At 38.0% G+C, this 144,179-nt stretch overlaps 1 protein-coding gene across 2 annotated transcripts; it reads right to left on the reverse strand.

The window, feature by feature from the left end:
• Positions 1-31,833: 31,833 nt before the first annotated feature.
• Positions 31,834-98,252, reverse strand: epha7 (eph receptor A7). Of its 2 annotated transcripts, none has more exons than XM_066692470.1 (17): positions 98,041-98,252; positions 96,172-96,236; positions 93,722-94,391; positions 76,760-76,915; positions 71,009-71,344; positions 47,407-47,531; positions 46,276-46,444; positions 45,448-45,556; positions 44,965-45,020; positions 42,370-42,483; positions 41,811-41,996; positions 41,263-41,324; positions 40,774-40,983; positions 40,390-40,539; positions 38,571-38,764; positions 36,376-36,531; positions 31,834-35,492 (listed from the first exon to the last, which is right to left on the reverse strand). In XM_066692470.1, exons 1-17 carry the CDS (start codon positions 98,132-98,134, stop codon positions 35,378-35,380), a joined length of 2,967 nt encoding a protein of 988 aa, XP_066548567.1. In that variant the 5' UTR covers positions 98,135-98,252; the 3' UTR covers positions 31,834-35,377. The 2 variants fall into 2 exon arrangements, with proteins under 2 accessions (XP_066548567.1, XP_066548496.1); XM_066692399.1 differs by having other exon boundaries at positions 42,370-42,495.
• Positions 98,253-144,179: the final 45,927 nt, after the last annotated feature.

Consider the following 144,179-nt stretch of genomic DNA (forward strand, 5'->3'; position numbering starts at 1 on the left):
AAAACATAAATTAACTATTTTAGTACTACCCCTAAATAAACCAAACCAAGCAGCTCTCACAGGCCTACTTAAATACAGAGTGATGTGAATTTAAAGAAATGCAGTCAGTAAAACAGACAGCAGCTTCACAAAAGCATTATGCACAAGAACATATCACATAAGGATATGGGATTTTATTGACAGTCCACAGTCAGACTGATTAGCCAAGATGTCTGACATCTGAGTACACAAAACCCTGGGAGCAGGTAGACATGTGCAGACATGTAGAGATATTGTGCTACAGTATCATTTCAAATATAACTTAAATATAAAATAATTAGGTAAATAATGTTGTAGTGCCAGCAGACAGAACTGCAGTGGAAGATTGTAGTTAGTTGTCTCTGGGTGCAAGAGATACTGGGAGCAGCATCCCAGATGAAAACAGATCTCAGATGTATAAGTGAAGACTGAACCCTGTGAGATGAGGTTCACCGGTTCAATCCCAGCTCATGCCATTAACCGGTTGTGACCAGGTGAGCATAACATTATGACCACCTGCCTAATATTGTGTAGGTCCCAAAACAGCCCTGACCCGTCGACGCATGGACTCTACTAGACCTCTGAAGGTGTGCTGTGGTATCTGGCACCAAGACGTCAGCAGCAGATCCTTTAAGTCCTGTAAGTTGTGAGGTGGGGCATCCATGGATCGGACTTGTTTGTCCAGCACATCCCACAGATGCTCGATTGGATTGAGATCTGGGGAATTTGGAGGCCAAGTCAACACCATGAACTCGTGATTCATCAGACCAGGCCACCTTCTTCCATTGCTCCGTGGTCCAGTTCTGATGCTCATGTGCCCATTGTAGGTGCTTTCGGCAGTGGACAGGGGTCAGCATGGGCACCCTGACTGGTCTGCGGCTACGCAGCCCCATACGCAACAAACTGCGATGCACTGTGTGTTCTGACACCTTTCTATCAGAACCAGCATTCACTGTTTCAGCAATCTGAGCTACAGTAGCTCGTCTGTTGGATCGGACCACACGGGCCAGCCTTCGCTGCCCACGTGCATCAATGAGCCTTGCCGCCCATGACCCTGTCGCCGGTTCAACACTTTTCCTTCCTTGGACCACTTTTGATAGGTACTGACCACTGCAGACCGGGAACACCCCACAAGAGCTGCAGTTTTGGAGATGCTCTGACCCAGTCATCTAGCCATCACAATTTGGTCCTTGTCAAAGTCGCTCAGATCCTTACGCTTGCCCATTTTTCCTGCTTCTAACACATCAACTTTGAGGACAAAATGTTCACTTGCTGCCTAATATATCCCACCCACTGACAGGTGCCATGATAATGAGATTATCAGTGTTATTCACTTCACCTGTCAGTGGTCATAATGTTATGGCTGATCAGTGTATGATATATATATGCCCTTGAAATGTCACAGTAGGTGTGGAGGAACAACCGGCTAAATTTCAGCAGGGCAAAAAATAAAATATTGAAAGAGAATCTGTGTGTAAGTGTTTGACTGATAGGAGGCACTTCCTGGTTGAATGCCAATTTAGTTCCTAATGAATTCTGAATTGGAAAATGCATATAAAACAACTTGTTTGATGATGGCATGATGCAAGAATATGTAATTTGCATTTGAGTACAGCGCATACATCCAGCAAAACCCAACTCTAGTATTCTAATTGCCCAAGTCAACATATCTTATTGAGTCCCTCCCTTTACTTTTATCCTCACCACTGGGTAGCTCACATGCTGTCGAAGAAACATGTTCTTTTAATCCATGTAAACAGCCCAACTGGGAAAGAAGCCGTGCTCCGTGTGCCAGTGTTATAAATGAACCAGAGGAGGTTCACATCATTATACGTAGGCGGGTAAAGCCTTTGGCATTCTCCACTGGGCACTGAGTTTGACAGTAGAAAAATGTTAGTAGAAATGTCACAAACACAGTAATGTATTAATTGTCATTCTGCTGTAGTGATGTTAATTACCAAACTCCGAGTGCAGTGCAGAAACCCTCTCCCCAACTCCACGACGTGTCACCTTTTGATTATGTTCGCCAAATATTTGACTACTCTGTGGTACGTGTCGTCTTCTTTCCTTCAAAACACTGTCATTCTTGATCACTAAAGGCTAGCTCATAGCTCCAATACCGGCATGCTTGACAACAAAGCTTATCACTGCAAATTGAATTATTCTGTACGATGACAGGATTCATGGGAAGTTTCGAGAAGTGAAAATACAAAACATGGATTAAGCTGTTTGAACACCCAGTGAAACCAGAAGGATCATTAGCTCGTAATTCAGATTCAAATGTCTGTACTACTTGTACAGCACTGTTTACTCTTTTTCTTAAGTGCTTGTCTTTATCCATCGCCCGTGTTTGTTAAAAGACTTTGTTGATGGGCGGACAAATGGTTTGTGGCCTTCTTTATCCACAGGTCATGTGAAAAGAAATAATCCAGGGCCTGCGAATAATGTAGGTTTTGCTTTGTTATTCTGTAATTAAAAGGAAAAGAAAATGAGATGATATTGTCAAGTATTAAAATGACATTTAATAATTAAAATGAACCATAATCGTAACATGTAATATCTGTAGGGCTTTGTGGGCCTTTTGGGATAAAACATGTTTCTTTTTTTAATACTCTTCCTTTTATTTGGAGTTATTTTATGACCCTCCCGAAAAAATAAGGTCTTCATCCCAGGACCTTGATATTACGAGTCATTATCTCCTGATCATGATAGTAATGAGTTCCATAGAGAAATACATTATATTGTGATAGATATTTGGTCTTGACCTAACGTGGCCACCATAGAAGAACTTAATAATATCATAGGAATAAAGTTGTGGTTTCCTTCCAATAAATCTGCTTATTGTAAAACCCAATAACATTTTGTTAAACAGTCATTTCTGCTGTGGCATTCATTATTATATAAACAAACCTTTTGAAAGCATATCAGCTTACATTTAGCATATGATTGACTCTCAGATATTCCAGATGTTTATCAGAAAACCACTGGACTTCCTGCTGCTCATGTGTCAAGCTGTGCCACACAATTTTGTACATTTACAGACCTCAAAAAATAAGAGCAAACAGAGAAATATTCAATACATCCGTCACAAAGGACTCTTTTATAATAATAATTATGAAGATGATGATGAAGTATAAATGATAATTATTATAATTAAATAAATGGGTTTGAAGTTCTTCACTCGTGCTATCCAGCATAATCAGTAAGACACCATAAAGGAATGGCTCTACCTTTCATATTTCATCAAGAAGCACTGCGGCATAGTTTCTCATCTCTAATACAGTGTTTTTCTTGCACACATCTTGAAGTTCCTAAACACTAGACCAGTATTCAAGCATGCACTTGCCTACGAGATGTTTGTTCTGGCTGATTTAATAGATTTCCTGCTTCAGGATACAGTTGCACTCACTAAGGACGCTTCACTGGTTAGCAAAGTCAGGAGGTAGAAAGAGAACCAGGTGAAATGAACATAGAATGATATGTCAAATAAGCTGCGTCCAAGGGCAGGTAGGATACATGTGTCATAATGGATTAATCATAATATATGTGCAGCTTTTCCATCACTGTAATGATTATGCTGCACTGTAGGCGTCTGAAATAACTCTATGACAAATTAGTCAGGGCCTGTTCACCAACTTTATGAAATAAGTACCTTGTACAAAAACATCTAGCTTGCTTTCACTTATTGACTGAGGTAATAACTCCAGACGATTACAGGTTACATTTAATGGTATTTGACTAATTTGAAGTATGTTTACATATTAATATACACTCACCTAAAGGATTATTAGGAACACCTGTTCAATTTCTCATTAATGCAATTATCTAACCAATCAATCACATGGCAGTTGCTTCAATGCATTTAGGGGTGTGGTCCTGGTCAAGACAATCTCCTGAACTCCAAACTGAATGTCTGAATGGGAAAAAAAGGTGATTTAAGCAATTTTGAGCATGGCATGGTTGTTGGTGCCAGACGGGCCGGTCTGAGTATTTCACAATCTGCTCAGTTACTGGGATTTTCACGCACAACCATTTCTAGGGTTTACAAAGAATGGTGTGAAAAGGGAAAAACATCCAGTATGCGGCAGTCCTGTGGGCGAAAATGCCTTGTTGATGCTAGAGGTCAGAGGAGAATGGGCCGACTGATTCAAGCTGATAGAAGAGCAACTTTGACTGAAATAACCACTCGTTACAACCGAGGTATGCAGCAAAGCATTTGTGAAGCCACAACACATACAGCCTTGAGGCAGATGGGCTACAACAGCAGAAGACCCCACCGGGTACCACTCATCTCCACTACAATTAGGAAAAAGAGGCTACAATTTGCACCAGCTCACCAAAATTGGACAGTTGAAGACTGGAAAAATGTTGCCTGGCTGATGAGTCTCGATTTCTGTTGAGACATTCAGATGGTAGAGTCAGAATTTGGCATAAACAGAATGAGAACATGGATCCATCATGCCTTGTTACCACTGTGCAGGCTGCTGGTGGTGGTGGTGGTGGTGTAATGGTGTGGGGGATGTTTTCTTGGCACACTTTAGGCCCCTTAGTGCCAATTGGGCATCGTTTAAATGCCACTGCCTACCTGAGCATTGTTTCTGACCATGTCCATCCCTTTATGACCACCATGTACCCATCCTCTGATGGCTACTTCCAGCAGGATAATGCACCATGTCACAAAGGTCGAATCATTTCAAATTGGTTTCTTGAACATGACAATGAGTTCACTGTACTAAACTGGCCCCCACAGTCACCAGATCTCAACCCAATAGAGCATCTTTGGGATGTGGTGGAACGGGAGCTTTGTGCCCTGGATGTGCATCCCACAAATCTCCATCAACTGCAAGATGCTATCCTATCAATATGGGCCAACATTTCTAAAGAATGCTTTCAGCACCTTGTTGAATCAATGCCACGTAGAATTAAGGCAGTTCTGAAGGCGAAAGGGGGTCAAACACAGTATTAGTATGGTGTTCCTAATAATCCTTTAGGTGAGTGTATGTTTCTGGTATACTATGTTATGTCAAAAATATATGGGCATTCCATGGGTATTGTGATTAATATATATATATATATATATATATATATATATATATATATATATATAGTTATGTTATGTTCTTGTTTAATCACTGGATACTGATCTTTGTTAATGAAGGGATCAGGAAAAACTGCTGAAAATATGTGACTTTTATCATTTACAATCAGTAATTATTTTCCTGTTATACCCAAGCAATAATCAGCTATTCATGTGAACCGGAGATTATAAATAAATGACTAAGAACACTGTAAAATGTTTAGCATGTTGCAGAAAACATTTACAGTTGTTATAAATCGTGCTAGCGATGAATATTGAATAAATCAACCGTTGGAGTTCTGGTGTATTTTCCTGTCTATATCCGATACAACTAAATTCCGCAGTTTGAAAGATAAATTCTTAAGATATTGTGACAATTCTCATTATTGTAAACAGAAGAAACTTAACCATGCTGTGTATCTTAATTCTCTTTTGATAAGAATGCACATATATTATTGAGAAAATTGTGCATGGGAGATCATGTTAGAAAACTTCTATACATTTTGCCAGCAGGGTGAATGACTGCATTGTTAAAAAATCTCTGTAGTTTTAAAAACAGAACTAAACTGAGCATGGTAAAAGTCAATGGGAATTTATGACGCTACAAGCTTCTAATTGAAAGGCATCAATCATTTTACTAATTGAAACCTAAATATGGGAAACTTAAAAGGTAATACAGATTTTTCAAGATTAATTAATTTAGATCATATTTAATTGTATATTTCTGATGCTTGTTTATATTGTTGCTAATGAAAGCAGATGGATTAAATGTGTTTTTAATATTATTTATGAAACATACTGATTTACATAACATACAAAGCTCAAAATCAGAAACCTAGTCTCAAATGTTATACAAGACCCTGATTTATCTCACTGGATAAACAAAATAGGATGGCAAGCACAATAACCGGTTCTCTGTAGGTTATACATTTTGCCTGTTCCCTCCACGGCTCCCAGAACCCATTCATTCTCACTGAATTTATCTCCCACAAAAAAAAAGGTTGTTCCCAGAGGACCGGCGCACAGGCATATGAGAAACACGAGCTCCTTCGGCTAATTATCTCCAACCTGTATGGATTGGTAGGCATGCCAGCGATCTCCTCATTTACTTCATTGGGTCCCTTAGCTGCTCAGTAGGTAAACCTTGGATGAAAGGCGACGCAAAGGAAAGACGTGCCCTGTGACAGATTGAGATGTGGCCCCTACAAGGCAAGTGTGACTTGAGCATTATCTCCGTGTGAATGCAGATTCCTGGGATAATGACCACAGCAGGGAAAAAGGGTCTTGTCAGTGGTCACCCATTGTCCCTGCCTTTGTCGGCTGGAAAGCATGAGGAGATTGGCTGTGCAGGCCCGGGCAAGGATAGCACCGTGGAATGTGGCCAGAATCCAGCTGAGTGTTTGATGTCTTCATTTTCCTGACCCCTTCCCATTGTCGCTCCCCAGAGCCCCGCCAGAAGTGTGAAGCTCCCTTGCAGAAAGGGCAGCTCCAGAAACAACTAAAGCTCGCCGGTAATGAGTAAGGATGTCATTCTATTACATTAATGCGCTTTTATTGCCATGGTAGAGCTAATAGAGTTGTGATGACTTCACACCTGCTGTAGCCGAGACGAAAAAAGCCACCATGAAATCTCCCAGAGGGCCCTCGGCTGTCTGTGGGCAAGAGTGCGCCTGACAGATAAAGCGTTTGACAATGACATATTGCTTCGGGACAACAATAAAAATGACTAGAATTTTAAACTCTAATCTTCTCTCTCTCTCTCTCGCTCTCCCACTCCCGCGCTGGCTTTGGAAATATATGTTTTTACATTAACAGAGAGGGAATGAAGTCCTCCCCACACCCTATATTATACTCGGGTCCCGTCCTTTCTTTTTGATGAGGGGATGGTGATAATCCTGTTAGAAATGCTGTTCCCAGGGTTCCCTCTGCCCTCCCACGGAATGCAGATACACCGCTATTTTGTTTTCAGATAGATTTGTTTAACTAAATGCGCAAATACACATTTTCAAATACGTTCTTCACGATTCTCTTTTGTGGGATAACCGATGCATTATTGAGAAATAAACTGCCTGGAGAAAGGGGAACAAAACTGCATGGGCTTTTATTAACTGGGGTCAGGTCAAATTGTCTTTCTTTGGGCTTTGTTTTCAACAGTGGCCCAGCTCACACCTTCTGCATATATATATATATATATATATATATATATATATATATATATATATATATATAAAACATTTTATATATATATTTTTATATATATATATATATATATACAATTTTTAATTATGCAAATTCATAGTTGTTGTGAGTTTATATAAACTACATTAAAAAAAATCTGTATTACTCCAATTACAAATGTGTAGAACAACAGGGAATCCTCACAACCGACCCTGACCCGTACCTAGATATCCTAATATTTGCGTTTTAGGATTACTCCAATGTTTAGGATTGTATAACGTGCATTTTTCCGTACACGTGTGTAATAGATATATGGGTACAGGTTTCCTACACTGCAAACAGGTCACTTAAGGGGCAAACCACCTGCCTAGTCAGCGGCAGATTGCCCTTCAGTAAGCCTCTTATATGGAATTGCATTTGAAAACATGGAGGCAGCAAAAGTACTCCATGTGCAATTTTGTTTGCAGGAGAAGCCTCTGTAAACAGATAACACAAAGGATGGGTGGTGGAAATACCTAAATGAGACTGAAATGGTCATCTTTTTCTAATATCTACAAACTTCTACTACTTCTGATAATCATCATACTATATTTCCTGGTTATCTGGTCCAAGCACGCCATATAACATATTTGGATTGAAATTACTTTATATACCCCAGTAAAATGACATGTACATAAATGACGGTTTGTGAATACTAATGCCATATTGGAATGGTATCTTGGCACTACAGCTGTGTTGTGACCTTTTCAATTTGAAATGTAAAAATGAAATAAATGTAATACGCATGTGAAAACATACTGGAAACGGATGCTTTTCCCATGTTCGGTGCCAGGTTAGACGCAGGGATTGGAATAATGAAGATCTGAAATGCGTCAAAGGGAGAACACTAGTAGGACAGGTCAGCCCAATGCATGTGATATAACATGATTAGCTAAACAAGATCCATTTTATACCGTCAAGATGATATTATGTAACATTTAAAATACCTTTAAATAAAGTAGAAAGTAAAAACATGAAACATGAAAAGCATCTCAACATGAAACAAAACAAACGTTATGTAAAACACAGTGTGTGGATATATGAAGTAAATAAATAAATGTAATTTTGATATTATATGTTTAAATTAATTTCACCCTGCTGGGAAATCACTTTATGACAAATTATTCTGCTATGGCTAAGCAAGGTTCATTTGATAGGACATCAATGTATATTAAGATTAAAAGGGGGAAAAAAGTAACTTTTGCAAAGAAGTAATCAATTTGGAATTTATATAATCCAGTTTCACACTGTGAATTGTAATATCTGCACACATCATTATTATGACCCCCACAGACACAAACTGCAAGACAATGTTCCTGCATCGAGGGATTTACTATGTATGCACTACAAATCTTTTTATTCTTACCACACAAGTCCATATATTGTGTAAAATGCATGGAATATTTAAAAATGTGTTTTCCGTATTTGAAATGCCGTCTGCTCATGGCCTGCTAAGATCTTCGGATCATCTTCCTAATTCTGTGAATTCTACTATTCAGAGTCTACACCAAACTCTGCCGGGGTCTATCTGTATGGCTCTCCACTCGTGTTACTTCACATATTGCAAGCAATGCAATCCCTGTCAAACATATGCATGTTTGTATTGTTCACGCGTCTAAATAGCATCCCACAGTACCACACAAATGATAACACTGTAATTATAATGTGGAATGAGCAATGCAATGACACACTCTATTAAATATAACATAATTTGATATGGGCCTACCCAGCAGATGTGCAGTAATGAACCCGGCCATTAGCAACATAGGCATCTGTTTTAATTAATTTAAGAACCGGTATTTACAGGTCATATTTTGTGTGCAATTCAAGAAAAAAGGGGGGAGTTCAGTGACTTGAAGAGGCTACCATATTTAGACCCATTAACAATACTTCAATAAAGCGTCAGAGCCCTCCATTTAAATACTGCGCCATTCACTATGTTTCGTAAGTGTTCAATATGTTTTACACGTGATGTACAATCATAAACACGGATTTGGACTGTTAAGACATTTCCAATTGGTTAAACTCATATACATCAATTCATAATCTATCCACTCACAATATTGTTCAAGACATATAGCATATTGAAGATGCTGGAGTTGCTTTTACCAAATATAGAGACATTGCTTGTTTCTAGCACAGTGCAATACTACCTAGATGAATATCTCATTCCTTAAGTAAGCTAGGTATAGGATGTGTTCCAGATAAAGGGATTTCTCTGTGCTCTTAGTTAAACCAAAGCTTATGTATAATACTTGTGTATTTGGGGCAAATGTAGTCAAATATAAATAAAATAACTCATTAAATTGAAAACAATAAATTCATGGAAGTACTTTAAAGTTAAAACATTAGCTCTGGGGTTGAAAATTACATCCATAAAGTCTTTATAACCGATAAGATCATTAACCTGCTTGGAACTGACCCGCAGGAATGAATAATTGCATGCTATATTACCCAAGGGTTGATACTGTACATACTGTAGTCAGTGTTTATCACAAGTTAATTTTACTTTAGCTACAGGTTAAGTGGAATTGGTATATATGTACACTACAGGTGCATTTATTTTACTGTAAGCAATGCCAGCACAACCTCACCATGTATTGGTTTTCAGTAAAATCAATTTCTGCCTGTGATTAACATTACACTAAATAAACAACACACTTGCTTGCCCATCAGCCCTAATTATATGTGTGTAGTTCTCACCCTATTGACTGGTGAATTTAAAGAGCCAAGTGATTCACACTGTACTGAGATGAACATATGTACTACCATCTATAAAGAAGTAATATCTCCAATATATGGACTATAGTTTGACATCTACGATGCTATTTAGCTACTTCAGTCCTCATTTATGCATTTTAGCTACTGTAGACTTCGTCCCTTGGAGATTTAGCTGCTACAGTCCTCATGTGATGCTCTTTTAAAACCTGGTTCATAATGCCTGAGGGACCACTACATCTCCTCTAAACCACAATCATTGTGCTACCAGTTGATTTATGGTTTTATTTTAATTATACATTAAAATGCAATTAGCATCTGTTTTCAGAACAAACAGTGTGTAACCAGTGGAAGTCCCTCCAGTATAAAAGCCGTGACTTCACACTCATAACACCTCAGAGAGGGGATGCATTGCCTTCACAAACAAGCTAGTGTTACCTAGCTATCGTATCTCAAATGAAGTATCAGTAATGTAACATTGAATACACTTAGGCATATTTACTTTTATTGAACCCTCGTTTACCTTAGGAACACAAAAATGTTAATATGCACTAGGTCATTATTTACTTCTGGATAAAATTCAGATTTTCTCACTTGCAACTGGTGGGTTTATACATATATATATATATATATATATATATATATATATATATATATATATATATATATATACAGTGAGGGAAAAAGTATTTGATCCCCTGCTGATTTTGTACGTTTGCCCACTGACAAAGAAATGATCAGTCTATAATTTTAATGGTAGGTGTATTTTAACAATGAGAGACAGAATAACAACAAAAAAATCCAGAAAAACGCATTTCAAAAAAGTTATACATTGATTTGCATGTTAATGAGGGAAATAAGTATTTGATCCCCTATCAATCAGCAAGATTTCTGGCTCCCAGGTGTCTTTTATACAGGTAACGAGCTGAGATTAGGAGCACTCTCTTAAAGGGAGTGCTCCTAATCTCAGCTCGTTACCTGTATAAAAGACACCTGTCCACAGAAGCAATCAATCAATCAGATTCCAAACTCTCCACCATGGCCAAGACCAAAGAGCTGTCCAAGGATGTCAGGGACAAGATTGTAGACCTACACACAGCTGGTGTGATTATTCGCAAATGGAAGAAACACAAAATAACTGTCCGTCTCCTTCGGTCTGGAGCTCCATGCAAGATCTCACCTCGTGGAGTTTCAATGATCATGAGAACGGTGAGGAATCAGCCCAGAACTACACGGGAGGATCTTGTTAATGATCTCAAGGCAGCTGGGACTATAGTCACCAAGAAAACAATTGGTAACACACTACGGCATGAAGGACTGAAATCCTGCAGCGCCTGCAAGGTCCCCCTGCTCAAGAAAGCACATGTACAGGCCCGTCTGAAGTTTGCCAATGAACATCTGAATGATTCAGAGGAGAACTGGGTGAAAGTGTTGTGGTCAGATGAGACCAAAATCGAGCTCTTTGGCATCAACTCAACTCACCGTGTTTGGAGGAGGAGGAATGACCCCAAGAACACCATCCCCACCATCAAACATGGAGGTGGAAACATTATGCTTTGGGGGTGTTTTTCTGCTAAGGGGACAGGACAACTGCACCGCATCAAAGGGACGATGGACGGGGCCATGTACCGTCAAATGTTGGGTGAGAACCTCCTTCCCTCAGCCAGGGCATTGAAAATGGGTCGTGGATGGGTATTCCAGCATGACAGCCAAGGCAACAAAGGAGTGGCTCAAGAAGAAGCACATTAAGGTCCTGGAGTGGCCTAGCCAGTCTCCAGACCTTAATCCCATAGAAAATTTGTGGAGGGAGCTGAAGGTTCGAGTTTCGTCAGCCTCGAAACCTTAATGACTTGGAGAGGATCTGCAAAGAGGAGTGGGACAAAATCCCTCCTGAGATGTGTGCAAACCTGGTGGCCAACTACAAGAAACGTCTGACCTCTGTGATTGCCAACAAGGGTTTTGCCACCAAGTACTAAGTCGAAGGGGTCAAATACTTATTTCACTCATTAACAAGCAATTCAATTTATAACTTTTTTGAAATGCGTTTTTCTGGATTTTTTTGGTGTTATTCTGTATCCCACTGTTAAAATACACCTACCATTAAAATTATAGACTGATAATTTCTTTGTCAGTGGGCAAATGTACAAAATCAACAGGGGATCAAATACTTTTTTCCCTCACTGTACATATATATATATATATATATATATATATATATATATATATATATATATACAGTTAATTGGCTTCATTAATTCGTTATGGATATTGTGGAAAAAGTGGCATTCTAAACATAGAAAAGTTTCATAGGGTTTCTGTTTTTAGAAGGGCAAGGAGAAATTCAACACAAAAATAACAAAAATAATCCCAGAGGGTCCATGACAGAAATAAAACTGCACATATTGTAAAAACGGCAAGAAATGACAGCTTGCGTGAGCAGAACGGTCTCTTTAGAGACATGCAGTTTCAGCGGAATTGACGGACACATCATTTGTCTCCTAAAGTTTAGAATGACCTTAAATATGAATCTTGACAAAAGGTCAACAGTTTTTTTTACCCCAAACTGGACTGTGTTGTTTTGTTTAATATATTCCTGCATATGTTCTGTTAGTTGTGGGGATTATTAAGACTTCTCTACAAATTAACTGATCCACTGAAAAACAAGCAGTTAATTAAAATAGGCATATTTTCAATCCTGGTTTATCAGTAATGAGTAAGCAGTTTTTCTTTGATTTCATAATTTACACATAATGAAGGCTACTGCCTTCTCTTTACAACATATTATTGGAATCCATACCTTAAAAACATTCATATCTGAACACCAGGGAATATGGATGTCATATTTGAATGAACTAGTCTGGACTACATTTATTTTAGCATTCTGTAAAATGTATTTCTGGCATGGAACTAAGTGGACATACTATCCAGATGTTCTATGGTTAGGGATTTTAATTGGTATCATGAATATGCAGAGCACTATGCGAAACAACGCTAATCAAAACATATTTTACCATAAGACATCATATAAATGCATTATAGAGAAGTAGCAGTTCCAAATTTTCATATATCTCTAATCTTGTGTATAAATGTAATCCTGTGCAGAGAATTTTCAGTTTTTAACAATTAAAAACATTACATAAAATTAGTTACGTTTACCTAAAACGATTGGCTACTGTAGGTCATTATAGCAGATCCTGGACCAAGAAGAAGAAGAATAAACATGTTTGTTCCCATTGTAACAATGTGTGTGTGTGTGTGTGTGTGTGTGTGTGTCTAATCCCTACATGTGTGATAAATACAGTACTATGAAAAATATATGCCTTGATATCAAACATGCAGTCTTTCCGTCATTTGTTCAGTCAGGGTCCCTTTTAACTAAAATTAGGCTTTTGTTGAAGATCAATATGCAAAAATTCAGAAAATCAGGCAGAGGGGAGATACTTATTCACGGTACTGTAATAGGTTAATATGTCGGGTGCATAGGGCCCAAACTGCATGAGATTGCATCTCGTATACCACCGGTACTGGTCCGCGGCACATTCACTGCCGGGCCGCAAGGAAAGGATAAATAATGTTGTTGTTTTTTTCGGATTAAAATCAAGGCTGAATATCCCTTGCACTGTATTTCCGCACTGTATTTCTGCAATGGAAGCGACATGGTAGAAATGTTTTTACGACTCCGACACCGACCCACAAGTGATGTATATCATTATACAGACAGGTGAAAAATTAAATGAAAAACCAACGTAAAGTGTCTCAATAAGGTGTTGGGCACCACGAGCCGCCAGAACACTTCAATGCTCTTGGCACGGATTTTACGAGTCTCTGGACTCTACTGGAGGGATGAACACCATTCTTCCAAAAGATATTCCCTCATTTGGGGTTTTGATGATGGTGGTGGAGAGCTCTGTCTAACACTTCGGTCCAAAATCTCACATAGGTGTTCAATTGGGTTGAGATCTGGTGACTATGAAGGCCACAGCATATGATTCATATCATTTTCATACTCATCACACCATTCAGTGCCCCCTCATGCCCTGTGGATGGGGGCATTGTCATCCTGGAAGAGACCACTCCCATCAGGACAAAAATGTTTCACCATAGGATAAAGGGGATCAATCAGAATAACTTTGTAATGATTTGCAGTGACCCTTCCTTCTAAGGGGACAAGTGGACCCAAACCATGCCAGGAAAATGCCCCCCCAGCATAACAGAGCCTCCTGACCCCCTCACTGTAGGGGTCCAGCAGTCAGGCCTGCACTGTTCTCTTGGTGTCGCCACACATGCACCCGCCCACTTGTCCAGAATATGGTGAAGGATGACTCATCTGACCAGATCACTTTTTTCCACATCTCTGTAGACCAGTGCCTATGGTGCCCCAATAATGACCCCTCTTTCAAAGACACTTATACCCCGTTTCCACCAGCCACGTTTAGCTTCACCTCGGCGTGCCGTGCCGTGCCGTGCCGGGGGGTTTCCACTAGGGCTCAGCTGCACCTCCGCCTGTGCTGGACTAGTTTCAGGAGCACAGTTTCGTATATCGTACCGGCTGAGTCCCACACGGGTCTGGTCAGTGCTGTGATGTCATGACGCAGCGCGTCTGCACTCTGACAGTGTAACTACAGTAATGGCGGCCGCTCTCGATGCGAGAGATGCACTAGAAACTTTTCACAAGAAGGACTGTGTGTTTCCCTGGGAAGCGATTCATGTGGAGCAGTTATTAATGAGCGGTGGAAAAGTGACACACAGGTTAATTGCTTGGCACAGAAAGACATATAAGAGTGTTTGAAAAGATCGTGGAAATCCTGCCGGAGAGAGGACTGCATCGCACTGAATACAATGTGCCCTGACCAATACATTGCTTTTTTTGTTTTAAATACCCACAAACATGAAATATTCGTCCTGGATTTACATTAAATGCCCCGATGTCAAAATTATTTAAATGTCACGGTTTTTAGCTTCCCCGTTTACACTATCTTAAAACTATTAAAATGTTTAAAACATATGCTAATTTGTATGTGATCAATCGCATGAAGAATCGTATATTTTATCCCTCGTTATCACTATATATGTTAATGGTAATCCAAATATAGACACTTTACCAACTGCAGAAATACAAACCCTACAACCTTACAAAACTTTGCAATTAATACAACTGATCCATTCAATACGGTGTCAAAGGTGTTTTTTAAATGAATCCCATTGAAGTAAAAGCTGATGCCCCACAATGTTATTTTTGTGACTTATTTTGCACATTGATGAAGCTGTAGTTATACAGAGAAAACACGCTGAAACTGAATCTGTGGGAAAACTGTTCAGTAAGTTATGGATCCCACAGTGTTAGGGGTATTTATATACACACGTATGAGTTTTGCTTCAGAAACTGGCTGTGACTCATACTGTATAGTTCATGATATAGATGTGTAGTTTAAACCCAGCGCACTGTATTTAATAATGCGACGCAGCTCATTCTCCCACAGGTAAATAATAAGGGCGAATATATAGGACACTTAAATGAAGCTATTTTGTCAGTGTTAATCGGATCATGATACAGGGAGAAGCAACACGGTTATTTACGATGCACTGGTAAACAAAATAAACTAGGTGACATTTTAAGTGATGTCATTTGTTTTATATATTGTTTCAATGTGTCCAGGTTTCTACTTTTGAATATCTTGTATAACTTATACTATAAGACTGTGTTAGATATCGTAAAAACATGTCAGCTCAAAGTTTAGTGCACTGTGTTAGTGGTATTTCAGCCTCCAGTCTAAAACACTCAATCCCAGAGTGCCGAGCGGCCCAGAGCGGTTTGACCTCGCGTCTCACAGTCGCTTCCTAGGGCCGCTGGACTGACACTGAGGAGTGAGTGCAGTACAGCCCGTCCATAGGGGGCAGAGCAACAGGCCAGTGGAAACGGGGGATCAGATCCTTTCCTCTTGCCATCTGGATCCAAAATCGAGGTCAACTGGTCCTGCTTAGCATTTGTATACATGCCACAGAGCATGATAGGATGTTAATTGCATCATGCAGTACACCTGTTTGGAGGCATCTGCGTTCGTTATGTTCCTCCACTCAATAATTCAGGTTTTTCCTTTGTCACCCGTCTGTATATCATAATATATCATAGGTGAATGTGAATGAACAAAATATAATATGGTTGAACTCTTGGAGTTTAGTTATTTACACTTAAAATGGCATCCTACATGGAGATGAGCTGAGTTAGTGCACAGGGGCAAACTCAAAGTGCTGTATGTGCGCTGCTCAAAGTGTATGAGTTACAAAACCAGTGTGATTAAGTGTCACCCCAGGGGGTTATAGCGAAACTTTAAACAAGGCATCGGCATTAATTATTCAGGAGTGCTATAGCAAAACAGCCCTAATCGAAGAGCGCTATAGCAGTGAAAGTCTGTACATGAATTATGTTTTTAAATGTTGATAGCGCTGCAGTGATATAAATGGTACTATATTTGCTGGTTGTGTGCCACTATATGCAATAACTTTTTAATTAACTTCTCTATTTACCTTCCATTAAAGTAACACGCCATTGATATAATATATATATATATATATATATTTATTATTATTATTATTATTTTGCTTAACTTGAACCTGCGACGGTTCAAGCCATTAGAATGCCATTAAGTTATAAATTAATAATTGGACAAAGGGCTATCTATGTCTATTCTTAAATTGAAAGAATTACTCACCGTAAGGAGTCTCTAAGATGTGCCGTATTGATTAAATTTAAGAAAACTTGTTAAAATTAATGTCAAACATTATACTATACCCTCTGGTAAATTATTAATTTGTAATGGCAAATTAAATATTCCTATCATCCTGATTTCCATTAAAAGCAGTACACTTGCAGATTGTTCTGTATAACATACACAAAGTTTTAGACATTAGTTATACTTCGAGTCAAGAAACCACTCAGAGGGGAAGGGCTTCCCATGGGTAACTGCATAGCCCATCCACCTCTGGGAGGTTTCTCTTTCTCAGATAATCATTTTCAATTCACATCAAACTGAATATTATTTAATCTGCACAACTTGATCTACATTCTAGGAAGTCACAAGGGATGGTCTGTAAAGTCATGGCTTCTGTAACACTAATGACCCTTTTTTCATTGGCACATCCTACCCGGTCCTGAACCAAGCTGGAATCTAGTCTGGTCTGGTACGGGTCGGGTGTTTTTTCCACTGCGGTACCCGAGCTGAGGTCGATGATGTCACACGGTGTGGATGTCGAATGTTGAATGCATGACGCTGAAAGATAGGCCTGTTTTTCAGATGACAACAATGGAGAATCTTGAGATCTTCTCAGATGTGCGACAAATAGAACATATGAAAGCCCATAATCATTTAATTTAATTTATATTTGTTATAGTTTTGTATAGTAATTGAACCCTGATAATATGGAGTATTCCAGCATGCACTGATACAGTCAAATTATATAATACATTAATAAACATGAGAAATATGTACCTGTATGAACAAAAATACTTTAATTTACCTTGGTGATGATGAAGATGATGGTAATGGGGAGGAGGGTGGTTGTTTAGAGGGATGTCGAGTTGTTTAGAGACCATGATTTAAGGCAAAAATAAATGAAATGTATAAGTTTCACAATCACAGAGAGATGTCACAATTCCACAACATGTTAATGAATGAAAGACTGACCTAAAATCCACAAAACCATGAAAATGTGAAACTATGCACCACAGTAGTAAAAACAGTCTATAATTTGTTTTGTATGGATACTCAAACTTGCGTTAGGGAAATCCGCAGTTAGCAAAGGGATTAATGTAAATATATCAACCTATATACACCGATCAGCCATAACATTATGACCACCTGCCTAATATTGTGTAGGTCCCCCTTTTGCAGCCAAAACAGCCCTGACCCATCGAGGCATGGACTCCACTAGACCTCTGAAGGTGTGCTGTGGTATCTGGCACCAAGACGTTAGCAGCAGATCCTTTAAGTCCTGTAAGTTGCGAGGTGGGGCCTCCACGGATCGGACTTGTTTGTCCAGCACACCCCACAAATGCTCAATTTGATTGAGATCTGGTGAATTTGGAGGCCAAGTCAACACCTTGAACTTGTGATTCATCAGACCAGGCAACCCTCTTCCATTGCTCCGTGGTCCAGTTCTGATGCTCACGTGCCCATTGTAGGCGCTTTCGGCAGTGGACAGGGGTCAGCATGGGCACCCTGACTGGTCTGCGGCTACGCAGCCCCATACGCAACAAACTGCGATGCACTGTGTGTTCTGACACCTTTCTATCAGAACCAGCATTCACTTTTTCAGCAATCAGAGCTACAGTAGCTCATTTGTTGGATTGGACCACACGGGCCAGCCTTCGCTCCCCATGTGCATCAATGAGCCTTGGCCGCCCATGACCCTGTTGCCGGTTCAACACTTTTCCTTCCTTGGACCACTTTTGATAGGTACTGACCACTGCAGACCGGGAACACCCCACAAGAGCTGCAGTTTTGGAGATGCTCTGACCCAGTTGTCTAGCCATCACAATTTGGCCCTTGTCAAAGTCGCTCAGATCTTACGCTTGCCCATTTTTCCTGCTTCTAACAAATCAACTTTGAGGACAAAATGTTCACTTGCTGCCTAATATATCCCACCCCTGACAGGTGTCATGAAAACGAGATTATAAATGTTATTCACTTCACCTGTCAGTGGTCATAATGTTATGGCTTTTAACGTTGTAAAATAAAATACAGGTCAAATTGCGTTACAACGAAAATCTTACAATAAGAAAAATATGTCCAAGTCCCAGCCAATTGTCAATAGTAACACTGTGATGCTGGTACATCACATGATCAGGAGCAATGGCCATGTTCCTGACCTATACACGGACTGACAGAACCTGGTGACATTATGGACCATCAAAGAAACACTGACTTACCTGTTCAAAAGGATTCCACCACAGCATGCAGACATGGGAAAAGAAGGGAAAGAACATACATTAACATGTGAGCTCACATAACATGCACAATCTTACAAAATATTCATATTCAGCTGAAAAGGACAATAACAGTGGATTAAATCTAAAAGATATCTGTAAATACTTACCTGTTTAAATGTATTTTGATTTAACCTTGGGATTGTGTTTGTAGGGGGTGGATTGTGAGGAGTCAGGTGGTTGTGTGGGTTTGTTGTGGAAATGGGGTTACAGAAACCTCTCATCCTGGTTATTTAAGGGAAGCCCAGGAGTAACTACTGGGTGGGGCTTAAGGTATAAAGGAAGCAGGAAGTGAGCAGAGAGAGAGAGTGTGTTTGGGGCGTGACATGAAAGAGCAGAAGGTCAAAGTCATCTTTTTAATGCTGGACCAAGCTACATGTTAGTAGCTAGTTTCTGTTTTCTTTTTACAAACCCAGTGATTGTTTTGTTTTGTTTTTGTCTTGTTTATTTGCTTTATACCTGGAGTTTACCTTTTAAGGCCAATGCTGGTGTAGTGTGGACCTGAGGAGAATTGCTCCATTTCCCCACACAGTGGAATAAAGACTTTTACTTTTTCACTAAAGTTCTGAGTACTGTGGAATCTGTGGGCCAAGTTTAATTATTGCCACCCTTCCAGAGCTCAGCAAAGGTTGGAGGGTGACACACACTAATAGTAATACGAGATTAATGCTAGTCTTTCAATACAATGTCATTTCAGTACAATGAAATATTCAGATTTTTCCCTCAAAGGTAGATTTCACCTGTATTAGTTTACTTATATGAATAATTGTGTTTGTTAATCCATTAAAAACCAAGGACTTTCGTCGACTACGAAAGGAGGCAAGACAAGCTTCTCGGAGAGAGAGTACCAGTTTACAACTTTTGTGAAATCTAAACACTGGAAGAAAAGGGGGAGATTATAAAATTTCTAAGCTTACCTATTTCAAAAGCTGTGCTGCAACATGTAAATGTAAGCTATCAGCTTTTAGTGCTATACATAAATAAACATATCTATTGAGAAAGGCGAGAGAACAAGTTAAAGACCTTACTTACAGATGAGGGCTATCACTAGAAACGACCTGTAACAAATTATTTTATTTAAACTCTTTGTGTAGAGTTTACACTGTAGATTAATCCTACCATTTGTACCAGTATATAAATAGCAGTAGTAGTGTAAGTATGTGTAATGTATTTAAACCTAGTAATAGGGTTATTAGTAGTATTAATTGAGAAACATGTACCATTATTATTAAAAGCTGTGCAAACCTGAAAGCTCTTATGTGATTATGAGGTCAGTTAACTCCTGCTCGGCCATGAGCCAGCACTAGATAAATATCAGGGCCGAAAATTCACGGCCTGGTTCAGGGTCGGCTCAACAAAATTGACAGTGGGTAACGTGTCTCATTGTGGATCAGGTTAGATATGCCAGTGGAGAAGGGGTAAAATATTCCTAGGCCAACTAGCCATTAAACCATTTAGTTCACGATTCAGGGAAAATAAAACAATTAAAACACTTAGACTGCAGCAAACAAATGCTGCCAATCAAAGAAAACCCTACAGTGACTTACTGGGGTTGAGAGGTTAAGAAAGACTTCTTCTCTCATCTGAGCCATTGTCCATTGTCATTTGCCCCAAGAGTAGGGTTACTTTGAAATCCTGAAATCCAAGATATATATTTTTTTCTGTGCATGTCCACTCACCATTTATGCCATCATACAGATTACGTTTGGCTGAACCGTCTCACTGTGCGTCAGTGCACTGCAAAGCATGAGCCATTATTATAAAATGTAAGATTTATAAATAAGTAAATCCTCCTTTGTTACAAGGATATTTGGTAAATTATTTAAGAAAGAAAGAAATATCTCTGATGAAGTAGAGGTCTAGTCTTATACATACATTATACCTTCTGGTAACCTTAACTGCACTATCCATTTTTTTTATCCTGTTATTTTTGCACCAACTTTTCAGAAAGGAACAATATGTCATAATACAAAAAATATATAATCAAGTACCTACCTGACACACCCAGCCCTTGTGGAAGTTTGCATAGTAAATCTCTACTTTACCCACCCAATACATAATACATTTACATGTCTTTTTTTGACAACCACTGTGTGCAACTCTTATTCAAATTTTGACTTTGCAACAGATGCATCCTGCAGGTGACAGCTGCATTAGTAATTAAAAAAAAAGAAGTGATGAAGGATACATTTGTTTTCTTAACAATTATCTGCAAAATGTAGTAATCAGGCAATCACTGTAAATCTTTAAATGAGACACATATCCTGTCCTACTGGAAATATAAATAAATAGAAATATTTCACACATATATACAGTAATATCATCACATGATTATACACAAATGCGTAATATTCAATACAGTTTTGTATAGCAGTTTAAAAAAAATGTTTTCCATCGATTTGTCCATAGAATTGGTCTTAAAATACACTATACAATAAGGAGATCCCATTTTGGGGAACTTAGACCCTACTAGAATGTGAATATAGAATAAAATAATATATTTTGGAACAGAAGTGTATAAAGGAAGTTTGAAAACAGTAATTAGTGATGGCCTTTGAAACATTTCTCCTAATGTTTGTTTAGTTCGATGACCTTGGTTAACCCACAAAATAGCTCACCAACCCCCTAGTTTGCATTTATTCCAGAGACCATCATTCTTCTGAAACCAATAGGCAAACCACATCAGTGAGAAATTTAAATATAGATTACCAGTTACCATTGTTGTAAAAAACAATATACAAACATTTAAAAATGCAGATACTTGTGGTGTGGCTTGTGGACATTTGTGTCAAAGGCCTTCAGATGTAATTAGAGGAGTCAGAAATCCTACAAAATATGGCTTTAAAAAACAAAAATGCTATTAAAATATCCTTAATCTTTAAGGTTTCCAGTTGTATAATTATCTAGTGTTATTATTACCTACAGTGAGTAAATGAATTGTTATTCCGTAGATGTTCCTCAATCAATCAATCAATCAAACAAACAAACCAAAATACATCACAAAAGCAAAAGACAAATTATTGAACTTTGAGTTCTTCTCCACAATGCAGGACTGAAATATTTCAACAATTCAAGATATTACATATATGCTTGTACACATCAAAACATGTTATATATATCAAAACTCAAAATTGTATTTCTTGGACATAACAGCCAGGCACAGCAGGGTGCATCTCCCTGCAACTACATCTTCCTGCACTTGTATCCCTCACTTTCTCCAGAGAAAATTATGGTGTTTGTGAATGATTATGTATCATAATTAAAATCATGTCCCGTCATTCTGGAGAAGGGGATTGGCGCTGGCTGGAGCAATATCCATTCTCTTGGCCAAATCTATCTCTGTGGATGATCAACAGGACAGGATGACTGTCCCCCAGGGGGGGATATCCAGCCGTGTCCCAGCCTGTGCTCACAGGAAGAACAACAACTGGAGTGAAACACATATTGAGATGTCTGTGATATCAAAGTCACATTTATGTTTTTAAGAGAAAATGTTTGTACAGTATATCTATAATAAGATATTTTTTTCCATTGTTTCCATACACTTACTTGTTTAAAATGTTCAGTGTTTGGGTTATTATTATTATTATTATTATTATTATTATTATTATTATTATTATTATTTAAACACTCCCATTAGAAATATCAGTATAATGTAGTATATAGAAAAATAGCCCCCTTTGGCGCTACGTTGGGGGTGGGCCTTGGCCATCAACATGCTTGTCTTGATGGTTGGCTACTTTCTTAAGCACTGTGAATCATTTATCAACCTTTCCCCAGAAGCTTAGAACCCTTCAGGTGTATTCTTCTCCTGGCTATTTCTAATTTTAGGACATAATGGCCTAATATTAGATCCAATGTGCCAGGAGTGGAACATACCTGTCATTGCCTAACGCCCTGGGTCTGTTTTCAGCAAGGTATCTCAGACAAGATGCATCAGTCACTTTAACCTAAACCGTAGCTGTTGGCATTCTGTAGGAAGTCAATCCTATACGTAGAAGCCCAAAAAAGGATTTAGATTTGTTAACTTAGTGCACATATTGCACATATACTCTGTGACTTTTAGGTGTTGTTTCTGTAGACACACTGCTAACTACTCAAGCTTTACTAATTGGAGAAAATTCTGTTGGGACCTATGTTAGTACCTCTTACACTTCCTGTCAATAAGCTATAATAAGTTATATTTACTGGCACAGGTGATTTGCAATACAAAATAATAAATAAATATATACATATATACATACATACATACATACATACATATGGGAGCATAACTATTACACATAAAACCTGTAAGACCCGATTAGATACATTAAATAATTGTAAATAAAAAAATAAAAAGCTGAACATTTTAATAGTAATAAATATAATAGTGGTAGTAGAAGTGTTTTTCTGTCTTTTATTCCTTCCAGAAATTATAAAATCTTTTATTTGTCACAATGTGCATTGTAAAGCATTTTTATGAATACATGTATAAAATAATAAGAATACGAAAACTACAGTAATTTAATGCATTAATTAGAAAGACAAACCAGTCCGATTTAATGACGCTATTCTCTGAATATGTACATGTGATAAACTGACTTCTCCATTATAATGGAGTAGATGTTACAAAGGTTTACTCCTGCACTCTCCAACAGCTGGATACCAACACTGCACCAGCCTCATTATATTTAATAGGAAATAAACCCATCAGATTGTGCCGAAGGTTTAAGTTGCGCTCTTAATAATAAAGGGAGATGTGCACCAACTACCAGGTTTTGTCAGTAGGCTCATTCCCCTACAGGGATTTGTGAGGGCATGTTCAAACATTTATTTTAGCATTTCTATATATAAATACCGTAAGAATAAGTGCTGCTACATGCTGAGATGCAAACCCCCGAGGAACCTAACATTAGCAAGTCAGCTGCAGGGAAAAAAAAAAGATTTTGTGTGGATCATCTTTCCTTGTTAACACTTTAAGCAATTTGGCTAAATATTATCATTAAACAAACTGAAGAAAACAAATTTCTATAATTATATTGTGTCAAAAGTAGAGCTCTCTCGCAAAACAGAGCACAGTATTAGAGCAGTTCAGAAAATTATGCTATGTATGTCATCAGCTGGTCAATTAGATGTTTTCTTTCAATTAGGATTCTACCACTTTTTAACATTTGTTGATTATGAATTTGTAAAGATTTTCCTCACATTATTCAATGAGAAACATGGAAGACATTCAATGTTTGGATTCCCAGGTTTTTTATTAGTAAAGACAAATAAAATAAAAACAGCTTTGGCACACTATTTCTGTAGGTACTTACATAGAAACCTGTGATTATCTTAAAGCAATATACAAATTACTTTATAGGTTGAATAACATTTTAGCACAGACAGAAAGCATTAGAAGAGATGTCTCCTTCTGTTGTGTGTCTTCATTTTATCACCATATAAATATATATTTTATCACCTTATGAAAAGACAATGAACTGTTTAGTCACAGTGAATAAAAAAATGAGCAACAGGAGACAATTCTTACCCAGAGGCCTACTTCCGTGTCTGATTGTCATTGACATACCTTCTGTCTACATGGGTAATGTTAGCAAAGCGTAGTTGCATATTACCCCTTAACCACCTCACAAGGTGGTGTAGTGGTGGCATGGAGCCAGCGCTGAAATGAACCTTTTCCCTGTGTTAACTGCTGTGCCATCACAGACCTGGCATTTTGCATTCAAGGTGTCTCTTCCAAGTAAACAGATTTATGTTAGGCTCTCCCTTAAGGCATCTGCTGTTAAAATAAAGTACAGTGCTGGGATTCTTCGACTTTTGCACAACCTTGTCCGTACACAAAAATAATTTTTCAGTAAAATTAGTTTACAATGAATTATGTCACAATCTAGCACTTTTTGATCGTACAAATGGGATCGGCATCCCTACATTCCTTTACAAATTTCTCTCTCTACATCTGTATTCCATTCCACACATCTCCTGCCTCCTGTGGGATATTTCCATTCCAGATATATTGTGAATTGGTACTGCCCAAATATGCAAAAAGTGTGAGGTTAATCACAGACAGCAGAATAACGGCAGCCATTGTTTGAGCATCCCTGAACACGGATAAATTATTCAACAGTCATTTTCATGTTCTGTCCATCAGCCGCCAAAAATGCTTTGTGTAAACTGATGAAAAACAAAAAACGAATTCTGTATCTACTGGTGGCACTAATCCCGATTCCTCTGTGTAAACGTAGCTTGGGAGAATGGGATCACAGGAGCATAATGGGTTGCTCCCAGGTCATTGATTCAGTAGACAAGGTGGGTCTTGTCCAAGGTTAAAGGATTTCAGTGACACGTGGTTCAAAAGCCATTATTTTTTAATATAAGCCTTTTGCCCTTGTTTTCATGAATAACGTCACACATATCATCTTACTTTATGCAAGACTAAGGGATCATTTGCCACGAATTGAAGTCACATTTTCTCCAGCATCTCAGAAGAGGGTATTATCTAACTCTGCTCTTATCTTTTCTCCAGATCAATGGCCAGTGAAAGCCTGAAACTCAAACGCATGAAATCCACACTGATCTTCAACTGGTTTGCACCCACGCAACACTCAGAAGTTGACCCTCAACTGTACAATACTGTACACATTATCCATCTTATCAGATCTGGCAGTGGGTGTTTTTCTTTAATTGAGTCATTCCTAAAATACATGGGCTGTTTAAAGTGTCAAATCATTGCCTGCTATGATGGAGCACATTGTTTCTTTTGTGATTCATATCCTTATTGTAAAAGCAATTTGAATCTCATTAGCAATCTACAGCTGGACTACGTAACAGTGAAAATATGCCTTTCATATAATGTGTAATTATCATTATGCCTATTACGTAATGAAGTTAGTGGTACCAGAGCATAAAATTAAAGAGATTTATTCTGGAAACGTTTCTCAACTTTCTGGAAAGATATAGTACTCTTCATTTAATATGCATGTAAATTTAGAGTTAGTAATCAACATATGGTCAACAGAATCGGACGCAAGATGAACTGGTTTAGGACAAAACAGTTCTTAATATTGTTAAATATGTCTTGCTTTGTCATGAAAAGACCAGCCTGGTTTTCTTGTTTGGGAAGGTTTTTGCATTGAGGAGTATCTTGAGATTATATCACTTAGCTGCTGTAAGTTTAATACCTGCTCTGATTTACAAGATATCTTAAAGCGGTTTTAAATGTGAGAAAGCAATTGACTCTGCCCTTAAAGACACAATCATGAGGGATTTGTGTGATATGTGAGTGCGATGTCTTCAAGTCAGATATTCACATTTAGGTAGACTCAGCCGTTGTAATATAATCAGAGCAGTTGTATTGATTGAACTGCAAAGTTGTCTTGAATGAGTTGTCCATTTGTTTTGATAATATTGACCAGGAGTAGGAGTCTGTAATCTTGCATCTGTTCTCTGTGTCTGTGCTAGGGCCTGCTAGTAGTACGTCTGCAGTTATGGGCCATGGGCAATGCAAAATTAATTATTTTATGTAACATCAGTACAGCTAGACATTTTAAATACCGTGGAGCCTGTCAGCATCTACAAAAGTAGGGGCTTTGATGTCCAAAAACTATTTTCTAGGGGTTTCTAATTCCAGGAGAGCCACAATGCAGATGATTTGATATTTCATTTTGAAATAATCCAAAAGACTTGGGACATTTTCCTTGTAGATGCACGATACTTTGTGTTAATACATGATTTCGAGATCAGACAACAAATATAGTGCAAGATATGGAGCAGCGAGGATGTCAGACTAAGAATCAGTCACCAGTGATCTGATTTTCTATAGTGGCCAGAGTAAAGCGTTACAGTTAATAACCACACTGAATTAGACTAGGAATTAATCAGAATGTTAACCTTCCTCCTTAAGAAGAGAGATGGCAAAAACTTCCTACTAAACTTCCTAGATAATTACCAAAAGAAGGGTGATAACAGATAAAGTAACTTCCGTTGTCAGTCTCAGTTTTGCTGACTGCAGCACAATGACTTCTGCAATGTTCTGCATGTGTGACATTTACGCCTGGCAGAGATTTGAGATGGATGTGCTGTACAAATCGGGTACATCTCAGCATGTAGGTTGCTTTATGTATGTGACCTGTGTTTTCTTAACTCCTACGGATTTTGAAAGAACTCCTTACAAAACACGTTGTCTGTAGCTTCGTTAAAGGGTTCCGAATAATTTATGCATAAAGGATAAATATATTCATATCATGTAGGTTTGTTCCCTTTCCGCATGACATGAAGAGGAAAGAAGTCCTTCTGAATTTTACATTAGTGTGCGGGTAGGGTATATATACAGCCCTGGAAAAAAATAAGAGACCACTTAACATTGATTTCTGAACTTGAAGTGGTCTCTTAATTTTTTCCAGGGCTGTATATATATATATCTATCTCATCACCATTAGCCTATATTGATTCACTGCTGGATGAAGGCCTCCCCAGGATGTTTCCACTTGCTTCAATCCCCCATGATGTTGAATATATATATATCACTCAAGAACAGGGGTTTTGTTTATTATATACTTTTGTTCCAACAGGGGCTCCCAATTACTTAATTAATATCATTACTCACTCAGGTAGGCTTATCTAAAACTTTCATATCTTATTTCTGAATCCAATATCTTACAATTTGTTGATAACTCAAAACATTGAACCCACAGAACATTTCAGAGTCTGGAGAGAAGTGTTCAATTCTTCCAGTTAATTGCTTAATTAGACCAATTAAGGATACAAGAGATGGGCTGGAACGAAACTCAGCAGACACTGCAAACCCCCAGGACTGGAATCTGACACCCCAGCTCTAGAATATGCTTTTGTGATCAAGTTGGAGCTGGATGGGCAGTAGGTGATGTGAAAATGTCATAATAGTAGAGCTTGGTGGCGGCTCACTCTGTCCCCAGGCAGCCACAATCCCACAGCTGCCATAGGTCTCTCTGAATCATCAGTCACTGAATACCTTGAACACAGGGTAATTACAACTAATTAAGTACAATCATTGAATCAATTAAGTAGTTAACTGTTTAGAAAAAGGCAAAAAAAAGCCAAAAAAACAGAAGACGCTGTGGTAGTCTAGAACCTGGGTTGGCCAGCCCTGGTACAGATGATTATGAGTGATCTTTGACCCCTATGTCACTGCCCTCAGAATATTAAGAGATATTCTTTCCTAAACCAGTAGATCAACACAGAGAGAATGGTCTTAGTTGTTGTCTTTTACCCCCAGGCACTGTTCTTTTACTGAGAGAAATTGAAAAATAAAAATAAGGGTACCGCAAAGAACACCCAATAAGACATCACCCTTCCTGGCTTCTGCCGCTTCCTGGCTTTAGTCTAAATCCTGGAACAATCCAAGGTTTTCCAATATTTTAATACGTTGTCTTTCATTGCACGGCAGAAGACAACATAATCATGTGAAAGAAACATCCAAGTGCTGTGAAGAAGACAATAGTTGTGTGCCCTAAAACTGCAAATTCGTTTTATATGAAAAAGCTACAGCATTCCCCTTTCTTTTCAAAGCCCCTGCGTTTCTTCTCTTTAAAGACACGCTTCCTCATGTCCCCTGCCCCACACCAGCACTCGCAAACACAGCAGCACGCATCATTATTCAGCATTACCAGTCTCATCAATGGCGTCACCTTGGGATCAGTCATGATAAATAGCATAGCACCTAGTCAATTACATTTGTGGGATTACTTTTGATTTACTGCCTCACAGAACTGTGCTTTTCCTTTGCAGCTTGGCCTGTTTTCTTTTTTTCTTCCCCAGGTCTGCTTTAGTTGGGGATTATATCACTGCCCCGAGCATCTGCCCAGACCTGTACAGCCCGTCCGGTTTTTACCCACCCAACATGAATATGTGTCTCACTAGGCTATTGCTATGCATATTGAAAATGAACTGGTCAGTGGTTGCATAATCTTTAACTGACTTCCACGGTAGATTAACTCTCCAGAGCTCTGTAAGAGTCCTGTTATCATTGTGAAAGCCATGCATACAGGGTGACTGGAAAGTAGGTTGTGGGTTTAAAACATTTTCAGCCGTTTTCGACTGCACAGGTGACACATTGCACACCACTGGCTTTTATGTATGCAGTATGCTTATTTTGTTGGTACATCTAAGTTTTAGCATTTAAAGGCAATTAGAACAGTACATGAGTGCATTAATTGATATGTAGCAGCAGGGGAGGCATTATACATATGTGAACAAATACACAAGATCTTAAGAGTAACAAACTAACAAGCTAACAATTTAGTGCAGCATCATTGAGATGAAACACCCACCAGAGTGCAGGGATTGTCAGTTTTTTAGGGCTTGCTTATGCATATTACAAGTTATGCTAATAAAACTAGACTCACACAATCAGACTACAAAGAAATATTAATATACATATTTTTCCCCAATCAACATGCTCAGCAGTTCTCAAAACACTCTTTGCTTACAACCTGCTGTGCACAATTTCAGTTAAAATTGAATTTTTGAATAAAGCAATCACAAAGTCTACAATCTGGAGAAAAATACACCTCATCATTACAAATAGACAGTACTTTACTTTCCTATAAATAGTTTTTTTATTGTATAATTATATATATATGATAGGTCTGTGTGTGCGCTTGTATATATCATTATCTTTATTTGTATCTGCTGTCCAAGCAAAGATCCAATCACACACAAGCGTCTCTGTCTGTGGGAACACTGATGCAGTATCAGTTTCAGTATAAATGTGCCTTGTCAGAAAAATGCAGTCACAGTTTATGCTACCACTGAGTCACCAAAGACGAGTGTTGATACTGAAACAACTTGCTACCAGACACAGACCTAAAGTCAACAATTTTACTAAGATTGCGTTGTCACTGAAGGAAATTGCTGTCCGAAGAGAAGAACTGGGGTATTAATATATAAGCAAATAAAGTACAACACAGGAATGTTCTGACCTTTCTGCAACCTTGCCAAAATACTACAATACAGTAAAAAAACTGTAAAAGTCAGAAAAATGTTGTGTTCTGGTCTGTAATTATTTTGCAAAAAAGTATATACCTCACAGCAGTATAAATGAATGTGCTGGATTTGGAAGTGTCTCTATATGTCTTTTCACAAGAAAGTCCTTTAGTAAATGAAAGGGGAAAAAAAAGCATTTTCTTAAAAACACAATCTCAAGAATACATATAGCCTAAAGTCAATATAATACTTATGGAAGGTATCAAAGTTAAAATAACACTTTTCATTTTACCTTACCACACAGTTCAGTAGTTATAGCTTGTAACACAGTATGTTTCAACCCTGAGGGACCAGTAATAGTCCTAGTCATTCATTTTAAAATCCAGCCCAGTTTGCGCTGTGTATGAAACCCTGCCCAGTCCAACACGGTAATGCGGACAAGTGTTGTAAATCTTTAAAATACATTTGAGGGTCCTGGTCTGACAAAAATAAAAACATATAAAGACAAAATCTCCAGGGACAACAGCAGGGAAACATTTGCTTTAAAAATGTATCTATGATCTATAAACATATCATAAAACTATATACACCTATAAAAATGCATCTGTATGTAAATTTTGCAAGGCACCAAAAAGCACTGCAAGCTGCCTGCTGCACAACTAGCTACTAGTTTTTTGTATGTGTTGATTGTGGTCAGTCCTCCGTTAACAAAACAAAAAAACAATGGCTTTTGCATTTTCTCTATAATAATGTGCTGTAGAGTAGATATCTGCTTTTAATGCAACTATAGATTAATGATGACTATATTTTATCTCCTTTGAAGCCAGGTATCTCACCTTACCATTCTATATGGATATATTTCATGAGCACAGCTGAATTAAATGCCAAAAAAGATATCCCAGGCTATATAAACCGTAGAATAAGCCATTGCTTTTTGTATCTTTCTTTTAGTTGGATTTTTGTGAGATTTCCAAGATTTTCCCCACAGTTGAGACTTCCATTATAGTTTTATAGTGTGTTAGATTAGAGTAATGCATTAGAGTACCAGCTGATATATTTTGCATTTTTTTAATGGAGTTTAATACAAGTTTGTGAGAAAAAAGAAAGAAAACACCCCGAGCTCTTGCCAAATACCTGACTTCCTGTGCAGATGTCATTGGCAGGAATATGCCCTGCCATCTAAATATTAATTGATTGATTTCCCACCATGTGAATCCCAATCCAAACCAGCCATTACTGCTCTTTCACATGACAGTTGGTTACTTGCATGCAGGGGGGTTCTGATTTACTCCTGATTAACTCCTGTCAAGCGGGTCTGAAGCTTTAAGCAAATGTCTAAACCCTTTCTGTTTCTTCTTATTATTTTAACCTGAATGATTTATATTTGCTGTAGCATCAGAAGACCATCTTCTTTTCTATATTTAGTTTCAGCATTTAAATTAAAAATCAAACAAACTGAAAAGCCTTCTGGAAAAAAATGTATTTTTTAATAACTTCCCAGAACCATTGTGTGTGTGTTGTAGATTATGATTATTTTTCTGATGGTCTACACTAGTGTTTCTCCTGTGCATAGATTGTGCTAGTTTGTCATGAATCAAAACCAACTATTTGTGATGTACTCGGAAGATTATTTTAGGACATTTATTGTAGAACATTTTTTAAACTCTCAAAGAAGGCAATGTGAGTTGGCTGAATGCTGACTTAATTGGCAATGGATTAATCAGGATTACATGACGATGGTGGCAAATCCCAAAGCATCTACTCATTAACATTTGCAAGAGCCCTATAAGAAGGAAAAGAATAATGCATCACCTCTTCACAAAAAGTACATCATGTTTCCTGACAATTGTGCCACAGAGACTCGAGTGAAAAGAGCAAGGTTTCTGTAGAGATTGTATTATATTTCCAAAAATATATTTACAGTCTATTACAAAGGTTACAAAGAAAAAATGTCTATGTAACAAGAAATTACCTAGGTAAATGATTTTACAGTTTTTCATTGTTGTTGGAAAAAATACTTTTGACCAGTGAATAATGTTGATTCTCTTATCAAACAGAAATAAATAATAAATTGACAAATTATAGCACTGTACATCAGACTGAAGAAAAAAAAAAAAAAAGGAAACTTAAACAAAACAACCTACAGCCATCTTTGGTCCTACATGAGAAACTATGTACAACTGAAAATATATGGGTGAAGATAATCTTCTGCAAGTGAGATAGAAAAATATAGTGCATTTTCAATGTATTCAGAGCTCACTACAGAGTAATGTGTGTAAAAAATGACAGTATAAATAAAATTTACAAGTTTTACATTAGAACATATACAAAGTTTCCTCTGATCCCTAGGATCTTTCTGACACAATCAACAGTGCTAAACTCTTTGGAATTATCAGCCACTCTTGTGAGGGGAAGTCCACAATTTTCCAGTGAAAAATCCATATGGCAAATTAGTTGCAATTTTAATTGAATATAACCATATCTTCCTGGTCAGGCAGATATAGATTGAAGGCTTAAATAGGTACATCTGCAGTTGTCCATGTTTGGTCTGATCCTACTATAACTGGTGCAATCACTCTCAGGAATATAAATCATTCCTGCACGCGGGTTTGTCCCTTTTAGAGCAGCATTGAGATGTTAAGACGTCCGAAAGCAGTAGGTGGGCTGAAAACTTATGCTGACTGATGTATTGACACTAGGATTCAATTTAAAATGTATACAGAAAACCAATTGCTAAGGTTACTATATAAATAGAAAGCAGACAGCATGGAGGGGCATGTTCTGCACGCCATTAGCTATTGAAGGCATGTTTCCATTCCCAAGTCACCACTGAAGGAGGCTTGTAGGTTGTGCTCAATGGGTAGCAACAAGTGTATTGCAAGGCACATGCCCCGGTACACACTATGTCCGCCCTAAATTTTAGAAGAGGAGGAGAGGTTTTTTTTTTTTTTTTACCGCAAAGTTGGCACTAGTTTTAGTGAACCAAAAATTAAATACATTCTAAGCGATAAGACATTGGAATTGAAGTATGAATGTTTCTACATGCACCTGAGTTGTTTTACGTCTAGTTTGGAAACACTAGTGTTTCGTGTTCGACTTACAAAAAGTGGTGCAAACTTTGCGGTAGAGACTGTCTTCAGCTCGGATTCGTCCAATAAACGTTTGAATCTTTAAAAGCCAGCATCTCCACCTCTTATGGGATCTTATTGTAATTAACAGTTATTAACACTGTTACTCAGATGATAGTTACCTGCCTTTTAAGTGGACTGAAACATTTAATATATCATCTCAGCCAATAATCTTTGATTTGGAAAACTGAAGAACAACCCCTCACACTACTCCAACTGGAATTATCTTACTCCCTACTTTATATTCAGCTCAGAAAATCATGTGTAAATAATTTGTCAAGAGGCTATAATTCTGAAGACAAACTAAAACATGATAGGACATTCATTTGTTGTATTAAATGGAATGAAATGGCACCAGTAGATTGGCTAAAAGCACACACTTCTTCACAGAGTATCATTGTGCCCTGTTACAAATATACAGTGAAAAGAAAAGGTAAAAAAAAAAAGAAACGTACTTTAATGGATGTCACAACCTAGTAAATACCTTGCTAGATTGACTCAGACACAAATAAACACACAATCAAAAGTACTTTTGAGGCAATCGAGAGCTTCAGAAATCCTATTCTTAATCACTCCAGTGACTGAAAATTTCCAAAGTGTCATCAGAACACTAAAGCATATCGATAAAACCTAGCACCTTGACATTTCAGAAGATGCCACGTTTCTTCAGGAGATATTATTGCTCTGTTTGGTCGAGTTAACCTATCCTATGCCGACATTGTTTTTCACTACAACCTAGCAATGAAAATATGGAAGTATATAACAACACTACATTTGTCCCTAAAAGTAAGACTTGTTATTACAATCTTCACATAGTGCTATCTGTGGAGCTTTTTCCATTAAATAAAAATGGATGGGATATAAAGTTCAGAGCTTACAAATACCCTTTAATAATTCATTGAAATATTTCAAGCAGTAAACATTTCAGTTTGACAAGATTGTGTCACTGGCATGAGATTCCATATTCACAGATTTAGTCAGGCAAGTACTCTCTATATTGGAGTTGGCTGATGGAAAACATTAATCATTAACCCTTTGCAGACTGCCCATGCTAAATGTTTTTTAATAATGACATCATTCCATTGCAGTGGTTCATATAACAATATATATCTAACTATATCTGTATCTATCTATCTATCTATCTATCTATCTAAATATATGTAAATGTGTGTGTGTGAGTGAGCCGGGACAGCAATATAAGTGGGAAGTCACAAATTAACTTTCAGATATCATGTCTGGGTCCATGAAGCAATAAGTGTCTTATCAGTTTAAAGCTTTTTATATGCATAACCCATTGCTATGATGAAAGTGTATTCTCACTTTTTGTCCAAGTGACTAGCTTTGCTCTCCTTGTCACATACATACACACATATATAGATATATATTATCTGGAGTAATATTTAAAATGTACTTGTGTTTGTTTTATTTTCTGGCAGAAATTCAGCAATCACAATAACTTCAAAGTGCAAAGAATTACCTGAGAGAAAACTAGATCTCTATTCCATGCCTATAATAATCAGTAAGCCAAACATAAGTCACAGACATTGGGCCTGAAACCGGGTACAATTCTGCAGAGGGTTAAATCTCATTAAAAATATATAGTTTCTTAACTCCGCTTAATCACTCATGAGTATCTGCACCTGATTATGTCTGCTAATATGTTTTCCACAGAGCCAGACAACACATTTAAAGTCGAATGATTGCCTTCCCATCATGGATGGTAAATTTTACCCTGTCGCCAAGTCCAAATTGGAAAATGAAATAAAAAGAAGAAAAAGAAGGAAAACAAAGATAAATTCCATACCATGTCACAGCATAGTAATTTAGATAAATTAACAAATTATATATGATATATATATATATATATATATATATATATATATATATCATATTGAAATCACCACTGCAAGGAAAACCTCCTGTCTTTCCCACAGACAGAAAGTGTTTTAGAGAAATCTATATCTAGACTGGTGACAAAAATCACTACAAATTGTAAGGAACATTTTTTTTTTCTTATAATCTCTTTTAAATTCTCTCTCCGAGTTCAGAGTTCCACAGAGCTTTGAAAAGTTCCTGTGCCCAGGTAGTATTTCTTTTGATCGGTTTATCTACTGGTAATAGGCCCTGTTTGAGTTCCTTCAGTCACTTGAAGGTGGCACCAAGGAATAAGCAATGTGTTTATCCCCAGAGTCAGATGTAGGAAACAACACTTTGTCAATGATTATCCTTAGTAACGCCCCAATGCTGTCCTCTCGACGTGCGTGCCCTCCCAGCAGGAGGAGACGTTGTTTGTCACACCTGGACACCAGTGCCGTGTAGATGTAGCATCTGTGCTCTCATAGTCTGTATGCTGCTCATTATTTTCTTCTGATGGCCGACTAAAGTGATTCCTAAACTCATCATGTCCCTGCGAAAGACAATAATCAAAGTCACAAATCACAGCAATAGACCAGGCGGACGGGAAACATACTAAGATAATGGGCTTTGTGGTCTTGGGTTTGTAAAAAGATAAGATTGCTCAGAAACAGTTCATCAGTAAAACGGGATAAAAAAAAACAAGCACAATCTAAAGCCAGAGTCATTTATATTGAGAAATCCCCGAGCTGGTATAAAAATAAAAATAAAAACATGTTAGAAGAATGAATGGTTTGGGGAAATTATATCTTGGAGCAACACATTAAAACAAATAATAATCAAAGTTTCTGTAAAATGATATGAGCAGGACCTATACTTGAGCATGAGCCAACATTAACAAACTTAAATACTTTGAAATGTTCAACAATGCTGGCTGCGAGAGCCAATCAAAGGAGTGCGCTGGCAGTTTCCTGAATGTACCATTAGGCGCCATGGCTAATGGCTAAAAACAATAGCTGCATCAAAGCTGCTTAGACACTCAGTTGTTATAATGCAGTGGTTGAACCAGATTTAGCACAATACATGTCGAAGTGAGGGATAATACATTTTTGGCCTTCTGGTTCATTTCCAGGAATAATACAAATGTACAGTTAATAAATGATAATTCAAATATTTAGACGTGAAACTTAAACAAAACTGAGAAAAACAAGGCATATTTTTAACTTTATCTGATTTCTTATCTGACTATTTGAATTTGAGTTTGTGCATTTAATATTCCGGCAGCTGCTTTTGTGTAACCAGACAAGAGATACTTAATACAAAACCGTATTATTATTGTGATAATTAATACACTCCAGGGTAATGGTGGCATCTGCTAAACACTGGTATTTGACCTCTGCATTTCAAAGCATTTCAAGCAAAAGCAAAACTCTTACTCGACAGTCATCCTCGCCACGGTCTCCAAGGAGCTGTACCCTGCTGCTGTGAAGTTGTCTTTGTATCTTTCCATCTTGATTGCTTCCAACCAGTCCCCCACCGAGCGGAAAGTTGTGAAATCTGGAGTGTTCTGATCTAAAAGTGGGCTAATTGGTCTATGGGATAAAAAGAGCAAAATGTAAATGTCACGAGTTATATATATATATATAAAATCCTAATAAACAAAAATCCAACTGGAACACAAAATTAAAGTTATTTGTTTATGCCCTAGCTCCTGCTGAAATTCAAGGTTATATCTCATTATTGTTACAACGCAATAATACGCAAAGCATCTGCTATGTTAAGTCTTAAAACCATTAATCAGAGGGAGAAACATTAACTTTAGAAATTTCCCTCACGATTGAAGTCTTTCAATTAAGGGTTAAAAACTTGGTGTGCTTTTCACTCTAGGCAGCAGAAAATGTTCACTTAATGATTAATTGCAGTGTTGTTGGAAGAGGATAATTGAAACAGGCATGTTTGGAATACTCAGAACTATCAGCCTAAGACGTGGCTGTTCAAACAAGTGAAATTCTTCAACGGGACCCTATTTTTTCTGTGTAAGGGGGGATAGACAAACACTGATGCAGAAAAAGTGTTTTGTATATCTATAAATGCAAACAGAGATTAAACCCCCTGGATCGAAACACAACACGGCTGGGGAAATGACTAATGAGTTAATGAGAAGCTAATGGAAATCTCGGCAAAGGTAGTTTTTTTTTTTTTTAAATACATTCATACAAAATAACTGCTGCAAAAATATGAATAAATCTCACAAGACATTCTAAAAAGTACTGCTACTTTATCTAAAGACTGTTTTGTTAGTGCAGTGATATGTCACTGTTTTGTTGCTTTGTTTTTTTAATGTAAAAGTCTGCTCAGACAGTATTTTCAAAATTGAATGCCGGCTTTATTTAATCTCAGGATAAGAATCTACTGGGGAGAATAAGCAACCAGCACGACATTATTTTTAAGTTAATATATTTTCCTCATTCCCTCAGTACTCTTGAACAAATATTGCCCACAACAATGAGGACTAAACAGCGACAACACAAAAATACTGCAGATAGAAAATAAAATCAAAGACGGAGATAAGCAATGCTCTTAAGCCCATCTGTGTCAAAGTCACTAGTGCCAGAAAGGAACACTGTGTTCCTGGAAAAACAAAAATATATTGTATATTTTGTTATTTTTATCCAAACATATTTCCATCCACCATAATATAAACTTTATAGCTTGCGACCCTGCAGGAAGGCTGGAAATAGAAAGGTAGCAGAAGACTCAAACATATGTGGGTACTCGGACTTATACCAACAATGGACCAATAAACCACACTATGACTAAACCAGAACCCTGAAATGTCAAATCCGTAGCTCATACTGAGAAAGATCATCTGGACAGCAAATAGATTTAGTTTAACACACCTCACTCCGAGGTCCCTTTCTAACACAACCTTAAAGTCACTGGAACTCATTATAAGAATTGATTTAGAAAGCCCTACTGATCATAAAACCATGGAATAGGCTTTCATTTATTGATTTGGGGGGATTTATCCTTCATCTGCAGCCAACTGCTGATACATCAACTGGGCTAAGGAACGTTTAAAGGCAGACCTACTAATAAAACAATGACCATATTAAACATTGCTTAATGAGCTTGTGAAGTAAAACAAATAAATAAAGATTGACCTGACACCAGTCCATTTTTAAACTTGCCTATAAACCACACAATTATACAGTAGTCTTAAATTACCATGAGTTAAATTGAGTTGTTCTAAAGTATTAGGTGTTAAATGTAAGACATCCTTTTAAAAGGCAAGTGTACTTACAGATATTTCCTCAATTATTTTCTGTGCAAACAAATCAAGTTATAAAATCTGAATAAAGCAACACTGTCAAAGTTTGTCAGGTATTTCATTTAGACAAACTTTTTACACAGTAGAAAAATATTCTGCGTACATTTGACGGTTGGATCTTTACCCCAGATGAAATCCTAAAATGGCTGCCGTGAGGTTCAGATTGAAAATGTACTTTTTGCAGTGGGATAGATTTCGTAATGAAGGACCACGTCACCTTTTTTGGTGCTCATATGGCTCGCAAGGTCAATGTACAGACGATACAAAATCATGTAAGATTTAAGTGAGAGCTTTCCGTACCTGCTGCACGGACCCAGTGCGGTCTTTAAGGTGTTAGGATTACGAATCATTTTATCAAGGATGCCGACTATTTGGTCAAACTTTGGTCGTTCGCCCCGATCCTTTTGCCAGCAGTCGAGCATTAGCTGGTGTAAGCCTGGAGGACAGTCCATAGGCGCTGGGAGACGGTAACCCTCTTCGATTGCTTTGATTACCTACAGAAACAAGCAAGAGACAAGTTAGGAAAAGATGTGCTTTTTACATAATGCATCTCTCTCCTTACCCTTTAATCCTCCATATTTTAATGACAGTTTCATTGGGTAATTGTTTGTGGCTGGTCATAATAGGCTTTAGAGGGAAAAGTAGGCTAACCAGACTCAACTGCTGGTTGTCAGCTTATTAAAATTATTTTAAGCACAAGGTCACTGTGTACAAACATTCCAGAGAAGCAGTTTGTGAAACAGCTTCAATACAAGGTGGAATTAAACAAGATATCGAACTGATTTTCCTGACTCTAAAACTACAAGGAATTAGTCCTAGACAATTCTTGTTTTTCACAATGCTGCTAAGATCATCTGTCCTTCTATATGTCATTCTATATCTCCCACGAAAATAACAAAATCAATCTGTTTTTTAATTTGTTTGTTTTGGTTTTAGATGTACTTCATTACAAATAAATATAAGAGATTTAAATAAATGGACACAAAAATGTAATAGTTTTTTTAATTTTATGTAAGCTAATTATATTTCAAAATGCAGAGAAAATTATGAAAGTGCTTAAAAGTTTAACTTCTGGCAACAAAGCATCTCCACCGACTTCTCCTTTACTTCTGTTAACACAGGTATGCTTCTTTTCTCCACAGAGTCATCTTATATTCTTGTCAGGCCAATTTAAACGTGAATCAGCTATGGAAGAAAAGTGTCAAAACACTGAAACTGTCTAGAAAATGTAAATATTTCTCTTCCTGTACCCCAAAGGATTTGTTTTTCCACATCCTGACAGCCCATAAAATCTTTGACATTGAAGCCTGTCAAATATTAGCAGTTTTGCACGTCACTTAACTGACTTGTCATGGGGTTTTGTCTTTTTTAATCTTTGATGTCTATCATTCAATGAGCAGGGCTTAAAAGTTTAGTTATGATGTGAATTTAAAATCATGTGTAGACCTATCAATTGTGAGGTGTTTATTTGTTGTGAATATTTCCAGTCTTACGTAATTAGAATTTAAGCATGGCCTGCCATTAACAGTGAGCATCTGTCAGACAAGAGCATGCAAACCCTGTTGAATTAAAATACTGTATTTCATGTTCTCCTTCGCTACTCGCAGGGAATGTTAATTCAGCCATACTCTAATAAAGCCACTTTTGTTATCAGCATAATGAACAGCACCATAATCTTCATCTGTCCTAAATTAACCAAAACAAAAGCAAGGCTGGAGCTGTTGCCTGATGTTTTGAATGACTCAGTACATTTCTCTGGAATTACAGGGCTGTATTCATAACAAACTAAGTTCACAATATAATGACTCTTATCGAGTTTAAAAGCTTCCTAAGCTTACAGATGTTTTGGAACCTGAAAGAAGGCCAAGCCTTATCTTCACATTATCATAAGACATTTCCTGAGGAACAATTTGCTTTTTATCAATCATGTTCTGATTTTGAACTCAATTTTATTCATTCTGATTACTTGAAGAAAATAAATCAGCTCTGTACTATGGCTTTATGGAGAGCATCTGCAATTTAAAATATGATTTATCTATACTTTTAATAATTAGGGCTGTCAATTATAATTCACTAAAATATAGCTGGAGACTCACTAACACAAAACAGCTAGACTTACATCTTGATTGGACATGTCCCAATAAGGTCTTTCCCCGTAAGACATGACTTCCCACATTACAATCCCATAACTCCAGACATCACTAGCAGATGTGAATTTCCGATACTGGATGGCCTCTGGAGCTGTCCATCGCACTGGGATTTTCCCACCCTGTTCGATAAAAGGTACATTAATTCACAGATTAAAGATATAATTCATTATATCCTGAATAATTCAGGAAATAAAACGTGGGTTAAACAAGGTTAAACACTGTTTATTCTGTGAAAACCCTTTCAATCAAAGGCACATATACTGGCATATAAAATGTATGGCAAAATCACGATTTTGAGCGGATGTGATTGCTAACTTGGGATAACATTATGTGTGTGTGACTTATTTACTTACTGTTGTTGTGTAGACAGCCTCAGGATCATCATCTATGACTCTTGAGAGCCCAAAGTCAGACACTTTGCATACGAGATTGCTGTTGACGAGGATGTTGCGTGCTGCTAAATCCCTGTGAACGTATCCCATATCAGAGAGGTAGCGCATGCCAGCTGCGATCCCACGGAGCATGCCCACCAGCTGAATGACTGTGAACTGGCCATCATGCTTCTGCACAGAGGACAGGCAAAGGAATTAGGTTATCTGTTAAAAGTGACAGTTCACTAAAATGACAAAATCTGCTAATATCTCAAAGACGCCAGTCCCAAAATAGGGTTTTAATACAAGTTGTTGTTAAGCACAGAACACATATACACAAAAAATATATGACGATAAATGAAGAACATCCTACTAGTATTTATTTATTGCATTAATATTATTATTATTAATATTATTATAATTATTATTCACAATAAACAATGCACTGCTAGCTAGAAAACAGATGCTTACCCTAAGAAATGCATCTAAAGCCCCATTCTCCATATATTCTATTACAATCATGACGGGTTTCCCTGAAAAAAAGAAAGACGCAAGAGTTTAAGGTCAATGTGCATTCTTGAAGACAACCGAGCATTTATAGGGAGTTAGTGTGATTGAAACATCAGTTTTCTAACTACTGTTAAAGATATCTGCTTTCAAGTATAAACACTCACCATATATGCTGACTAAAAACATTTCTAAAGACGGACATGGTATATTCATAAAATCAAATAAAATAAACAAAATCACAGTGACCTTCCTTCTTGTTTACTGTTTGACCATCCATGTGTGGTGGAAAATAAAACATGCCTTTGTTTTGCGTTGCCTTTTGACCTGTGGTGAATTTGCAGTTCTTCCCCCTCTAATTGCCAACGGGAAGCATGTGCTTTCGGGTGCGATTGTGGGAAACCCACAGAGGCCTGCCTAAGAATGTGACCTTCCAACTGAATATGAAAGCCTCCATTTTCTCTTAATTAATCATGGGGTCGTCATATTCTGGCATGAGCGGTATCACTTACCCCGGGTGACCACTCCTTCCAAATGAACCACGTTAGGATGGTCGAATTGCCCCATGATACTGGCTTCACACAGAAAATCCCGCCTCTGTTTTTCCGTGTAACCCACTTTCAAAGTTTTGATAGCGACCGGCATGTCTCTCTTTCCCGGGAGCTTCAGCCGTCCACTGCAAACTTCTCCAAACTCCCCTGGAAAACAAATCAACATCGGTGAAACCTTTCCCATATTGTCATGACAGATTGTACCACTAATGGACTAAATTATTATTCTGTAACACATTGATTATATACAAGGAGGAATGCTAGTAAAAAATAATTTGATTCATTGTGGGGATACAGTTAACAGTATCGACAATATTTCTAAAAAGGTTTTTTTTGCTTTCACAAGGTGGCAAAAAAAGTCTTAATTGGAATGTTTTCTTTTTTCTCCAGCATGTGCAGTGGTTATAAATATAGGGGGGGAATAACACCCCTTTTGAACGTATAAATATTAAGCTGTCATTGTGAAATATGGGATTATATTGTAGCTAAATGGAATAGACTAGAAAAGTTGCAGTCTCACCTGCTCCAATTACTCGCTCAATCTTAATGCAAGAGGCATCCAGCTCCTTGGCAAATTGATGGACAGCCCTATTCGGGTCCTCGTAGGTTTCAGGGTCAATGTACGTTTTGGTGCCTGGAAATTTAACTGTAAAAAAGTAAGAGGATTACTGTTACGATTAAGTATGCACACAGCACAATGAGGGCTTGACAGGTACACAATTACAAAGGGCTCTGATTCACAATGAGTTACTGCGATGTGAGCAGATGAAAAGAAGGCATGTCAAAAGGTCTTTATAAAAAAGTTAAAGAGCCATTTTCTTCTCCTTTGCACAATAACGCAAGCATTCTTACATTTTCATTTCAACGTGGCAGAACAGAAGGCAGCTGAGGTCACATATATTGATATTAACAGACTTGCATTCTGTCCATTTTTCAGATGGCATTTCTATCTATATTCATTGGTTTTACATTGCCACATTGAGTGACTGCAACGGACCATCCCTACTGCAGTGCACAAACACTAGTGGGCAAATACAACAACATTTACTTGAGCCTAAATTCAGCTGTGAACCAGAAATATACAGAAGGGTCAATCACATTTCTGGTAAAACTCAGACTTCTCAATACGGAATATATTATATTAATTATATTCAATATTAATTAAGAAATATAATTTGTCCCCTCGTAACTTTAATTTACATTCCCGCCGCATTGCTAATTCATTAAATTAATATACGTTTTCTGTTTATACGAAAATTGGAGTTAAATGTCAGGCCTGTTTAATTATTGCTTTCAGAATGAATTAAATGGAAAAAATATAGATGCACTTAATTTAGAGTTAAGCAACATACTCTGTATTTAGTGGCTAAGCTACATTCCATTCAGAGAGAAAAAGAGAAAGGGTTTTGAAATTGCTACACAGGTTTTACAATACTGAGCTAAAATTAAAAAAATAACAGACTTCTAGACTTCTTAGGAGTTCTACATGTAAGGTTTTTTTTCCTCATTTGTTAGAAGGGGGAAAGTTTGTAGTGAATTCAAAATTTAATTAGAACATTAAACTTGGAGGCTAAAGTATCACATTATGTCAGGGCCAATTCAATTTATGCTCTGACCTATTTTTTTTAATACATTGCATTTCCCTAATTACTACATTACCTGTCAGCACTAATACTCCAAGCTGTGGAAAGGGACACGTGGTGTATAACTGATACATAAAACAAAAACTACAAAAAACCCTTATTAAATAAATAAACCACTCTGGAGTAACCGAAAAAAACAACAACAAAATAAAACAGTTTCTTAAGCCGACATAAGTTTATCAAGCAATGTAAATACAATTTCTGTTCTATTTGCGTTTCTGATGTGATGCCAAATGATCGTCTCCCAACTCTCTGTTATAATTGCTTCCACCATCCAAGCTGTCGTGGGATCTGATAGGAAATGTCTTATCACAATCTCCCAAGCATCTTGCAAGACAAATTGGGCCTACAACTTGAATTTATGTGGTATCTATCATCTGTCTTCCTGGCAGCGTTTCTTCATTTAATTTCAAGGAATGGATTCCTTTATTAGCTTGAACAGCATTTTCAGCCGAAACGCTACAAGGAGAATATGCTCCCGCACTTGATCTCTCAGATGTTTCGAATCGCTGGGCTCCCGGTGCCCTCGCTGCGCTTTGCCAGCCGGCGCTCTGCCGCACTGCCATGTGACACGCCGACCCTTTGTTTCCTAATCACCAGTTTGCCTACAGCAAAGATCATCACAGGTTGGCTGAGTAACTCTCTACAGCTGTATCTCGGGGGGGATCATTAGGATGGTGTGAAACACTTACTGGAGAAGTAGCCAAAGGAGAAAACCTTGAAATAGAAAAACCCTACATTATAGTGTAAATCTTAGTAACTCACAGCACAAAATAAACACAAATAAGAAAACCAATATGATAAGCTATGTACAGCATGTGTAAGACGACACACTTTAACTTATAATAGATTTTTATCTATCTGTCTACTTATTTATCTTTCTATCCACGGGTGTGTGTATGTTGTTACAAGATGGGTAACCACTGGGATGCCATTTTCTTTAGTTGTTACTTGATTGCTGACCTCTGGTTTGTTTGTTTGAGCCAAAGGTTATGGAGGTCAGCGGAGGCCTCACTGCAGGTGCCAGTGACTAGTAACGAATTTGTAACCAATCAGAAGTCAAGACTATTTTGTTAAGATTGAAGTCTACAAGTAGGGGAGCGACAGAGATTGAAAGGGAGACAGAGAGAAAGTCACTGATGATAGTAGTCAAGAGATAAAATAGAATAAGCCGTGTGATGTTTATGGGGTTTGATGTATTTAACACATTTTTAACAATTATGGTTTTAACAAATATTTTTTATGACGGTTGACGCCAGACTCTGACTACTTTACACTGAAGTGCTTTTTTGTCACCCAAGATTTGTTTGATTTAATCTCAAACAGCAGTTAAAACAATGCTCTTGTAAGCAGCATGCAAATGACTAACACATATCTAATGAATACAAGAGTGAGATTCATGTCTCTTATTTGGAAATGCAGTTAGCAATTACATACCACTTTTAACATGATGAAATGCAAGCACCACTTACATTGAAAGTACAGCTCCTCATCTCCCTCTTGGTCTGCTTTGCTGTATCCACAGTGCCTTCACAGGGAAACAGATCACAGGAAACACCACGATAGTAAGTTGAATTTGATGAGTATGCAATATGAGTAATGCAGTATTGTTATAGACTTCTTTGTATTTGTATTCTTGGTTTTACAGTTGAACAATTATCAATACAAAGCATCATCTATTTCCAGTTCATATAGGTTCAAGAATTGATCTGAGGATGCGATGGTTTGTGCGCAATTCTTTTGGCCTCTCTGTGCCTCACGAACAGGGCATTAAAAACTTACATACCTGAGATTCAAAGCGCTAGGCTGACCAAAAAAGCACAAACAAAGATGAACAATTTAAGCGTTTAACGTATGTTGTACTACGTGAATTGCGTAGACCAGTGAATTTATAATTGCTGAAATTTTAAAACAATACACACATCACAAAAAAGGTAAGTCAAATGGAGGCCTACCTTCTTCCGATAATGAAGCCAAACACCATGAAGACAAGAATGATGGTCCCTGCGACGGCAACTACAGCGATGATAATGACTGGGTTCTGTTCACTGGATACAGCCGTGGCTACAAAAACAACGGATTACATGAAGTTTAACAGATTACATTTAACTTCCCCACCCAATCAATAAAACAACAGCTACAACAACATACACAAAAAGTCCATGAACATCAACCCCAGATAAGTTTACTCAATTAATAAATAGTTATTTCAGTTAAACATGTCATTAATTACTGCTGTTTTCAAAGGATTTTGGCCATTGAAGGGAAAAAATACACGACTTGCTTTAGCTATGGATATTATTTAATGGGTATTTTCAAATGTGTATATTAATGCATATATTAATGAACAGTCATTCATGACTTTCTTACTCCTATGTTTATTGATTGCTAAAAAAAAAGACTCCCGTCTCTTTTGTTTGCCATACAAATGTTCAGAAATGTTCTTGAATGTCACTATATGTTTGAATACATTTTTATTACGCCAGACAATCAATCATTGTTCTCATTCTTGTTCCCAAACCCCCAATTGTTCTCATAACAATCACATGAAAGGAAAAGCAAGTTTAAAGTGAACCTCTAAGCCTCCTCTTGCGACATTTCCTCACCTTAGTAACCCCATGTACATGACATCATATGGGTGTTTAACAACAGTATAATGTATACAACATGTATTCATTGTAATTTATCCCATATTGTATCCAAAAGAGCCAATTATACACAGTGCTTCTTATAATAAATTGTATGTTGAATCATGAATAAAAAAATAGTTATCATAGTCTTACCTGTTGCTTCCTCTTGAGTTATCACCTCTAACCTGGGGCCATACGTGCCGTAGCCTGCAGCAGTGAAAGCTCGGATTTGAAACACATAAGCTGTACTTGGCTTAAGGTTATTGACAGTGGCTGATGTAGACTTTGATTTCACAGTTGAGTAAGTGCGATCCTTTTGGTCCTTTGCAAAACAAGAAAAAATAAAGTCATTACAGAGTAAAGAATTTACATCCTCAACTTAATTGTAACAGAACAAGTAACCTAAATACTCAACAGCATATTGCACAAAGTCAACCGATTTAGAGGTCCCTTATATTTACCCCCCTCCTCCCAGACAAAACTGACATATATAAACAAAATGCTGTTATTTGTGATTTTGTTTTCATCCTCACTTTGCTCTTAGATAGAGCTGTCAGACATACAAAAATCAAAGAGATGGGGAGAAAAAAAATGTCTCTCTGTGTAGGGCACTAAAACCTTGTTTGGCTGTGTGAACTGGTACTGTATGTAATCCCTTTTATGTTGTTGATTTGTAAATTATTTACCCCGCAAAGCCCAAATGGAATGCCAGATCTTGTTTGCAGGGAAGTCATGCCTGTTGCCAATTTTACAGCTGGGTGGACGATGGCGATGAAAGCCGAGAAGCCTCTCTCCAGAGGGTTTCACAGGCCACAACTGAGCTGGGATCATAAACTAGGACCTCACATGCTAGTTTTCAATTTGTACTGTTTAACCACATTCCCCGTGTTTGCCAAAAAAATAGGATTTGTGTTCATCCTCCGGCGAGACACTACAGATTATTTGTATTTTATACATGCAGGAGTAAAGGAAAGGCTGGGAAATTGGTAATCCTGAGAGCAACCATGTTTGTGCCTGTGTGGTAGTAGTTTCTGTTGTGAAAATATCTTCAACTTCAACCTCTTCAGCATCCAGATGGATTTCGCTTTTCATTTGAGTGAAATGATTGTTATATTATGCGAGACAAAATGTCTAAAAGAGACATTTCCCTCTGAGGTATCAATATATCTATGTACGGAAAGAAAGAAAGAAAGAAAAGGAAATCATCAGATTGCATTGCAGCTGGCAGACTGCGCCGTTTGAAAGGGCCTATCATTAATAGTTACATGGGATCCTCACACTCACTTTCTCGTAATACTTGATTTCATATTCGGTGATGACCCCGTTGGGATGCTCCGGCTCCTGCCAGGAAAGCTGGATGCTTCGCTGCTGCACTCTCTCCTTGATAACTTCGCCTACTGGTGAGGGAGCTGTTTGAACAAGACATGTCAATAAGTACTGGGCAAACTCACCTGACGCCTGCAATCAAACATCAGCCCAATCAGCCCCATACCGGGCCACTTTCATTACTGCAAAAAAAAAACACACACTTGTCTTTTTTGTGGGTGTTAATGAATATTCAGACAGTAGCTTGTAAATGTTTATACTCCGTAATAGAAATTTAAATTAAAGTGCAAACAGCGGAAGATAGCATTATCCCTTCCAGTGCGAAACTGGAATCGGTGGTTGATGAATGACAATTAGTTATATGAATTTAAATTTAGCAAGTAAAGCAGACAGAACTTATTACAGCACTCCTGATGGCAGAGACATTACAAAAAGCTTTTTAAAGTTGTACTCTAACCTCTAAACACAGGTTTAATGATGCACATCTGTTTGGTGAACTTAAGTAATGCTTACGTGTTGTTTTTAACTGATGCACAATTGTTCGTTTTCACTTGGTTATCAGAGATAGTTATTAAACAAATATTGTACTGAAATTACGTATGCATATTCTTAGATTTTTTTTAAACTATTTTCATTTGTATCCAGATATTGTATTAAATGTTAAATATGGAAATCATATAAATGCAAATCTTTTTTGTTGCCTATTCTGCAAAGCCAGCTAAACTTTAAGACAAGCCTCAACAGAACAAATTACTCCAGCAGACCTCCAGTTATTTCCAATCTCAAGGTATATACATGGAGACACTAAGAATCTAAAAACAAGAATTAAAGATAATGCAAAAACACAAAATGATATCCAAAATGTTCAAATTGATCACACTTGTTTTTTGATTTATTTTAAAATGTACAAAGGTTCCAATCCAAAAGAAATATACATCACATTACTGAAATTGATAATTATTAAAAGTCAAACTTCATCATCGGACAGAAACAATTATCTGTCAGAATGTATCTGTCTCTGCCTTGAAGTCATTCAAATCCTCTGGCACCATGAAATGGATGTGTTGAAAACAGGGGGTTCCACAGGTCTCTGGAAGTAACATTTGCTAACCCTGATATATCCTGAAGCTTTAACTATCCAAGCCGAAACTATCAAATGGAATACTACACCACTATCAATCACATTCACGCAATGCACAACTGTGGTACAGCTGAACCAAAGAAACCCACTGAAATCACAGTTTTTACTAAACAAATGAGAATTGATACTAAAACAATCCATCCCTTAAGTGTAAATCACAAAAATCCACTTTCATTTCCAGTCCCTTGCTTATCTCATTGCAGACTTCTGAGCAAACTCAATCAAATCTTATAGTTACTATTTATTATAGTTACAGTTTTCAATTTGCTATTAGTGGGTGGATCAAAGTTTTGGTTTGGTCTAGGCCATGGTCTTTTTCTATCGTAAATGCTCTTCAGTAGAAACGTAAAACACATTTCACTTCCTTCTCCAGTAAAGGAAAAACCTTCTGGTTTTGGAATAAGTTCACAACTACCAATAATACCCACAGATAGCTTTCTGTATAGAGGCAAAGGGTACTGTGTAGCCTAACACAGATTGTGGGAAATACAATTAAACAAATCAGTTTGACAATTGCTTCAATATATGTGTGTGACACTGATTTTCAAACTGAATTGGTTATAAACGAAAATTCAAAGTAAAATTATATATTTTCTCTTTACCGGGATGAACATTAAATGATTCACCTCTTTTTCTGTTACAGTTAAAATACAAACATGATTCCACAGAGCTAAGGATGAAACACCGTTCAGTCACCCACTCATATGTTAGACTGTGTCTGCTGTTTGCTCATTTCCTGGATAGAACCTCATTAGGAGGTGACAAGACATACCCTCGGGTTGCCGTGGTGAGTCAGTAACTCATCTGCCATTCGCAAAACCGGATTTGTAGGCCTGAGTAATACTGTAACTATACCCTTCCAATTCTCTACGTCATCAGACACACCTGCCTGCCGTCTACAGATGTCAAACGGAACAGGGGAGATTTTCTTACCTCCTGGAGGTTTAAATATGCTGGTATATTTGCATGGTGAGATTTTACTAATAGTGACAGAAAGGCTAAACCTAAAAGGCAATTACAAGACAATAATAATAAAAGTACGTGTTGTGAAGTCATTGTGACAGCTGAAGTGCTGGACTGAGTCGCCATTAATGACACCGTTAACTATAGTAAACAAGACCCGGTCAAGCACTCAAAGACTTTTAACATACCTGCAGGGCTTAGTGTACCAGAAAATTATTTAATTGTTATGCTTGTCTTAAAGTGACTATTTGCCCGAACATCTGTGCAATCATTCTGAGATATTAAAGAACATATTAGTGACCTTAGCTTCTCTGTAAAAATGAATTCATTTGGAAACCACTCTCTGTCCTGCCCTGCATTTGAATACATTACAAATACATTACCTGTGGGAATTACAATATGTTTTTTTTTTCTTCTCACTCTGCTGGTTAGTTCCACTATTATAATGGCAGTAACAGTGAAATGTCACTTCCATTATATAACCTCTTTTCTCTACTCTTACACTTGACTTGCAAGGCACACCCAGACTAGAAATTAATTGTTTAATTATTGCACTATGCAAGTCAACCATGTAAAGCTTAAAGAACCATTCCATCATATCATCTATTGAAAGTACAAGACTTGCTAAGAGGCTTAAATGTTATAATTAATTAATTAATTAATATTTCATCTTAGCAAAATGGCTTCTCTACAGCATGTGCAATGGAACAGAATTAATGATTTACTGGTTTGAGGCACTTTGTCTTAATAAGAGAAAATCCATAATTGCAGAAATGTATTTTGACATTACTAAGCTGTTGATTTATTAAATGAAAACAACTGACATTACATGAAAGAAAAAAACTATTATTTAACTTGTTTGCAACTCCAGTAAATACATATTTTCACCTATAGGTAAAGTCTCTCAATCACACTTGAAAATACCTGCTAAACATTGTATATGTGTATAAATTGAAAGTTATTTTCCAAGAAGGTTCATCACTTCAAACATATTAAAACTGGGACATTACTTTCACTCCCTCAGTCCAGAAACAATGTCATTATAAGCATAATAAGCCATGTAAGCAACATGAGCTGTGAACCACTTTTTAAAATGCAGCACCGCTTTAGGTGCTCAAAGAGAGAGACATAGTGGTTTGTTTTTGTTCTCAGGGACTGTTTCTTATATAGGTGACTGACAGCACCACACAATTGCAGCCTTCTAACACCTCTCTGTCATGAGTTAGGACGTTGTTTTGTGTTTAATGCTGTTTTGAGTTTACTTTGCACTTTGGCAGGCCTCAGACCAACTCTGGAGGGTTGCTGAAATATAAGGACAGCTCAGGTTAGACGGTTTGTGTTGCCCAATAAAGTTGGTTGTGGTTTATTCTTAGGATGCACACTAACTAGCATTAAGCTATCCCACTTCACGATGCAAACATCATTACTCCATATATATATATATATATATATATATATATATATATATATGTCTTTTCTATTACGTTTTGTGTAGTCCACAAAATGCTGGGCAGTGACCAAGAAAACTGATTTGCAATGCCTTCATTGAGTCCCTTCATTCTTAATACCAGTTCCCCATACAGTGCTCAATGGCGGCAGCACCGCCTGTGTTGGAACATATTTTAGTCTCAGAGTGAAGGTTATTCAATCAATCAGTGGGCTGCACACACAGAGCCGACATGAAAAAGAACTGAAAAGAATTCACTTTTTGTTCCGTGCACTCGGCAGTGGCTCAGTGAGTCAGAAAATAAAATCGCAGATGATGATAGGCCCCAGCTTTGATGAATGTGGGGGAAACTGCTGAAGCTGGCTTGACAAGGCTTTAGCGGCGCCCGTGGCCCAGATTCGGCGTCCAACCCTGGGATGAGCTGAGCCTAAACGCATACCTCCCAAGGAACCACAGCTGCACTAAACATTCAGGAGGTGAGAAGTTAAAAGCAACAAATAAAATGACCCCCTGTTCCTTCTTTAAAGAATGAAGCTGCAGCCATTATGCAAAACAGTCAGACATCAGGTGTTGTAATCTTGATTACACAGTTGAAATGTAAATATTGCACTATAAATATGAATAATCAAATCAAGACTGCTATATATGATATGCTATATCTTCATGTCTGAAATGTATGTTAAAAAACTGCACATTACATTGTTTACTACCACATCCCTTTTTTATCCTTTGGACTAAAATAAAGGCTTTATTGAAGACTTTAGATGTTATACTTGTGTGCAGATCTGTTTTTGGGATACCCTTCATGTAGAACGTATAATTATGGAATATTATAGTTTTGGAATAAAGTTGTCATGATCTAAGGTTGAAACAACCAGCAACAGACATATGGTTTAAAATAGCGTCTGCTCACCAATGCTGGACTTTAAAATATTTACAGGGCAAGTGAAGGGTTCAAAAAAGTCTTGAAAGTAATTAGCTGATATTGACTTATGACCCTGATGTTTGGCTTTGATGTTCCAGTTGAAAGACTAACAATGAATGAATGATAGAGTGCTATAAGAATCCACGTAAGAATTGATAAATTCATATCTGACACATATATAGAGACAACATGAGAGTAACACTAAAATAAACCCTGCAGGTCATTATTCCAGTGCCTTCTCTCTATCTTTTTGGATCTCTTGGAATATAGAAATAAGAAAGAAACTGATTGTGTTTTGGAACTTTTCTCACAACAATATAAAAACAAACTTCCACTGAGTCACATCAATTATGTTCATTTAACAATAAAGCAATTAATCTTACTGCGCCAGGAAAATTTCCTTAAAAATACAATGAAAACTAAAAAAAACAAATTTATAAACGATTAAGCACCTTCCTATTGTTGTACCAAAAAAGTTACAAAAGCTATTTAACCACAGTAGTTTTATTGTTTAACTTCCCTTCACGGTCAAATTCAGCTACAGAGAAAATATTAATTTCTGTCAAACATTGGACACAGTGTGTATACAGGATATACGCCGCAAAACTTGATATCCATATAGATCAAATTATTCTAACCTGGGACGGCAACAATGCCATGTGTTATAATCACAATTGTATTCACTCCGTAACAGATGAAAAAATCAGTGGTCAGGTTTGTTACATAATTGTTTACACAGCGGGGTCCCTACTTATTTAAAATCACTCAACTGTTGTGTGTCAGTATCCAAATTACGGACTGAAGCTGGCAGGCTGTTATCAGTGGCTGTTTACCCACTTCCAGAATTCATCACACACTGCATCAAATCTTCCACCAGCATCGACACACTAGAATAAATACAGTAGAATCTAACAGTAGAATAAATGTATAGTAGCTGGGTTTAATAAAAAAAAATGCAATCTAGTCATATAATCTGTATTGGAACGAGAGCATTTCCCTCCGAAGCTCTGATTCTCCCATGCTCTTCAAACGTCTCCTCCAACTGAAATAATAGAAAACGCTCAGAAACTATCTGAAGCGACAAAGCAGTAACTTGATCCCTGAGTTGATTTGAGTTCAGCGAAAATAATGAGGAACTGTTTTGAAACTTCAAAGTTAGGACAAATGGCATGCATACATAAATTAAAGAGAAGCAAAACATGAATTATTTCCGTAGCAACAACATAGGCCTTTTAAACATTAGATGCTGTCTGGGGTCTGGCCAACTCAAAGCTATTGCATATTAAAACTAATAAAGCTCATATACAATTTTAGTAATTAAAGTAAATTAGGCTGAACTTCCAAATTTAGGCCCAGAAAAAAAGGAAAACTACTACAGAGATGTTGACACAATTGTTGCTCGTTTTCCAAAGCCAAACTATGCTGCCACTGTCAATCTTGTTGAATTGCTGAATCTTATTCATTATCTGCATCACTGAAGAACAACAATGCTGGCTTGCACTGACTTCTGGAAATAGTCTTTAGCCACTGAAATTATGGTGCTCCACTTCAGACGCTGGGACAATCCGGACATAAATTTCAAAAGCAAGGCAACTGCTATTTTTAGGAGAACAAGGTTACGTTGTTAGAAAGGTTTTTAATAAATACATAATGCCAGAAAACCACTATCACATTTTTAATCTTCGTATTTATTACTTTTTCAACTGTGACATTGCAGTTTAATACAATTACGTGCCATGGGATGTACACCTCCCAAAAAACAAATGCTAACCAGATGAGAAAGGGAGGCAGATCTTTTGTTTTCCCGTTGTGAACGGTTCTTCTTTGCTTACCATCTGCTGCCATGACCTTTCGACCAATAAAAAATATATTTTTAACAAAGGGAAAGTTTAAGTTTACAACATTTTTTTTGTATGCAGAGATCTAGACATGTATCTTAGACCCCAAAAAAACGAATAAAACTAAGGTTTTAAAAAAGAATGTCAAAGGGCGGATGAAGCTGAGCAGTTAATACGCCTGGGGTGGCATTATGACTACTTCAGATATTCAGAGCAGCCACCAGCAATACACAAGACTGCAGCCTTCTCGTTTTTAGTTACAGTAACTGTACAGCCTGAGGCAGAAACTCATGGAAACCACTGAATAGAAATCTGTACAGCATTGCAATCCTAAGAACCATGATCCTTCAAGTGCAATGCTTTTTGATCAAAACACAAATCCAAAAATGTAATGCCATTCTGTATTTCCATTGTTATACTGTAATGGTTATGATATGGGGGTTGGTGGGGGTGGGGTACAAAACATCTACAAAAAGTCTACCACAAACACACATTTTGTAATCAACTCCAAAGAGAGAGATAGACAGCTAATAATCCATGTACAATATTATAATTTCAGGCAATGAACGTAGTACTTCTGCTTTTTTAATCCACGTTATTCCTCACGATTCTAAATGTATTTTCAGCATCAGTCATGTTGAACCTGTAGTATTAACATGAGCGGAAACTCAAAAGCATTTAAAGGCTCAGCGAGCCAAGAGGAAGCAATGCACTTCAATAACCGCTTTGCAAATTCACGCGGTATGCGGGAACTCACGGTCGTCTGGGGCCTGGGATTATAAACCTCCATTTACTGTAGAAATACCTCCGTCATCAGGAAGACGATAATATTAATCAGTGTTCATATGCTCTTTAATCACAAGGTTGGATCGAGTCCATACCAGCAAACTCCTGTCCAAACCATAACACAGCCTCTAGCTTTCTCTATAATTGGCACTGAATTGTCTGGTCATAAGCATCCCTTTGATTGCCTCCAGATCCAGACCTAATACCCTGATTGTACAAATGTGCATCCCTATTCCATCCTCCATGCAATGTGGTTTGCATTGATCAGAGTCTGAAAGGGAGAGCACACACTTCGCAGTGCAGAGTCATGTGTGCTCAGGACATAATAAGTACTTCTGTACGGTCCCCAGAATAAAACTCTATTTGAGAATGATTTCCAGTTTACAATACTCCCACCCCCATAGAGCACTGTCTGTGCTGCTTCCAGATTCATGGACACAGTCAACACAGCCCCCCCCCCCCCCCCCCCAAAACACTTTGATGATGATATTATCATGATATTTAGAGAAAGGTGCACATCTGTGCTAATGTGGGCTTGGCGGAGTATAGCAAAACTGGTTTCAAAGGCACAATTTAATAACTGTTTATTCAGTAAACACTCCTGCATTTTGTTGAAGCCAGACAAAATACAAATTAAGTAAAACAGCACTAGCTGAATACACACAAAAGAAATACAATTTATCTTTTTTTCTAGATTACTGAGTTTGCGTTACTGCTCCAGGTGACTTCATACATGTGCACAAGTTAATGTGGCATGATCTGGCAAACAGGTTCACTATTTAAAGGAATGCCATTCCCATCAGGCTATAACCTATGCTGAACTATTACCTAGTCATAATATCATCTGACAACATATCATAATTTGACTTTAAACTCGTATTATATCATTGCTCTTAGCTACAACAATGTATAAAATAGAAATGATTCATGCTTGACTTGATTAACCTGGGAGGCAAACACAGAACAGTCATTGGAATACGTGGAATACGTGGAATGTATCCTTCACCGTGTTTTATAGCTAAAGACCACATATTGGTCTAAGCTGTATCATACAATTTGTGTAAACAGTACAGCATTTCAGCATACCACATGCTTCAGTGAACTATGGCAACCAAATACATGCAACCACATGGAAAAACTAAAACAGCTGGACTCATGTAAAATTCCCGGAATACACAAGGTCATGCTCGGTTATGACACCAAAACACCCACAATTAATAAGAGACAGTCCGGGTAATGTTAGAATTACTAACAGCCCAGTCATAAGTAGCAGTGTCTGATTTTTTTGTTTACTAACACTCTGACAAGTTATACCACGCTCCTCTCACCGAAGGCTACCGTAATTAACATTGTGCAAACTAGCTTAGTCTTTTGGACTTTTTTGGTGTTCTGTAGCCTACTGCGTGTTATTCTGTTGGGTTAGACTTTCCTTTAAAGGAAACGCATTTCTGGATGACAAATTCGATGAAAAGACAAAGGTGTCTTTTAGCCTACACTTATTGTTCACATTCACTTTCAATTTCTCTCCTTTGTACAAACTGTGCGTATTTCTGTGTGTATTGCACTGAAACTATTGTGATCATTTCAAGCCTATACTCTCCAACAAACCTACCCTCTGTGCTAACATTATTATACGTACAAAAAAATCTTCCTTTCATATTTTACGTGAGTTATTGGAAAAAGAAGTTTGTTATGCTGTGCATGTTTAGGCAATGTTGAGCTTTATTACATTAAGGAGAAGATGACCTTTTACAGGATATAACTTAGCATGTAGCTAACTACCACACTGTGGTGAAAAAAGTTTCAGAACCCAGTCAAGGATATCTAAAAAGAAACTGTTATCAACGGTGGTATTTAGTAAGTCACTGCTGTGCAGCTAAATTCAAAGACTTAGAAAAGGCTGATTATCCTGAAGCCAGACAAGAGTGCTTTCTGCCTCCCTGGAAGACGTTGCCGATTTGAAATGTCTGAAACATAAGCCCCGCTGAGTGATACGCTACCTGATAAAACAAAGCCTTCTCTCACAGAACGCAGCCAAACCCAAAACCACGGAGGCTCTCCCCAATCTACAAAGGTAGCCAAGGTACTCTGTGGTCCCATGGATCTATGCTGTGCGATACCGTCATCGCCTGGCGAGATTGGCTTCACTGCGTTTGAACCAGCCCGTAGGGGTCTGTAATGCCTACGCCCCGTGTTAATTACGAGATGAAAAGAAGTTCCATTTTTTGGGTAAATCAGGCACTAATCCTCTATTTAGGAGAAAAAAACGGAAAAAGAAAAGTACATATCTCCCAGCTGGTGGAATGCAGGCATGTGGATTAATAGATATAAGTAGTAATACACTCAGTATGTGATCCCCTCTGACCTCATCAGCAGTACCATATGGAAGTTACTTTCGAAATGTACGTTTCTTGCATACTGTAGCATCGGCTGCTTGTATCTCAACTTCTCCACTGACTCCATTTATTTAGAAAAAGATCTATCAACACAGAGGTCCAGACACTGTATTAGAGCAAGTCAAAGAATAATGTACATGCCCAGAAATGAAAAAGGGAGTAGGTTATTTTTAGCATACTTTACTATTTAATGTATATACTTCTCTGATTAGAGAGCATAATTCATATTATTTTTTTATGCATTTCTACGCCGCGTATCACCAGGCCGAAGGGTTATCAGTACAAATTACCGAGCTCTTGTAAATTCTTAATCTTTTTAATGGTTTATTATTGAATTGCTGCGATAATGTCAGGGGAAAGCGCGTGTTTTACTGTATGGTATTGTCACTGGCTTCAAAAATATGACTTTCTGCTGGAGCATTTATGAAGTGTATTGTAACCCAAATGTGCACAGAATTAAAAAAAAACAAAAAAAAATGTGCTTTGGTTCTCCATTAAGATGCCTTTTGTTAAATCTACACAAACCTTTTAAGGAACACCCATGATGAATGGCTTGTTAGGTTTCAAAGGCAACATTGTGAGCAACATTAGTAGCAAGCAGCACATTTCAATGGGTTTAAAGATTAAAAGTACATGACCAGAGAGGCTGTTTCAATTATGACAATTAAGTAGGTTGTACTGCTTGAAGAATGACCTATTCCTTTGTAATTAATAAATACTGCTTAGTGTAATCAAAACTGTGCTAATAAGTAGTCATTACATTACATTTGTTATAATTGCCCCTATTTACAGAAAAAATATTTTCCAATTTAGGATGAAAGCAAGAGCCCTTTTCAGGCTTTACGGTGAAGTTATTGTAAGTAATTTTAAATGATATACCCGGGGTATGGTGTAATAAAAATCAGTTATGCACAGTTTAAATGAAACACTGCCTCTTCATATATGAAAAGGAGCCAGCGAGAGGAAGGTATTGAAATGCAAGAGGAATAGGAAGGCTTCGTACTGCCTTTGAAGTTGGGAGACTGATTAGAGTTTGGAGCACTGCCAAATGCATGAACTCCAGCTTCAGTTTGTTCAATAGTTGTTGCTTTTAGTTTTTTTCTTTTTTGTTCCCCCCCCTTCCCTAAATAACTAGGTATGAACAGAAGCTGCTGCATAAGGTTTTTTCCATGTATTTGTTGTTTTCCCCCTGACATGTTGTAAGTAAAAGAAAATAATGTGAATTAATCTTTTACAAACGAAAACACGTGCTCCCAGTCAGAAGATTTCTTGGTCTCCACATGGAACTAATCTGTACTGAATGCCTTGAATCAAATTTAATTTTGTTGTCTCTTAAAATGCCTGGCCTAATACAACTGCCATTAATCAAACCGCACAATTAAAAAGCTGTCCTGGCCTGTTCTTTGTTTTGGAGGCTTAGATGTAGAATTGCCTTAATCCTTAGTATTAAACTAAAGAATAGTCCTGGTAGTTTGTGTCCTCAACCCCACCTCCTCTTTATGCCTCGCACAATGTCGGCTCTGGGCACGTGGGTAGGGGGTGGGTGGATGCAAATATTTTCTATTGAAGACCACCACCAAAGAAGTGCATAGCTAACTCTAGGGTTAAGTTATGCTCACTGACCTGCAGCTGTATTAGATTTAGTCGTCGATACATTTCACATCGGCACCAGAGAAATGTCATTAGTTTTTCTCAGCACCGTAAGAATAAGTGAAAGTGTAGTCATTTCCAATAAATAAATATTTAAATTCATGAATGCAAATAAAACAAAAATATACAATAGTATACACTTACAAGTGACAATGTTTCAATTGCATCTTTTTAAGAAGATGATATAAAACAAATAAATTACATATGTGACTTTTACAATCCAGTCATTTACTGTTGTGACAGAATACTGCCAAGCATGATTTGGTCCAGGACTAAGACTGATGAACTGATAGTACTGATCATATAGTATGACTGCTGTCAAAATCTTAGCAAAGATTAATAATGTTCTGCACCGACTTGGGGCACAGACATTATTCTTCGAGGCTGTTCAGATTAAACATTAAGTACATGTTGATTATTTAATGTCACCTTGTATTCCTGACATTGTTTTATTGTATTATAAATGTTACATTTCAAATAGAAGCAATGAAACAAGACATATTCAAACTTTGAAATATGAATAGAATATAAAATACATTTGAAATATTAAGGTTATATAAATATGGCCTGGAAATGGTGTAGGAGAATATTTGCATTGCCACATTTGTAGGGAAAAACATTTTCCGCCAAAGCGTTTGTATGTTTTTACAGCACTGAAGGCATTTTCCTGTACACTGCAGTCTCAGATGAATAAAAATACAATATTTATTTGAACGTTATTAAATTCACTACACCAAGATACATTTCTGAAAGACATTGTACAACACAAAGTGGAAAGTCCTATACAGTACTCAGTTCTGTTCAAATGAGTTCTACCTGCATAAACAGGCAATTTTATGAGGGGAATGTAGGGTCATGTTTAATAAATTACATACTGCACTACACTAAATATTTAGTATCACATGCTTTATGATCTAATATTTTCCTAAAAGGTACCTCACGTTTAAACATATTTTATTTGAAATTGGATGATGCTGTTCTGTAAAAATGTCCTATTAAATGTTTTAGTGGAATTTGTCTCCATTAGTGTGAAGTCATGTACATAAATATTCTACTCAGGATATAAACTTTGAGGTAGTTTAACTGTTTTAAATAAATAAATGAACACTCACACACAAATCCAGTCACACATACATCCTTCAAAATTAGTTAAATAAATAATACAAAAAAAACTTGAATCTTGAAATAAACAGTTCCGCACAAATATATGCTTATGTTGACTTGGATTATTATTTGACTAGCAAATTTACGGGTTTGTTTTTGTTCTTTTAATAGCTCACTTCATCAATTTAAAAATCCTAATCTATCATTATATGCAAAACACATAAGTCTTATAGGGAGGAATTAAAAAAAAAAAAAAACATTCTGCCAACAACAATATGGCCCAAACAATTAATACTACAGGTTTTTTTTTGGCAGCACTATTTGTTCAGCGGTGCTACCAGAGGTTTGAGAAGGATTTAAGAAATTAATTATTTCAGTCTCAGGGGGAAAATAATCTGAACTGTACACACACATGCAGGCAGGCATGCACACACACACACACACACAAACACATGCATATCTATATATATATATATGACTCATTTCAATATCAGAGTTCTATTTTCCATAACAAAAGGATTTGAGAAACCTCAAATACATTTCAAAACAAATGCACATAAGGAAAATTCTGGAATTTCTAATTGCTGTAACACATGTTCATGACATGTTAGTGGAATAGAACAGCTCTCTCTCATTCCCCTATTTAAACACATTTTGTTTGTGTTTGTTCTGCTACCACGGTTACGTCTCAAATACCATTCACAATATATATAAATAAATTGACAAATATTAAAGTGTTAGATTAAGGTGTATAAATAAAAATATATAAATAAATACTGTGAATAATTAAATTGTGTGAGATATGGGCTTTCGTCCAGACATTACGCATCCAACACCAGGTGCCTGAAAATCATGAAGTTCCAAAAATTACATTTAAAAAACAGCAGAAAGCATAATTCGGCTACACGACATATCCATCAAGGGTCTTGTTCTTGGATCTACTTTGGATGCACTGTGACACAGCTTCTGAATATGCCAGTAAATATATCAGTGTCCAACATATAATGAAACTAGCTTATTCTCTTATTTTTAAATTCCTTTATCAACATGTATCTTCATAAACTAAGCCTCTCAATTGCTGATATTGCCATGCAGTTTCAAAGAAGAATAAAGGATATTGATTTGCTATACCTTTTTATTCAGACAACTCTAGTACAAAAAGAAAGAAAAAAAAACTAACTTTGTTGTAGAATGAAATTACAATCCCAAGGCATTTGACAAAGAAGACCTAAAGCAAACAAGATAATCATACATTTAAATAAAATCAATCCACAATTATGTATCTGTTGGGATACCAATATAGATAAAGCGGGGAACATTTCTAAGCAAAGGGACTTTCCGTCACTAAATGGATCCCCAGTGCCCTCAGCAACATCCTTCAGACCAGATGTGTCTCCATCTGCTTCAGAATCATTTCCCATAGTCTCTCTGTGGAAACTATAACCTTTTTACTGTTGTTTTATACTGAATTATTAAAATTTCCCTACCAGATGGCCATCCTACATCCTCTCCACTTTGATAAACTGGTATTAGTTGTAAGCTGATGTAACGCAGAGAGGTGCGACATGCAGCTGAACAAACTTAACAGGTGCGCTCGGCTGAAATGAAGTACGGCTCAGGCTTTCAGGCAGCAGCTTTGCGGTTCACGGGGTTATTGATATTTAGCAGCGGTCTTTTCAGAGGTGCCAACTGCAGCGTTAAAAAAATGTGTTATTAAGCCATCAACGCGATCGTCTTACAAGAGAGAGAAAGTCCGAAGCGCACAAGCAATTACAATTAGCCGAAAGGCCAGATTGCTGATTGTTTATAAGAATTTCAGTCAGGTCTCATCCTCCGTGTTTGTTCTCGAGTTCTGGAGCTCGATTGTGAATCATTTGAGAAGTTGTCAGTGAATTTGTTTTCAGCACATCTCAGATAGCACAATGCAATGTATCCATCTGGTTCACAAGTTTTCAGTCAGCTCCAGATTGCACTGTCCATTGTCAGTCCGTAGTTTGCGACCAAAAATCTATTCCAGACAGAATGACTCAATTCTAAGCTCCAGGACATGACAATTCACACATAAAACACATACAAATGTTCAAGTGGCCATAAAATCTTGACACCTATTTTATGATATGACTAGGCTCTTAATCCTTCATCCTTGAAATGTAACATCTAATCACATGCAAATGCCATATGACTGATAACAGCACACATTTCAGACATTACTATGTACGGAGATCCGCAAATAGTTCTTAAATGAGTAGAAGTGAGAGAAATGCAGATATGCTAATACGGAATACAGTAATGCAACAGGATGCAACGACATTTTCCTCCATCTTGACAAGATCCCATTTAATCTGTTCCCAAGTAATGAAATTCCCATGCACAATTACATATCGACTGTCTACGAGGTTGGTTGCTATGTCAATAATCTCAGGTCAGGATGACAAAGCAAATAATTAGAAAGTTCAAGCATGACACTTGTCCGTCTGGTGACTTTCTGGTACAGCTGCCACATTCAAACCAATAAAATATGTGAATTTCGATATTTTAATCTCTTTACAAATTAGATCCACACATACAACACAAACAATTAATAGAGCCCTGATTATTTGTATCTTATCATTATGATTTGGAAGTTTATTGGGAAGACACTGCTGTGAATGCAGGTGCTTCACGAAACACTATCTCATGAAATTTGAGTGACTGTGCTGCTTTCTGGTAAGTGACAGCTAGTTTTTTTACCTGTCAAACTAGGTAAAATGGTCGGCTCCAGGAATGTTATTGGAAATCCCTCTGCTCCCAGAACAGAGCTGAGGAAATGTATGCCTTTTACTGTGTGAGCGATCAAGGTCTTGAGATAGTGGGGATATATGGGAGCTGACTGTTTAATTCTAGCGACTGCTTGCTCAGATTTTGCCATTATCAAATACCTCCAACATGCATCACTATTTGGGTTTCTTTGCTGTTGTCTTTATTCTGCTCCAGGAAATGAAACACTTTAATACCTTCAGTGCTTTAGACTGATGAAAATATATTCCACATTGTGTCTGCTTTTTTCCGATTCAGAGCATGTGTTCCGAATAAGCAGACCATGGCAGAGTCACAGGTGCTGCAATTCACATGTGCCAGGGACAATATTGTTGCTTTACAATTATTCAACCACAGTAAAAGGAAAAGCCAACACATGTCAAGCTAAAGAGCAACCCAGTTTAATAACAAATTAAATGGCCATAGTAGTACCCAGGTCTTGCTGTGGATGTGCAGAATTCAGTCTTGCTTAGCTCTTAATCAATACAAATCATAGAAATATAAAGCAAATATTTAATTTTAAGTATCCCATGACACTATTAAAAGAAAGACACAGAACTGATAATGTGCCAATTTCAGTTACCAAACTCCACATTGATTAATCAAACAAAAATTTATTAAATCACTCTGGTTCCACCAACACAACTTGAAAAGGTTCCGTGAAAGTGATACGTTACATAGTTTTACTATTCATTGGGTTTAATTAATTACCACATTCAAGAACAACGTCTAAGAGGGCTGATCACAACTTCACATGAGTAAAGATGTAACACAAAATCCAATTTCAGTGCACTAACTACATTGTATTTAACAGTGCGGTAGGACATATGTTCCTTTACAGAACACAGTGAGAATTAAATAAGAATTGTAGACTTGAATACATTTGTATTATTCTAGAATACAATTGAGTGAAAGACACAAATAAGACTAATAATAATAATAAGAACTCCACAACTCCAATTCCAGAGGCCAGGGGCTCCTTCCTTCTGCTACAAGCTTGCTATTAAGAACATTTTTAATTGGCAGGTGGGTCACAATTTAGATTGGGTCAGGACCAACTGACTTTCCAAAGAAAAAGAGGATGCTTTTTGTATGCCATAAAAATAGCTCTAGCGCATGCAGAACATTTAATGAAAAAAATCTCAAATTTATAATCTGTCCTGGTACTCAACACGTTTCTAAAACTTTAAGCAGATGTTTTTCTTGATCGGCACAAAGTGTATTCGCAGTGCACGAGCTGCTAATTAAACAACAGCTGGTTTTAACGCCTGTCATTCGATGTATTTTTGTGGATGTTATTACATAGAGCAAAGCAACCCACATGTGTTAAAGTCAGTGCTTGAATAGTGACCATTGCAGAATCACTGAATTTGTTTTTAGTTATTTAAACTCTTAATAATAATATTTTTTATTTTAATTTTAATATGTCTATTAAATAACAACACAAGATTAGGACATTAAGACTGCATTAAATAAATACATGCATAAAAAGCCATTCATTTAAATATATATACATACATACAATACTCCATATTTCTGGTGCTCTCGCTCCTTTACAAATGTTAACAACTAATCTCATTAGCATTAATCATATTAGAGGTTAGTCATTTATCTTGTTCATAACCTGCAAAATGGTCGGCCACTAGATTCTAGTCCGGGGGCAACTCCTGCAGTTGGTACCTGTCATTCAAGAGAAAGTGATTAAAGGTCTTGTGTGCTTTAAATGAGAATTATTAAAGAGTCTTCCACAGAGAGAGGCAACCCTTCATATATCCGAAGAGTCTCTTTATTTTATAATCTTGGTGTCACGTCTCTAGTTGTGCTGTTGCACTGCAGACCATAGCAACCCAAGAGGCTAGTGTGACAGTATATTCAGTGTGACAATAGGGACCTAAAAAAAAGATATACAGTCTTTCCTACTCTTGTTAAAGAATTCAAATGATATCTGTTTACAACACTAGCTATTCCCAATTAAATCTGAAATTAGGGAAATGTGTTTAATTTACCATTTGCTGCTACAAAACAAGCAACGGTGCCCATTACAATGGGCCACAGTTAGCTATTTCATTAATAAGCAGAACATCTGAAATGCAACATTTACAATTATAATGAAAAAAAAAAAATCAGTGCAGCATTCCATGTCTTACAATCACGACGCGTAATTGTATTTGCGTTAATGAGGATTAGTCAACTATTAAAACCCCGGCGCTCTCGTCTGCATGCGGTTTCTACATTTTGCTTGTAAATTAAAATGGAAGGCTTGGATGGTTTTATGAGACAAATTAGGTGTTGCACAGAATTAAACCAAATATATATATATATATATAAATTAAACCAGTTTCACTATGATGTGATTCCTAGCTGTAATTGAAATAGTACAAATGTCTTCAACAGGAACTGAATTCATAAGGAGAGAAAAACAGTTTGGTAAGAAAGCTTAAGATCTGTGACTGATTTAGGGGAGAAAGTGAAAAGAATTTCAAGATGTTAACATTTCTTCTCAAAAACACATCCTGCTTCATTATTATAGACATCGTTGGATTTGTAGTAGTTTTTCTTTACTTTTCCTTTATGCAAAGAGGTTTGTTTAAAGGCAAGTCTACAGGGCGAATGTAGACCTTAAAAGATGCAAGATGGGACTGTATAAATAACAAACCGAAACATGGTAATTACAAGACGAATACCAATAGAGATACATCCTGGGAATACCTTTGTATTTGTAGCTACACTGGGAATTTTTACGTATGTGTCCTCTCAAATCTGTGTGCTATGGATTGTCTTGAAGATCTCTTTCTCTTTTCCTCTTTGCCTACTGGACAGAGAGAGAAAAAGCTTTACGTCCTGGGTGGATTGAGACCAGGGCATTAGTGCTGTCAGTCTGCTACCTTTCATAAGCACCAGGTGAAGGGAAGGAGGAACAGGGGCAATAGTGAGGCAGTGTTCGCTCAAGCACAGATGATTCTGGGGGATTTAGGGGCTCGTCTGCCAGTAATAAAAGGCTGAAACAGGATACTTGGAGAGATTAATTACCCAGATAGGGCATGATAATGCAATTTAAATGGGAAAGTAATTAAAGTGCACCTTCCATGAAAATTATTCATTGCTGACGGATTGGGTGACAGACAAATCAGAAGGCATTTACAAAAATCTACAGGTTAAGTGCGGAGAGCTTTTTTTTTTCCTTCTGAGACCTCCACAGTTTTCCTGCAGCTGTTGAATTCAGCCTCTCTGCCCAGTTCTCATCAAATGACTGCACGTGGAGAAAGGAAAAAGAGTGGAGGGTTGAGGGGGGGGGTTGAAGAATAGACTCCCAGGTAATGTTAAACCCAGGATGAAGGCAACAAAGGAGGATCTGCTAAACTAGAAAATTACACCACAGGCGAGCGGTCAGCTGGGAATCTTCAGACTCAATCAATCCATACCATTTAATGCCAAGACGGCAAGTGAGACCGCAAAAAAGCAGTAAGTGATAAATCAATAAACTTATCGCTCCCTGGGGTGTTCTGCTTACAAACGTATTGGACAATATCCCTTTTGTAGTGATAAAGTGACGATATAAATTACCAGCCGAGTGTCATGAGAATTGGCTCGTGTGAACATTTTGTTGAATACTTCCTTTCACGCAACTCAGATTCCTTTTCATTAAGCAATTACCGGGCAACTTCAAACATCGTTATTAAGAATACATGTCTATTGTCACAAAAAAAAATGAAATAGAGACTTGTATTATTTCACTTTACCACGATGGATACCGAGATTACATCAACCTGATATTAGCAGCAAGTTTAGTCTATTGAAAGGGGAGGTCTTTTTTTGCCTGTCTGCATCAAAGTAAAATGCTTTACTTTCTCTCAGGCATGTAACAATACTTTTTCCACCTGACAGAAGGGAGCATGGGGAATTGTCAGTTTTCTCCTAGAATATTTCAATAGGCTTACTGGTTGTGCCGATCTCCTTAACAGCAGGAGAACTGTGGGTCTAAGCTTCTAACTGCGGTCCCCATGGAGACTTTGTTTCCAAATAGCTAAGCATTTTTTTTCCAGTCACTGAATAAACCACTGGATAAACCTCCACGGTGCACTATTGAAACACACCTATCCTGAACATTTCTCAACAAACACATACAATATATATATATCTATTTTTGTACTTGGTAAATATATATATGTATTTGCATAATTTCATTTTACAGACTTTATTTATTTACCTGTTTTTTTTATTTACACAAGAACAGTACAATTCTTGTGGTGGCCTTAGATGCATGTATCTAAAGTGAATAGATACATATATATGAAAACACACACACACACACATATATATATATATATATATATATATATATATATATAGTGCACAGATGTAATATTTACTTTAGATATCCTTGTGGGCCAGAAGTGGTACAATACTGATGCTCATTTATATCCCCACCTCAGCCCTGTTATCCCTAATGGAGAGTGGCAACCCCACACCAATTCTGCTCAGCTTTGCAGCATTTGCAACCAATATGTATATTAACTGTATATTACATTCCAGCAGAATGGATGAAGTCAGCATAAAAATCGATTTCCACCACTTCTCATTTTATTTTTATTTTATTATATTGTATCTGCGGCTCACCGTTCATGCCTAAACATCATGCACGAGCCTTTCTTGCAGAATTTTATGCTTATACAGAGGTCCTGTAGTCATTCCCCTAACCGATTCCAATTCTACTTCTGTACTGCTCTCCACAGTGGATTTTCTGGCTCAAAGATATGAATGCTCCCTTGAATAAATATTAAAAGCGCCTCGATAAACTATTCCCACTTACAAGCTTCTGTAAGAATACACAAGCTTGTTTACCAGCATGAAGCCGGAAAGAGGTTTCGGAAAAGTGCCTTTGAGGGCTGCTTTGTAGTGTTGTCTAGTCGTAATTGCAGGCTGATTTACAGGCTCTCAATGAGATTTGTTATGCAAGGCCTCCAGCACTCTGCCAGGAGGTTAGATTAAGGTGGCCATTTATGATTTCTTTTAGGGACTGTGAAAAATCAAGACAGAGAGCCAAAGGGTTAAGAACATGGCTGTTAAAACTCATTAAAAGCACAGTACAGCAATAATGAGGTTATGGAGAACACTGATAATTCACAGCCTTCTTGGAACTAACACAATGTCTTCCTTTTTCATTACACCTCAGCCAGCTTCTATGGTATAATTAGTTGAAGTGTAAAACCCACATCTGCCACCGGATTACCATCTGTATTCACATAATGCGGGTGCCCGTGCTCTTCTGTCAGGGTTTCTGATTAAATTGAAAATTGCTGGTGGATCTTTTTTTTCTTTAACACTTGCCAGAAATCTGACTCTACCCCTCCTGGTAAAGGTTAATCAAAAATATAAGATGAGGTGTAAGGTTTAATAATGTAGTCACTCTCACAAGTGACCCCATGTGGGCCCAGGAAGTGGTCAGTGTTTTAGAAACCAAGACATTCCAATTACAGCTCACTCAGGCGTTTCGGTTCCAGTCTTGGGAAAATGAAACTTTAAAGGTCCAGTGACCGTGGCTGCAGAAGATGAGTTAATACCTTTGCCAGCAAAAAAGAGGTACCTTTCTTCTGCGCTCTTCATCTTCGCAATTGAGCCTCATTGTCACGTTCGGTCTCTTTTTGCGTTTGTTTGATTTTTGTGGTTTTTAATTATAGCGCTTCGGTGTCAGACTTTTTTTGATTTCTCCGCTGCTTCACTCTTAGTTGAAAGTACATCCCATTTAGGACTGTATGTGGTCGAATAAAGCTTTAACACAACAACCAGAAAACAATAAACACAAAAACAGTGCATGCCTATCGAAACCAGGCACTGCTTAAAACACTCAAATGTCAGCCCACATGCCAACACAGTTCTTTGCCAACCACCGTCATTTAGTTAACACCAGCTAATGGCTAAATATTGTTAAAGATTGGTACACTAATTGTCTGTTGTCGACATGCCAGGGATAATTATGAGACCCTTATGCTGAAGCCATGCTAATTGTTTTTCACAGGTCTCCTTCTTGCGTCCTTGCGTCCTTGCCGAGGCAACCCACAACAGACTTATACGTACATCTCTGTCACGTACTGTGTCACTGAACATACATCATCCTATTCAGCTCATCCCAGATTCATTTTGCTGGCTGGCAGCAATTATCTCTTCCTCTGTGTCTGACCTCTTGGCAAATTGAGTGCAGGTTGGTTATGATTTTGTTTTGTTTTGCGGTTTGATACGTTTTGTGTTCACTTTTCTTTCTCGTAAGGGGTTTGTTCGTTACATCTTCGTGTGCTAGTGTGTTCAGTTCTTTATTTATTTATATTTCAAAGGCCACGTTTACCAAAGACTGCTGCTATTTGAAACAGGAGTGTACATATTTTATCAGTAACTCCATTTTCTGTTTTAATCTTGAACTACCCAATTTCATTGACTTACCTAATGACACACAAAAAGGAGGACGTCGGAAATTGAAATACAGACTAGGGCAAGGGCTTCCACAGTTCAGTACAATAACGTACATAATGCTAAAGGTTGTTCTAATCATAGTAGCATGATTATATATAGATATACGCATGCATGGATCCATTCTATTTACAAACAACAATCTTATGAAAGCAATGTTTGGTAATGACTCCATTAACTACATACTTTTAAGAGAATTATGCTTCATGGGTGCTTAAGCATAAAAGAGAAAGCTTGTTTTGTAGAGCCTTAGAAATAATTAAAAAGTTAAAGGTCCAGTATGCCTGAGTCGGGATGTGAAGACGCAGCATTTGAATTATGGTTCGTTCCCCTGAGACTATATGACATGCACTGTTACTTATGATAGTACCAGCAGCAAAGCTTACAAAGCTAATAATGTTTGCCAACATAACTCCGGCACATATATAAGCATTAGTGCAAATTTAATTAGTCAAAAGCAATTTACATACTAATAAAGCCTGCATACAATAACTGCATTTATAACATGGCTTGGGAAAATCGTGACCTGTAATCGTGAACTGTAATACCCAATCTACAGTGCAGATGCCTATACAATACACTTTCCTTATTTTACTTTTTAATTTGTTGTGATTAAGGGTGGTACAACACTCCATACTGTATGGTACCTAAAAAATACTTCCTTGGAAGCTTTATATGAAACCTTTTGCTTTCAGCTTGTTTGGAATTTTTTTTTTTTTTTAAAATAGGTGGGCAACTTTAGAAAAATATAGGCCTGTATCTAGTCACCCTAAAGGTAATCTTGTTTTTCATAGATTGTTCATAAATCCAATCACAACTAGCAAAAATAAACAGAAACAAATGCACAGCCAACTGTTCTGAGGTTTTGCAACCAAACATTACCTACAGCGGAGAGATTTCTACCCACACTGGACAATGATAAAACAAACTTTCTCTTCCTAGCAGACATTTCACACACTGCCGACAGAGAAACCCATTCAAAGCAGGCAGATTAAAGACATACATTTGAATGATCTATTACAAGTTACTTATGTTTATAGAAACTGACAATGTTGTGGTCTGACAGAGCCATATAATTAGATCAATAACAACTGTCTCTCTGTGATGCTATAATATATAATATTAATACAAGTTTAAAAACACCACACTACAATACAACATATGGAGGCTAAAGTCACTCTTTGTACAAAAGTTTAATCTATTTGTTGTAAGATTCACTCTGTGTTTGTTATATTGAACTCATCTTGAAGTAACACCCTCATTTTTATTTTTTCCTCGTAGTTTCTGATCTACATCCTTAGGTCTACAGGCACTCCATTAACTGTGTACAAGCCTAGGCCTAGATCAAATAGAAAATGTGATCTTCCCAAAAATCACAAATTACAAACACACATCCCAATGCAGCGTTAGTCATTGTCAGCTGCCACTTTTCAATTACTCATAAATAAAAACTCAACAGGACACCAGTTTGTAATTTGCGATTCGGGGGAGGTTCTAGTTTTGATTTAGTTTAGACTTTAGAGGTTCAATCCTATACAGCATAACAGAGCAAACCATCATGAACACTCAAAATGTTGTGTAATGCATCAGGTGCTAAAAAACTGAGCATGATGTGAGATAGAAATACATTATTTTAATATATGCCTTGCATTTTCAATGTACTTCATTATAGGGTACACCCCAGAGACCCCAAACAATGTAAATCAGATCAATTTAAAAAAAATATATACAGAGAGAAAGAATGCTGATATTGCTATGTCTCTCGTTGATCCTGTCAAGGATCACTTACCTAAAACCAATATCCCTTACTTGAAGCAATGGTTACATAACACGGGGTTTACAACCCAGAAATCTCTGTGGAAACACCTATTGATCTTCACATTGTATGACAGAACTCGTGCAGAGCATCTAGACACATGAGACTATACATAACCTCTTACATTTTACATGTATGTGATCTGTGTATGTCTGTGTGTGCAGTAGTGCAGCCCTGGAGATTTGCAATACTAGTTAACTGAAGAAGTCTGTGTGAAATCTTCCAAATTGTCTTACCTGCTTGGCCAGTCGCAATACTGACGGCAGCAAAGAGCCTCTGAGTGCGACTGAGGTCTGAGACACCGTTCACAGCCTCGACCTCAAACGTGTAGTTGGCATGCGCCAGCAAGTCCAGGATGGTGACATAGGTATCGACTAATCCAGACTGCTGGGGTACAAATCCAACGTTTGTGCCACAGGGCAGGCACTCCTCCTGTTCCCAGCTACATCTCCTACACACAATCCTGTAGGTGACATCATTGCGGCCTCCGTTGTCGGCAGGAGGGCTCCACTCTAGGCTCACGGTTGTCTGGTTGATGTTGTAAATCAGATTCTGTGGTGCAGACGGGGGTCCTTATACAGAGGAGAAATTAAGAGATGAGCATTGGGAATGGGTGTATTAACTGACAGTTTTACTGGAAAAAAAAAAACATTTGCTATTTGACTAGATTGGGTTCGGAAGGGATTAAAGTTGGTCAGTTTCTAAAAAAGATTGATTGACGGTTTCTGAAGAGAAGAAGCTGTCTGCGGCAATCGATCAATCACACACATTCTAGACCAGATCTGAACCAACACCAACTGCACTTAAAAAACATACTCAAACTTCATATATCTGAGCACTAAGCGGCCTAAAAAAGTCTAAATCTCAGGAGTGAAGTACGTGTGCAGAAATTTAAATGTGAAATTCAAAAGGATGATGTAATTCAGCAAGATTTAATTAATCTCAAAAAGCCCTGATTTTCAAATAGCATTTTTAAACCTGCTCAAAGCGCACACATCTTTCTAATAGAAAAACGACTTAGATTAAAGGGTACATTTATTTTTATGATCCAGATGTTTGTACAGCGAAGTTTATTGCCTGTTTAATATCCTGTTGTGAGTTTTCTTTTTCCAGCGTAGGATTTCCCACACTGCAAATTCATTTTCAGGTCTATTTTTACTAAAACAAGGAATTTGGTTTCCTTTGTGAGTCGTTGGAATGAACGTGAAATAGAAACCATGCACATCTAATTACACAACCAAACACTGAAAGCTAACCGAAATAAGGTAAGTGGTATGGTAAAAATGGTAAAATCCACTCATTTGATAATATTAATGATTTGAACCAACTTTATTTGGCGATCTGTTTAGTTTAATAAATATTTATCTTTAAACTATTCCCATTAAACAAATATATATTTGCAGAGATTTTTGTACATTTTTTAGCCTATATGTTTAATGATGTTGTAATTGCACTCAGAGTTTGTCAGGATAGAAAAATAATTAAATAACCTGATAAATAAGGAACTGAGGAAGGAAGAACACAAGCTGTCAACATGAAAGAGGTGACAGCATCAGGTGCCGAGCATAAACGAGGGGCAGGGTCACAAACAATTAAGTGAAGCCTGCAGCTGTGATGTCTCTATGCATGCACCTCCTCCGAGCACTACGGTCGGCAGAGAACATTAAATTGCAAACATGTCTGTGCATGTATATATACACAGCCAGGAAATACATCCAACATTTAAGAGTTACAAATGTGTCGACGGAGGCAAACGTTGACAGACTGAACTGAATGAGTGCTGGCGACAATAGTTTGTATATCTTCACATCAGATGGATTCGATTAAGTAAAATCAAGGGTTGCAGGGGTGGGTAATGAATGGGTGTAAAAGGCTTAATCAAAGACCACATTTATAACCCGATTTCTAATGTCTGAAAACGAATTCTTATTTCTTTGTTAAAATGTTGTGCTTTTCTGTATTAACTGCAATGGAAAATTGTCCCTGAAGACACCGAGCTTTTGAGTTTTTGAACTTAGACTGATGTCGCACATCGGAAATTGCTTTCATACTTTGTATCTTTGTAAATCAAATCAAGAACTTTGAATGCTAAAATTTGGAATATATATATAATATAATTTTCGTAAAGATGTTTAAGACCACAATCATGAACACATGTAACTTAAGAATGGTATTCCTTGCCATGTATATTTCTTGAGCTTTATTTTGAATGTTTATTTCATGCTACTGCCTTTATAATCAGACCATCATTAAGAAAAAAAATCTAATTCCTCTGTGATATAAGCAAGTACTGTTTTCCTCTTTCTGCTTGAAAAACCACGGGCACTTTGAAAGACTCCAAACAACCTACTAATATATGTGTTTTAAACAAATGCTAAGAATGGAGTGTCTACTAAAATTTAGGCAACTGCAGTAATGGTTATATTTAAAACACTAAAATTACCTTGTTGACACCTGACTTGGGTGTTTTTTTCTGTGCATCATTATCACTAAAAGGCTCATTCAACCTGCAGAGCAAAAGCACCAGAACTTGACTAAGATAAATAGCTTTCTCTTATGTTTTAATTAAGACTCGGCACTAGCTCACAATCAGTTAGGAGGCAGGCTGATAAACCAATAATAACCTAAAAAAGGTTCTCCTTGTTCTCTAAAAGAAGGCAACACCTCCCTCAGATGAATCGTATGCGTGACTTTGTGAAAGCAGTAAGAAATTGAAATAAATAAATAAATACTTGTACACACACACATCTTAACGTGAGAAAAACTGCAATAATTATAAACAGCTTAGTTAACACTAAGGGGGAGTTTTGCTTTTGAATTTTGACTGAAACACAGATTATATGAAACCGATGTCTGCTTGCCGATTTCAGTGGAAAACTCTCACCGAAGCACTTTACCTCAATCTGCCACAAAAATCCCGATCTGAGGCCTTGTACATCAGGGTAAGACTCTTCCGAGAGCATTTCCTTCAAACCTCTCTTCAAAATCCTACCCGGTCCAGTATAAAGTAATAGTGATGTAATCATTGATTCAAGAATAGCGTGTGTTTAATGAAACCACACCAGTTGAATGCTTATAATTCTAATCCTTAATTGCCTTAAACTGTAAGGAAGACATTTTCCACAATTTGACTGTGCCTATTGAGTTTCACTCCCTATAAATGACTCCCTGCTACTGCTGTCTCACTCATACCACTTTCTGTCTATACTGCTGCATGAAGCATTTGCATAACAGCCCCTTTTAAACACACGATCATATTGGTGACAGGTTAAAGGTCATCGCTGAATCCAGATCTCCAGATGGCCATTGGACTGGGCTGACAGAAGCTGCCGATTCCTGCAGTGGAGAAGCAGCTCACATCGCGGAGGCACACTCTGTACTCGGCAGCGATTTCTTTCTTTCAAACTGTCTCCTGCTACTGTGGAAATGTCTCCACCTTTAAAGTCTGCTTTTGACACAATATCTGAAGTGACACATTAGAGCGACCGCAGTTAACTGGAAACTTTGTTAATTAATGAATGTGACTAATCCAATGGCGGACTGTATGAAAATGTCTTCCTACCTAGTTCTCAAACAGTTTAATTCATTCCAACTGTGGATATATGTGTGGGTATTTGTATTCTACCTTGAAATGAAATTATATAAAGTAGGGATTGCATTGTTTCGATTATTTACTTTAAAACGCTATATCAGCATTGAAAAAAAGAGGGCAGCAAATTGCCAAGCAAAGGTCAGTAGTGTGCCTGCCATTAACCCCAGGGGGGCGTCCAGTAACCCGTTGAGATCTGGAAATAGCATGTAAATATCGTGTGCGGAGATCAACCTCCAGGCACGTCCTAATTCTACACATGCCTTCCTACTGCCTAGCAGCTGCTGCCAGAATAGAGAACCTAACAAACATCAGCTTCCTCGGATGCGTGACACCATAGGGTACTCAGAGTGACTCTTTTCAGACTTTATTGCAGCCTGCACAAGTCACAGCTGTTGGATGATTGATAGGGCACCAAAATGTGTCAACATCTCATGTCTCTTTTATGAAAGTGAGGGAGTTCTCAAGCGCTCTGAACCTGACGAGACATTTGGTATATGGCTAATAAAGATGCGGTGATGTATTTCGCGAGATATTTTTAAGGATATCATATGTGTGCCTTTCATAAGACAGTTCATTAATTGTTATTTGTATTATTTCACTACAATAATCATAAATAATCATCAGAATCACCACCATCATCATCTCATTTCAAGTTCCAGGTTACCTTTAATTTTAAAAAATAAAAGAGTATTTCATAAAGGCATTCTTAATCCAAAGTCTCATTAAATGTGTGTCACTGTTTGTCTAGAGCTTTGCATTTTGTGGGTTTTCAAATGCTCATTTAATAAACTGCCAGTCAAACTGTTTCCGAGAATGTAAATTCACATCCAATTATCATTCAGTGCAAGACTGTTCCAGATTCGACAAAAAAACCTTCTATATCCCTAACAACATATGTGGTCACAATAACTTCATCCGGTGATAACTGAGAACAGCAATCTCAATCTAGGAAGCAGCAATACATTCTCTAGAGGCACCTATGACCATTTTTAACACACACACACACACACACACATAAAATATGTATTTTATTTAGATATTCATAATCATATTAAATTGTATTTTAATAGCATGTTTGCTCTGTGGATGTTTAGTCTACAGATATAGAAAGGCTATTAATTTCACTGAGGGCAAGTCTCACACTTTGAATGACTTTATAGCACTGTTATTGACATGGGTGAGTGAAAAGTGAAAGGCAAACTGAAAAACATAAAAGCCCAGTTTAGCGTTGTATGAGTGTGAGGATGCTTTGTCCTTGGTCAATGTGGGAAGCAAATTTAGAACAGTAATGTAACTTATTCGGCTCTGGACAGTAAATCACAGTGTGCAACTATAAAGTAATGGATCTGTCATTCATAAAATTCTTTGAGTGTTTCTCTGATGAATGCAAGACTCATTCCTGCTGATTCGGTGGCACTGGGTACCAATTAATTCAAAATGCTTGGATTTGGCAGTATGTCTATTATGTCATATAATGACATTCTGGAAGTTGAATTCAAATCCAAGAAGCAATGCTCAGCAGAGGAATATGGGATACTGTGTAAACAACAGATTTGCATAAGAACACACATAAGCCAGTTATCAATTAAAAAATATTAGGTCTTCAAACTATAAATCAATTTGTTGGCATTAAATGTTAATAAAGGTGTGTGTGTTTGTATTCAAAAGGGTTTGCATGTTAACTACATATTTCATCCAATAAAAAAAAATAGGAGAAAAACAAATACCACCGCCAATCAAATGTATGCACGCGAATCAACAGATATTTAAACAGAAAGCCTTTCATTCAAGCACCAGATTACACTACAAACAGGATTGTGTAACTGTAAATAATCCTGTCAGAAAGGACTCACAATTTTGTAATCCTTTGTTAATGGAGTTCGGCTTCATCCCTGAATACTGTTCGTTAAGTCAAGCTAATTCGTGGCTGGGCTGTTCCTACTTGTGAGGCCTATATTAAGTCCTCAGAGAAAATGTTTAATAAAAACCAAGCCACAGTACTTTTAACAGATCCTGTTTGAAAGATGTTGGAGGAGTTCCCTACCTTAATCCCCTTACCCCGTTAAGTCATCAAAGGTTGTCACACAATCGCAACATTATCCAAGACAAATGGCGGCACTGGAAGCTGCCGGACTTGCAGCTATAGTTGCAGAAATGCTGAAGTGCCTCTTTGACCACATAAGAAAAACAAGTGCCTGTGCATCACTTTTATAAATCTAGAGGACAGCATTATATTAAATTGCCTTTGTAGGAATGGCACGGGGAAAGTGCTTCAGTTCGGATAACCTGCTTTCCATTGTATTTAACATTCTGTGGCTTGTGAGGAGCAGACTGTAGTCTCTGCGGTTTTTAATATCGGGGGCCCGGCTTTTGTTTACCTAGCAACGACACTTACTTGTGCATGCCACAGATGGCGGGTCTGAAACGGCTCTGTAATATCCATCCTCGCAGTCGCATCGGGACGAGCCTTCTTTGTCAGTGTAGCTGTGTGCAGGGCAGCGGGAACACTGGAGGTCCTGGGAGGATGATTTATAGAATCCACGGCCACAGGCTGCAACAGAAAGAAACATATTTACACTTGAATTAACATCAAAAACCCCAACTGTGCAGAATCAAAAAGGAAATTAGTCTTGTGTTCGTATCCACAGTGGACAGCTGGCGTTCCAATAGACCAATCCCCGAAGTCCACTCCTTACCTTTTCTTGCATACAAATCATAATAATTTGCATGTTAATAATGTTAATAATAATGATTATTTTTTGTTTGTTAGTTTTGATTTCTAGACCCATGTTTAATTCAAAGTTGTTTTGTATTCTATAACAAAATAATATGATTGTTTTGTTGTGGATCTAAAAGCTCTGGCCAGAATAGGTACATTAATGAAAGCCTTGCATAGCTGGCTCTGTCAAAACTAATCATTACAAATAAAAAGGGGGTATCAGGCTGCAAAAACAAGATTAACGAGAAGTCAAGGAGATTCTGACCCTAGCTCACCTTCTAAGCTATCTGTCAATGTGAAGCTACCTGTCAACCAGAGATCAAAGGAAATTCATTAATTCTTCCCAGTATCCTTTATAGATATAGTACACACACACACACACACAATATATATATATATATATATATATATATATATATATATACATATCCCCCGCTATGCACTGATTTGTTATAGCACGGATTTATTAATTCATTTTTAAATTACATTTTCTCTCTCTTTTTGTTTTAGAACAAAATGAACCTAAACGAGTCTGCCATTGTCAACACTTTATTCAAGGGGTAGGGGGGTTATATTTTATATATATATATATATATACAGTGAGGGAAAAAAGTATTTGATCCCCTGCTGATTTTGTACGTTTGCCCACTGACAAAGAAATGATCAGTCTATAATTTTAATGGTAGGTGTATTTTAACAGTGAGAGACAGAATAACAGCAAAAAAATCCAGAAAACCACATTTCAAAAAAGTTATAAATTGATTTGCATGTTAATGAGGGAAATAAGTATTTGACCCCTTCGACTTAGTACTTGGTGCCAAAACCCTTGTTGGCAATCACAGAGGTCAGACGTTTCTTGTAGTTGGCCACCAGCTTTGCACACATCTCAGGAGGGATTTTGTCCCACTCCTCTTTGCAGATCCTCTCCAAGTCATTAAGGTTTCGAGGCTGACGTTTGGCAACTCGAACCTTCAGCTCCCTCCACAGATTTTCTATGGGATTAAGGTCTGGAGACTGGCTAGGCCACTCCAGGACCTTAATGTGCTTCTTCTTGAGCCACTCCTTTGTTGCCTTGGCTGTGTGTTTTGGGTCATTGTCATGCTGGAATACCCATCCACGACCCATTTTCAATGCCCTGGCTGAGGGAAGGAGGTTCTCACCCAAGATTTGACGGTACATGGCCCCATCCATCGTCCCTTTGATGCGGTGCAGTTGTCCTGTCCCCTTAGCAGAAAAACACCCCCAAAGCATAATGTTTCCAACTCCATGTTTGACGGTGGGGATGGTGTTCTTGGGGTCATTCCTCCTCCTCCAAACACGGCGAGTTGAGTTGATGCCAAAGAGCTCGATTTTGGTCTCATCTGACCACAACACTTTCACCCAGTCCTCCTCTGAATCATTCAGATGTTCATTGGCAAACTTCAGACGGGCCTGTACATGTGTTTTCTTGAGCAGGGGGACCTTGCGGGCGCTGCAGGATTTCAGTCCTTCACGGCGTAGTGTGTTACCAATTGTTTTCTTGGTGACTATGGTCCCAGCTGCCTTGAGATCATTAACAAGATCCTCCCGTGTAGTTCTGGGCTGATTCCTCACCGTTCTCATGATCATTGAAACTCCACGAGGTGAGATCTTGCATGGAGCCCCAGACCGAGGGAGACAGACAGTTATTTTGTGTTTCTTCCATTTGCGAATAATCGCACCAACTGTTGTCACCTTCTCACCAAGCTGCTTGGCGATGGTCTTGTAACCCATTCCAGCCTTGTGTAGGTCTACAATCTTGTCCCTGACATCCTTGGACAGCTCTTTGGTCTTGGCCATGGTGGAGAGTTTGGAATCTGATTGATTGATTGCTTCTGTGGACAGGTGTCTTTTATACAGGTAACGAGCTGAGATTAGGAGAACTCCCTTTAAGAGAGTGCTCCTAATCTCAGCTCGTTACCTGTATAAAAGACACCTGGGAGCCAGAAATCTTGCGGATTGATAGGGGATCAAATACTTATTTCCCTCATTAACATGCAAATCAATGTATAACTTTTTTGAAATGCGTTTTTCTGTTTTTTTTTGTTGTTATTCTGTCTCTCACTGTTAAAATACACCTACCATTACAATTATAGACTAATCATTTCTTTGTCAGTGGGCAAACGTACAAAATCAGCAGGGGATCAAATACTTTTTTCCCTCACTGTATATATATATATATAAAATATAACCCCCCTTCCCCTTGAATAAAGTGTTGACAATGGCAGACTCGTTTAGGTTCATTTTGTTCTAAAACAAAAAGAGAGAGAAAATGTATGATGGGACCAAAACGTGCCAGAAGAGAAAGTCTGAGGGAGAATCTAAAATGAGGTGAAAGAGCATCAATCTAGCCCCATTAATTCAACGTATTTATGACTCCGTTTAGCATGAATTGTTAAGGAATCTATCTCTTGTGCAAAGCGTGGTATACTTTGGCGACCAAACAATCACTTCAGGAAATCTTTTTAAATATATATTTTTTTAAATGTATATATGCAATAATCATTAGCACAGAACAGTCCATACTTCTGACATTGAGACTTAAAACATCACAGTTATTGGAATGCACTTTTAAGACAAATATGTTTCAGAAGATCTTTTTTTATTTTTTTTAATGTGGCAGTGGTACATTGCATGTCTTGAGGAAAGCATACTTTAGTGCATACGTAAAACACCACTGTGTAAACCTCAATCCAGAAATGCAGCTTCCACAGTAACTCCGCTGAACTGTAGTCCATCCATGAGGCTTTATATAATAGTTTCAGTTTGAACACTTTTCCACTTGCCCAGGACACATTTGGACAGATAAACATTTCCAAAATAGGACCCTGCCTGTGGGAGCAGTGCTTTCTAAATATTTTTAACAACATACTATAAAACAAATGCTCTGCCTGAAATTCAATTAGTAATTGTTTACGTGCATTCTGGGAAGAAAAAACAGGACCTGTGTGATTTTAAAAGTTTCAGTAAGTTTATAAGAACTACTTATCAAAGACTGGCGATGGCTTGAATCTGAAAAGCTATGTTCCCTTCTTTTTTGCAAAATATGTGAAAGCCAGTCCCGGGAAGGATTTTCTTAAAGGGTTGGACCAGTGTGCATTATAGAGAGCATAAAAGTCCATGAAAAAAAATCTAAATAAAATAATGTTCAGTACTCCAAAGCAAAGAAAGCAGTCTGTTGCAGAGGAACAGCAGAGGAATGTGTGATATAATAAAACAAATGCTCACACAAAACTTAAAATGATGATCCTGACATGGAATGCTTTGTCTATAAATTCACTTCACTTCTACTGAGCAGGGTGTTTTACATTAAAATAAACTGTTTGACATCAGGGTCAATCTGAAATTAATCCAACCCGGTGGATACACAAAACCTGGTGTTCATTCGTTTTTTAGTTTTGTTCCTACTAGACAGTATGTTGCACTTATTTGACATTGTACAAGAAAGGAATTCATTAAAAATATAATGTTCTATATTATATATAATATGGAGGACTGCATTCCATTATACAAAGTTGTTATTGCTGGTATAAATTAAAACTATGTTGGATCCATCTGTGTATAAAGAAATATAATACAGCAATTGTCTCGATACCCAACTGTGGCAAATCAGGTATTTGTAAAACATGTTAATTAAATGCTTCAGTCAATATTGCTCACATTTTCTGCTGCCAATGTGCATTTGTTTTGACTTTTGTCATTGTAAATATTTATACCTTACAGAAATGCACTATGCTTGCAAATACAGCTCTTGACTGTTCTGGTCTGTGGGATGCAATGTGTACCTCTTAAGAGGCGGAGATTGAATTGCCACAAGAAATGGCATGTATATATTCTGCATCCTGATCTTATTTGGCTTTGTTTAGAACGGACCTCGAGTTGGAAACTAGAGAGTCGATCATATCAGGCTCTTGAGGAGAGAAGAGTAATACAAAATAAAATACCCAATACCCAATGCACTGCTTCAGACGCTTATTTTTAAAGTGCATTCCTTCTATGTATCTAGACAGACCAGCCCTGTGATTCAAAAGATAAACACGATTGCCAGCTGAGAGACCAGCTACATCGCAGTGAAACCTGAGTCTGCAGACAGCCCTGCAATGGAGGGGAGATTCACGAGAACAGACAGTTTTGGAAGAGACGGCATATTTGGCCAATGGGACTCTGGTAGGAGCCAGCAGGAACTCTCCAAGGCACTGGATATTCCACTGTTGACAGTTTAGAGAGATTCTGTCAAGGAATGCCAAGAGGCAATCATTCATGTGCAACCTGGATGCCCAAAGCCAAAAAGAAGAAAGATTTCCTGCAGTTCAGTATAGAAACTCAACCACGCCAAATGGTCACACAAATATGGCGGAACATGCACAGGTGTCCAGCATAAATGTTAGACATGATCTGGGTCGCATGAAATACAATCCTACAGCAGCCAGACGCAAGCCATTCCTCACTCAAAAGTGAAATTAGCTGCTGAATCCTCCTGTCTCTTGGAAGGATATAAATTCTAAAATTCTCAGTAGTCAAGTTTGAGTGTGATACAGTCTAGTCTGTCTAGGTGTGAGGTAGGATTTGGACAACACAAGAGTCATAGCTAGTGTCTCTGCGGGAACTGTAATGTGTGCATCAAGATTCTCCCAGAGGGACAAGGATCCCATTAAGCATGCATGCAGTACTCTTGACAGAAGTGTCATGGCAAGCTTACTTCCACGACTTCCTGTCACATCTGCAACAGTAGAAGTCAGCTGTAGTAACACTGACTAGGTTTGCAGAGATCTTCAACAACATGAGCTCACAGCTCATACAACAAAGTGCCAAAAAGAATTAACCCTTCTTTTGGAGTTTTCCTGCACCGTGTATACTTCCAGAATTATTGGGAGTTCTCTCAGTTCTCCATCCACTTATTTCAATATACTCTCCAGCAATGTCATTTCAATGCTGCATGAAGGTCACATTCTTTGGGGAAGGTGGTCACGATCCACCATGCCGACCCCTCAGGTTGGTGAGTATACATGACTCCATTGTATTTGTGTATTGACATCAAAAACATCACCCGCATGTGAATTAGTTTAATAAAAGTCCGCAATTAACATGATCACAGTCAGAAACCACAAAGAATGTCAAAGAGAAGCAAAATGATGCAAGACTGAACACAGCCCTGCTTTTTCATTCCCATACCAGCAGGCATGCCTAGTTTATTTTACTTGTTTTGTAATCAAGCTTTGTATATCAATAGCGTCTGAAAAACATCAGTATTTCCTGAAGTGTTTATGTAATCTCAAGAAGCTAACAAGGCTGCAAATGACTTCAAATCAAACATTTCCAAGCTTTGGGTAACCATTATAAGCCCAAACTCATTCGGCTGCCGCTCCAGCTTTAGTGTGAGTGACATGTTTAAACATGGCGATCCTCCGGATACATTCCAATGCGCGCAGAAGCTTCTCTGTTGGCTAGCGATGATGCCGTACTGGACTCCTTTAGCCAAACACACTTTCATTTACGGAGTACAATATGTTTTGTAATGGATTCTTTCCTGCTTTTTTCTTGTCACTTCACCCATCACTGCTCTTAAAATATTAGGCAATTACACTTATGTTGCACATCTTGTAGACATCAGTACTGTATTCCCACTGACACAAATACATTACTGGTATAACACTATACCTAGAACACACCCTCGATAACTGTAAATGCACTAGTGTTGTAAAACTCAGGAGACCATTCAGACCTAAAAGCTCTTAATATTTTGTTGACAAGAAAAGCAGGAACCATTAAAGTACAGATCCTGAAAAAGAGCCAACTAAAACATTAGAGAGAAGTTGTTGGGGTTTTCTTTCCTTTATTGTTTTTAACAGCAGCTGAAATGTCTCCGTTTTGAAGTTTAAAATGCAGTCTTACATTCTGCCAGGAAAAGGAGAAAGCTTGCATTTGAGGTTTACCTTACGGTTGATAAGCCACTTTATCTAAAAAGCCAAAACAACAGTCTGTACTGGTTTGTTTACGACACTGATGAGAGGGAGAGTTATGGATCTCAGGTTTGGAATAACCCTCGGTTGTAATTCTTTGCAAATGTCTCAGTCGTAGAATTGGCCTTCGGGTGAAACAAAGGACTGCTATCTCAGTGAAGGAGGGGAACGAAAACTCTATTGGTTCTAGATACTAGTATTCTGTCCAGCTATTTAACATTCCTGAATTGTATCCAAGTGTTTAAAATGTTGGGTGATTAAATAACAATCTGAAAAAAGGCCAAAAAAAAGAGAGAGATGGATGAGTTTCAGAAGCCAAGTTGACAATTTGTGACAGACAGAGCGGCACAACAGCTGAAAAGGCACACAAAGAAGACTTTCGGAGCCAGTCATTTCTGAATTGTGAAGTGCATGCAGTCAAGGTTCATTCGCCCCCTAGCCAAAATCTGATTAAGTGTTAAATCTGCCTGATTGTCACTATGAATATGGAAGAGAAAAAAAGTGAACTGCAGCAAAGCACAAGGAGACATGCAAAGTAACTTAGAGATAGCACCCCATTAGAGTGATAAAGGAGGTACAAGGAAAGAACAGATGACAGAAGAGCAGGCAGCATCAGCTCTGATGAATACCAGGTGGAATGGGTCAAACATGATAAAAGAAACAGTTTATTTTCTTATTTCAAACATTCGCCACCCGACCGATAGGGAAGCGTTTTTGTAAATATTACCTTTAAACACAGTACAACAATGCGATGCTTTCTCCCTGCTGTTAAAAAATGTGTTTATGTGTTTACAGTGGCTGAAGAAACATGGCAGACACTAAGCAAATAAAGATGAACAATGAATTTTCTCAAATAATAATAAAGTCAGACACACACATTCCCTAGGAGCCAAAGATATCAGAACGCATACTCACACTTTAAAAACTACACATACATAGTGTTGTTTATAAAGGGTTTAAATGAGTTCTTAATTGCATTGTAATTAAAAAATATAGCTAACGTATTTGACCTCCCTTAAAAAATTGATGACATTGGGTATAAATTCAATGCAATCTATATGAAGAAACAATAGCCTCTATATATTTTTCATGTAAACTGCATTATGCAAAATCAATGCAACTCTTGATATCTTAAAATGTCTTACTTTAGACTCTTAGACTATGTATACTGAGCTTTTACTGCACCCCGTTCAAATCTGAATGCTTCCTCCTGATGGTTTCTTTAAACAGAAGTGCATGGGATTCGAGGGCACTCAACAGTCCACTCTCATTTATCCAGGCGATCTGTCTTAATTTGCTGGCCTATTTTTGTCTGGCTACTTTGAATCACTATGTGGAACCGCGAGCAAGCTGCTTAACCTCCTAGTGTTTCATCCTGCATCCGACTCATGAAACTAATGTCCTTTTGTAGATTGTGCTGCACTGGCCGTTGCTGCTGTACAGCTCACCTCGGCTCTCTGTAATTTGGTCTGAAGAAACGTGACTCTAAATGACAAATTGAACAGTTTCCTCTCATTTTTTTATCAGAAAAAAAACGTGAATATATGCAATATTATATCTCTTGCCTCACATGTTCCCCGTTTCTTTTCAAAGAAATAAACAAAAGTGGGACACACTGAACAACAGGTGTTATGAAACAAATTCCAACATACCAAAAACCCATCCTTTACATGCAAACTCTGTGGTCTCTGCACTGTGTTAAGCACATATTAAAAACACGCGTCAGGCCCAACATCTGGGTTTTACTACCACATATTTTAATAGTCCACCTTAAAAGGAAAAAGACGCCCATCCAGGTCCTGGAAACATTGGATGAATTCACAAAGGAAAGCAAAGTGCTGAAATCCCACTGGAAACCACAGCAAGGGGTGGGGTAGTGTTTCACACAGGCTGCCTCTTCCAAAGAAGGCGATTTCAAACTCCTACACCTACGTCTGGGCTGGAATGAAACCCAAGCTGGCAAGGCATTAAAACCTCCGAAAAGTGGATTAAAAGCATTAGAGACACCAGATTAAAAGGTAAAAAAATTATCATAAATTGGGTTATCCATGCAGAGCCCAGGACTTTACTTATAGGGGCGCTGGCCACCCTTGAGGAGTTTGGAACATACAGACAACTGTTGTATTCATCAGTCTTACCTGGGCTAAGACAGAGATAAGTAGCTTTCTATGAGGAACACGGAAAAGCTTAGCATCTTCTTACCTGGCAAGAGAATCCACTGTGCATGCCCTCATGGTAATCCCTTTCAATGTATGTGTTCGTGGAAAGACTGTCTTTAATCACAGTCCAATGCAAATATTTATTTTTCTCAACATCGATCTTAATGTTGTTAGATTTAGTTTCTAATTGACACTGCCAAGCATTATTCAGCTTGATTTATTAAGCCACAAATAAATAAAAACTTGTAAAACTATGTAGGCGTTTTGTTTTTGCTTGCTTTTCTCAACCCTCTATGTTTATTGTCTAGTAGAGTTTTGTACTATTGTAATTTTAAATGGTTTATGATTGTTATCTGTAATGCATTAGCAGAAGAAAGCATGTAATTGTCCCTCAGTATTTAGGGATATTGTATAATGAATGAGTAGCCTATTTGCTGATTACTTAATTACTTTTTAGATCAGTTTCATTGGAGTTGCTTGATTTAGACTATATTTATCGGAAATCTGGCGTGTGTACACAAGTGCAGAGTGTGTGAGTAATGGATACAGATACATATGATTGTTCTCATGTGCTACAATGATGGCACCGCAAGAAAACATGAAAAGGGGTTTTTGGATATCCAGGGCTAATAACTATTCATCATCCGGAGGCTTCAAGAGATGCAGCACACATCCTGCCTGCGCAAACGAGGGGAAATTACATCAATTATAAATACGATATATAAATAAGAAATGGATTTTCATAGCCAACACAACATTGGGCCACCATAGCTGCAATTAATTTCAGCCTTAAATACACTTACATTGTTCTGAATTGTTTTAACAATATTCTCCCAGTTCTTGACCAGAAGCAGCTGTTCACCTGTAGCTTCCATTTCTGTTCTCCATTTTAAGGGCGTATGTATATTTCAGGAGAAATGGACACATCTTGGCACCACTCACTGTTTTTCTTTATGTTCAAATCTATTTAAAAATACTTACATTCAGAGCATTATAGTTGTTTACATTTTATACGTAAGGCTATGCGGGGGCCTAAATTAAATTCCCGTACAATGAAGCGAGGTCATGACTTTTAAATGTAAACGCAGCCAATTTTACATGATGTTAAATGTACAATATATGCCCATATTGTGTTTGTTTTCTTATCCTGTATTATATTAGTACTGACATCATATGTATCCTGCTATTCCTAAACACAGTCCTGCTCACACTGAAAAGATCCATGCCTACATTTTCTTCATTTGGTTAATTTAAGACAGAGCAGGAAAAATGCAAAGAAAGACTTTTGAAAGACTTTTAATGAAAGGCATAAGTGAGAAAAAAGGACCAAAAATATATCAATAATTTCAAAGAAAATGGCAGAAAGGGCCTGGAGGTTGGCTGGAGCTTTTGCCCCCTACGACGGAGATTAATCAGCTGCAAAAAGCTTCCCAAAATGAATCTTATCTAAACATTCCCTGCACGCTCCTCCATCCCGGCCCTGTGACAGGAACAGCTGGACAGGACAACAATGTCAAACCAGTCGCTGGCTCTGCCTCATTTGCCCCTGCCCCCAGATAGAAAAGAAAAGGACAACAGCATCCGCTCAGACACCCACAACTCACAGCTAGAGGCGTCACAGTGCGCCTGATGCATCTTCCACGAACAAAAGTGCTGTTAAAATCTCAAGCAGAGAGAGGGAAAGATCTGATGAGGACACCGTGGGCACTTAACTCCTACCAAGCGCTCCAGTAAAAAGAGACAAGCCTTTTGAATGCAAGTAAAACACAAAACAGATTTTATAAAGTGTTGATTGATAGCATCACACTTCTCTATGGCAACATTATTATTATTATGATTATTGTTGTTATATATTAATGTTTTTTTGTTTACTAAAAACATCACATTAGCTTTTTAAAATACAATAATAGTTGTACCAGTAAAATCAAGTGGTGAAAAAAGTTCCATCCTGTACTACAGCGATGAAAAGCATTCATTTTATATATTCATGTTCAGTCTACTTCCACATATGCAAACTGTTTTAACTTAAACCTAATATTTACAACCATTTTGTTACCATGGAGTAAATGAAATAATGCACATTTTGTATAAATACACCAACCAATGAATAAATAAATAATTAAAAAGTATGAAATATAAATTATACAGTGGTTTCAATTAAAGAAAAAATACATTAAAAATGAAAAAAACATATATATATATATTAAGGTGAACTAATCTATTTCTTTGTGCAATATTAATTCAGAAAAATAATATAAATAAATTAAATAGATAATTAAAATGGGCTTTGATGACTACAAATGTGTGCACAATAAAAATAAAATAACCCACTTCATTGCCATGGGTACACAGCAATTGTTCCGTACAAAAACAATGGAAGCTGAGGATTTAATCTTTGGCTTTATCATGCGAATCACCAATGAATAATTATAAGTGTTTCTTATTTCACTTTTTCATTCCTTAATTTATAAATTAGGCAACTATTTTTTTGTCCTTCCTCTGCCAATATCTCACTGTCAGACAGGTTCAGTCAACTGTCAAGTTTTCACTTGTAGCCACTTCACATTAGACCACATTTCAGATAACAACACTGGGACTATCAGAAGAAAAAAATATAATATATTTATATCATAACACTACAGGACCTGCAACATTTACTATTCAATGTCAGATTTCATTATTTCCAAGGTGACACAGGGGGCTCTCATTGGCTATGCATAAGGTCAGTGAATATTAACTTCATTTACACTTGGCTGAAAATAGGCTGATGTTAACAATAGAGCACTGCCTCTTCTGCTTAGTAATGTGAACCGAGAGCTGACAGGACACTGCCATAGCGGAAGATGGATGATAGTACTAGTTGACCCTGGTCCCCCGAAGAGTCACTGCAGCAGCCTCCTCCTTTTCAACAACAAAGGACCTCTCGGAACAGCTCAGCAGCCTTCATCTTTATTTGTGCTAACAGGTCTAGACGTTTTCATCGATCCGGGTTCTATACCTCTTATACTCTTAAGCTTACTCTCTTTAGCTATCTAAACCTTGGCACAGATGTCTTTTTTGTAATTGCTTGCTACTGTCTGTTGGGAAGGATGCAATTGGACAGGCGAACATCGTGTCAGCGAAGACAATGTCTCGCCGTTTAGCTCAGTTTCCCTCTGGCATTTCAGGGAAAGTGATATGTGACTGGGCCGGAGCGTTAACGCTTTCACGCCCAGCGGGCCTCCCTCGGCCGCCCCTGCTGCCTCTCCTCTGAGTGACTTCTAAAGGGTGCGCGGTGCTTCAATCTTCTCTTCAGAAGAAAATCAATAACTTATTACATAACCCTCCTTTTTTCTTTACCACCAAGAAAAGACCTTTTAAAAGTGCTTAGAAGAGCCCTGTTGCATGACAATCCTCTGTCTGCTCGAAGTACACATTCCTGTCCTGTTTTAGAACAAATACAAATGCATTCCTTCATATTTATTTTCTTCTCCGGCACCTTCTATGTGAAATTTGTTGTTGTTTTTCTTTTTCCTATGTTTTTATTTGATTGCAATTGAAAAGATATTTGTATTATTCAAGATAGGTTTGTATCAAGAAATATAGTTTACAAAAAGTTCTAAAAGCATTAAATATGAATTTGATGTAAAACCGGACAGCTTCATTTAAAAAAAGGGTGAAATAAGATTGCAAATAAGTCATTTTGGAAATCTAATTCAGGTCACCTACTAAACACATTCCAAATGGCTTATATTATATGCGTTATATATACTTTTTCTGCACCTTATAAATTACGTGATTTAATTAGACAAACAAGTCTTTAAAAAACAATTTGTCACTTTTAATTGTGTCCCTATTGAAAACAGTGCTGCAAATGTCCTGTTTAGAGAGTAGATCTCAAAATAAATCAATGTATCCGTCTGTGTGTCGGCTGTCCTTTTGCGTTTGAATACACCTTTTAGAGAGCGATCCGCTGTCACGGCCCTTTACTGTATTCTGTGGCATGAAGGCTTACAGGAGGATCCAGCTTTTTAGTGTCGACTCACCGTGACAGTGGCGCAAACCTAATCCATCAACAGATTCTTTTAATTTCAAGTGATTAAACTGGGGAGCATCTCCTGAGAATGGGCATGGCTGTAATTTTACATAATTAAGCCCACTAACACTTGTAATGGATGACACAGCCATTCAGAACACAAATACACACCTTATCAATCAATGCGATGTCAAGATGTATGAAGACTCTCCCGAAGCCATTTGCAATGCAAAGCAAAGGCCTTGCTTCAGCCTGTTGGAGAGTCTGTTGGCTCTCTGCCGTAACACACCTTGGCTGTAGTGGTCTGCCCGAATCACAAGGCATCTCCCCAGGGTGCCAGCCATCAATCAATAACCCTGCCACGTCTATCCATGTTTGTGACAGTTCCAAAGAGATTGTGTCAGTGTTTGGCTAACACACCTTATCTATTGATTAATTCGGTTGTTAATATATGCCGAAGATGGGGAACACAACATGACAAATGTGTGACCCTTTGCACCAGATATCAGCTCTTTTTTCAAAACATATCACAAGGTATGTGTGAGTGTGTATATAAAGTTAATAATTTATTTGATAATCCTCCTCAATAATGACTAATGAGGTAAATATTTCATGCCTTTAATCAGGAAGAAACAACAGGAGATATGTCGGCCGAACAAAGAGGTCTATGTCTGAGAATCTCCTGCCTCTAACTCAGGAAAAGACTCAGTGGCACCTTTTTTAGCATGAATAAGAATGGAAAATTAATGCCAACCCTTTTTTGTTTTTGACAACCCCTTCTCCACAGTAAAAATGCCGATGTGTTCAGCATAACAAATATCTTTGTACGTTCTCTCTGAGCACAGATAGCATCAACTGTCCTGGGGGAGAAAAACACTGGCATTTAGTGCTGACGATTACCACGTAAAGAGCTAAACAGAGATACAAAAAAAAAGAAAGAAAATAAGTGAAAGACAAGCTGTCCCCCTCTCACGGCTGTGATGAATGACTTGATCACAACACGTTTTAAAGAAAGCTCATGCAAGCACAGAAGGGGTTTCTCAAATGACATGACTGGCAGCTCGTCTCATTTACTCCCCCGGTCCCTTCTACTTAATATTTTATACAAGCCTTTTTACACTTGTATTTATGATGTGTTTGAGCCAGAAAAAAAAAAACTAAAAAAAATCTGCTATACGGGACTTATTTTCAAAAAAGAACAGAAAGAGGGCTAGCGAATACCCCCTTGGACTGCACAACATCCAGCTTGGCCAACAACATGGCATTTTTCAGCTGTTTCACAGTGAAATCACTTTGCCAAATGCCACCTGAGAGTTTTCCCTCTAATGCACATACAGCTTTCTCTTTTACAGATACAAATGCAGGGGAAATGGCTGCATTGTGAATGACATCTTACAATATCTTGGCAGGAAACGCTGGTTGCATATCATTGATACGTATAAACACTTTTCCACTTACGCTGCAAACTATTGTACTACTCGTACTGATCAATTGAACCCTATTGATGAAACCACTACACTAAAACATAAATCAATGTATATGTAAATCGGAATCGATATATGTAAATAGACACTTTCTTCAAGTCTGAAATACAATTATCTAATGCACATCTTCTTGAAAATCTGACTTTTAAAGAGCTAGGACTGTTCCAAATAAGGTTATGATTTGATTGGATCTCTTTCAGATCGCGTCACCCGGTTTTTATTACTATTTAAGTAGAAGTACGTGTTTGCAGCTAAATTCCTGACCCAATCAAAACATCTAGGGTAAAAGCAGTTGCAAATTACAATCCCAATACATGATGGTATCTGTACCCATACTTGGAAGTCGGGTTTTAGATTTTTCTGACCAGAGAAGGCATTTCTAATTCATTTTGAAACCCACTGCACATAAAAAAGCAACATTTTCTGACCATTACAGTCCACCGATTTCTGAATTAGCGCCTCACCTTTCAATGACCTTGCCACTTTCACAATTAATTATCACAATTAGCATCGTACGTAATAGAATGATGTGGTCTATTTATGAAGTCCACATCACATGATAAATTGTCAAATGGCACCAAATATTTGTACACACAAGCTATAGTGAGGTACGCTCTTCTGTAATTGTTGCTCTGTAAACTTCTTAAGCGGCTTAGGCAGGCAATTGTGCATGCAGAAGGCTCCCTGGCAATATCCAGGGACTAAAGTAGTTTACTTTGCTTTTAATCCACAGTGATTTTCACTCACAAGTTAGGTGGCCTTTCAAAGGAATACTTTGTCCCAGCTGGGTGACCACCAAAAACCTTTAAGCAGTTTTAATGCTAATCGGTGACATACAGTCATGTAATTCAGAGGCTGAATTGTAAAATGCAAATCAACCACAATTGTAGAATTGCTTCCTATTTGGGTCCTTAACAAATATCCTGGAGCCTAAATACCGTCTTTTGGTGTGGCTATTTGTTTTTCTTCTCTGTCAGGGTCTTTAGGGACGGGCAAGGGGATAGTGAAGGAGATTTTTACATTATTCCACGATTGTGTATTTGGCCAGTGATTGCTTTGGAGGACAGCCAAAGAGGGAAGTGCTCTTACAGAAGAAAAAGGAGCTCAACTAGAGAGCAAGTTATCATTTAATCCCAGTGTCAACATAACTACAGTTATAAATTAGAGCCTGGTTATCAAACAATTAACATGGATTCCAATTAAATATCTGGGATTTGGATTTTTTTGCTTCTTTGCTTTATCCTCAATTATATTATTGTTCAACAGCAAAAACAAATTATGTTTTTATCTCAGTTTGCTAATGTGCCCTTATTTGTCATTTGCAAGTTCGACTGCATTAACTGGGCTGTGGAATTAGCAAGTCAAATGTTCTGCGGGACAGAAAAATTGCGTCAAGATGGTGATGTGAGAATTAATGTGCAGCGGTTGCTAAAAATATGCATATATTGATAAAGCAATCAAGAAAACTTGAATTCTGTCGCAATTCATTTCAGACACTGATTTCAGATACGTCTACTGTCAGAACAGATTTTTTTTTTCTAAGGTCTAAAAGTTGCAGCTTCACAAATAACATTTAGAAGTAAAATGTTTCATATGTTAAAGTAAATAACATATAAGGAAATAAATACCCAGAGAGTAGTGCAATGTTTCTATTCCCATGCTATGCTACATGTTCTCCTGTCACAAATCAGTTGAGTTCTGTCAATTTAAGGAGTTGGGTACAAATATAGATTTTTTTTCATTTTTTTTTTAAATAGTGTGAGAACACATTTTCAACAAATTATGCATATGATTGCATCTCTCTCTCTCTCTCTCTCTCTCTCTCTCTCTCTCTTATTTACTATAATATCCACCCACCATCATAAACTATACTAAGTAATATACAGAGTTATTAATTAAAATATATGTTGTTATATTACATTTAAATAATACCAATAGTACAATTCATTGGATACCATTTTTTTTAACACTTTAAAGCTGATATAATGTGTGGACAGAAATACTCATTCACGTTCACTTGTTTTTCTTGTTTTTGCCTGTTCTTTGGCTTTTATTACCGTGTGCAAAAGTGTTCGGTAATACTCTTCATTACAAAAAAAACAAAACCCCCGAGAAACTGAGCGCATTGAAAACGGCGGGCCGCCTGGCAGACACAGCTTCCTTCAGATCCACCCTTCATTTTTCAATAGCATTCGGGTCAGGTGATGGCGATGGTCACATCTGCACTTTGATCCTTTTTTCCTCTTTAGAAATTGTGTTCTTGACTTGGCTGTGTGCCTTCGATTGCTGTTGTTGTTGCTGATGAAATGTGAAACGGCCTCCAGTAAGCCTCCAACCCATGGGTATTTCATTCACTTTAATGTAATGGCACTGCATTTAAGTATCTTTCAATTGCACAGAGGGTATTAGTCCCTGAAGAATTCAAAGTAGCCCACGCCGCGATGGAACCTTCACCGTGTTTGACAATACCTAGAATTAACTTTTCAGCACTATATGAATCATTTTCCCTACTTTGCAAAACAATTCAGTGTTTGACTCATCGAACAGAGGGATGTTGTCAGCGACCGTATTTGGCTTGTCTGTGTACATTTTGGCCAACTGCAGAGGCTTAATTCTGAGTATTTTCCCCTGAGCCCGGTACCTAGGCCTACATCCACTGATGGCCTTCTTGATCAGTATTCTCTGTGGTATTGTATAAATCCTTGGCCATAAGTCCAGGGTTTTTACAGAGCTCTGGAAACATAGTCTTCTTGCTTTTACAGATATTTAACTTGGACTGCCGGATGCTTCTCAGTAATGGATCTTTCTATACGTCTGTGAGTAAAGTACATTTCTCACGAGCTGAATGTTTTTACATTACGTATAGGTAGGGTCTTGGTAGATTATATTTACTGCCACCATGCCTCGCTATTTATTATCAGTTGAAAGAAAGAAATGTTTCCATTAATGTCAAAACAGAACCCCTTTAAATAGATGTTACTCATAAAGAAAGCTCTACTTACGTTCACAAGCATCGCCCTTCTGGTGAAACCCAGCTTTGCAGATACATTTCCCAATTGGCACCAGCCATTCCCCTTCGGCGCTGCAGTGCATCTTGGGAGAGTTGTCTGCCTCTTCCTCCGCATCGCTCACACAGGTCCCTTGAACTTCAACCAGGGAGGAGAACTCTGACCCCGTCACGGTGTCAGGAAAGATGGCCAAATTTTCGATAATGGACCAGCACTTTTTATAGTAGACTTTAACAGAAACAAGGGCTATACAGGCCCCCACATCCTGAAAAGCTAAGTAGAACCCTCTTCTAGATAGAGGCCCGATCTCACGCACTTCAGTGTTCAGTTTCATCTTCCGCTCCCCAAGATCACCTTGGGTAAAGCTTTCATCTGCAGCAATAGTGTCTATTTTCACATACTGGCTCTCTCGTATATTCCTGCCAATGTCAGACTCGGTTTCTTGGTAATACAAGTTGAAAGTTTCCTTGCATGTCCCCAGCACACCTGGTAGACTATTGCAATCCCTCAGTGTGAATTTCAGTTCCACAAAAATCCTCTGGGCATTGCCCTTCTCAATCCAATTAGTCCGCAGCCAGTTATTCTGATTGGGTTCCATCACCTGGCACACTTGGTAAGTACGGATTGGTGTATAGTTCTCATCCAGTCCGCTGATTTCTTCCCACTGAAAGATAAGAAGAAGAGCTTGACATCTAACCATTCGTATGACACAAGGTTCACGCTTTCCATGTAGGCGGCACGCCAGAGTACACCAGAGTGATCATGGTGAAGACTTAATGAATGCTATTAATTTATGGGTTTAGTTAGTTTACCCTGTAGGGATAGTTCAGGTTTATTATAAAGGTAAAAAGCTAATGCAACTGCAACACATTTAACATTAACGTTGTCTGTTCAATTCTTCATATGGATTGAATTATGAGCGAGTGGCTACAAATAAATACAGATATCCGGAAAAATAATCATTGGAATACAAGAAGGGGAAACTCACAAAAAAACTAAAAACAAGAAACAAAAAAACACACTGCCCTATCTGTTTTTTTTTATTTTTTACTTAGATTTAGTTTTCCTACACTTCTCTATGGAAACTAGCTAGAGGTTTACTTCCCTTACCATTATTAAACCTCCAAGGTTATAGTAAAACTGACAAGGAAATAAGAAATGCCTTGAACACCCAAAATACAATAAAGGAAAAACAATGATGTAGTCTTATACGGGGGGTTGACCCCAAGTAGAGATCAGGGCTCTATACACCATTGGGAAGAATACCTTAAGCAAGGTACTTTACCCAGTTCTCCCCAGCCGACGCAACTGCATTAATGAGAACCAGCTGTATTTACTGGTGGGTTAACTGTGGTCTTATCCTGCAGCCGCTGCCCCTCCAACACTATACAAACTGAGATGTCCCAACACTGTAAGCAGCTTAAATTTGGTAAAAGTTTTAACACATTTAGGAACATCATTCTTTAATACATTTGTAGAGCAAAGTTAGACACTTGACCGCAAATGTATTGTCCTTATTTAGTTCAATTTTAAGGTGCGGTTTTGTTGTTGCTGTTTTTGTAGTAGCTTTATTTTTTTTTCAGTTGGATTTCTTTTGATTATTTTATTCATTTCAGTAATATGTGTTCCATGTGCGTACACTTCTCTAGACTCCAGAATATAAAAGCCAAAAACAAAAAGGTTTTCTTGTTCATTTGTACCCTTAAAGTCAAGTCATGGGAACAAATGTTCCAGCAAAGATCATAATACTGACGATAAATATATGAATAGCTAAACAAGTATCTGCCACCCAACAGAATGCCACCCAGCATGCACTGTTGGAATGCTTTGCTGTTGACTTCATTTACATAGACAAACACCCTGCAAATGGTCTTGTTTAGACCTCGAGTCAGAAGATCTGTAATTCTGTCAAAAGGACGGGTGATTCAATGCAAGCCTTGAGCTGAAACTGTTCACAGCAGAAGACTGATTCAAGCAAATGAGGAGTTCAATTGCCGTAGAGCGCATACTTTTTCTTTAGGTAATTCAGCACAGAAACTGTTCAGTCCCATTGGAGAGAAGCTTTCATTTTAAAAATAGCCACTTGAAAAGTTGTTGGTTGCTTTACTAATTAAGAACTTTTTTTTTCCTTTCTAAGTTCTAAGTACTATAAATTATGCATACAGAAAAAATTATTCATGTATCTGTTCTCAGATTAGTTTCATATGAATCGGCACTGTCAAATATAATATTTAATACGATTATTTCTTTTAAAAAAAAGTGTTAAAATACCAATTCATCATTCTGATGTGGTAATGTTTCAAATACATGAAAACCAATCAATTGAGTAGTATGTAACATTGTAGCTAAATGCACACACATACACATGCACATACACACACATATATCGTATATTCATCAGAAAATATTAGCTGCATATTTAGTTTAAGTAATTTAGTACTTACCCCACTAGGAGGAGAGGAAATCCACTCCAGCTCTGTCTGCTGTGCTTTCGAATCCAGCAGAATAACTGTGAAGTGTGAGGGGGGAAAGGGTATTTGTCAGATAAACGTATCGTACAGCACAGCATAATGGTAATGTATTTGTATACAGGTATGTACAATATATATTTATATCTCCAAGGAAACCAGATAGGGACACAGGTACTGATGAGCAAGACACAATAACAGGGCGACAGTGTTATTATTGCAATGTCTGGAACCATTGCTTTTCACCACAAAGCAAAGTTTGCAAGCAAAAGTGAATGTAAGTGAATGTTTTAAATGGAAATATAATAGCAAGTACATAACATAATGATTAAATTGTAAAAAATAAAAAAAAGTGAATGTCTATTAATTTATGGAAATGTATAGCCTAGGCGTCAGATTTCTTCTTCTTCTCAAAGTGGAAATACAATGGTGTATTAAAATGCTGTAATTAGACCACTATTCATGATGATAATTGTAATTAACATCATTATTATTATTATTATTATTATTATTATTATTATTATTATTAAGGCTACTTGAATATTATGCCTTTAGTGCTATTGTGATGTAATTTAACTATGTAACAGGCATAACACACTTGCACCCAAAAGATTTCAATCCCAGGAGGTTGCGCTTATGTAGCATTGCCGAATCTGTCCGTTGTATAATTGATTTAACATCTTGCTTGCTCTTGTTACAATCTTAACACCTCCTGATGCAGTTATACTTTATTATACAACTGCTCTTTGTAACCTCCTCAGTTGATTAAGAGAGAGAGAGAGAGTGGGAGAAAAAAAAACTTTGTTCTTCCTTCAGGAAATCTAGGTAATACCCTTCGCCTCCGAGCGAGAAGAGAAATGATCCATTTAAAAACACCTACAAATTGAAGACGGAACAGGCAGTAGATGGATAGATAGACAGAGACAGATTTATAGATGGATAGCGTATTACTGACTACCCTCCATTACCTTATCAACATTTATCAATTTAAACTCATAATAATGTCATGTAAAATGTGTTGTACCATATTTTGCATATTAAGTATACCGGATATCTGGATTTTTTTTTTTTTTAAGTCAGACCAAAACGTTTAAGCATTAGCACTCAATAATATATATATATATATATATATATATATATATATAATTTTAATCTGAAAGCAGCTTCTTTTTTATGAGAATATTGGCAAATATCCCTATTATGTCGCTTTTGTTCTTATGGAAGGAGAGTTATGCAATTGTTTATACAAATACAATTACAAAATGTGTTGCATATGTATGTACTTTAATGCTTGACAAAAGGTGCGTTGTCGATGTATTTATGTATGTGTCTGTGTGAGTATTATTTTACTTAAGTGTTTAGCCAGTTGATGCTTTGGTGGACGCAGCTGTTCTTCAAACAAGGGAAAAGTGTGTCAGATACAGCCAGGGTTGTATAAACTTTGAGACATGTCCAACAGTCTCCCATTCGGACCCTTGCTGCAGAATATCTGCTGTCAAGACTTAGCAGCACCCAAAAAAACACCACGGGCAATGCGCATTTGTGAGTATCCTGCTCTAACGCACCATTTATTTGACACCAATCTGTTTTTTGTTGGCTTTTTTTTTCAAAAGGAAAGATGAAAATCACATGAACACACATACCTGCATACATCAATGCAACACTACAGCCTTCCCACCACCCATCCCATCCACACACTATACGCCTCTTACCTTTTGCACCTCTTACCAATGTGTCCATAATGCAACTAACACCCCTGGCTTTGAATCACTTCCCAACACTGCCGCACTGCTCTGGATGGGGATGCCAAACAGCCTGAGAACCCGTAAACTTTGTCGCGCTTACCTTCTTTCGCATTCTGTGCTATTCCAGTGTTCAGGAGACAGGATAAAAGCACGCAAAATATAATCCACAGGGCGGGCATCGATGTGGAGACCATGGTGCGATCGCGAGTTGGCTAGTCGGTGTGTGGAGTCCAAACGCGCTCCCTCTCCACGGACAGCGCCAGAGCAGCTCTGAGTGAACGCAGCGTCTGCCCGTCTCTCACTCAAATAGCATCCACAGCTGCGGGGAGGAGACTGGGACGCAGGCGCTGCCAGTCAGCTGAAGTGACTGCGGGGAAATCCCAATAAAATCCGCCCCGGCCTCCAAAGTGCACAGAAGTGGACGAATGGATGCATTGCAGAGGCGGGCCTGGGCTTGTGGGACACAGGGAGTGAGCTGTGCACAGTGCAAGCTGTCCAAGTTGGTGAACGCAGGCAAGGAGGGGAGGCAGGGGTGGTCTGGGTGACATTGGCATAGCATTATTTGTTAGATTGATAATAATAGTAATAATAGTGGTGATTGTAGAACTGCTCATATACAAGTAATCTCAAAGGAATGACAAGTATTGTATTGAAGATGTTGTATTATAAATGGTTACATGGATTGTTGCTTTTTAATAAGGTTAAGATATGTTTATTGTGTGTGTGTGTGTGTGTGTGTGTGTGTATATATATATATATATATATATATATATACATATCTCTGTGTGTGTGTGTGTGTGTGTGTGTGTGTGTGTGTGTGTGTGTGTGTGTGTATTTATCACAAGAGAGCTAATATTCTGTGTAATGTAATCCATGGAAATAATGCATACATGACTTATTGAGTAAACAATTGAGTTTAGGAACAATTTTCATTATTTAGGAATCCTATTTTAATGGTTAATGGGTTTGTGTGTGTGTGAAAGTTACTTTGAACATAATAGTACATCAGACTAAATGATACATTTCGTGATGAATGTTAATATCACTCTTAGATTATGATATATGAATGTATATAATAATGTATGTCGAGTTTGTAAAATTTGCATGCTGTCATCAAACTGTTATTTTTCCTTGTAATTTTCTACAAATGTAAAAATGGCCAAACTTTTGTCAAATATCAGATTAAAAATTCAGATTCAGTTACACATAATTCACATACTGTATGTAAGTGGGAATGGCAGCCATACCCAACACTTTACTCTTTGCTTTTTGAGACTCTTTTATTTTATTAACTATGTGCATAATGATCTGCTAATGGATATTGTCCCCTTTGTACTTGATCAAACTACATCTTCTGCTAATTGTATTAATAGACAGTGGGGGTGTATAAAGGGTGACCCGGAATCACTAACGAGGTGGGGCAGGACTGGGTTATTATTTGATGGCTGTTGTATGAGCGGAGAGAGACTGGCGCTGGAAGCAGAACCTATCCTTGTATAAACCTGGGTTGGAAAAGAGACTGTGGAAGTGTTCCACATAAAGAGATTTGGCGAGCACATCTTGACCAGTCTTGAAATCCCAGATAGCCCGTTCGGACCTGTGGAACACCTGCTGTTGCCGAAGCTGAAGACTTTAATGACCTTCTCTCCCCCTGATATCGAGTCTACTACTCTGCTAGCAGTGTTGTTAACTCATGCTTTTTAAACTAGTAACAGTTAATGACTAATTGGGGAGGAGATTAACCTGTGTAATAATATATACCCTACACTATGAGCTTCGGTGAGAGGCTTTAGACTTTATATTTTCCTACCATGTTTATTTTCTTTTTAATATTTGAATTGACTGAGTGAAATTACTTGTTTTTACTTTGTTGGTTTGTCACTTGTTTTATCATAAGTCACTTTATTTATGCCAGGGAAGTGTGTATTCTAGGGTATCCCTGTCATACTTGAGTACCCCTTCCTACTGACTGAGATATACAGATGGTTGACAAATTAAAGGAAAAACATGAATAAATGAGTGGAGGAACAATACAAATACAGATGCCTCCAAGCAGGCCCAGCTTACCTCGATTTTGGATCAAAATGACAGTGCATAAACCCCTCATTACAAAGACAATTGCACATTTGAGAGTTCAGTGGTGCAAAAACCATAGGCACTGGTCTACAGAGATGTGGAAAAAAGTGATCTGGTCAGATGAGTCATCCTTCTCCATATTCTCGACAAGTGGGTGAGTGCATGTGTGGTGACACCTAGAGATCGGTACAGGCCTGACTGCTTGACCCCTACAGTGAGGGGGTCCGGAGGCTGGCATGGTTTGGGTCCACTTGTCCCCTTAGAGGGAAGGGTCACTGCAAATCATTACAAAGTTATTCTGAGTGATCACCTTTATCCCATGGTGACACATTTCTATCCTGATGGGAGTGGTCTCTACCAGGATGACAATGCCCCCATCCACAGGGCATGAGGGGGCACTGAATGGTGTGATGAGTATGAAAATGATGTGAATCATATGCTATGGCCTTCGCAGTCACCAGATCTCAACCCAATTGAACACCTATGTGAGATTTTGGACTGACGTGTTAGACAGAGCTTTCCACCACCATCATCAAAACACCAAATGAGGGAATATCTTTTGGAAGAATGGTGTTCATCCCTCCAGTAGAGTCCAGAGACTCGCAGAATCTGTGCCAAGAGCATTGAAGTTCCTTACTGAGACGCTTTATTTTTTTTTCCTTTAATTTGTCACCTGTCTGTATCTATCCTGTTATCAATATTTATTCATTGTTTTTCATCCCCTTTGAAATTTAATAAACCTTTTTTATTTGTAAAACTGTTTCTCAGTTGCCTTGTGTCTTGTGCCTTGTGTCAATTCAACTGTGTCTTTTGCCTTACGTAAATTACCTAATTACTGTTAACAGCTGCAAAAACACTCTTCATTTAATTCCATACCATACTGAATAAAAACGGTGGTGGCAGTGACAACGCTACTCGGACCCCAATGTGACGACCTTGCAGTTATCAGTGTCTGTGTTACACTGGTGTCAGGAGTGGGAATGCATTTCAATTCGGTTATTAGATTTTGTTTGTGTATTTGTACAGTAAATTATTGCAGGTTTCCCTAGGTTAAAAGGATTTGTTTCTGGTATAGTTATGATTAGGTTGGGGGAAGACCCCATTAGTTCTAATAGTAGATGGGAACCTAATCCACACCCAGTATTTATGTCTGATTGTGGTCAGACTGGTTGGAGCAGTTTGAATTGGGATCTGAAATTAATAACTTGAATGGGAAGACTAAACTAAAGTTTATGAAAATGTTGTTTACCAGGTGGGCTCGCAAGGTCTAAGCGCTACAAAAGAGTGCGCAGAGTGATTATAACCTTAAATTAGCTATTGAAATATATTTGACCCCCAGAGTTAGTGAGCAATGGAATAGAGTAAGTTTTAAAAGTAGGAAGAGACAAGAAAGAGTAACTGTGAGGGAGTTTGGTAATGCAATTAGACAGTTGGCTAATGAAGCATATCCTTAATGAAGATCTAGAGACCCAAGATAGGTTGGCTAGAGATAATTTTGTTAAGAATGTGAGAAATGGAGATTTAAGAATTCAGCTCCACAGTGCAAAACCAGTAGTCTTAAAAGAGGCTATTGGTTTGACTGCTGAGCTAAAGACGATTAGGAACATGGAGAGAGAATCTGGTCTTGCATCAGCTGCCCGAGTAAGGGCAATTAATAGACTTACTAACACTACTGTGGCAGAAAGGAGTGATCTTGAAAGGATACTGAAAATGGTTTACAGAAAAGTCAAAGACTCTTCCCCTCAGGTAGCCGGAGGATGACCTGCTTATTCCTCGTAATTTTAGCATAGACCTAGGTGGAGAGCCCCTGTTGGTAATGACAGTTCGAATAGACAGTGTTGGAGTTGTGGAAACATAAATACACATTGTAAGCATGAGCTCTTGGAAAACTAGAACAGGTGGAAGTGGATCGATACGTTTGTGACACCCCCTGCAGTCAGACTTCACTTAAATGGAAATGTATGGAGCAGCTTTTGCCAATTTTTTGTAGACAGCGGTGCCCACATTTCTCTCTTCAGTTAATTTTATTTTATTTTTTAATTCTGAAAGATAATGAGGTTCTTTTGCCACCGTATTTGAGCAGCATGTGCACTTATATTAAGTATTACCCTTTATAGATACCGGGAGTTTGTAAAGTCAAATGATTTTAATAGCAAGAAATATGACACACATAGTACTCCTAGGGCCGGACTTTCAAAACATTTGGAGCAGTGATAGATTTTAAGTGTTAATCGTGTATTTTCATAGGGAGAACATTTTGTTTTATGTGTGGCTTTGAAGAAGTTGAAGTGAGGAAAGTTCAAATAAGGGAATATGTTATGTGCCCACACGGACAGAATGTTTAAATAGGGGCAAGGTAGAAGGGCATCAAGCCATAGGGTTAGAAGTACTGGTAGAACTGAGTACACGTTTTATGAGGAATCATGCCCTGTTAGTAGCCATTGTTTAGGGTAGAACAAGGACAGGTGGCAGTGTGAGTCATGAACATGACTGTCGGGCCCAGAATGCTTTAAAAGGACACGGTAATAGGGGAACTCACACCATGTAGCACAAGACATTCTAGTCTTACCATCTTCGTCTGCCCCTGAGTACTTTGTATTTTGTGCAGTAGAGAGTGAAAGTGGGGTCAGAATGAGAATCAAAGGTTCAGATGGTTTTGGGGAACCTGGAGACAGTTGACCCTGAAGAATGCATTGCTGGTGAGACCCATGGGACTTTCAGGTGACTGTGCCCAGTAGAGCCAGGTTCCTAGTTTACTTGTGCCAAAGGTTCTGAACCAGTTACATAATGACATTACTGGGGGGCTTTTCATATATCTAAACGATAGAGAAAGTCAGGGCTAGGTTTTGTTTCCCTAATTGGACTAAAGAAGAATGTGAAACCTGTGCAATGTTTAAAACTGTAGGAGCTGAACCCAGACCACCCCTGTGCCCCATTAGTGCTCCATGGCCCTTCGAGAAAATGGCCCTTCCTTGGCCCTTACACATGCAGGTAATCATTATATCATGGTCATTATGGACTACTTTTCATAAACATGAAGGCAGTAACTGTCACCAAGGTATTGGTGGAGCAGCTCATTCACTGGTTTAGGGCAACAAGGACATTACATGCTGATCAAGGTAGAAATTTAGAATCTACATTATTTAAAGAATAATTTAAAGAAGGATTATAAGTCTAGAATGATCCCATATCAATCTCAGTCTGATGGCCTTTGTATAAAGATTTAACTGAACACAAGGAACAATGCTGTCCATGTTTGTAGATGCTAACAAAGAAAACTTGACTGAACTGCTGCCGTACGTGATGTTGGCCTATCGAAGAAGTGCTCAGGCCACCACTAAGTTTACACCCTGGGAAATAGTGCCAGGGAAATAGTGGTGCCAGTACATCTGCTTTAGTGAGTATGTGATTAGAATGATTACATTCAGTAAATGATGGTGTTCAGGTACATCAAGAAAAGCCTCAGGGAAACTGAAGACTTTTTATGACTTACAAATTAGCCATTAGCTCTATGCTGTGGGGGAAAGGGTATGGTTGAAGAGGGGTAGAAGCTCTAAGTTCCAGTGACACTTTAGTGACCCCAATACCATCTCAAGAAAGATGCTTTATGATTTGAAAGGGTGAAAAGGTCATGCACTTTAATCATGTGAAGCCTTGTCGAACCAACTCCTTTACAGCTTAAATCCAACGAGACCAGTGGAAGCCTAAGAACAGGACCTGCAAAGATCTTGCATACCAAACCATGGGTACCCCTCAACTTGGTGGGTTCATCAGAGAGGGTTTAGGTCCTCTAGATCCCCTGAAATGCCCCAGAGCATCCAGCCAATGGTGAACATTTCCATACCAGTGAAGCCTCCATCCACAGAGAGGACAGTAGCTGGGACTGATCAACAGAGATACAGGATCCTCAGGCGGTGACTTGGGACCATGACATAGCAGTAGATGAGACTCTGGATGGACATTGGCAAATCCTTCATGAGAACATCGAACACCAATGTGGCAAAAAGTTTGCTACCCTACTGTTGGACACCGGACATGTCCCAAGGAAGGGGGGGCATGTAATGACATTGCTCTTTGAGACTGTCAACCATTTTGTTTTATTTTATTAACTACCTGCATAATCTGCTAATGGATATTATCCCTTTTGTGCTTGATCAACTACACCTGTTTATACCTGTTTAATTACAATTACTCTATTGTAATTGAATACAATGTTTTGATTACTGTTACTGTTTCTCCATTGCCTGTCTTTTGCCTTAGATTAATCACCTGATTACCGTTAACAGCTGCACAAACACTCCTAATTTAATTCCAGACCATACTGAGTAAAAAAAGGTGATGGCAGCGACTCTGCTACTCAGACCCTAATGTGACAGTCTCACTGATATCGGCATGTTTGTTACAGTAATATAGTAATCAATTCACATAGTCTTCATCAACAATACCAAACAAAGCATGTTGCATTTGATGTGACTTTTTGAAAGTAGCACATTCGTAACCTCCAAAGGCCTAAAATTGCCTCAAATCGCAAATACAAACACTTTGTAGGATAGTTGCCTTTTGTTAAAAAATTGGATGAAAGCACAATTTTGTGTGTTTCTTTCCCTATCCATTATGGTCTACCTGTCCTAGAATAAATAAGTAACTACTGTAGGCCATTCAGGAGAAAGGGATTGCTGTGTATCTGTAACTACAACAGCAATGGTCTCTGATTTTACCTTCTGACTGGACTACTTTATGACCTATCCCATCCTCATGTGTTAGAAGTGTCGTTCTACTGAACAGATGAGTATGTTTTTGGTAGAAAGGACCCAAAGAAGGGAATAATTAAGTGGAGTGTGAGTTTAGTGAGATTTGATCCGTAGTTTAATTCTTGTACTTTCCGGCAGGAGCAGCATTGAACGCAAATTTGAGCTGCGAGGGTTTAAAATGAAGCAAAATTATCAACATAATCACAGATTTCATTTTTTTTAAACAAAAAGTTAATCTCCACTTGTTCAGATGACTTGGCAAATCACTGATAAATTAAACTGTGAAAAATAACTCATTACCCTTCTACATATACTCCATTTGTTGCAGGTCACTTATTAATCTTCATTAACTTGTACAACAAAAAACAACTGTAATTATGCCCTACAAATATTGATTAATAAACTGTGTACATCACAACAAAGACATAAATGCACACAAGGACTTGCTCCATGGTTTATTTACTTATTTTTTAAATTATGTTTATTATGCAAATAATTGTTAATCCTCTCTACCCTTCATAAATCCTCTAGTTTTACATTGCTATAGTCTACGTAAATGATTGGAGAATTATCTAATTAAAGAATACTTGTATATTAATTTAGTCTATTTTTTACTGTATGAGTCAGAATACTGGTTACAGAATACATACTATAGTTGGAAGCTTTTTCTCAGTTAACATAAAATTCTGTGTGTCACAATTTGATAAAATCAAGTATAAATTAGGGGCAGGTAATCTACTGATGTAATACAATGCATACTGAGAAGTCTTTAATTTCTGCACCGTGCTGCAGTATCATGGTTCAGAATAAATATTCTGAATATTGCTTAGGTGTTATGCTAATTAATTCAGTAATTGAAGATTGGCTGTTTAAGAGAAAAATCACAATACAAAATACAGAGAATGTCACATTATAAGTTTATTAAAAAATGTATATAGGAGCAAAAATTAAGGTAGGAATGGTCTTACAGAAATATTTAAGTTGGTTAGAGAGCTTTATATTGCGTAGATTTGTTTTAAAATGAAACTAAGTGATAAAATGAGGGCTACATTTTGGTCCAGCCTAGGGTTAGGATTAAAGTCTCCATTAAACACAGCTTTTCTACTGACTAAACTTGGGTGTTATTATTCTGTATAATATTCTGAATATTCTTTAGGTGTTATACTAATCAATTACCATATGTGTATCTAAAGATTTTTAGGTTTTAGAAAAATTGCACAATAAAAGACATTCAAAATCCAAAATTGGACAATTTGACCAAACTTAGTACTAATTAGAGATATAGGTTGATTTTAAAAACAGTTATATTTCGGTTGTTTAGGGAACATTATCATTGAGTAACGGATCTGAAATATGGACTAAGAATACATTTAGTGGTCAAATTATTCTACAAAGTTAATGAAGATGGAGTCAGAGGCTGTCGTTTAAGAAGAATCTGAATTTCAAAAATACATGATATATATATATATATATATGATATACCAAGAGATAAAAAAGACCAAGAGGATGACCACATAGAAGATGGGAAGATGAAATCATAAACTTTGAAGGCATGACATGGAAAAGAGAAGCTGTAGATGGAAGCAAGTGGAAACATCTCGGAAAGGGGGATCGATGTGGGCTGATGATGGTGTTGGTATATATAAAGTGACACTGTGGGGGGATGACCACAGTGCTGGGGGCTGCTAAACAAGGTGAAGATTTAGGTGAAACAAGGTTAATTTTTTTTTATATTTACTGTGCTCTGTGACTCAAACCAAACCGTTATACAAACCCCCAAAAACAAAACCCTAACTCTTATTTGAGCCTAGCTGCACGCAAAACAGATCCTTCTCTAAACTTGCTCTAATAAACGACAAACACAACAAACAGAAAACAATCCAAATCGCAAATCTATAGCTGTAATCCCAGTTCATAAATCAAAGTCCGCTACAGTTGTGTGTGTGTCTCTGTTGCTCTCTATCTCCTCTCACCACTCCACTGGCAGTCTGCCCTGCCTCTCCTCACCAGGAAGCAGTCTGCGGGGGACGAAGCCTGTCAAGTGCCCCCCCCATTAAATCGCCTCCCCCAGGATCCGGTATGAGAAAATGCCTCCCGTGGTGGTCCAGTTTTCACCCCTCCTGGTGAAATATATATGTATATTATTGCATTTCTTATATAGTTGTTGCTAATTTATCAAATATGATACAAATCGCAAACCTGAAAAAATCCAAACAGGGACTATTTAGATTTGCCTAAATAAGTTTTAAATTCCTTCAGGAAAAGTGATTTCTGAGTATTATGAATGAATGATGCAGCTGCTCTCTAGACTCTATCTGCCCCAGCGTGAAGCTATGATAAAATGTTACCCCAAGCTGTGACCTAACAGCCCTGTAATGACTCCATTTAGGACCTTTGAGGATCTCCAGGTGTTGCATATCTCAAGAGGCTAAAAGAATAGGAAGATTACTATCATTAACTTCCAAAAGTTTACTGAAGTAACAAACAGGAAATACAGGAGAGCTTACTTTAAAATACACCCCAAAGCTGTATACATGTGTATAATTGTATTACATCATTGCACATTTTCAGATTAGTTTTTTTATTGTTGTTTGTTTTGTTTCTATTGTGGCCATAGATTTTCACAGTACGCTATAAAATGAGAGTCCTTCATGACTGGTTCCTGTACACACATTTTACTATATACAAGCATTTCATAATTACTTGTAATGAAACAATATCTTTAAAACATATTTGTTACCAAGTTCTATAACCCTAGGTGAATTAAGCATTCAGGTGGGGAAGTGTTCTTTCATCATAATGGGAAAGTTCCTTGACAGAAGTAACAGGTATAGGCAAGGCAAGAGATATTTAGTGAATTTGCAAAAGTTGTAATATGTGTTGTTACGTTCCCTGGCATTTTCCCACGCTTTAAAAAAATGAAAAGTTGTTAAAAATCACTCAACATCTGCATTGCAGGATCATAGTGGATTGTGCACGCATCTAAAACACTGACCTTTGGCTTTCCCAAAGAGAGCAATGCCACTCTGTCCCTCTACTGCTCCCTTTTGGCAGAGATACGGCAACATAAGATTATGATATAAAAATTCATGTTCAATAATGCAAAATACCCTGCACTTTAAGAATGAGATCTATAATATATCATGCGAGTCTCCTAGGAAATCTCATGTGTTAAAACATGCACTGGCATTGTTGCTGAAAAACCCTGCACCTATTAGCACCTGACACCAGTTTGTTGATACAATCACAATGCCTGCTACGTCTTTCTGCTTTGCAGGCTCGGGGAAAAGCTGCAAAGCTCTTTCCAGACAGACAGCTTCAACTTTTCAGTGAGAGAAATGATATCCAGTTTCCACCTTGGCTTCCAATGTATTAAACTGCTAAGTTATTCAATGCATTGATAGGCATTACAGAGTCAAGTCTGTTCTGCACATACTTGCATGGGGAATTGTGTGCACAAGGATTTCATTGCAGGGCAGGTGCGCACAAGCCAGTTATTTCACATGTTCATGTACAGAGATTGCGAAAGTAACCTTAAGTAAAGCATGCCAAAAGTAGGGCAGAGAAGGCACAACGCACAGAGGGCAGCTAAACCCTGTTTGCTTCTGCTGGGAGGGTCTGGGTGTGACAGCAGGTTGGAGAATGGTTTGATCTGCAATACACGGTACTGACTGTTCAGCCAGCATCACAGTTGAATATTTCTAACTGATATTTCTAACTGGCAAATAAAAGGACAAACATCTTTATGTATTGCTGAAATATACTCATATATAATTAAATCAGCTCCCGTTTAGGTTGATGTTGAGGAAGACAAGGACCCAATAAGTAATACATGAGAATAAGAATAAGCATAAGAACGAGCATTAGAATAAGATTTTGAGCACTGCTTTAATTTCTTTGCTTTGTTTTTGTTTTTGTTCCTTCTACACATCTTGGAAGCTGGGGACTCGTATGTTTTTGTATGTTTTAGTAGCCAATGAAAATATAAAAGATGAAAATGAGGCCAAGACGAGAGCTGTCTGCAAAGAAATAATCAGTCGTCGGATAATTTATACTTGTCATTTGTCTTTCAAATTCTCGGTGACTCTTCATGCACTTCTGGACTGAGGGTGGAAGACAACTTCGCATACAGTTCTATTGAAGCTGCATTGAATTTATTCATGTAATCTTTTTTTTTAATTATGCTGTGCTGTTTAGGAAAGGTTTAAATTAATACTTCTCAAGTGTTTGTTTTGGCACAATGTCATACATCCTCTTTCCTGAGGCATAAATGGTGGCATAGTTTTCATATTTATGTTGTTTTTTTTCCCCTCATAAAATTCCTTTTTAATATATTTTAAGATTAAAATATGTATACATAAAGATACGCATAAAACAGAAATTATTCTGCTTACTAAATAAATTATCCCACGTAACATGCAGAGCGCAGTTATATAGTTCAGATTAAAGAAAAAGAAAGAAACAAATAATTCAAGATGTATCAACTTTCACTTTTATTAAAGCTTTGTGCTTTTATAAGGAATACTTTCAAGGCACTATTAGTAGAGGTTAGTGGTCATTTTACTGTCAAAAATAGTGTGACTCAGTTCCGATGTGTGTGATAACATTTTATTAAGATCTCCAATAATTTGCCCAAAAATAGCCTGACAGTCAGTGATGTTTTACAAGTGTTTTAAATGTAAGTAGACTGTCCAGCGGCAAAGTAAGGTGTATCATTTTACTGTTTCTTCAGCTGCCTGGAATTAAATGCTGACTGCGTCCAATTCTGTGATCCATGGACTGTGTCTAACCACACACCTAGCCAAGTGTGAGACCCAGCACTGGGAGAGAAAACTCGGCTTCCTGTTTGTGGCCTGATGGGTTCTGATAAATGAATGTCCTCTTGGACTCGAATTATCTGCTCATCAAACCAGAGAGCTACTTATTGACCATTTCTAATTCTTTCATGCCTTTTGCACACTGTAAAAGTATCCCTCTTAGTACTGGACTAAGCTTCTCTCTCCCCCTGCTCTCTCTCTCTCGCTCTCACAGCATTCACCTACAAAGGCAGCATTATAGCTAGGGATTTGTGGCCCTTTAGGTTTTAGGACAATGTTTCTTGACAAGTTACAGAGTATTCTGAGACAAATGGGCCCAGGTGTGCAGGACTAAAGCAGTTGTGGATGTTAGATAGTGGTGGGTCTTCTCAGGCTTTGTCATTTGATGTAGGAACTCCTAAAGTGTATCTTCTGGCATGTGCCCTGTCATCATGTTTTTCAAAGCTTTCATTAAGGACCAGGTGACCAACATATAAACATTAGGTAAGACAAGGCTCTGTATAATAGTGCGTTAATTTATAGTCTCAAAGTAACACACCCAGCAGTCACACGTTAACCTGAAGCAATTATTTTACAATTAGATACCTAATGCTTTAAAAGACAGAAAAGTAAGTTAATATTGCTGTAGACACACGTTTTAATTGTATTCAACATAACAGCTGCTCCGATAAAAGCAAACCACATGCAATTAACCATCAACAGCTCCTGGCTCCTATACTGTATAATATAAACTCTCTTCCTACATTTCAAACACATCTGCAGAAATTATGAGAGAGTACACAATAACACATAATTATCTTTGTGTTAAAATTGTTCAGCAGATAATTAAAATAATAATCATCCACTCAACAACCTGTTATTGTTCCCATATTGTGTGTAAGTATGTATGTATGTATGTATTTATGTATGTTTGTTTATGAATGCATGTATTTAATTTATATTGTTTCAACAACATGTCTTAATCAATATGTCTGCATGGCAAACCTGATGACATTCAATCCCACTCTACAACAAACATCAGGAAACATTTTCAAAAGATCTGGCAAATGTGTGCCTTTTTTATACATATTTCAGCATTGTAAGTGTCGTGCAGTATCAGCCAGTGAAACATTGGATGTATTTTAAATAGAAAATTATTTGTATTTATAATATGTATCTGACAGTGAATCCTTCAGTCAAATCTGAGAGTTTGTGTGATGAGAAAATCACTTTCTAATAAAGACTCCAGAACAATTTTTACTGAAGAAGTCAATCATTGAAGTCTTGCAAACGGAAAATGTGTTGTATTTGGAAAGAAAATATATATCTGAAAACCAAAAAAATAAAAAAATAAACGTCTGTACTGTTCTTTTCATAGACAACAGAATAGATGCAACACTTTGGATTATATTGCAGCATAATGTGGAGATTAAGGATGTTATAAACCTGTCAGAGGAGTGAAACGTGAATGATTGGCGTTAAAGAGTAAAGAGTGGGCTATTGGTCAGGAAATACCCTAAGAAAGCTGAAGAACCACATAAAAGTGCAATCAAGTATCAATCTGTCTGTAATTGGAAGGAAATGTTGTAGTTATCACCTCTTAGAACTTAAACAAACAAACAACACAAATTATTAATTGAAGAAACATAACCCACCACATTTATACAGTACACAGCACTAAGGAGAAACCATGATCCGCAGTGAATTAAAATTGTCTACTTCATCTGTGATGTTCGAGTGAATGGGTGGAGGCACAGAGTTAATACAACACACAGCTGAGCACTAGATAAGATTTGACTTTCACTTTTGCTACCGAAAATGTCGAGTAGTGAACTCACTTAGGGATTGATGGATATTATAGCTAAGGCGTGGGCGTATTCTGGGGTTTGTTTATTCGTACATTTTTCATTTTAAGAACACAAATGGTTTTGAGATCATCTTAACAGCAGCTTTCTTTATTCTCAAGGTGACAAACTCTTCTAAAGAATAAATAGAAAAGACACACAAAGAAAACATGTCCCCCCTCCAACGGTGTTCCATGCCTTGCATCTCGAGTTATTTTGATTTGTTTATCCAACTTGTTAATCTTTTATTTCCCGATTATTAAATAAGTTAATACACATCAGTTGATTTGCCATCATGGTCAATTAATAGTTCCTCTAGACAGACTCCTCATATTTACTTCCTCATTATTAAGAAATATATAAAGTCCATTATTATGATGGATTTTGTAGCAGACACCCTTACCCAGAGTGCCCTTAACCATTACAAAATAAAACAGTCCAGTCGTGCACTGGCTGCTGTGTTGGAATTATACAGTTGAAAAACCACTAAAAAATGTACAAGGGAGAAAATTAAAAACAGCTTAGAAATGTGAATTTTATTGCTACTAAAACAGGGAAACTGGTTCATAATAGCAATAATGACCTCTGGGCAGTCTGTTTCCCAATCGTTAATGCCCCTACCGGCTAATGGGCCTGTGGCTAATGTCTAATTACTGCCCTGCCCGTTAGTCATTATTGCTCAAGTAAATTACCATTTGAAGTGTGTAAGTATGTATATCATGATGTATTTTGAAGCAATAATAAAAATAAATATACCTCTCATAATCACATAGAATTACACAGGACCTCCACAACAATGACAAAGTATTACAGTGGTAAAAGCTGTGGTATTCTGAACAGCACACAAAAGAACTATCCCACAATGCACCGTTGCTTGCTGTTTTCTGAATAAAGCAGGGCTCCAAATGTGTAATTAGAGCCTCAGAAAACTAGGGATCCAGGTTGGTTGCATCTTTTTCAACTTGTTTTCCTGTTTTTGTTGCCAGGTGTTTATCCTGGTCAGGTACACACAGTAACATTTCAATATGGCCTGACTATTCTGCAAGAACATGAACAGATATTTATAGAAGTCTTTTCTATTGGCCATAAAATGGGCTCTCGAACTCGAATTAATGCACCTTATGTTTCTGCCAAACAAGCATTTTAATTATTTTGCCCCTTTCATTTATTTTTCTCCACCCCTCCCTTCAATCGAAGCGTGGAACGTGGCCTGTCTTAGTAGGTGGCTCTGCCTGTCTTTCAGCTTCTTTAGATGAAGGCTTTGCTGTTTCTGTGGTAGATTACCTGATTATCAGTTCAAAAGGGAACTCCCATTTGTTTGGATGCTTTGTACTGATGATTATCAGTGTCCCTTTGTCCACTTTGTCCAGCATTAGACAAAAGCCATGTATTTTGTTAGAACATATGACAATTGCTTTCTCCATATTCATATAGACCGATTTCCTACCTATCGTTTTATCTACTGGAGAAAATAGATGCGTGTGTGAGAGAGCTTTTTGTGTGTGATGGATAGATAAAATGCTACATGTTAGGTGGCTGGTGGGAATGGATGCTGTTTTTTTAAAAGGATAATTTCCCTAGATCATCTATCGATTGGTAGAGACTAATCTACCAGGATTGATTATTTATGCCTGAATGTATGCAGTAGGGGGAGCTCTCACGGTTTTTCCTCATTCATAATAAAGCATTTGTTGAGGAAACACTGTGCTGGTCTTGTTCTCACGATCATCTCCCCTTTCAGGCAATTCATAATTTGCTAACTGTTTATTAAGTTCCTAAAACTTAGCTGACCTGTTGTAGGGTATTTGTTGTGATGTTTGCAGTGAATGTTGAAGTTTTTTGGGTTGCTTTACACTTGTGAGTGCAGGAGGAGAGGCTGGTCTCTGCGCCGGCGCGCCATGTTTGGCGTGGATGCCACGAGGTTCGGCCATGTTGCCTTGCTGTGGTGAAGCATGTTGCGTGTTTGACGCTGGCAGAGATGGGTGTCGTTTATATGTATAGTTATAAGAGTAAGATAACGAGATGTTATTGGAGAAGTGTAAATAGTGTAAAGGTAGAAATGTGTTGATGTAGTAGATGTGTTGTGTTGTCTGTTGTGTATAGTGTGTATTGTATGTTTTTCAACATTTTGGAGGCACCGCTGGGATGAGCCTTCTGAGGTCCCTTGTCTGCAACCCGGCAAGCCGCCTCTGATGCAGCTCATACCCTAACATCACCCAGGCAGGCAGCAGAGTGGGAAGAGTTGCTGTAGTGCAGGCGAGACAGAAGCTGAAGGAGAAGTGCATGCAACCTGAGGCCACAAGAAGTCATCAGGCAGAGCAGCAACGTCCAGTCAGTTTATGTAAGCGCGAACACACAGTCAAATTGCCCACTGCCTCCTGTAAAAAATGACATCGACAACAGAGAATCGGACTGAGGATGTACACAGTGATCTGTTAGAAGAATTGCAAACCAAGATTGTGAAACTCCTAAATCCGTTATCTGAAGACAACCTCATTAAAATCAGTGACTACTTGGACATATCTGGACAAAACAGAGAGAATATAACTGGCAAAACTCGAATGTCTTTAGTTTCTCATGTTATTCAGCACCTTGAGAGAGAGGAAGTAAAAGAGATGGAAGATTTCGTCATGTCAGAATTGCTCAGCCCGAAAGACGAAATTCTTGCGTTAATGGGAGTTAGTGAAAACGTAGCAGCAAACCTGAGTCAAACTGCAGAAATAGATCAAATGCAAAAGGTGCTGGATGAATTACGACAGGCACTACAACGGAAACAAAATGAAATGCAACAGTTAGTGCAGAAAATGAACGTCACCCAAATGAGTGTCTTGGCACAGCCAGTAGAAAATGTGAATGTCAATCAGCCCACTGTCAAACTCCAGTCCATGAGCCCAGTACCTTATCAAAGTACATTGCTTGCTCAACCGTCAAGTGCCCCCGTGGCATAAAGACTTTAAGATCGCTGGACAATTAGGCGAACCAGGCCAAAAAGATAAACTCACCTTTTCGAGCTTGGCGCATCAAATCAAGTCGAGGCTACTCTGAACTTGAAATAGTCGATGCAGTGTTCAGAAGTATTTCCCCTGGTCTGCATTTACGTAGTTATCTAGAGGGAAAGTCAAATCTAACTCTGCCCACCCTCAGAAGAATTCTGCGCTCACACTATAGAGTGCCACTGAGCTGTATAAACAGCTTACCTCTGAAGTGCAGAGTAGCAAAGAGACCCCTCAGAATTTCCTCATGCATGCATTAGACCGACGCCAGAAAATCTTGTTTGCGTCACAAGAAGTAGAATCCGGTCTTAAGTATGACCCAGCCCTAGTCCAGAGCATGTTCATGCACACTGTGCTTACAGGTCTTCAAAATGAAAGTATCAAGATAGACATGCAGCTGCTCCTCCTAGACACAAAGACCACCGATGAGGTGCTGTTAGAGAGACTGAACGTGGCCTGTGCCATTGAAGTTGAAAGACAGAACAAAAAGAAACACATTATCTCCCAACAGCCCACAGTTGTCAGAGCAGTCAAATCTGATGACGTGCCTGTTCCAAAGAAATGTCCTGACAAGTCAAATGCACTTCCTGATGTGCTCTCAGAATTAAAAGAACTGAGGACTGATGTTGCTTCATTGAAGACTCTCAGTGCTGAGATAACTCAAATTAGAGAAACAATGCAGCAGCCCATTTTTGTGCCACAGCCATGCCCTGCACCTGTCACGAGTATCTGATCGAGAATCTGCACCTCACCACATTTTAACTGCACCCCGTGAGTACTGGCCAACCCACAGCCCCAGCCAAGCCAGAGAACCTGGGCAGTTCCAACCCCAATACCCTGCTAGGCAGATTCACCCAGCTACTCCCTGAGCTTCAACTAGGAGATGCTTTAACTGTCAGCAAAGAGGAATACACACATTGCTATAGGTGTGGCAGTAGTGAGCATTTTCAAGCAGGCTGTCATAGCAGAGGGATGAAACCATCCAACGAGGGTCATTTAAACATACAGTGGATACTGCCGCAGGACAGGGAGTAACCAGATCTGTTTATCAGTCCCAAAAATGTGCCAACTGTGGAATTTTGAATGGAAGCAAAAGACTGAAACGGTGCTCTGCATGTAAAATTACTCTGTACTGCTCTAAAACATGTCAGACACGTCACTGGGCTGATCACAAAAGAGACTGTGCTCGTTTGCCAAAACCAAATAAACAATATTCATGTATGAAAGCTAGTGCTCACATTTCTTCTCCTGCCCAAGTAAACCAGCACTCCACTGTCACGTCATTAGTGGGAAGGCAATGTCTTGTTGAATGTTATTTGCAGGGCAAGAGAGTTCAAGCTCTATGGGATACCGGCTCTCAAGTATGCATCATTGATGAACTGTGGAAAAATGAATATTTACCTTATGTGATGTTGAGAAATGTTTTGGAGATCCTGGATACGCCTGATGCACTGACACTTGTGACTGCAAATGGGATGAACATACCATACACAGGTTGGATTGAAGTCACTTTCAAGCTCGCTTCTGAAGCAGCCCACAGATGAGTTAGTGATCCCTGTGCTCGTCATGAAAGGTACACATCTCTCTCACCCCATTACAGGCTTTAATGTAATTGAGCAGATTGTAAAGTGTATGGAACAGGAGCAGTCACATAGCAAAAGTATTGGTCAGTTGAATCAAGCTGTGAGAGCAGCCTTCCCCAGCCTTAAGAAAAACCAAGTCAATACCTTCATAAAATTGATTGGCACGGAGCAGCCCAGTTAATATGCCGTCAAAACGGCAAAAGAACCAGTAATTGTCCCAAAACACAGCAGTGTTCAAATTCTGTGTCGTGTATACTCACAGCCTTTCAAAGACGACTCAACTTTCATCTTTGAGCCAGATGTTAATCCTCAGTGGACAGAAGGACTTGAGTTTTGTGAGACCCTAGTTACTTCACCCCACATATATATTATTGTGTATAATGCTACCGATCATGACATCACGTTAAGAGGGCAAACACTAATTGGAGTGGTACAGCCAGTTAAAACAGTCTTTCCTGCCAGCATCTTAGGCAGTCCCACCTACTCGGCATCTCCTGTTGCCGTTCACAGCGTACAAACTGACATGAGTCTCAATGCTGCAACCACTGAAGATGTGTGGGATCCGCCTGTTGACCTTAGTCACCTGAGTGAACAAGAGAGACCGATTGTACAGCAGATGCTCAGAGAAGAGTGCCATTCATTTTCAAGGTCAGATAATGACATTGCATTAAAAACCTACAATTGAGCATCGCACTGAAAGATACTGAGCCAGTCTCACACACATATATGTCTGTCCCCAAGTCCTTATATCGTGAGATGAAGGAGTATTTGCAGGATCTCATTGCACAAGGCTGGGTTGAGAAGTCTACTTCCCTGTATTCTTCCCCTGTAGTGTGCGTCAGAAAAAAGGATGGCAGTCTCAGACTTTGTATTGATTACAGAGACTTAAATCGGAAGACACATCCAGATCGCCAACCCATCCTCAGAGTGCAGGACATCTTGGACAGCCTTGGAGGTAACTCTTGGTTCACTCTACTGGATCAGGGAAAAGCATATCACCAAGGGTTTATGGCAAAGGAAAGCAAGCCTATGACTGCCTTTGTGACCCCATGGGGGCTATATGAATGGGTGAGGGTCCCATTTGGATTGATGAATGCCCCTGCAGCCTTTCAGCGTTGTATGGAAGAGTGCTTGGAAGGTCTCAGGGATGAAAACTGCATACCATACCTTGATGACACTTTGGTTTTCAGCAAAACCTTCAAATCCCATGTCAATGATGTAAGAACAGTGCTATTACGCCTCAGAGAGCATGGCATTAAACTAAAGCCAAGAAGTGTGACGTTTTCAAATCTGAAGTTCCCTACTTAGGTAGAATAGTCTCGGCTGAGGGAAGTAAAGTTGATCCCGCCGATACTGAAGCTGTCAGAGCTCTTAAAGACAAAAAGACAAAAACTGTAGGCGAGCTTAGGAAAATTCTAGGCCTATTGAGCTACTACAGGCAATATATTCGTGACTTTTCCCATATAGCCAACCCCCTTTATGACCTACTTAATGCAAGTCCAGGAGATGGCACTCCTGTACTACATAATGCTAGAACAGCCAAATCGAAGAACAAATCCAATTGCACGCCTTCAAGTAAACCAATTATTTGGACTGACCTGCACCAGAGCACACTAGAAAGACTCATTCAATGTCTGCTACACCCACCTGTACTAGGCTTTCCTGATTTTTCACAGCCATTTATTCTAAACACAGACGCATCTAACCAAAGCCAGAACAAGGTAAAGGGGGATCCAGAGTCTTACATCGCAATCTTCTCATGCCATTTGACCATCTGCCACTAGAAAGCCAATCAGTGCCTAAGCGTGTGGGTAGAAAGAAAGGAAAGCAGCAGCCTAGTGTCATGGTTGAGGAATCTGAGTCAAGTGATGATGAGTATGACTTCCATTATGTGCTACCCCAAGTCAACATAGAGCAAAGTGTTACTGCTGACAGACAAAGAGATGATGAGGATGTTGCTGAGATCTCAACAGAGTCAGAGGAGCCTCAGGATAACTTGCCAGTTCGAGCTGCTCCTTCACCTGCTCCGGAAGAGACCCAGGACGAAGAGGAATCATAAACTGACCTATCTGATGCTGAACCAGCCTCTGGTTTTCCTTCATCAGTTGTAAGTGATGGCAAGTCTACCAGCTACCTAGGAGATAGAGACGTCCACCTAGAGTCTTCACATATGACCAGCTGGGTACTCCTACCTGCTGCAGTGTTGGCCAAGAGAACTGTGGTTTGCAACCCCTGTTCCAGACTCTACCGTATGTCACTACACAAGGACTGGCTACATGGCTGCCCCCTTTTCAGCCATTCTTCTACCAGTCCCCTTATAATTATGGACTCCAGTAGTGAGAGCCTAAGGACTGTTTTCTACATTGACTGTTTACCCCCTTGTTATAACCCATAGACTGTTGATGTGGACTGTTGGACTTGAGAAATGAACTCATGGACTGTGATACTACTGACTGCTTGACTAACCACATTTGAACTGTTTGACTATCGAATGAACTGTGACTTTTGACTGTTGCCGACCTGATGAGTGTTTACTCATTGAAGAACGAAGAGAAATGGACACTCCCTCACCCCATCTTTTATGTTCTGTTATAGAACTTCTGTATTGGTTAATGTCAAGACGACATTCATTTTTGTGGTGGAGTGTGTGATGGATATATAAAATGCTACATGTTAGGTGGTTGGTGGGAATGGATGCTGTTTTCTTAAAAGGATAATTTCCCTAGATCATCTATCGATTGGTAGAGACTAATCTACCAGGATTGATTATTTATGCCTGCACGTATGCAGTAGGGGGAGCTATCAGGGTTTTTCCTCATTCATAATAAAGCATTTGTTGAGGAAACACTGTGCTGGTCTTGTTCTTACGATCATCTCCCCTTTCAGGTAATTTATAATTTGCTAACTGTTTATTAAGTTCCTAAAACTTAGCTGAGCTGTTGTAGGGTATTTGTTGTGATGTTTGCAGTGAATGTTGAAGTTTTTTGGGTTGCTTTACACTTGTGAGTGCAGGAGGAGAGGCTGGTCTCTGCGCCGGCGCGCCATGTTTGGCGTGGATGCCACGAGGTTCGGCCATGTTGCCTTGCTGTGGTGAAGCATGTTGCGTGTTTGACGCTGGCAGAGATGGGTGTCGTTTATATGTATAGTTATAAGAGTAAGATAACGAGATGTTATTGGAGAAGTGTAAATAGTGTAAAGGTAGAAATGTGTTGATGTAGTAGATTTGTTGTGGTGTCTGTTGTGTATAGTGTGTATTGTATGTTTTTCTATGTTTTGTTGCACTGATTCATAGTAAAGCATTTGTTGAGGAAACACTGTGCTGGTCTTGTTCTCACGATCATCTCCCCTTTCAGGGGTACAACATGTGTATTGGGCACAAATGATGGATTATACCAGAGTATTATAAGACGTATTATGTAGAGAGTCCATATTATGTAGTCCAAAGGTGTGTGAAGGTAATTTGCAACCTATTATAGTCTGCTCTTGCCATGATGACATGTGGATAGGAACTAACATAATTTCTTTCTGGAATGGTAGTTGGTTGAAATACATCACACATGACTTTCTGTTGCCTGACGTACAGTATGGAGAACACTGTCTGAAGGTGGATCACTGTGGGACAGGCCAGAAAGGAGGGACATGGGCACAGCAAATAGTGAAATGTGGCAGATATTTGACCAGAAAGCCATCACAAATTTCTACTGTACTGTGGGAACTGCATGCAAAATAATTTTATTGTAGGAAAAGTCAATAATATTGGAGTGGCAGCATGGAAAATCTTTCAATTTGCAATTTAGTGTCTTACATTTTCACAAGGGAGGTAATCAGTGGAATAGTTGAGGGCATACACAGGTATACACTGCATGCCCACAAATTTGAAGCGAACTTTGCATATGCCCACCTAATTTTGGAAGATCTTGCGTATAATGTCCTAAAACGAATCATGTTGTTTGTCCACCATTTACCGGTTGACAAATTGCTAGCACACGTCCCTCCCCCCCGTGACAAACCGCCAGAACCCACACGTTTTTTAAATATTTAAAATACACAACCTGATGTATTATTAGAATGTACATGTATTTAGTTGATGAAAACATTCATAGTAATAATAATAATGTTAACAATAATCTATATTATTATAAATCTTCATCACTTCCTCAGATTTCCCTCACATAGTCGGACAGTGGTGAGCATTGCCTCAAAATAAATGCAATTGATCACTCTTTAAACACATGTAGCATGACCTATGGGACATCAGTGATTATTGGATTATTGACATATTTGTCTTTCGAGCTACAAATACAGTTATTTCCACTAACACGTTTAAATATGTGCTTCTTTGAGGTAGAAAAAAGAAAAAGAAAACCTCTTAAAACTCAATGATTCTATAAGCTGTTTACCCTGAATCTGATATGTTACATGGCCTTCCAAGTTCTTCTATATTGTTTTGGTCAGTGGATTGCATTTTCTTGTTCTTGAGTTTTCATTGTCCTTACAGAAATTAACACAAAGATGACCTTGAGCTGGTATTCAGAGCTCTTTTACTCTAATAACCAATAACACTGTTCTGATGTAGTCGGGCATTTGTTTTTAATATTAATGAAATACCTTTTTACCAATAAAAGGAGTTATATTAGTTTGTCATTGATGCAGAATTACTCATTGTCAATAAAGAATTCTAGTATGTGTCACTGTATGATACGGTGGCCCTGAAGTGCAACTGCTGAAAAAATAAAGCAGGGGCTGTGAGATTTGCAGTGGCTGTGAGATTTGGAAGTGCTGAAAAAATAAAGAAGCTGCTGCAGGATTTTCAGAAGCAATTACGGAAAAGGAGGGACATTGTGAAATATATTTGACTGATGCCATTGGACAGCAAGCAAGTCACGTCGGCCGAGCAGCTTCTCAGAAGAGACAACAGAGTCTGAGAAACGGGCGCCAACTGCGCAGAGTACGAAGTATCATATTAATATTGTTGTGATCTTCTGCTCTCTATCCACTGTGGTGACATATTAAGAGTTATAGGGCTGTCCTAAAATGTATTAGAAATTAATGAAAGCTTAGGTAGGAGACAGAATGGGGTTAAAAGTAGCTAGATTTACTAAATTAAAAACTGTACTTATTATTACAAGGCAGTGTGACAGTGCTTTATTTTTATTGTTATTCTTAAGCACTAACAGTTTACTGATTTAACAGACAAGAGCAGGAGCTTTGCATTGGGAAATGCAAAATTAGAGAGACGGCTTTAACAAATATGAATATCTCCAAAAAACTAAGAAATAATAATAAATAGCACATTAATATAAAATAGTATTTTTATTTTAGGGTCGGCACGGTGGCGCTGGTTCGGGTCTCGGCTCGGTGTCTGTCTGCGCGGTTCCCCCGGGTCTCCCGCTTCTTCCCACTGTCCGCCAGGTTGATCGGCAAAGCTAAACTGCCCAGCAATGGGCTGCGTCCCATCCTGGGTGTATTCCTGCTGATCCGCCTTCCTGCCGGGATCGGCTCCGGCTTCCCTGCGACCCTGACCAGGATAAGCGGCTTCGAAAATGGATGGAATTTTATTTTATTAAGGACTTTTGCATTGTCTCTTGTAACTTATCTTAATTCTATATGTGTTTTATACTGAATGTACTTTTCTGCTTTAAAACCATGTCTGTAGTGTTCTGTACAAAACCTTAACCTTTGTTGTATTGTCTACTTCAAATAAACCATTTACAAATGTGCCTGCACAATATATATTATAAAGCAAACTATATATATATATATATAATATATATCTATATACACTCACCTAAAGGATTATTAGGAACACCTGTTCAATTTCTCATTAATGCAATTATCTAACCAACCAATCACATGGCAGTTGCTTCAATGCATTTAGGGGGGTGGTCCTGGTCAAGACAATCTCCTGAACTCCAAACTGAATGTCTGAATGGGAAAGAAAGGTGATTTAAGCAATTTTGAGCGTGGCATGGTTGTTGGTGCCAGATGGGCCGGTCTGAGTATTTCACAATCTGCTCAGTTACTGGGATTTTCACGCACAACCATTTCTAGGGTTTACAAAGAATGGTGTGAAAAGGGAAAAACATCCAGTATGCGGCAGTCCTGTGGGCGAAAATGCCTTGTTGATGCTAGAGGTCAGAGGAGAATGGGCCGACTCATTCAAGCTGATAGAAGAGCAACTTTGACTGAAATAACCACTCGTTACAACCGAGGTATGCAGCAAAGCATTTGTGAAGCCACAACACGTACAACCTTGAGGCGGATGGGCTACAACAGCAGAAGACCCCACCGGGTACCACTCATCTCCACTACAAATAGGAAAAAGAGGCTACAATTTGCACAAGCTCACCAAAATTGGACAGTTGAAGACTGGAAAAATGTTGCCTGGTCTGATGAGTCTGGATTTCTGTTGAGACATTCAGATGGTAGAGTCAGAATTTGGCGTAAACAGAATGAGAACATTGATCCATCATGCCTTGTTATCACTGTGCAGGCTGGTGGTGGTGGTGTAATGGTGTGGGGGATGTTTTCTTGGCACACTTTAGGCCCCTTAGTGCCAATTGGGCATCGTTTAAATGCCACGGCCTACCTGAGCATTGTTTCTGACCATGTCCATCCCTTTATGACCACCATGTACCCATCCTCTGATGGCTACTTCCAGCAGGATAATGCACCATGTCACAAAGGTCGAATCATTTCAAATTGGTTTCTTGAACATGACAATGAGTTCACTGTACTAAACTGGCCCCCACAGTCACCAGATCTCAACCCAATAGAGCATCTTTGGGATGTGGTGGAACGGGAGCTTCGTGCCCTGGATGTGCATCCCACAAATCTCCATCAATTGCAAGATGCTATCCTATCAATATGGGCCAACATTTCTAAAGAATGCTTTCAGCACCTTGTTGAATCAATGCCACGTAGAATTAAGGCAGTTCTGAAGGCGAAAGGGGGTCAAACACAGTATTAGTATGGTGTTCCTAATAATCCTTTAGGTGAGTGTATACACACACACATTAATCCATTTACACAGAAAATTATATTTAATTAATATAAACAGCAACATCTTTTATTATTATTATTATTATTATTATTATTATTATTATTATTATTATTACTATTATTATTATTAATGAGTGTTATTCTATCTTTTGGAATTGCTATCAAATTAGCCTGCCCCACTTATGCGTGACCAGACATTGTAATTTACATTGGATCAGGACTACTTTACTTTTTAAACTTAAAATCTTTCAAATACCGTTAACAGAAAATAAAGCTTCTACAGTAAATTAATAACTGTATCAGAAAAAACACCAACCGAGTACATACTCACTCTAAAAATGTATGATTCTTCAGCGGTTCTATCGACCCTTTGGGTTGTTCGTGAGTTAAAGGGTTCGTTTAAGAACCGTGAGCTCCGTGGTAACACAAGGGAGCATTTAAGAGCCCTTTTCATCATTATCACGATTGATTTAACACACATTCAAGGTTCTGTAGGATCCTTGTTTGCAGGGAACCTTGGTAAAGGGTTCTAATAAGGATCTTAAGGATCCTCCACAGTATCAACCCTGGGATCCAAAAAGGTTCTTATTACAACCTTCACTTCTTAGAGTTTACATATAGGCTGAGTGCTGTAATTGTATATGAAAATATACATGTTTAGTTAAATTAGTGATACCATAAGCTTTCATTAATTTCTAATACATTTTAGGACAGCCCTATAACTCTTAATATGTCACCACAGTGGATAGAGAGCAGAAGATCACAACAATATTAATATGATACTTCGTGCTCTGCGCAGTTGGCGCCCGTTTCTCAGACTCTGTTGTCTCTTCTGAGAAGCTGCTCGGCCGACGTGACTTGCTTGCTGTCCAATGGCATCAGTCAAATATATTTCACAATGTCCCTCCCTTTCCTTAATTGCTTCTGAAAATCCTGCAGCAGCTTCTTTATTTTTTCAGCACTTCCAAATCTCACAGCCACTGCAAATCTCACAGCCCCTGCTTTATTTTTTCAGCAGCTGTTTTATTTTTTCAGCAGTTTGCACTTCAGGGCCACCGTAAATATGATCATGAATACAAGCAGACTTCCAGGAAGCAGTTCAATCTCAGACTGACAAAGCATTTTACAATAAATCTGTAACAGTCTGTTTTTATATTCTTTATGAAATATGCTTTACTCTGTTGATGTTGGTGTGCGTGGATCTAAATTCACTAATTCTAAATCAATTTATCCCAATGAATGGCATTCCTTTACCGAACAGACCTTTTAACAATGTGTCTAATATTAAATGTGTAATATTCTAATTACTTTCCACACACATGCCTTGCAAATATATTAGAGATATTCTCTGCACTTGATGATGTGTCTGCTGTGCATCTGGCTTCTCTCTCAGAGAGCATTGTACACACTGTAGCAGACTTACTAAAACAGACACGTTTGGGCCGATTTTGGTCATTTGCTTTAAGAACCGATTCTTGCCAACATCTCTGCTTCTGTAGTCCTACAGTTATGATTAATTTATTAAATACATTTTGCTGAAAACCATAAGAAAAAAACAGATCTAACATCATGGTTGGAGTAAGATTTATCAATAGCATCCCCAACAGATTTAATACAGGCCCAAAGCTTACTGATAATTAATGAACGGCCCTGGGTTGATACTGCAATGATTAAAACATCTTCTTTAGACAGCCTGTTCTCTTTCTTTCCATCCCAGCAAACCGACTTATTAAACCATCCTTTACTTGTATATGCTTTCTCTGAAAATGGAGACATAAACTCTGTGAAAACATCTTTTAACACCATCCATAACCCGAGTGCCTGTAATTTAGATGCCAGTGGCTCCTCACAAAGTTTGTAGTGAGTACTGTCATTATGCTTCCACATGGACTTTTGACTGCAGATTTCGTTATTTTTTCCTTAAGGGAAACAAAGGGATTATATAAGCTTTAGAGAGATCCACATATATACCACAGTTCCTCTGTTCTTTTATCTTATGATTCCATTAATTCTTCGCTAGGGTAAAGGGGAAGCCAGAAGTGCTGAGTTCTGCATAGCTTTGAAGCCAGCCGAACTGCACCACTGAGCCGATCATACCAACTGAAAGCACAAATAGATGAGCCACTTCACTACTGAGACTTTCTTCCCACGTTAGAAAAGGCCCTGCCATCTGTGGGCCGACAGCCATAAAACCCCCAAGATAGAAGCAAGATATCAAGTGGCGTACTTTCAGATGCTGATGCTCAACCCAAGTGTATTGATGTACCTCTCTATATTATCGTGCAGTACTGAAGTATTGACATGCAAAGCTCGTCACAAGTCTTTGAAATTAAGTAGGGATTGTAAAGAGAACATATTATAGGTTAAGTATGTTTTTTTTTAAATGATGCACAGTTTAATTCCGGTGAATCTTTATTTGTATTGATTTTGTTGTGTATGAGTGTCACTGTTTGGCCACACTTTATAATTCCTCATACATACATTAATATATGAATACCACAGGATAAACACATGGATATGTTGTGCACTTCATCTGAGTTCTGATGTTAATCACATGTATTACAGGGTTAGGGTTAGGTTTTAGGGTTTGGGTGCGGGTTCATGTGTTCAACATGAGAAATCAGATGATGTTCATGAGGTATTGATGTTTAAATCCTATGGTATTCATATATTAATTCATGAGGAATTACAGCATCTTATTATAAAGTGTTTGTCTTACATCATTTTCTATGTGGAACACCTAGTGATTGAGTTGTTCTATTTATTCAAATTTAAAATCATGGGAATAATACTAGTTGCAGTGGAAAATATACAACATATAGAGCACTTGTATCACCCTATTTAAAAGAAAGAAGCAAAATGATATTACAGGAAAAGGTCAATATAACTAAACAATTAGCCTGACACATACAAATGCCCACAGAGCATCTAAAGAGTTTTTCTTCCCAAAAGGCAAAAAAAGACTACAGCATTACATACAAAATTATCAAATGCTTTAAAGATGACAGTAACACCACTGATTTCTATCTAACAAACTTTACAAGAGTAAAGGCAACGCAAAAGCAGGAGTTTCTGCACTGGATTGACAAGGCAGGCTCAGACACTGGAATTTAATTGGAAAAGCATACCTTGTACAATGTTATCAAATAATTAAATCAAGAAACAATTGTGCTTTACATCTTCTTAAAACTGTGTGTTGACTTCTGAAATCTAACCCGGCACTCAAAGTTGAAAAGCACAGGAAAAGAAAAAAGCTCGGATTATTCTGTAGATGCTTGATGCTCCGAATTCTCATTCACAGCTTAGTATCAGAGGATTAGAAAACTCTGAGTTATAAAGAATAAGATTAGCAATTATTCCCCATTCCAAGTGCTTCTCTTAATAATAGACACAAAACCACAAAGCAACATTGAGATCGCATTATTGCTGTAAATGGATATAAAATTATAGTTATATTTTGCCATTAAATTGAAATCCCGTTCTCTTGACAAAACAGATATGGCATCTGAAAACATAATAAGTAATTTTTAACAGCTCATCAGCTTTACCCGCGAGCATGATATTTGTTCAATAGACACTTATGTCTTTTTGGCTTATATATAATGTTCTTTCTGTCAAATCTGTGACACTTGAGTGACATTCAAAGACAGCCATTAAAGCCTTTTTCCCACTCAAACGTTTATTTTGAAACCTGCTAATCTAGACCGTAAAGATGCAGAGAAAGGATTACATGTTGTATCATTTAGTTATGCCTGTTGACTCTGAAGGTAGGAAATAGAGCAAAGGGGTTCATTTCCATCACAAGAGATGCTCTCTACTCATAAGTTACCTCCCTTGTGGTACAGAAGCATGCTTGTGCTCTGACACACTGGAGTTTAACTGCTAGATCCTTTAGATACACTCGGAAGTCAAAAACCATATAGATTTTAAAGCATTTTATTTTGACTCCCTTATATTTTCTTTCTGAGCAAATCACAAAACCATGCACTTTAAAAAGTATTATTGCCATTGTTAGGTAGATGTCTTAGTGATAAATAGTTTTTTGTTCCAATCTTTTATGGAAACAGAAGCAACTAAAAACTCCTTTCTGACTGTTCAGTGCTGTCAAATACAGGCCTCTTGAGTTGACAACCTCCATGTGACCTCCATGAGAGATATGATCTTATCTCAACTCTCAGTCCAGGATACAGATCTCATTTAATATCAAAAGTTATTTATATATACACTCACCTAAAGGATTATTAGGAACACCTGTTCAATTTCTCATTAATGCAATTATCTAACCAACCAATCACATGGCAGTTGCTTCAATGCATTTAGGGGTGTGATCCTGATTAAGACAATCTCCTGAACTCCAAACTGAATGTCTGAATGGGAAAGAAAGGTGATTTAAGCAATTTTGAGCGTGGCATGGTTGTTGGTGCCAGACGGGCCGGTCTGAGTATTTCACAATCTGCTCAGTTACTGGGATTTTCACGCACAACCATTTCTAGGGTTTACAAAGAATGGTGTGAAAAGGGAAAAACATCCAGTATGCGGCAGTCCTGTGGGCGAAAATGCCTTGTTGATGCTAGAGGTCAGAGGAGAATGGGCCGACTGATTCAAGCTGATAGAAGAGCAACTTTGACTGAAATAACCACTCGTTACAACCCAGGTATGCAGCAAAGCATTTGTGAAGCCACAACACGTACAACCTTGAGGCGGATGGGCTACAACAGCAGAAGACCCCACCGGGTACCACTCATCTCCACTACAAATAGGAAAAAGAGGCTACAATTTGCACAAGCTCACCAAAATTGGACAGTTGAAGACTGGAAAAATGTTGCCTGGTCTGATGAGTCTGGATTTCTGTTGAGACATTCAGATGGTAGAGTCAGAATTTGGCGTAAACAGAATGAGAACATGGATCCATCATGCCTTGTTACCACTGTGCAGGCTGGTGGTGGTGGTGTAATGGTGTGGGGGATGTTTTCTTGGCACACGTTAGGCCCCTTAGTGCCAATTGGGCATCGTTTAAATGCCACGGCCTACCTGAGCATTGTTTCTGACCATGTCCATCCCTTTATGACCACCATGTACCCATCCGCTGATGGCTACTTCCAGCAGGATAATGCACCATGTCACAAAGGTCGAATCATTTCAAATTGGTTTCTTGAACATGACAATGAGTTCACTGTACTAAACTGGCCCCCACAGTCACCAGATCTCAACCCAATAGAGCATCTTTGGGATGTGGTGGAACGGGAGCTTCGTGCCCTGGATGTGCATCCCACAAATCTCCATCAACTGCAAGATGCTATCCTATCAATATGGGCCAACATTTCTAAAGAATGCTTTCAGCACCTTGTTGAATCAATGCCACGTAGAATTAAGGCAGTTCTGAAGGCGAAAGAGGGTCAAACACAGTATTAGTATGGTGTTCCTAATAATCCTTTAGGTGAGTGTATAATAAACACCTCAAGGTAGCTGACTATATATTAGGTCAGCTACCTTGAAAAAAAATAAAAAAAATAATACAAAATAAATTATATAATTTATTTTGTATTATTTTTTTTATTTTTTTTCAAGGTAGCTGACCTAATATATAGTCAGCTACCTTGAGGTGTTTTACAATTAAGTGGAAACTCCAAGAGACGAGTTCCTTTCGGTGTCTCTGGGATAAAGCTGCACGATCAGAGGTTCAAGTGGATTTCCTGAGTTTTTGGGCTTTTTCCTTAAATGTGCCTCTTACAATACCACAAATCCCAAGATGACAACAGACACACTCAATAAATCACAGTTTGGAGGTTTCTCTGTTTGAAACAATGGGCTTCAGATTTAAACGCAGCCCCCAACTGTTCCCTAACAGCTTCCAGTTTCTCTAAATCAGAACCGAAGGATGTCCTCTCAAGCTGCTTGTATGTGGTGACTATGCATTTCCATTCACATGTCATTCTTTTACATTTTGGGAGTCCAAGAAGAGTAAAATATGTACTTGTGAAATAAAGAACAAAGCAAACAGCATATAGGGCCTACTGCTTTATTTAGGTTATAAGGTCAAAAGTTGACACCAAGGAAAAAAGTTAAATCATTATAGCGGTGCAGAGGAGGTGGGGGTAGTGGCAACCTTATTCTCCACTGAATTACAAGAGAAATGAGGTTAAAACACATGTGTAATCAATTTACACCAAACTCACCCAACTGTATAGGTTGCCTTTACTTTCACATTCATTAAAGGTAAAGCTCGCCTTTTCAGAAAGACGTATTATGTGGATTGATTAGATAGTCCAGTTCAGTTTGATGGAGGATTGACACTAGCAGGTTGAAATAAGGTTAATTTTAATATTGGAGTATCAAACTTTTACAGAAAATAATAAAAGTGCAGCACTGTAATAAATGAGACAACTAAGTTATGTTCAATCTTAGGAAGTGAATAAAAAGTAAGACAATTTCCTGCTGTATGCTGAATGTCAGGTGCTAACTTCATACTTACAATAAATATAAAACATCTGGACATATACACCAGCAGAGTTTAATGAGAATATGCATTTGTTTTTATATGGTTATTTCTGATACATATTAAGGTTGTTGTCATGTATTGCCTTTGGGTGAGCTACAGGCAACTGCTCACTGCAAACCAAATGCAGTACAGGAGCAACTTGATGTAATTTGCCCACAGGGAATATTGTCCCCTATTTTAATCTGAATCAGGAGTCATTCCATTCCAGGTCAACCAAATGCCAAATGTTGCACTGTAACAAAGGACCCAGGTCCCAAAACAAAGTATGTAAACCTCCTCACTTCCAAGCTAGTAAAGCACTGGAAGCACACATGACTAATTTAGGGCCGGATTAAATCAAAACTTTGACCCACCCGCTTATGGAAAACTACAGAACTGTACTCAGTTGCGGCTGCATTTTTAGTAAGATGCCACATTCTTCTAATCAGAAATGTATGATGTACAGGTTTGTAGTTTTCTATTAGCGGGTGTGTCAAAGTCTTGATTTAATTCGGCCCTTAGTCTAGATCGTAGCCCAGACCGTGTGAAAAATATGGATTCTGGTAGCTCTCAAGAACATACTATCTAAATATATATTTGGATGATTTGGGGGGGTTTCTCCCATGCAAATGATTTCAGCCTAAATGTGGTAAAAATAGCAAATATGCTAAGATCAGGGTGGTTAACGGCCTGTAGGGAGACTAACATTTTAGTTCCCAAAAAGGGTTTGGGTTATATTTAAAAACAAGTGACTAACTCCTTGTCTGGCAACTTACCAAATGTGAGTTAGGTGTCATCTGTATCCTTTTCTTGAATTCCCTGTTCATTATGAGCCAAAGGAGGCGATACACAGGCTGGTACTGTAGGGTAAGTTGAACTAGGGAGGTTTTTATTTTTTGCGCATGAACACTTTCTCACTTCAGGTTTACCTTTGTAAGGTCATACCGTAAAGGGAAAATTGAATTTACATCAATGCTTACAAATAAAAAAATAAAATGGGCACAAAATGGACAAGACAAAAAAAAAAAAAAAAACTCTAGTTGACTTTCTAGCAAAACGCGAGATGAGCAGGCAAATTAAATCCCCCCGTTTTGGTTGCGCTGGCATGGCATGACCCACATGAAGATTAGCACCGGATAGTAAAACAGCATGACGGGTACAACATCATTATTTCTTGTCTCATTAATTTAGAATCTCTACTTATGTATCCCCTTTTTCACCCCAATTTGGAGTGTGTGCCCCTTTGGGATGAGATGAGAGAAAGCACGACCCGCACAAAGCAAAATCCACCTGCTGGTTTTCACACTTCAAGTTTAAAATATACTGCTTATCCATCACACTGCACACTGATTGAAGGATTTGGTGCAGATGGAGCAGCCAACACCTTGAACCTGCAAGCAACTGAGAAGCCACAAGGGACACTGTGACTCAGGGAAGTGAATTAAAGTGTATGCTTTATTATATAGTCTCCAAGGACTCCAAACCTATCCACAACAAGTCCTATACTCCACTTAAATTAGAATAATATTTAAAATAAGTCAGAAAGGGACCATTAGGTGGGCCACTTTGCCTTGGTTTTCCCTACTGCAATTTTGAATTTAAGTAAAGCTGATAGTAAAGGAATGCCAAATCATAGGTGATGATAAAGGGGGGAACAATTGCCCCCGTCACATGACCACACCACCCCTATTTTATTCCAGTGAGGAGGGGGTCTCACTATTCCCCCCTCTCCCCGCACAGGCTTTAGCAAGATCCCAATGTACACACCACAGAGTCAATATTTGGAACAAGTTCATTACGATGGTTGCCAGGCGGGGCACGGAGTCCGCCGGCCTAGAGGCCCCATTACCTACAATTAGAAACACTAAAACCGCCTTTAATAACAGGCGATCGCGCTAGCAAATCGATTAAACTTTATTTTTTTAAGAGACAGGCAAAATAAAATACTAAAACTAATCCTAAGAAAATCCCCAATAAAACTATGCTAAAAGTAAAGCCTGTCTTTGCCCCCCCAAAGTCAAAGTCCCGGAATTAAGGTGCGAATCTGCTGCAAGGAGTCTTCATCACCAATGTCCATTCAAGTTCATGGCAGGTGGATTCCTAGGAGGGTTGGCAGTACGGTGCCCCCCTCCTACCGTGTCAGCCCCTGGGCCAGGCTCTGCAGTGCCACCAACCCTAGGCAGGGAGAGAGGAACAAGGAAAGGACATTCCGAGGGGATGCGTCATTGATGCCGGGTAAGTGAAACCACACACTACAGTGGTTATTTTCCCCCATTCACGTCCCTCCGCTATCCTTTTCCCCCAGGTCATCTCTCCACAGGTGCACTGCTTTCTGTCTCAGGCCCAGCTGACCACCGTGGGAACACACCGTCTTTACCAGCCCTGTCAGGCAAGTAGGAAAAATTGGATACTGGACTGATTTCCTTTCTCAAATGTACTTTCCTTTTCTCCTCAGGATACCACATGTTACGCAGAGGCAGCCAGGAGCCAGGAAGGGTGCACAGCAATCAGCCAAAACTCATTCAAAACCAAGGAGAGTTTTCCAACAAGACATCAGAGTACTTATCCTGCCATGAACAATTCCCCTGTTCCCATCTGCAGCTTCCTCTGTTCCTCAAGGCTGTCTTAGTCTTGTTCCCCATTGTCACACACCCTCCTGCCTGGCTCCCCACAGTGCTGTCCTTCTTCCTTCTCAGTCCCAGGTCCCTCCTTCCTGCTCTCTGCACTCTTTTTAAAGCAGGTGCTCTTCAGTGGGGGTCAGGAGATGAATGAAAACAGTTGTGCTAATTAAAGGAGTGGGGGACACCGCCCAATCAGATGGGTGTGTCCATAATTGGTGTCTGCAGTTGGTGAGAATGTTGCCTTTAAGTGAAAACAATTAAGTGAAAAAAAAGCAAAGCAAATCAAGTGAAAATTAACAAGAAATATAACAATACAAAAGTAATGACAAGTGAAAATAAAAACCCACAAACTCCGTAATAAAATAAACATAATAAATAACACCAATTAATAGGCAACACCAATCACCCCTCCCAGCACCTCTTGTAACACATATGTGCCACCTTTTTTAAATATGTGCCAACTATTTAAATATACCGGCTTTGTGTACAGAGGAGTTTTCATTCTAACCAAGTAATAATAATTAAAATCATATTTTTAATGTTGCAAACTTAATATGGACTAGATTCTGCTTAGCAAACAAGCTCAAGCTTTATGTCTGCAGTTTTTGGTTCAATTAATTTTGAAATGAAAGGTGGGCAGCAGCTGAAATTCAGTTGCCGTGTTACCTTCCCATCGCCAGTCATATAAATGCACATTAATCATATGTGGATCATAGCCCTGGTGACACCAGGCCCCTATGTGAGGAGCTCCATTTCAGAATACACTTTCAATTTAACTCAATTTATTTATTTAGATATTCATTCAATTGATTTTTAGTCTCCAACTTTTTTTTTTTTTTGGCGGCACAAGAGGAAAAATACCCCTTTAGGTAATACATATTTATTGGGGGTCAGCATTATTTGCAAGTGTCAAGCTTTTTAATCAGGAGTGCAGACGTGTGTTTATTACAGACGCATAATGGTGGTAATGAAAGCGATACGTACACATTCCCTTCAACTGAACCAGAATATTTGATTTTCCTATTCCATTGACATGTTACATTTTCGTCAGTGGAAACCTATTTCACGCTTTCTAAAGGATTAGTACATAGGAGATTGCTGAATTCAGATTTTTTTTTTTTTTAATAGCGCTTGAGCAGCATCTGCTGTAAGTGATTTCACTTCATTTAAGATGGTTCTGAGGATGAAAAATCATGGGTGTTATCGCAGCTGGGGATCTTGTAAACAGCTGTGATGTTATGGTGGCACTGGGTTTCAACTTAACGGAATGACCTTTTTAATCATGATAATTAATTTTTCCTTAGGTATATTGGGAACTGATCATAGAAACAAAAATTGCAAACTTACGCTCCATTCCCATTTAGCCACTGGCAAGGATAAGCCAGCTTAGGTAGTTTATATTCAAATGCATTAGTCTCCGGTAGTATTCTCCCATGCTGAGGCAATACTTGACTTATAACTTCCCCCTAGCGAACCATGAACTGAGTTTAACCTTAATAAACACACCACTGCATGAAGATGATAAGAAATTACTTGAGATTATGATTCAGTTTTCTCCTCCCTAATCTAATACAACACTAATGAATACTTCTAATTTTAAATGATAGCACAGAACCAAATACACACATTATTTTGGTTATTAATAATAATAATAACACGTAATCACTATCCAGTATTTCAATATTTCTTATTTCAGTTGTTTATATGTATTTTGCTAGAACACATGATGCTAGAATATATCTGTTTATTTGTGAATTTCTTTGTGAATCGTCGGCTGTGAAGATACCTAGTTCGTGAGTAGTATTGTAGTTGTGTGATTATAAATGTAAGGGTTAAGAAATCAAACCTCTTTCACTTGTGAAATGAATGAGTAATATACCACAGACTTCAAGAGAGGAGCAGATGAAATCAGACCTCTGTTCTGCCGAGTCCCAGATTTTGCTTCATTAATTATCTCATATGCAGCCTCTTTTGGTTCTCTGGCATTCCAAATAGAATTATGAAGTTTCTTCATTTAACAATCTCGCTGAACTTTCTCTCTCTCAGACTGACAGATTTCTTAATAATTAAATCAATGCACATCAGGAGATTGTGGTGGAAAGTTTGTGGGGCCCTTATTTATTCTGCCTGGAGAATTTCTAAGTGAGCATCATGGAGATTTTTACAGTCAGCCCTAATGCATTGTAATTCCCAAAGAACCTCATAAGATAAAAGTAATCAGCAGAATACTGAATATAATAATTATCTCTTGACAAGTAGTTTGCCTTAGACACCCTTCTTCTAATTTCAGATCAGCTCTAAACACTCGTCTTCAAATTGAATGATTTAAATATTAAAAGTTCACCAAATAACTATATCTGCTACACGATATTTTATTATTTTACTCAATGGAAAGTTTATTTTTATATTTTGTGTTTTCTTTGTTTTGTGTGTATCCGATAAAAAGTATCAACAGGTGTGTTAAGGGTGTGGATTCATTAGTCTGGTCAATTAATAGACAGGTGTAGAGGTTGTTGTTTGACATTGAAATATTGTCTGAGGAGGGAAAAATTTACACTAAACCCCATAGACTGTGTTTCTAAAATAGTTCACAAGGTTTCTGAACAGTTCTTTGGTAATGTTTGATCTTCCAATTTAAAAGCTGAACATTATTTTTTATTTGTTTTAAATAAAACTAAAGGAAAACTGGGTAATTCTGCCCCAGCATTTGGTTAAATCCTTGTTACCTTGTTGTCCTGCATGCATGTTCAATGCAGGATTATAAAACCACAGGGGAATTCTTTTAGCTCGGTGGTTTTCAACCCACATCTTGAAGAATCATTAACTGAGCCATTTCAGCTGGTAAACATCTGTCAATAATGGAAAAAGGTCCAATTAAGCAATTGTGGTTAATTTAAGTGGTCAGTTTAATAATTTAGAGCACAGTATGACCAAAAATAAAACAACCCTGAAGACACAAGGAAACTCCTGGACCAGGGTAGAGGGGCACTGCTTTAGATGAAAACATTAATGATGGCTTAATCTTGTCCGTAATATTCCAATGGATAAATCAAATTGGAATATATGATTGTCTTCATCGTATTCCTTTATAAATCTACATTCACCCTCTGTGTATATGCCTCGCTGGGTGGTTTCTGTAGCCTTTTGCATGATCTTCATATGGCAACCAACATAGTTTGTTAATCCATCTGAATTCTGTCACATATTTCTGAGGCTGGAGATTGTGAAGCCTTTATCAGCTCCAATTACTATCTCAGTCCCAGTATTGGCTTGAAGTCATGCCTGTCAGTTAGATCAATTGATCCAGAGAGTAACATGCCTTAGGAATGGGGGACATATATATTGGAACTCACTCTTTGCTTTTATACAAAGATTTTTCTTCTGCAACCTTATTACACTGGATAATTCGATGCTACAGTTAGAAACACACTCTAATTCCTGGTTTCCCAGCACTAGGCTCTTTGCCCTGGGCAAGTACCATTGGGGCCACACACAAGGCCAGAGACAGAAGGTTTCAAATTATTGATGACAAATAAATTAATAAACAAAAGGTTAAAAGTGGGTTAAGAAGGGAAGCCAAAGGAGCCTGGGGTGTTCTTCTGCATATGTCAGAGTATTAGCATGCGAAACGTCCTCATCTCTCCAAAGCTGACACAGTGGAAGGTCAGACTCAGTAACAGCTGGCTTAAATTGTGAAAGGACAGAGGAAATATCAGTGGATTTAGTAATTTACAGTTATAACAAGAAATGTTAGATTTGATTATTTTCATGAAGAAAACTCAGATTAGCCACGGCAACGCAGGAGACCAGTTTTGTTCTAGTTTTAAACAAACAAAAGTGTGGATTACGTTTCAAAGTTTTTACTGGTGTAATTTTTTTTTTTCTTTGGCAGTTAACCATCTTTTTCTGTGTTTGTGGACTGTTTTTGGGAAGCGTGGCTGATAGTGACGTGTTCAATCATAACTTGAACTGAATGGAACCAATTTCTCTGTGCTTGTTGGCTAAAGACTCAAAAGACTAAATCATACAGGAACAGAAAATAATAAAAATTATTGCAATGTAAGAAAAGAAAATGATCTACCTGGGTTGCATGGTTAAAATACATAAATACATTTTCTTTAAGGTTTTTGTTTTTTAAATATTTAATCAATCTCAGGGCCTAGACCAATTCAGAACAAGGCACAAGCTTGTAATTCACAGGTGGGTCAAGCTTTTGATTTTGTCTTGGCCTAGGGGTCCTTAAGATCTGAGAGTCTATTCTGGTTAACCAGGTGTAGACTGGGGAACCCAAAAAACATTTCCACAGGGTCTCGACAAATCTTAATTTGATTCTTTTAAGACCACAAAAGAAGTTTCACCACTAATCTGAAATGTTAGCACAAAGCCATGCCAGTTGCTGAGTCCATTCAGAAGCTCAAGTGGCTAATGTCCCACCATGACAGAGCTCAGATTTGGTCTGATTTCTGTTGCCCTCAGTGACTTAAACTGAAAGTCAAATTAGACGTGTCTTTGTGAGTCCCACTAGGTTCTGTACTGGAGAGCTAACTCTGTGAATAAAGGTATAAGCAGTCCTCTTGTCAAATAGTAAGATATAATCTAAAGCTTAGCTGAAGTGGAAATTCAAGCCAATCTAACTGAGAGAAAGAAATTGGATACATGGATAATGAAATATAACACCACTGGATCTAAAGCACTACATGAAGGGGAAAGTATGTGGGTAACAATTAGAAGATGTGTGTCAGGGTACTAAAAAGCCTCACTTGGGAAAGACGTATGTGTTGTAGATGATTCATCACTGTCACTCTTGGTATTGTGGGGAAATGACTTCACAGGCAAGTAGATGGCTTGGGTATTTATCTTCGAATCCAGAGAGGTTATCATAAAGTTATGCAATGCCCCGGTTACACTTTTGTGTTCAGTTCTGGTCAGCACACCATGAAATATTACTGAAGTGAGGGGGAAAGTCAGTAGAAGTGATTGTAGGGCAAAAGGCAATGATTAAAAAAAAAAAAAAACATAGGTAACTGCATATGCTTAAGCCTAAGAAAACAGTGGCTGGTATTTTGAACTCTGAGAGGGATTGGTGAGCGTGAGAAAAATAGAAACAGCATTGAAAGATCTAGAACCAAAATACAAAATGATAAATGCAATTATTGTCACGATGCTTATTCTAAGAAATGTATAGACTTCAATAACCTATTTCCTTTTCCAGTTTTTAGGAATAGCTACCCTACTGTGCAGCTCCCAGTATTTGAACTATATTTTTCTCTGGTTGACGTTGAAAGTATCTACAATATGTTTTACTTACATTTCCTGGGATAAACAGGATTCTAACCAGAATGTAACCTTTTTATATCTGAATAATCATAATAATGCAAATATAGCATGCTTTGTGTTTAGTCACTTATTATAATGTGGCACTTTTGCATTTGCATTTTGCTAGTAAAAGGAAAAAGATTTTGTCAATGAATGTGTTGCTTATGATAGGGGGACTAAAATGCTTTTGTGTTTATCTTATTTTCTATAATTCTTGTAAGTTAATGTGACTTCAATGTACACAGCACTGAGGCCATTCCATATATAAACATATACACTCCTAAAATGAATTACTGCTGGTATTATTACAGTCATCATTCATTACTCTTTATGAGCATTATTTAATCCCACACTTTACTGCAATGTGCTTAAGACATACCCTTGCTGCCTCAAAGGAAAAGACAGATTTTCTTTTTTAGTTCCACTTCTTCCTGCCCTTCGCCTGCACCCACCGTTGTGGCCGTTCAAAACATTCAAAACACACATACATACATACATACATACATACATACATCCGTACATACGTAACCATATTTCCATCAGGACCAGCTGGAAGTGATCAGACATTAGACATGAACTTTCAGCAGCGACTCAATGTCAGAGAAAAGACCCATTATTCCGATGGTTCGGTTGACGTGCCGCTAAAATGTGGTTAGTGGAAACAGGACATTAGATGCTATGTTAGGAACTCCTACATCTGAAGGCTGTGAACTGGGTTGAAAAGCAGTATTTTGTGCTAGAGTACTCTTTTGTTCGGTAACAAACCCAGCAGTGAGTATGAAGAAGCCTTTATAAAAATAAGTCCATGAGTGATCTATATGCAACCAAGCCACGGGGAAGACCTTTAGCCCAAATCTAGCCTCACTCCAAGACCACTGTGAAAGGAGTTCTTCACCTGTAAATAAACATCTTTTGATCATATATAAATATCTTTAACTAAAGACTTTTCTCACTTTAATATTCACTGAGATGTTTATCTATGCTAATGCTACGATGTCTTAGACCCTATTAATATCGTGGACGTTCCGATTGCTTTTTTTCACATAGTAGTCTGCAGTGGGCTTAAATAAAGATGTACTCATCTACTCTTCACTTCACTAACAGCTTTTATTTGGCCTTTTTTTCCTGCTATAAAAGACTATTAGATTGCTTGTTTCTCTATCCCTCATTGTGCCACTTCCTTTTCAGATCTGGCTCTGGCATGGCAAGGTGTTGAAATGTACTTTCTGAGTTGGCTGCTATGAATGCGCAGTTTGATGCCTGCCTGCATCACTGGGAAACAACTTCCATTCAGCCGAGTGTGGTGTCCATGGCCCGGTTCCATCGATGAGGCCTGTTCTGGAGTTATTCAGAAGAGACTGAGTAACTGCAGTGTCAGTTGGGACCAAGTTTGGTGCTCTGATGAAACACAAATTGATGTTTTTGGACAGGCGCACCGGGGCAATGTCTGGCACCGAGAAAGGTTAAGCTCTTTACAAGAAGCATGTCATCTTCTCTGTGAAGCAGGGAGGTGAGTCTGTTGCTTTAGGTCCTTGTTAGAACTGCATGGATGGATGGATGCGTTCTAAAAATATTTTTTGGCTTGAACTGAAGAAAGCAGTTCACAAGCCCAAACCATGCAATCTGGAGCAGTAGAGGAGGCAATGCAGGGAATATTCCTCCTATATAATTATAATTGACTGATATGCTATGTCAAGATATACTGTATATAATACAGATATTGCTCTATATTAATTTCAAACTGTTCCACTGCCACTGATTAATATTGTGCACTACATGTCTTTTTCTTCCTCCTCTCTTTCTTCTTTAACACAAATCTTCTTACCTTCAGTTACTGGTCCAGCTGTATCAATGTGTAAGAGACTTTTGAGGTGTTATTTTGCATTTGGCACTGACACAACCCTACCAGTACAGAATACTCATATTTCTCCCTGTGTTATAGATTCTACTTATGCATACATTATCTTTTTAGTTAATAACTCTCATCCCTAGGATTATTGACCCCATTCTGAACATCACCTTGATCTCAGATCATGCACCATTAAGCTGTATTTTAGCATTCAAAATATTCAATACTGATTGTCAAGATGACACTTCAGAACCTCATTATTTATGAATTTCAATATTTGTCCCCCCCCAAGCAATGGGTAGCCTTTCTAGAATGTAATCACACTCCAGATACCTCACCTGCTCGGTAATTGGAGACTTCCAAGATGGTTTAAGCAATGAGATTATTGCATACATTTCACATGAAAGAAGAGAATGGGGGCGGGGGGAGAGATGTTTGAAAATCAGATTATAGAACTAGAACAGCAAACGTTCTCGATACTCCAAAATCTACAGTTTCAAAGTCACAATTTCAATTAACTAACGAATCACTATGTATAGCCAAAAATCTGCTTGAAAATATATATGTACACATATACTAAACATAACATTAAAGATGGAGCACAGAACCCAATATCTGACCTTCAGGAAATAAATGACACCTTCAGGTCATTTTACAGAAACCTACCTATATATTCACCAGTACAGGAAATCAACACAGAAGACATTCCTGAACAACACCGATAACTCAAATGAATCCAATATCTGAATATGCAGACTTCAGGTTAACATGTGAAGCAGTGCAGAAGGCTGTGTTTACTACAGAGAATGACAGATTCTCCGTGATTGAATTTCATAGACAATTTTATGATCTCACATTTCAACTTTGTATAACAATTGTCAATGATATCTCTCTCATCCAAAATCCCACCACATAGGAATGCACCAATTCTTTATTTTAATACTCAAACCAAACAAGGATCACATCCCTTGCTCAAGTTGTCAGCTATTATCATCATTAAATGTGGATATCAAAATAAGCTGGACTGCTTTCGACTCCCAATATATATAAAAAAAGCACACTGATCAAAGACAGACATTCCTCTCACAACACCAGGCACTGGTTTAATTTGATCTACTGTTAAAAAATAATTGATATCCCCACAGTGGTAGTCGCCCCACATGAAGTGGTGGCATTTGTTACACTTAATTGGTCATTTTGGTTCTCAATATCAAGGCATCTTGCATTTGGGAACAAATTCAAATACTTTGCTATATCAAAGCAGTTCCCATCATTACAAGTAGAATTATATCAGCACTTGAACCATACAAAGCAACGAGACAAGGATGCCCACTCTCCCTGTTTCTGTTCTCGGTTTGCACTGAACCCTGAGCAGTTACACAGCTGTACATCAAAGTTATATTGCAACAGGAATTCAAATAGGAAAAGCACAACACAAGATAGGTTTGTATGCTGTTACATTTCATCTCTTCCAGAAACACCCAGAGATCTCACTACCATCAATATTATTATAATTTATATATAGTCTCATGAATACTTGTAGTAAAAGTTGTGTTTAAACTTGTGTAAAACTGAAGATATGCCTCATAAGCAAATTGAACTGGGATGCTCTGTCCCAAGACCTTCCTCCTCTCGTACAGAATGGTGGATTTTCAATACCTTGGAAACAAGATCTCTCATTTGTTTAAGAATTTGAATAACCTTAATTATATATCTCCCCTGAAATCAATTACAGGAGATCTGGAAAGTTGGAAGAACATTGTTCATGGGATGTATTGCAGCAGCTGTTGAAATAAACATATTACCCATTGGGACTGACTTATTTACTGTGATCCCAATACGGCCAAATCCACCGTGGTTCTCAACACTTGATGGAACATTAAACAAATGATTTTGGGAAAGGAATTACCACACCACGCCACAAATTGAATTGATAACATCTCCAGGTGAGTTATTGGCCTCAGATTTTCTCAGTTACGTTATAGCACCTCAGTTACGTTATCGTTTAATAAAGATCCAAACTGCCCAAAGGAGACATCATTCATTGATTGATGTAGGGGAAATAAAATAAGTCTTATCCCACCTGAGTAAAAGTGCAAAAGCAGCTTTAATGACCCTATATTCTCTGCTGCTTTAAAAGTTTCCCAACCATACACATCTAAACTGTGTAAATGGAGCTATATAGAAATATCTTTCCTCTGGGGTGCAGTCTTGTTTTCATATTACCCATTCTCCAAATCACTACCAAATATGATGTCGATTTCCTGTTACAATTGTAAGATTCTGCTCGAGATTCATGTCAGGTTTCTCGGTTATTATTCAATTTGATGGTTACCCACTGATTACCTTTCCTTGGATCTACAATTTGGCAACCCCCCATGAATTCTGTAATGTATTTTTATGACCTTATAAAATCTACGACTAGAGCTGTATTTTATGATCCAAAACCTCTACAAACCACCAAAGATAGTGAGATATTTATTTATGACTTCGGCAGCATAGATCCCCGATTCATTGGAATAACTCGTATCTTGTTTGTTTCCATCATGAACTAAAAACAAAAAGTATATTTTAGGGTAGAAGATTTTATATTATTATTTAATGTTTGCTTTATGTCTTTATGCTTTTATTTAACAGCCCAACCCATCATGCATTCTTGTCTATCATAAGAGAAAATTGGAAAATTGGAAATGCCTAAAAGAACACAAACCAGTAAAAATATCACAGATACAGAGAGTTAAAATCCATGATACAGTCAATTAGTGCTATAGACTCAGAGATTAGTCACAGATGAAACCCATACTTCAGAAAGGCAGTGTGTTGTCCACATGTAACTGAAATGTGTTTTTGCACCACATTTGTTGATTATGGGGATTTAGTGGCAAACCTGCAACACTGCTAAGATTTTGTGGAAAATAGCTTTTTTTATTGTGAAGCAGGAAGTGCCATGTTATAGAGAACAGCATGAGTCTTCCAATCTGTCTGGTGTGTGTGTCTTATACTAGATTGATTTTGACATATTCTTTACCAACTATTTCTTTGTGATAGAAACCAATGAATAAAAATCAAAAGCTATTTGTTGGTCAGTACAACACAGTCAGAAAAAAGGGAAGGCACTTTTAATCCATGTAATAGGTTATTGACTTTGTCCTCTTGGGAACCTTGTTTGATGACCTGAGCATTCCTGTTGTTTGTTACATTAATGCCTCCCCCCAGGATTTTCAAAATACTGCATTTTAATTATCCATATAGCCTCCTTTTCTTAAAATGTGACTGTAAAACTGGAATACAAACTGGAAGTGAAGTGTATACAAGCATGAATGTTGCAATACAGCTGTACTTTGTTAAAACAGACTATTCCTAAAAGCCTGGAGAAAATCCCCTACAAGGAAAAAACAGGTATATTTGTATGAAAATCGATTTACATGTGGGCTTTTAAAGCCTTCATTTTAATTTAGTTTTGTTTATTTTAATAGTCTCGAAACAGATACCACGAGGTAATATTTAACAACAAAGAATTACAGACCTCATTTATCAGCTGGGGTACACTCAAATGGGTTCTCTGTGGTATATTAATTGCTTGTGAAATCACAGCATATTCATATTTATGAAATATACACTTTCCATAATTATTTGGCACAAGGAGCACCAAGAGGACCTAATTTTTATTGTGTATGTGCTTAATAACTCCTCTCCGTGCTGCTGTTCACCTACTTTCTTGTATGCAGCTTGATAGAAACTTGACTTTATGTTATCCAGGACTAGCCTCTCTATGTTTTTATTTGTATTTTTCCAGTCATCAATAACTTCTCCATTCTACAAGTAACTGGCACTTACGAACACTTTAGTCACTCACTGTAAGTAGCACTTGCAGGATTGTGTGGCAAAGGACAGTATGATAGCCTTCCCAATTGTCAATGAAACATAAAATCAATCCAGACAGCTCCAAATATATGTAGACTGACCCCCAGCATGCTCTCTGACAGCTGTGTTAAGACGGTTATACTTCTGAGAGTGGCCAGTTAGCCGTGTTTTCCGCCAATCAGGGAATATGTTTTCAGAAAGTGAGATATCAGCTGTCACATGTGCAATGAATCAATATGTGGAATAATTGCTGTAATAGGTCATCCAAGGTCAAAAGTGTGTGTGGGTGTTGTGAAGAATCGGTTGTACAGTTCTGCTTAGCAAACAAAAAAGCTTTCAAGGAGGCAGGAGAGACTGTCAGAGTGTGGTAGACGTGGCCTCATCCGATCTGTCTGTGAGACACCTTTACACATGGCTCCCCAGCATCACATGGTACCCCTGTGTGCACAATGACATAAGACAACTTTTATATGACTGTGGTACTTCAGTAGTGCTGTGAAGACGGAAGCCAACTTGTGACGCTTTTGAATGAAAGTGTTTTCCAGCTTGGTTCGAAAGGACACAGTCTGTCAAAATGGTCTGCGTTTCCCCAGCGCCTCCACAAGCCTCTTAATCACGTTGTACTGCAGACTGTGTTACAAAATATCCTTTCCTATTAATAACCATTAAACTAAAATAATTATGTATGGAAACTTTAGATGCAACATAATGAGGCATCCTATTGATGCTTAAAAGTGACTGACGGGTCAACATGGCCAGAGAAGAATTATGTAAATTTATGTAAACCAGTCTTGTCCAATACAGGCTTGATTGATGGTAGTAACATTCCATCCCCACAAGTATACTGAGGCAGAATTGCATAAAGAATGGTGTCTTTTTATTTATTTATTTATTTATGTATTATTTATTTATTTATTTTTCAGTGCACTGCTTGAAGGCACACAAGTAACAGGAACTTAATTATTTTTTTAAAGGCTTTCTCATAACAGCACTGCATAGATAATAATGTTTCTAATTCACAAGGACTGACAAGATAGCTGTAGCTTCTTCTGTACAGTATTCACGA

Source organism: Amia ocellicauda, chromosome 1 (assembly GCF_036373705.1).
Source record: "Amia ocellicauda isolate fAmiCal2 chromosome 1, fAmiCal2.hap1, whole genome shotgun sequence".
In the NCBI taxonomy this organism is placed as follows: Eukaryota; Metazoa; Chordata; class Actinopteri; order Amiiformes; family Amiidae; genus Amia; species Amia ocellicauda.

What these genes read in the sequence shown, in the direction of transcription:
- epha7 (XM_066692399.1), bottom strand. Translation starts at nt 98,134, where the DNA reads ATGGTCTCCACATCGATGCCCGCCCTGTGGATTATATTTTGCGTGCTT. An exon ending in AAATCAAGTATTACGAGAAA is followed by an intron (nt 46,445 to 47,406) that starts GTGAGTGTGAGG and finishes TGTTTTGCAAAG; the next exon opens with GACCAAAAGGATCGCACTTA. An exon ending in GGGACATGTCCAATCAAGAT is followed by an intron (nt 38,765 to 40,389) that starts GTAAGTCTAGCT and finishes TTGTTTCTGTAG; the next exon opens with GTAATCAAAGCAATCGAAGA.